General features: G+C 32.8%; 9 protein-coding genes and 1 pseudogene across 16 annotated transcripts; 4 read left to right on the plus strand and 6 right to left on the minus strand.

The window, feature by feature from the left end:
- Positions 1 to 22242: 22242 nt before the first annotated feature.
- Positions 22243 to 35468, plus strand: LOC147910387 (uncharacterized). Of its 2 annotated transcripts, XR_015544200.1 has the most exons (3): positions 22243 to 22444; positions 22682 to 26508; positions 34370 to 35468. XR_015544200.1 is itself a non-coding variant. In XM_087403289.1 (2 exons), exon 2 carries the CDS (start codon positions 22860 to 22862, stop codon positions 24132 to 24134), a length of 1275 nt encoding a protein of 424 aa, XP_087259415.1. In that variant the 5' UTR covers positions 22243 to 22444; positions 22682 to 22859; the 3' UTR covers positions 24135 to 26613. The 2 variants fall into 2 exon arrangements, 1 of the variants encoding a protein (XP_087259415.1); XM_087403289.1 differs by lacking the exon at positions 34370 to 35468 and having other exon boundaries at positions 22682 to 26613.
- Positions 35469 to 46729: 11261 nt separating this feature from the next.
- kto (mediator complex subunit kohtalo) lies at positions 46730 to 57816 on the minus strand. The gene is made up of 12 exons (XM_011067132.2): positions 56584 to 57816; positions 55503 to 56263; positions 54600 to 55380; positions 53824 to 54149; positions 53051 to 53582; positions 52382 to 52975; positions 50582 to 52296; positions 49907 to 50335; positions 49319 to 49802; positions 48311 to 48594; positions 47382 to 47543; positions 46730 to 47275 (listed from the first exon to the last, which is right to left on the minus strand). The coding sequence occupies exons 1-12, from the start codon at positions 57128 to 57130 to the stop codon at positions 47060 to 47062; spliced, it is 6831 nt and encodes a 2276-aa protein (XP_011065434.2). The 5' UTR covers positions 57131 to 57816; the 3' UTR covers positions 46730 to 47059.
- A 1034-nt stretch (positions 57817 to 58850) lies between these two features.
- TM9SF2 (transmembrane 9 superfamily protein member 2) lies at positions 58851 to 70210 on the plus strand. 2 transcript variants are annotated; one of them, XM_011067126.2, is made up of 15 exons: positions 58851 to 59420; positions 60048 to 60115; positions 60245 to 60338; positions 60417 to 60552; positions 61169 to 61290; positions 61377 to 61500; positions 61591 to 61730; positions 66563 to 66739; positions 67651 to 67807; positions 68082 to 68259; positions 68377 to 68536; positions 68602 to 68753; positions 68813 to 68924; positions 69007 to 69178; positions 69270 to 70210. In XM_011067126.2, exons 1-15 carry the CDS (start codon positions 59298 to 59300, stop codon positions 69335 to 69337), a joined length of 1983 nt encoding a protein of 660 aa, XP_011065428.1. In that variant the 5' UTR covers positions 58851 to 59297; the 3' UTR covers positions 69338 to 70210. The 2 variants fall into 2 exon arrangements, with proteins under 2 accessions (XP_011065428.1, XP_011065429.1); XM_011067127.2 differs by having other exon boundaries at positions 67663 to 67807.
- On the minus strand, positions 63852 to 66522 carry LOC147910388 (uncharacterized; annotated as a pseudogene).
- Positions 70211 to 70351: 141 nt separating the features above from the next.
- On the minus strand, positions 70352 to 77459 carry Acn (apoptotic chromatin condensation inducer acinus). 4 transcript variants are annotated; one of them, XM_011067130.2, is made up of 11 exons: positions 77332 to 77459; positions 77019 to 77184; positions 74000 to 75383; positions 73714 to 73798; positions 73517 to 73627; positions 73233 to 73431; positions 72910 to 73118; positions 72614 to 72832; positions 72283 to 72543; positions 71463 to 71613; positions 70352 to 71109 (listed from the first exon to the last, which is right to left on the minus strand). In XM_011067130.2, exons 3-10 carry the CDS (start codon positions 75379 to 75381, stop codon positions 71494 to 71496), a joined length of 2586 nt encoding a protein of 861 aa, XP_011065432.1. In that variant the 5' UTR covers positions 75382 to 75383; positions 77019 to 77184; positions 77332 to 77459; the 3' UTR covers positions 70352 to 71109; positions 71463 to 71493. The 4 variants fall into 4 exon arrangements, with proteins under 4 accessions (XP_011065432.1, XP_011065431.1, XP_087259824.1 ...); XM_011067129.2 differs by having other exon boundaries at positions 70352 to 71613; XM_087403698.1 differs by lacking the exons at positions 77019 to 77184; positions 77332 to 77459 and adding an exon at positions 76750 to 76952 and having other exon boundaries at positions 70352 to 71613.
- Positions 77460 to 78074: 615 nt separating this feature from the next.
- Positions 78075 to 81415, minus strand: LOC105152703 (uncharacterized). 2 transcript variants are annotated; one of them, XM_011067125.2, is made up of 9 exons: positions 81195 to 81414; positions 80657 to 80858; positions 80393 to 80534; positions 79713 to 79921; positions 79483 to 79629; positions 79142 to 79377; positions 78872 to 79054; positions 78587 to 78749; positions 78075 to 78389 (listed from the first exon to the last, which is right to left on the minus strand). In XM_011067125.2, exons 2-9 carry the CDS (start codon positions 80843 to 80845, stop codon positions 78354 to 78356), a joined length of 1305 nt encoding a protein of 434 aa, XP_011065427.1. In that variant the 5' UTR covers positions 80846 to 80858; positions 81195 to 81414; the 3' UTR covers positions 78075 to 78353. The 2 variants fall into 2 exon arrangements, with proteins under 2 accessions (XP_011065427.1, XP_087259826.1); XM_087403700.1 differs by lacking the exon at positions 78587 to 78749 and having other exon boundaries at positions 81195 to 81415.
- A 603-nt stretch (positions 81416 to 82018) lies between these two features.
- On the plus strand, positions 82019 to 83667 carry NP15.6 (NADH dehydrogenase [ubiquinone] 1 beta subcomplex subunit NP15.6). Of its 2 annotated transcripts, none has more exons than XM_011067123.2 (2): positions 82019 to 82238; positions 83000 to 83667. In XM_011067123.2, the coding sequence occupies exon 2, from the start codon at positions 83109 to 83111 to the stop codon at positions 83541 to 83543; it is 435 nt and encodes a 144-aa protein (XP_011065425.1). In that variant the 5' UTR covers positions 82019 to 82238; positions 83000 to 83108; the 3' UTR covers positions 83544 to 83667. The 2 variants fall into 2 exon arrangements, with proteins under 2 accessions (XP_011065425.1, XP_011065426.1); XM_011067124.2 differs by lacking the exon at positions 82019 to 82238 and adding an exon at positions 82264 to 82390.
- Positions 83668 to 84217: 550 nt separating this feature from the next.
- On the minus strand, positions 84218 to 87432 carry Grasp65 (Golgi reassembly-stacking protein 2). Its single transcript, XM_011067122.2, has 7 exons — positions 87175 to 87432; positions 86411 to 86491; positions 86094 to 86297; positions 85800 to 86017; positions 85620 to 85704; positions 85018 to 85324; positions 84218 to 84662 (listed from the first exon to the last, which is right to left on the minus strand). Exons 1-7 carry the CDS (start codon positions 87235 to 87237, stop codon positions 84253 to 84255), a joined length of 1368 nt encoding a protein of 455 aa, XP_011065424.2. The 5' UTR covers positions 87238 to 87432; the 3' UTR covers positions 84218 to 84252.
- A 5230-nt stretch (positions 87433 to 92662) lies between these two features.
- Positions 92663 to 95159, plus strand: LOC147910389 (uncharacterized). The gene is made up of 4 exons (XM_087403304.1): positions 92663 to 92677; positions 92857 to 93009; positions 93217 to 93320; positions 93372 to 95159. Exons 1-4 carry the CDS (start codon positions 92663 to 92665, stop codon positions 93577 to 93579), a joined length of 480 nt encoding a protein of 159 aa, XP_087259430.1. The 3' UTR covers positions 93580 to 95159.
- Positions 95160 to 95279: 120 nt separating this feature from the next.
- Positions 95280 to 98580, minus strand: LOC147910390 (uncharacterized). The gene is made up of 4 exons (XM_087403303.1): positions 97886 to 98580; positions 97287 to 97394; positions 96704 to 96988; positions 95280 to 95930 (listed from the first exon to the last, which is right to left on the minus strand). The coding sequence occupies exons 1-4, from the start codon at positions 98531 to 98533 to the stop codon at positions 95475 to 95477; spliced, it is 1497 nt and encodes a 498-aa protein (XP_087259429.1). The 5' UTR covers positions 98534 to 98580; the 3' UTR covers positions 95280 to 95474.
- Positions 98581 to 102886: the final 4306 nt, after the last annotated feature.

Raw genomic sequence — 102886 nt, forward strand, 5'->3', positions numbered from 1 at the left:
AATACTCGTTCTAATTCGATATATTAATATATTGCATATTAAACGTAAAGATATATTACATATGCAGTTTGTGATGTTTCTACCTATATACATATATTACAGAATGTATCAATGAGAATATTTCAATATCTGTTAATAGCACTGAGATAGAACAAATTATTTAAATTTATAAAAATAATTATTGAAATAATGAATTTCTATGATTTTTTCTATGAATTTTTCTAACTATCCCGAATTTCTAAATCGATAAGAGCTTTCATGGAATACACAAAATTCTCGAATTCTGGTGAACGGAGGAGCAGACAACTCGTGAGAAATCGGTATTCACAATAAGTAGTCACGAAGGATTTCTCGGGCTGAAGTCGTGACCGTCTGTTCCTGATGATATATCCCATGGGATCGTCGGGAACTTGCCAATCACTATTCGGGGATTTACGCCATCCCCGAAGTGACCTCGTGGTAGCTCATACAGAATCGTCCTAAGCCATGACATCGCTTGGCTGTAGTGCATCCTTCGGCCAAAGGTCCGTGATCGCACTCGCCGCAACGGATTTACATAATACGAGGATGAGAGTGAGGAAGAGAGAGAGGGAGAGAGACGGGGGGGAGAGAAGAAGAGAGGGAGAAAATCGTAATTCCTTAGCATACATCACATGATAGATAGTGCACATGCACATGTCTTGAAATATCAAGATATGTCCTACCAATCGTGATTACAAAGTCCTCAAACATTTGTAAATCAAATAAATCTAAGTAGGAATGATAAATTCGATAATGAAAAATAAATTGATGGTGCGTAATTTAATAATTAATATATACAACTATACCCGGCTAAAAATTTGGAAACATTGGCGATTTTTTTGCGTTTCGCGATAAATTAAATATCTCGGTGAAAAAAGATCATAAAGAAATTCTCGACAAAATAATCTATTTTTGTGCTTTAAAATGAATGGTCGAGAATTTCTTTATGATCTTGTTTCACCGAGATATTTAATTTATCGCGAAACGCAAAAAAATCGTCAATGTTCTTAAATTCTTTAGATACGGGTTTGAATTTTTCTGTGATATTTTTGTCCTAAGTTATATAAAATTGAAAATCGGTATTTTTTTGTAATATTTTTGTCTTTGAAACGCTGCAGTTTGATGAAACATCATTAGACAAAATTTAATATAAAAGTATTTTAAAGTAAGCTTTCTAAGTCTTAAAATGTTTTTTGAAAATATTTGGTATGGTTTTTTGCAAAGATATCGAATTTTTTTGTGTAAAATTGTATTGTGTAAAAACTTTCTTTAAAATAAACGATCGGGAAAAATTCTTGAAAAATTTTGAAAAAACAAATATAAATCAACCGCATTATAATAAATATTTTTTCCTTAAGCCTATTCCACAATGTGCTTTTTATTTCTTGTTTTTTGTTTTTTGCCTCTTTGCAACCGTTTTATCGACAATTGTATTTCTTGCTACATGTTTCCTGTTTCTTCCGAAGTTCGTTAACTTTTATCTCAGGCGACATAAAACTAAAAACTGAATAAAAAGCAAAAAGACAAGATGTAAAAAATAGTAAAAAGCAAGAAATGGGAAACTAAAAACACTTTGTAAAATAACCATTAGTTTCAAACTTAAAAAACATTTTCGAAAAAGTAAGTTTTTACATAATAAAATTTTACACAAAAAAATCGATATCTTTACAAAAAATTATTGTAAATTTTTTCAGAAAATATTTTGCTTAAAAAATCTAATCGGATAGAGCAGAGCTTATGTTGTGATGTTTTTATTCAAATTATAAATCTTCACACTATTATGAATAGAATAATTGCTTTAAAACATTGCATGTTCATCTGATTCAATAATTGAATATTTATAAATCCTTAATATTCCGTAAATAAGAAAAAATATTTGTTGATTACAAAGAGGCAAAATGGATCAATGTATCCCATCCGTGAGGTATACTGAGCATCCTCGAAGGATAATTTGAGCCATAAAGATAATCGTTTAATAAGATGGTATATTATTAAAAACATGAAAGAATTATGTGTATATTAATCAAATTTTTCTTAATTTTTATCTTAAGTATAATAATTTTAATACTCTCTCTTTAAATGTTTTAATTAACAAAATTAAAAGAAAAAAAATTGAATTAAAAGAAAATTAAAAGAATAAAAATTTTACTCTTTATTCTAATAATTAAACATAGATAATATATGTTGATATTGTTTCATTAACATAGAATAAAAAGCAGTGATAAAAAGATTTCATTTAAGTGGCTGAATTTACAAGGTTATGAAATACTTGTCCCACATCGGTGTTAACTGAAATATTTTTTTATAACTAAAAAACTGTAAATAAAATAATAACTTAAACATTAAAGTTAAAAAATACAGTAATAACTTATATTTAAAAACATATTTGGTTTTTATTAATCGCTTCAATTACTATGTAGACCAAAAAGGCCTTTAATACTCATTTAATAATTTTACTTTTTGTACATGAAAACAAAAAAATTCGTATTTAGCTGTTGTCGGACATAGATTATTGTATTATGCGCAATAATCTCTGTCTTTATGCTACCTTACGCAGGCATAGACGTATCCATATATATTTCAGTTATTTCGATATTTGTATTTGCCCAACTTGCCCCTAAGTTCAACTATATCCTCGCTCTACTCTTTAAAATACTTTCATATTAAATTTTGTTTGTTGATATTTCATTGAACTCAGACAACTGATTCGCAGTCAGAGGCCAGTGAAGAGTAGAGTCCTTAGAACCAGAATCTGGCCATGCCCTAAAAATGGCGTGCGTGTCCGAAATATGTGTTTGCTCTCAATTGGTGATATGTATGTGCGTTCTCGCCATTGTACTGCCATTGTGTGGGCCAACCACAAGAGAGAATGGAGGAAAAGCCAGACTCTGGTATTCTAGGAACTCTAGTGGAGGGGACGTCTTTTGAACGTCTCATGGACATTCCTAGGACATCTGTGCTGTGTTGAAAATTTTCAACGACAAAACAATCTATAAGAATCATTTTATCTTGATTGTTTAAAATTTATTTAATATATTAATTATTAGTCCAGTTTCAGTCGATTGCGTCCTAAAATGAATATTTTTAAAACGTTTTTAAAGTATCCATGGATCTAATCTGTTTTTAATGTTTTTAATATGTCCAAAACGTCAAACATGTACGTTTTAAATATATTTTTAAAACGTTACTGTGCTGTCTGGGTTAAAGATGGCCGTGAAGTAGAAGACTTGTCGCATTCTGGGCGACCCTCAATATCAAACGGATGATAACGTTGATAAAATGAAGAAAATTGTGCTTGCAAATCGTCGTGTAAATGAAAGAGAAATTGCTTCAACCTTTAGCATCTCTAATGGTTCGGTTCATCACATTTTACCTCTTGAATCAAATTCTTCTCTTTTTCTATTGTAATACTTGTTTAATTTCAATGAAACTTAGGGAAAAGTACATACCTATGTTATAAAAGAAATATTTTGCGGTAACTTTTTTATTGTTCTTTGTCTGTTTCTTTCGTCGTAAATACATCAAATAAACGCAATGTCAACTTGTCTCTTGTGCCAACTCCCATAATCGGCGATCTCTCACAAAACGACATTACTAATGAGATGAGACTAATGAGATAAGAACTTTTTCCTTATTGCTAATTATCGAGGTTATTTTGGTCAGTATTTGATAAGGCATTCCTTCTTAGGCCTTAATGTAAATATAAAAAGTTCAATAAGGCCACGATTGTACATATCCTCATTAGAATCTGATTAATTGATCTGATCGTACTAAGTGAGGATGGCCTAATCTGAAGTCTTATTATTAACAATAAATTTCAATACATGCATTTAGCCACACGACGGTACTAGTAGATGGCTCCTGTATATTTGCAAACATATAGGAATTCTTGATTTTCGACTCTGGTAGATTAGTGGAAGATTGTATTAATCAATGTTTTATTGTAATAAATAATTGTATTCAGTTCTTTACTCTGATACATATTATTAATCAAAATTTTATTGTGATAAATAAATGTTATCATGAATTCTTTTAATGAGTGTTGAGGATTCGTGAACTCATTCGTTTTACGAGTTCAGAGGAGCTCGTAAACATCAATAATGTAATCAAATTACAAATGTGTTAGTAGCTGAACAAGAAACACCATTATTCGTTGACGATGCTTCTGAAGCTACTGCTGTTTCTGACCGGGAAGCATTGTCATCATTAATTGAAGATGCTTCTGAAAATATTGTGTGTTGAACTTATGTGTGTTGAAATAATAGAAATTAAAAATAACAAAATGCTATTTAACTCAAAGGAATTGATTGAAATGTGACTCTTTAATATTTATAGTATAGTTCACTCGATAAAAATCCTGATTAAATAAAAGTAGGATTGTAATAATGCAGCTCAATCGATAGGGTCCTCGAATCGGTTCCCGATAGGAGCATTGCATTACCAAACATTTCATATCCCGATCGATTGTACTTATCAGGACCCAATCACTAAATACTTATCTGATCAGTTCCTAATTGGGGCCTTATTATTATTTCCACTCGAGTAGAGCTCTTCACCATGACGGATCCACAAGTTCCTTTGTTTATAAGTATGGGCCCACCGTGATTGTCGTCCACTTATACAGTTCTAGCTCTCGGCCTAAGAGGAAAATAAGTCTCCTTCGTAGAACTCATCCTTCCTAGTGTTTCTCTATAAACATTCGCGACAATTATAAAGCTCCAACAGCAGTAACACAAAAAGAAATAAGAAATAGTATCTGCGTGTCTCGGACTCCCGAATGAGATTGCAAGACCGTTCTCCTCTCTGTTTTAGTTGAGACAGCGGAAATACAAAATTGAACGCAGTCACAGATCACCCATCATGATCGTCCAATTCTTACACGATAAAAATCTAAACTCTAGACTAAATTAAACAGCAAATTAGAATAGTCAAGCCGACTGAAACAAATAGTTAGCTCACGCTTGCATGTGTCCTCGATCTTTGAACCGGGAGAAAGATCCCCGCTATAATTCCGTAAACCAGCGACTAATAAAATGTCACAATCTATATGTATATTATATTGAAAATTGCACAACTTTAGAAAATGAAATTTCAGAGATATCTGTACCTTCATTTTAAACCCATTATTCATTTAAGATGAAATCATATTTTTCCCGTGCTGACAAACTTTATGTCGCCTCGAGCAAAAAAAAAAGCGATTTTGAGGTATTCACATGTTCATGAGTACGAAATAAAGAATGCCATGAAAAAATGATAGTGCCGTAAGCAGACCGTAAGCACGTCGATCAAATTTTTATCGACTTTCTACGTCTCGTTATACTTTGCTTGCGCATAACATTTTGCTATACGGACAGTTACATCAACATTATCGACAAATTTATAAAGTGAAGTTCAAAGTATCCTCTATCTTACATAAGAGATTATTTTTAATGTCCGCGCATTAAAAAATACATTATTTTAATCTCTAAATAGATAAATAAATGATAAAATTAAAATAAACTAAAGGACATAATAATTAAGACACAAAAAAGTAAATGCTTTCCGAGAGAGAGAGAGAGAGAGAGAGAGAGAGAGAGAGAGAGAGAGAGAGAGAGTATCCAGATTCTTTTCCTCTAAATTCGCTAATTTGAAATTGATTCTTAAGATTCTAATTAACTATCATTGTTTATATATCTGTAAATATCTATAGGATTTATTTATTTTTTATATATATATTTTAAGGAGATCCTAAAGCCATCTACATTATTAACTAAACCACATAATTTTTATATAGCAATTACTTCTTTCTTTTTCTACAGGAAAATCGTTTTCCTGAATTAAAGTACACATTAATACGTATCTTATGTCGAGAACGACAATTTCAAAATTGAGATCTTTTTTCTTAGTCCAATATGGCGTTCTAAAGCTGATGTCACGTTCATGATGTTTGCTTCATATAAAAACTGTGCAATCTGTACTTACGAAATAATAGTTCACAGACTAGTATTTAGTTTGCACGAAGAAACATCGTGAAGTTCTTAGAATTGGACTTAGACGTCTAATTAAAACGTTATTATTCAGTTATACGATAAAAAAGTGTAGCGGAATGTGTATATGAAAGGAAGATGAAAAAGAGATCGATTACTGTCCAAAAAGGTGTAAGTAAACGAAATAGTATATTTATAGATTTTAATCTCCTGAATACAATAATGTTAATAAAAAGTTTGGGATCGATAGGAAACACTTGAAAAATTGTCAAGATTAATACTGGTCGCGCAAAAAAATTTTTATAATGGTACATTTAGTACACTATGCCTATGTATGTTCAACACATATATATATATGTACACACACGCACGCACGCACGCACGCATCCACACTCACACACACACACACACACATTATATTATATATACAAATACAGTGTTTCTTCTAACTTGATTATTTAAAATATTTCTATTGTTTTTGACGAGAAAATATCACAGGGAATCTTATTCGGTTCGAAGGAGTACATATTATAATAAGCAAAAAATTTTTTTCGAGATCATATTTTTTCAAAGTCACCTCCATTTTTTAAAATGGAATTGTATAATTTTTTTTACGCAATATAATTTCTCTAATTATTTTGCATATAAAAGTATATCAAAAAACCAATAATTTATAAGATATTTTATATTTTATTCGGGCATATATTGACATAAAATATTAAATAATTCGTAAACTATTAATTTTTTTTTATAATCGTATCATAATACTTTGATGAATAAAATAATGAAATGAATCAATTCGTGGAAAGAAAACATATAGTTGCTTTAAAAAAAACTGTATGCAAAAAGAATAATTTTTTTAATAAGCAACTATGTGTTTTCTTTCCATCGATTGATTCATCTCATTTTTCTACATATAAAAGTATTAAGGTACGATTATCAAATAATCAATAGTTTACGAATTATTTAATATTTTATATCAATATAGGATCGTGCCTCAGGAATCACTTGCACAGTCGGAAAATCAAATAAAAGAGCTTTGATTTGAATAAAAAGAATAAAATAGTAACTTCATTATATATTTCGCGACATGAAGATTTACAAAAAAAAAAAAGAATCATTGACAGTTCAGCATTTTACCGAACATGTCTCTGAGTTTTATCGTTTCTTGAAAGTCATTGTAACTTAACTCTGTTTTTTTGAAATTTTGTCTCTCGTAATTCACTTCCGCTCGTAATGCGCAACTCGGAACTCGTAATGCACTCGTATAATCTGTGGCACGTAACTCGTAACTAGTAATCGACACACGTCAAACGAATTCAAGTAATTCCGAATACTTTCGAGTTCGAAAAACGATCGATGCGATTCGATCTCGCGAAAAACGGTCGTCATCATATTGCGATTGAACGCGATATCTCGAGCTCGATTTGCGATTTAACGCGGAAATGCGAAGAAATCTTATATCAATATATGCAGAATAAAGTATAAAATATCTCGTAAACTATTGATTTTTGACATCACACACACTATCTTAATACTTTTTTATATGTACAATAATTAAAGGACCACCATATTGTATAACAAAAATTATACAACTCCATTTAAAAAAGTGGAAGACCTTGAAGTCTCAAAAAATATGATTTCGAGAAAAATATTTTCATCATAATATGCGCTCCTTCGAATCGAACAAGATCCTCTGTAGTATTTTCTTGCATCATCAAAAAGAACGCTGACATTTTTAATGATCAAATACAGGAAACACTTTGTATATACATATATTCTGTTCATAATATTTTGTTTTAAATTCTGCTACAAATTATAAACTGTCTCTGAATCAACCTTTAGACTTTTTCATCATGTAGCACTTTACAATTTATTTTGCAATAGAACTTCCGTCACACATTTTACGTCAACATCGTAACGCGCTAAAAAGGAACGAGCAATGAAACATGTAACGAACGTATAGGCAAACAAAACGAGCTTCAATCGCTTTCTATATCCGCCTCGGAATAACGCAGCGGGAAAAGTCCGTCGGTGCGAATCGTTGTTGACCAATAAACTACAACCGGCAGTCATAGCATTTTTTTAAGCTTGGCAAGGCGTGATCAGAGCGGAAAACACGCTGGACGTAGGAGAGCACATAGCAAAATTCGACGAAATTTGCTTGGCTTCCTCACGGCGTGGTTGCGGATAAGGGAAGCTACAATACGATGAGAAGGGTGAAACACGGGGGAGTAAACGGGGGTGCCGCGGGGCAATTAGTTAATTGAGTTGATCGATGGATTTCGTTCGCACGACACGCGCCCCCGATTCGACGTCTGATTGAGGGCCACCCCGTGCTCGCGTTCACTCGTTCTCCGTTGTGTGTACACACGCGGCCCGACTGGCCTCAGGCACTTCCATGTCGACAAAGGACTGCACGACATGACAGTGGAGGTGTTTCAGAACGCAAAATATTGCGGGGAGATATATCGGAGACGAAGTTTCGCGGATAGTTAATCCTCCCACGTTTATCAATGAATTTTCTTGTGATTTAACAGATGTTTCACTAGAGGCACGTTTATTGCTATAAATATGATATATATTATATATATATATATATATATATATATATATGTATGTATGTATGTATGTATATATATGTGTGTGTGTGAGCGATTTGATATTGTGCGATTTTTTTTTTTTTAAACCGACATGATGTTTATAATTCATTTGCGCACTCGATGTCAAGGAAAACAATTTTTGAAAATTATTCCTCATTAAACAAAATTTCTGTTAAATCTCTACATTTTCAAATAAACAAGTAGTAGATTATAAATATAAGAAGAGTCAAACAATCGGCGATTCACTATTGGATATCAAAGGAACAATGATAATCTAATCCTTAAAATAATATTTTGTTGCTCTACGTGTTAAAATGTAAATCAATCATTTCTGTAATTAATTTTTAAAGTAAATATCGTCTATATTAAAGTATGTATTTTAGTTAATAATAATTTAAATTTGTGTCAAATTTAATATATTTTTTCAAGTTAAATTATTTAATTCTATTGTTTCAATCAAATTAATGACATATTAGATAGGAGTGGCGACTTATAGAAATAATTATATAAAATTATATATAATTCATTAGATATAATTTGACATTATAAATTTAACAGTGCTCGCATATTTGAATAATTAGATTGAAATCATTTAACTCTCACATTCCTAATCCGTCTTCTGATTATAAGCAAGTCTAGTTTCTTTCACAATTTTCGTGCAAACAAAAGTAAATTTGCCGATTTCATTACGAAAAAGTTACCTGATAGTTTGAGAAGGAGGATATTGGGCTACGGAACTGAAGGTGTAGAGCACGGTTAATCCAGTTTTAAAATGCGTCCAGACACTCTAATAAGTCGAAACCGGTCAATTAGCAAGCTCGCGCTACCATACGTCCTGAACAAATATCCGCAGGTGTTTAAACGACATGGCCGACGATGTAGAGGGTCACGTCGATAGAGACGACGCGTTAAAATTACTGGGAATTCATTTCGCGAATAATCATGGAAACAAGAAAAGATATATAAAGTCAAAAATGAAAGATTAAGGGCCAGTTGTTCCATCTTTAGGTAAATTATAAGATAATTTACTTATTGGATAAATAAAAGAACAAAAGAGTAAGAACACAAGGGAATAAGAGAATAAGACAATGAGCTGAAGTTTACCGAAAGGTAGAACAACCCAGCCTAAAAGTGCAAACCAAACAATAAACTGATATATATATATATATATATAGAGAGAGAGAGAAAGAGAGAGAGAGAGAGAGAAGACAATCATAAGTCTATTTAGATATTTGAAGTATTTCATTTTATTATTTAGTTCATAAAATGGCAAAAAATATTAATAACAATAGCATTCTGCGTTGAAATATTACGTTAACTTTCAACTTTTTAAATTTGGTTAATACAATGTCTTCATAGAATTTTTTTTTCCAAATCCTTAATATTATGACAGAAAAATACACTCGAATAAACATAACAGTGAAATAAAAGAGTCGTACCGCAAAGTTTGCTTACAAATATTTTGCCTGCATTTCTCGCACCGAATGAAAACTTCTCAACGAAAGGGGAATAACAGGAATCCCGACAATTTATCGACAGGGAGGAAACGAATTCCGACCTTACACACGTACGCTATTCTCTCTACAAAAGTAACATCGAGACCTTAAAGGATAATCACACCCTTCCTATCTGTTCACAATATAATTTTATCGTACAGTCTTAATGTGTAACACTATTCCATTATACAAAATGCAATATATTTAATATATTTAAAAAATAATTATATTAATCGACTCTTATAAAAACTATTTTGTGTTTAGTTTTTGGTAAACTGTGTTAATAGAATAAAATAAAATAAAATAAAATAATCTTGTAATTTTCAATCATAAACTTATAATACATGTATATTAGTCAAAATAATGAATCAATCAAATTTGAATTTTTTATAAAGTAATCATTATAATGACATCTTTAATGTTAAATGAAACTAACTATGAAAGTTTTCCTTAACGGAGTTTCAATAAAATTTCGTAGGAAAATTTTGTAAAAACATATTAAGTCTTAAAAATTAAAATTAAACAAGACTCCAAAGATCTATAGAGGAATATATATAAAGCCACTGAGGGCGGACATAGTTGTATGTATACATATGTATGTAGTCAAAAATAATGTATATGTCAATCATCAATTACAAACGTTTCAACCATAGGATTAAGTCATCTTCGGTGTAACTTATTCATTGGAATTAAAATTGATGCGTTGCAACACAATAAAGTATTGAATTTCTCTGCTATTGAAAGCACGTAGGGTACAGTAAAATATGTAATAAAATTTAATCGTAGTAAAATTTAATCGAAGATGGTAACTATTAAACATATTTAATAAATGATCAATATTTTCTTCGTGCATTGACAGTGCAATGTCATCAACGTACTCACATAGAAACCCAATGAAAATGGTAAACTCTCAAGTACAGTTCTCTCTAGATTTTGCATAACAAGATCCGCTACTATCGGAGAAAGTGGAGACCCCATAGGAACACCATACGATTGTTTATAGAATTTTTTGTTGAAGACTGAGTAAAAAATGTAGTTTGGAGCACAAAGTTAATTGCTTTCATGAATTCCGTTTTAGTCAAAGAGATATTATTTTTTATATTCATCCAATGTTGCTTAATACTCTTAATAATTAAGTCTACCAATACATTGGAAAGTGACACCACGTCAAATGAAACAAGTATCTGATCTTGTTGATAATTTGGTATAAGTTAAATCTTGAACTAATTGAAAACTGTTTTTAACGTAACCAAAAGTATTTTCAAGATAATAGTCTAAAGTGCTATGTAAAAAGAAAGCGAGATTGTGTAACTGAACTATCTAAGAAAGATATTATAATACGTAATGGATTGCCAGGTTTGTGAATTTTTAACATCGCATATGCCCTCGGTAATGTTGGGTTCATAGAATTGAGAAAATTATATGTAGAGTCAGATATTAAACCTTGTTGTTTCCACGTTTTTAACATTTTCTGTAATTCATCTGATAATTTATTGATCGGATTATAATTTAAAATTGTATAAGTGTCTTGTAATAATAATTCCATCTTATTAACATATTCTATTTTATCAATAACGACAGTGTCCCCTTTGTCTGCATGTGTTAGTATTATTTATGGGTTGTCTTTTAAAAATTGTTTTGTAATAGAAAGTGAAGATAAAATGAGATCGTTCTCTTTAGTTCTCATATAAATTACATTTTTAATGTTGACAGTAAGGAGAAAAACTTATTTCTAAACGAAGTTTTGTTGTTACCTTTTACTTTTAATAGATTATTCTTTATATGCTTAATACATTCAATGGTGATCGATTCAACATTGCAAGGAGGGAGACAAATCCTAATTGTAACAACGCTTGGACTTCTGACGGAAAGTTGACGCTCGATAGATTTATAAATTTTTTATTAAGCTTCATGATATCGTACTCGCTTTAATTAAAATTATTGGAATTAATGATAATTTCATGTATTGTGGTACACCGTTGGAGAACACTATCGGTTGTTCAAAATAAACTTTCTTATTATATATGTCAACGTTATCATTATCTTGATTATCATTACACACTAAGTCTTATTAATTTAATTAATAGAGTAAAAATATGTAAAATTTTTTCTTCGTACTACACATTTACGAAAAACTGTTTGGCAAACCTTTAGCTTCAATCGAATTTCAACTGCGAATGGAATTTCACACTAAAGTTAAATTTTTTCCGTATGGAAAATTTCTACAAATTGTGGCTTGCTTATGTATAATAATCGATGCCATTCACTCTCAAGCTCCGCAGCAGTTTCTTACGGGCGTCACTCGGTTTGCTGACTTTTGGCGAAACTTTCGCGCAAACTTCGAAACTCTCACGCGGTAGCAAGTGAATAGCTGAGAGTGACAGCGAACGTCGTTTCGAGCACAAAGACCGCATTTCTTCTTAAGATAGAAGCGCGCAGAAGGAGACATAATGTTTCCCTTTATTCTGCAAGTTTCAAGTGATGACTGATGTAAAACCGCTTGTAACAATATCGGTTAGCAATGCTTAACCTCTGCATTATTATAAACTTATACTTCCTACTCTATATCAATTTTAAGTATCACAAAGTAATAGAAAACAATGTAATAATATTTTATTTTATGATTAAATTCATCAAGATTGTATACAGGGATCCTTCTATATAAAAATTGCGATGAGCAATCATTTATTTGTGTTTTAAATAATATTTTTTCTATGTTATAAAATAGGACATTAATTAACTAGTCAAGTAAAATAAGTAAATCAAGGCGCTTGCTTTATATACTATATCTTCTCTAGCTCTCTTTTAAATTTTAAATTTTATGTTCTTTATTTACGTTACGTAGCTACGACTTGAATAGAGCAACATAGTCTTAGATAACGGAAGATCTGATACTGTTGACGCAAGAAATACCTTAGAGCCGTTTGGGAGAAATTTTCCCTCGCCCTTTCAAAAGACTCAAAAGATCGTCGGTTAAATGAGTCGACTTTGCGAGCAACGCTTCATTTATGAGAGCGTATCAATTAGTCTTATCGTGTAGCGTGGTTGTGTGTAAAATCGTATTCTGAGACCGAACTTTAATTCCATTAACCGACGCAAAGAGGTGTCTCCGAGCACCACGAAGACGCGGAAAGTAGATTAGAAACGGTTATCGCGCAGAACACAGCCACTTCGTGACCCTTAGACTGTAAAAGATCCTGCAAAACTGAAATTCTTGAGGTTCTGTCTCCGCCAACCTTCATCACAATCAGGTGGCACATTTCTTCGCTGATAAACTTGAAATTAATGTTTTGGCGATAAGAGCTAATGCGCATAATATTAATATAATATTTGAAAGACGAGAAGTTTTTTGAACTAGAAATTTTTTTAATGGAAAGATATAATATTGTACTGGTGAATGAAAGCAATTTACAAATAAACGATTATTATTCTTCTCTTAATTTCAAAATCAATTAAAAATGTTATTAATTTGTAATTATTGTAAAATTAAAAAATATTTATTTAAAAACGGTAAAATTAAAAAACGTTTATTTACTAAAAGTTATTCATTAGTAATTGGGTCGTATTGGAATTTTCCTTCTGTCATTACTTTAAATATTGCGTTTTAAATACAAATGTTTCAGCTTTAAATATAAACCTTGAATAAAAATATAAATTTTATGCAAAAAAAAAAGATTTACTGACTAAATTGTAGCTTTATTTAGCTGAAAAATGTAAACTATATCTTGTAATATATGTATATATTTTTTTAAGCGCTGATTTTTATCGTATTACTTTGTTTAAGATTAGATTTTTATTAAAAAGAAATTTGACAGAATTTAAATAGCGTGATAGAATTCAACAATCGCATACGAGAATTTTTATGTAACAAATAGAAGCTCCGCAAACACATGTGCTACCATCTCTGAGTAGAAGAAAGAACTAAACGTCTTATACGCTATACGCGTTTTCTCATTTCTATCAGCAGATAGCACATCTCTATGATCTTCAAAATTATAAAATAAAAATGATAAATTTCTTAATTTTTTTTCTAAACACAAAGAAGACCTGATCATGTGTAAGTATTGAAAGCAGAATCTATTGTTCGAAATTTCTAATAAAAGCGAGAATATTGTACATCTTATAAGTTAAAATTTTTATTTTTTATGATTTTCAAAATTTATTTTTAAGAAAGCTATTGATTAAAGAACCTTCTTGTAATAATTATAGTTTTAAAGGATCGGAAAAAAATCCAATTTTTCCGCGGATTTTTTCGTGTTTTTTTCCCAAGAGTAGAAAAATTCATTTTGAAAAAATTTACACGTGCTCGTAAAATCTATCACATTTGCTTTTCGGTTCTTTCCATAAAGAAAATAATTGCCTATATAGGCAGCGAGGTAATTTGGATAAGTTAACAGAAATTTTGAAATTGTATTAAAGATTGAAATTGCATAGTGTATATTCTATCAAATATATAAAACATACAAAACATATACATTATTGGACTAACGAGCAAATTAAAACGAATTACATAAAGTCTTTAGAATAAAAAAAAATTATATAATTTTTTAAAAACTTATCCTTACTCGCAGTTTCAACGACAAGATTTAACGACTACATCTTTATAAACATATATTAATTTTTAATCGCTCAAATTACTTTTGTTACTCAGCATCTTCGCTTTCTCTTCTTTTCAACGAATACATACTTCGATTTCGTTTTAAGTACAAAAATTTTAACACAAATAAATATAAGATCTATTTTTTATTCCTGTACTAGACTACGAGAGGCTTTATGCCGCACCATAATAATTACTTGTGCAGTACAATGCGCAATTATCTTAAGCTTTGCCTTTGTACTAATCTAAAGGAATGTTAGATTAGGTTTTACTTTATATTCAAAGACGTCATACATATATAGACGTATAAGGGATGGTTAATCGTCCCTTATTAATCTTTAGAAAATATCGATCAAATCTTCGAATTTTTATGCATTAAGTATTCTGAGAAATTTATATATCTTTGAAGAAAGACAATATTTTCCTTACCCCAATTTTTCCCGTAAAATAAATACATCATAAAAATGGAAGGATAACTAAAACATTTTAATAAAAATAAGGTTATATAATTTCATGGATCGCATTAATTTTATGAAGGAATTAAAAATTACGTATTATGTCATTTACATAGCAGAAACAACAATTTTTCCAAAAAAACTAATTTTTCGGAAATAAACCGAAATTTTTCCGATTTTCCAGCAATTTAAAAAAAGTGGTTTTTTTTTAAACTACAGTAATAATTTTATAATTTCTAATAAATTTCCATATTGCAGAAAAAAAAACAATATTGTCGTATATTTTATAATTTATACGTCATTTATTGTGAACATAAAATATACTACATTTAATATAACAGATTTTTAATTAAAACTTCAACTGAATTTGATGAATACAATCTATAAACGCAATGTATATCTATTGCTTTTTTAAAAAAATTATTCTTGTTTTAATTTTAAAATTATTAGGAATAAATATTTTCAAGTAAAGTAATAAAAAAGATTTGAAATCTGCTGAATCTCAATACATTACTCCACGTATAGAATAAGAAGTGTTGAGACGTAACGCAATGAAATATCCTTATAAAACAATTTCTTCTCTACATTAATAACATGCACCGTGAAGGAATAAAATTCAATCTCGATGAGACGAAGCCGCTTCTCTTCGCTTCCCGCCGCAATTTCTCTTGGCGTCGGGACGATGAAGGAGCTGCGAGACGCGAAGCTCGTGGAAGAAGTTCCGCGCAAATTCATCCTTAAAATGAGGCGCGGCGTAAAGAATCGGGTGCCTCAAAGCCGCAAAAAGGGAGTCGGGCTGCTCCGAAAGGAGACGAGAGTGCCGAGCGAGCTCGTCGGAACGGCTGGCTTATAAATCGTTCTCGAGGGGCGACGACGATCTCACGGACGTTCCGGAGCTCTTCTTCGCGATCTTCTCGGCAACATCCAGGCGATATATTTTTTGGTACTTCAACGAATTTCGACCCATTTCTCTGGAGAATGACTCGAGGGGATTCGGTTCTACCGTACAAATTCTGTAAGGATAATATTCCATTTTTTCGACTGTAAAGTGTCGGCAACGATAGTTTTATGAGGTATCGATAAGTCAATGATTTGTCGATTTCATAGATACGCTTTTAAGAATCTCTTTTTTTCGTTCTCTAATAATGTCATATTTATTAGAAAACAATATATAAGTTGAGAAGCACATTTCAAGTTGAGAAGAATGCACTAACATATTTTCATTAACATATTTTTTTAATTAAAAAGATATTTTTCTCATAGCTTGAAACAGTTTAACTGCTTATGTAAATTATATAATTTCTATCAGTGTACTTTGCTACTATACTGTATTTATTTACATGTTACATTTTCATTGATTTTAGTTAAACAATTGAGTTAAGTAAACGCTACCTAAATTGACAATAGAGTTAAATGAAACTCAGCTAGTAACACAAGCTAATTAGCCCTGTGAACTAGCAATAGAATCTCTGTCGGCTACAACAGATAATTAACTCATACAGCTCCCGTAATTCAAATTAAATGGTTAAATTAGATAAAGTAAGCAAAAGAAATAAGCCAAAAAACATAAAGCCAAGAAGACCCAGGCCAATGTCATAAAATAAATTTTTTTCCGATTGGAGAAAAAATTAATTAGCTATTTTGCTTTCGTAATCTTTGTTTTGCACTGTATAATATGTTCTCTCTCACAGATGTCAAAAATATAATTTTAAAATATGAAAATCATTATGTCTTTTATAATTTTAAATTAAATTTATATAATTTTATATATATATATATATATATATATATATATATAATTTAAATTACCAATCTTTATCTTACAATTGACATTAATAAAAAGTCTGAATTTATATAATAAATCTGAATTGATTTTCAAGTCTGTACAAGCTTTAGAGAATTATCATAAGAAATGAAACTTCACCAGCATTCAAATCTTTACGTCGTCCTCTTCGTCTTTTGGCAGCTCCGCATTCTCTTCCCGGAAGTGGTGGAATCCCAATCGAAGTGAACGAGCGATTGAGCCACCCCGCGGCGTATTCGGAATTGTGCCGAGGCATCAGTCGACTCTCTCAACGCCTACTGTTGTTGAAATATGTTCGACGAGGGTGAAAAAGAGCTGACGATATTCATACCCGTGCCAGTGGGATGGTGGGCGCAGGACGGAGTGGCATTTTCCAGAGTCGTCAACAGTGACAGGGTAAAAAGGAAGAGACGAAAAGGGGGTTAAAGGAACGAGGGCGAAAGACGAAAGCGTATTCTGCACTGTACTTCACGCTACGGCGAACTCGCGAAGCGACTGCAACGTCAGGCGTTTCGTCGACTTCGATGGTGCTTGAATTCGCCGATGTGAAGCTATGGACATTTCTCTATCGAAATCTCTGCGGCCCTCTGTCTCTGTGAAATTATTATATTTCCTTTTAATATATTGAACCGCAAATTCCTTCTTGACTGTAACTATCATATGATTCTTCTTCGCGTTTCTATTTCCTGTTTCTAATTGACACATTATTTTATGTATACATATATTAATATTTTAACAGATTCGAATAATTGCGTAGTTGAATTTTAAATAATTTAAATTTTCAATTTGTAAAAATAAATAATATTATAATACATACTGGTTTGACAGTGTAACAATCGAAATTACATCAAGAAAATTTGTCTACTTTTATTTTGTTATTTTATCCTGTTTATCTAAATTCAAATATATTAGTATTAGGTATATAATATATATTTTTTAAACTCAAAAAATCCAACAATTTTTTATGAAAGGTTCAAATTCCTTCGAAATTTTCGATCAATGAAAAATTTCGAGTGTAAATGCAAATTGACGCTCTTTCAGTTTTGTTCAAACAATTTAACGTAACAAGCAATCAGGTAAATAAATTTTCAGCTTTGTTCGCGATCTGAATAGCCATCGCGATTGCTTCTTCATACCGAGTTTATTCCAAAGTCCCATTCAGATTAATTGGACCGCGGATTCCCTATGATCCGGATAATCCCCGTAATCCGACGAGTGTGAAAGCTTCAGGACTAATTTATACGAAGCAAGGGCTTAAGGAGATTCTGTGCTGTCTCCTTGCACCTTTAATTCCCAGGATCACGCTGCGAGACGGTCAAATCATTTTCTTCGCACAGAAATTTGACTCTACCATTTTCAATTTCTGATTCTTGCTTGTCAACGGTGAAAGTTCTCTTTTCTTCGCGAAAAATAAAGTATTTCAAAATTAAATAATATTTGGATTTTAAAGTGAGAGTATCATAAATTTAATTTACTGCAAGCATGAATATAATAGACCTCAAATATTTCATTGTATAATATTATATAATATTATACAAATTATATGAATGCAGCATGATTTTATTCGCCGTAAAAATTGAAAAATATTTCTCTAATATTTAAAAAAGATTAAAATTAATTTCATTTACAAAAATTTCATTTTATATCTCTTTAACAAACATCGATTGCTTAGTGCACAGAATGTATATAAATTTGCACTCTAACAAATATTTCTCTGTATTTCTCTGTATTTCATTTTGAAGAAATAAATGTCGCTTTTTAAGTTAATCGCTTTTCAAATTAATAAGCATTTCCCAGTCTTAGTTAAACACGCCTGACAGAACGTACGAGATTGCGAAAGGCTGTATACGTATAATAATTGAAACCAAATAGCTCAGTTTATAATTTTCGAAAAGGACTACTTTGGGATTTTGGACGAGATTAGATTGCGAAAGTCAAAAGAGAAAGAGAGAAAGAGAGAGACAAAGAAAGAGAATGGGAGAGCTTGTTATATTAGAAGCGATATTCTCGCGTGTTTTCCCTCTCCATTTTCCGCACGTGCTTGCGTTCTTTCTCTCGTTTCGCCCTGCTGGTCCCTCACGTCTACTCGTCTACTCCCTCTATTACGCATTTCCGGCTCGCTGGACCGGAAACGCTAAGATAAGACGGGTCTACGGGGCGCGCACACGCACGTACAAACAACGACCAAGAAAGCGACGGAGGGTTAGACCGGTCTTATCCGAAAAATGTTACGGCCTCGTAGATGCCATCGATCTTGCGTATAATGAACCGATAAAGCGTGTGTAAATGAATATTCCAAAACTAAGCAGAATCTACGAATTTACATCCATGTATATTTAATCCACTGACTTCGACTTTATTCATGCGAGATGGTAAAATTAGAAATTATTTCAAGAAAAACTTGAGATACTTCGCAATAATTTGTATAAGCGTGTTTAAGAGTAACAGTGTAATGCAAAGTAAAATACGACATTCTTCGTGAAATTTCATATAATACAATGTGAAATAATTCTGCTAAATTGATTATTTTAGATATCACACCAATAATTACTTGTCAATTTATGATTTCTTATATTTTCCTGCATTTCTTATAAAACGATTGATCTGGTTAGCGGTCAACAAATGGCAAGTTTATTATTAACTACTGCAATAAAAACTCTTGATAGGAGCTTGAAAAATCATGTCAAAAATAATCATAATAAACTGCGTATATACATATGTATAAACTATCTTTACGTAGAAATCTGTTCGATAAGCTAAGTAGTAGATATTTCTTCATTCCGCAGCATCTTTCCAGAGACGAGGATATTGACTAGAAATGGTAGTCGATGCAGTTAGAGAGTGCTGCATAAGCTTGTTAAGACGAGACAAGGCGAAACAAGCTAAGACAGGACAAGACTGCCTTTTCGTGTCCCGGCCTCCGCTTGATCCCTCAAACTCGTGTGGCGCAAAAACGGAACCTACCATACCGACGTTGTATTTCGAGAGGGTTGCTCGTCGGATTGGACGAACGATGTCAAAGAAAAGGGAACAGTAAGGGTGTGTAGGAGTAGAGGCGAGAGGAAAGGCGGATTGTAAAGGCACAGGCAGAACAAGTCGTGAGGATGAGAAGGGACTAGGAAGAGAACGTTGTGAGATGTGTGTGGAAGAGAAAGATGAAGCTGGAGGAGACTCTCTCGAGAGACAATGAGACCGCTCACGAGTGTCGCAACGAGTGGGTGCTCTTCACTATTGCCAACTCAGACCCTTCAGGCCTTCAGACCTGCATCTAGCGCGCCGGCTAATACACGTTACGTCGCAACCACCACCGTGAACAATCACCGAATAGGACATAGCCACAGGGGAATTGGAGGCCTCAAGAGAGATCCTGTCGTCACGCTTCCTGATGTATCCTGATTTTTAATTTGTTCGTTGAATTTAACAGTGGCAAACTTACGCTCTAACTCAAATAAATTCGCGGATCAAATCAAATTGATTAATTTGTTAATAACTACTTACTACTTAAATGTTCAGACATAAGAACGAAAGAAAGAAATTAAACCAAATAAGTCCTATACTTATTGAAGATACTTCTACAACAAAAATAAGGCTTTATCTAAACATAAAAACACTCACATAATTACGTTAATATAAGTATAGCTCATATAATTATAATAATTGAATAACTATAGATACATTTTAATGATATACAAATATTATTATAGATAACGTTATTATAAAACAAATAAAATAAACCGAATAAAGACATACATACTATATCTCCGATTAAGGCATGTTTTCAAATACTTTTATTTAAAGCGTATTATTTGCAATACAAGTGTATTTTGTATTTCAACGGAGGACATGAAAGCATTTTGTATTCAAAATCGAAAGATTGAAAATTTTTTATATTTTATAATTCAAATAAAAGGATTGATTGTCAATCTTAATATTTAAAACATACAAAATACAAAATATTTTTATATACTCCCATGCATGAAATACAAAATGCAAAAATATTTTCATGTGCTCCGCTGAAATACTAAATACAATTGTTTTATATACTGTTTTTTAAATAAAAGTATTTCAAATACATGCCCCCAATCCTGTCTCCAATACAATATCCGGTTCAACTAATTATGAGGATAGGAATAATAGAACGTGACGTTTATCCTTTTCCAGAAACAAAGGCAATCTCGTTGTCCGACCTTGTTATAATTCTGGTGTAAGTTACGTCAGCGTTTTCATGAATTACATCCGAAAATGGAATACGGCTTTTCGTTTAACTCGTTAAAAGCTATTGTTCTATTTTTAAGGTTGAAAGATAAACGTTAAAAGATTGCCTCACTCTCCTATGTATATTTTAATAATAAATTTGCATTTATAACAGAAATGAAAATTTATTCTTCATTTTAATTGAGATTCAAAAGCATAAAAATTATTTATACAGTTTCAATGATAATGACAAAGAAAAAAATTAAAACTAAGTCCCCCACATAAAATTCACATACCTATTTACCTCTAATTCTTCGCAAGAATATCAGGATTGCATTTAAATATAAACAAATATTGTGACTAACTAGAGAAATAAAAATATGTGAACTTATATAAATTATAGAAAATATAAAATTAACATAATGTTTTATATAAAAAGAAGATATGTCTTCAATTATTGCTGTTTTAATCTTAATCATTAAAAAGAAATTTATTTATTTTATGTATGAAAACATCTTGCAAACTTCTCTTTGAGTAAGAGGCCTATCTTTTATAATCTCATTATTATGAAAGATATACAGTGAAAAGGATTGATGATTCGATTATAAATAAAATTTTAAAAAACAGCGAAAACAATTGTGTTTTAAATATAATTAAAAAAAACAGTGAAAATAAAAAATTGTGTTGTTTGAGATCGGTAATTCGGAAAAAAAAAGTAAGAATTCTTTCGATCGACCGACAGTAATTGTTATTGAACGCACGCACAAGGCGAGCTCGTGATTTCATCTCGAGCCTGACCTTAAGCCTCGCCAAAGTCAGGGATTCGTCATTCTTTAGTCTTTTCAAAACAATTCGATACACGCAAACAGGCACCGGCAACGGACAATCGAAAGTTCTAGAACAATTCAATTCGCGCACGCGAGCGCCGCGCTCCGACGAATACGTCACGCGAATATGTCACCAATCCCACGTATGGATTTTCTGTCGCGCATGACTGTTACGTTGAACGTCGTTAAAAAAGAATCCAAAGCGCCAATCAATTTTGTACAACCAATGCCACGTAATAATTACGATTGTGGCAAAATTTTATTGGATTTCTCCCAAGAAGAAAGCCCAGGCCGAAAGCAATAAATGCTTCGATCTCGCCGTTCCTCCTTCTTAGAGTCATAGTCTCGCTAATATATCGTTTCGTAAAACCGCCGTGCTAACCGCTTAGTAAAAACCGCTATAAGACAGATCTTTTCGAGAAGTGCCGAGAAAATCACCGAGATTTTCCATCACCGCGATTCCAAATACAATTTGGAAAAGGTGACCGCATTTAATATTCTGTTAATCTATTAGGTGTTGGAATTAATTCGTAGCGTTTTACAAGTGATGGGAAGTACTTTCATTAATGTATTTTTTAATGCTCATGTGAAATAAATAACATTCTTTCATTAAAAAACGCTACGAATTAATTCCAACACCTAATAATATTTAATTAATTATATTTTCTGAATTTGTAACTGTGCATATTAAAGAAAATTCTTTTGTTAAATTACAAAGAAACGGAGTTCTCTTTACTGTCGTGTATCATATCAACCGTGTGCCGTTCTCTCACTCGAATCTTTCCGCGCGGTGCATTCCTGCACATTTCTGGTCCTCCGAGCCGGATACTCGCCAGCATCCGCAGTGTCGAGTGCATCGCGTTCAGTTTGCTAGTGCTGAAAAGAAAGAGTGAGTGATGGGTAAGAAACTGCAGAATTTGCTGACGAAGCAAAACGACCTTCGCGATCGCATGGCTCAGTCAGTATCAGATCTGGAAGAGCTCGGCGCAGCGAACATTACGCTGGCAGCCGCCGAGACATTCGTCGGTCTTCTGGATGGATTGTGGGCGAAATTTGAGGCTCAGCATGAGCTCATCATAGAGCATCTTGAAGATGCATTCAAGGAGAGCGAATACAACTCGACCAGAGTCGCTAACTCAGCGAGAGTGACGTACATCACGCAACGAAGTCTCCTTCTCGACTATGTTCGGAAACTCAAGGCGAAGGAACCGAGTTCAGCTTCCAAAACAGAAGGTAATGAGTCTTCCGGAAAACCGTCGCTGCCTCACCTCAAGATTAATTCTTTCTCTGGCGAATTCGAAGACTGGCCTACATTCCGAGACCTCTTCCAATCCATTGTGGGAGACAATTCATCAATCTCAGCAATCGAGAAATTTCATTACCTGAAAATTTATCTGGAGGGTCCTGCTGAGGAACTGATTCGACCGTTAGCAGTGACCGGAGACAACTATCCACGCGCATGGGAGCTGCTGAGCGAGCAGTACGAAAATAAGAGAGAGTTATCACGCTCCAATTTCTCCAAGTTTACCGCCGTGGCTAAGATGAAGAGCGAAACTGAGGAGGAGCTCAACCGCATCTTCAACGCCGTGACCAGGGTAGTCAACGGCCGGGAGAGCATCGACAGACCTATCGGCTCTCATGGCTTCGATCTACTAAATCATCTTGTCGTCGAGCTCTTCGATCCAAGAACTCGCCTGGAGTGGGAGTCACTCTCAAGCGCCTCGAGCGACGTGCCCACTCTTAAAGAGCTGATGAACTTCATAAACAAAAGGGCACGTATTCTCAAAGCCGCCAAAGCAAAATCGCTCAAGGTCTCCGACAACCCGTCGCGATCTGCCAAGTCGCATCACGTCAAGAAATACACCGAATCTTCACAATGCGTCCTATGCAAGGGTAAGCACCACGTGATGGTGTGTGAAGAATTCAAGAAGAAATCCGCTGTCGACCGCAAGGCCGTCGCCGAAACTCACAGGCTGTGCTTCAACTGCCTCGGCTCTCATACATTCGCGAAGTGCCAGTCGACGAGGACGTGTTCCACGTGCAAGTCTCGTCATCACTCAATGTTACACGACGCGTACGTTTCACCGAAACCTCAAGAGGTCAGCTCACTGTCGGCGCGACAACGACCACAAGGCTATTTTGCTCGCAACTGCGCGAGTTTCCATCGCTGATCGTCACGGCAATCGGCATACCGCACGCGTGGTCATCGCCCAAGGTTCGGAAATTTCTTTGATTTCCGAGGCTCTGGTCCAGCGCCCACGCCTGCCACGCTCTCGATCCGCAATCGAAGTCATCGGCATCAGCGGCAAAAACTTCGAGCTCAGCAGGGGAAAGGTGACGCTCAAGGTGACCTCGTTAACCACAGGGACCGACTTCACCGTCGGAGCCTTTATTCTGCCACGTCTTTCGCTTTACCAAGGCTCTCACGCAAGGATCAGAATGGAGTGGCCACACTTAAAGGAGCTCCAATTGGTTGATCCGGACTACGCAGCAAACGACTCTATTGAGCTACTTTTTGGAGCGGAAGTATGCTCAATCATGGAGCAGGATGCTCCAGGATGGTCTTCGCAAAGGAAGCCCCCAAGCGCCTATCGCTCAAAAGACACTGCTCGGCTGGATCCTATCTGGAAGTTGCGACTAAATAACCAACTCAGCACAGCGCCACTCGCTTCAGTGCACCACAGATCATGAGCTAGCCGAACTTGTGCACCGCTTCTGGGAGCAGGAACGAGAGGTGCCCGCTCCCGTCGCACTCACGCCAAAAGAGCAGCAATGAAGACATTTTCGCGCTGCAGCACCAACGCACTGCCGAAGGACGATACATAGTGCGACTATCTTTTGCATCTCCGCCGACGACGCTGGTTGAGACGCGAAGATCTGCTGAATGATTCTTAATCGCCATGGAGCGACGCTGTGAGAGAGACGTACGATTCGGCGATCTCTACTGCGCCTTCCTGAAGGAATACGAGGACCAAGGTCACATGGAATTGGCGCAAAGAACCTCCGAATTCTAGCGAAGATCGGTACTACCTTCCACATCACGGCGTCCTTCGAGAATCCAGCACCACTACGAAGCTCAGGGTCGTCTTCAACGGATCGCAGCGTACAAGGTCCGGTGAGTCACCTGCTCATCGGGGCACCACTGCTGGCCATTCCTGAACCTTCCTTGTCGGACAAGAAGGAAAATTTGCTTTCCAGGTGGCAACTTGTCCAGCGGATGCGAGACCACTTCTGGCAGAGATGGTCACGTGAATACTTACACACTCTGGCTACCAGACCGAAATGGACCAAGAACGCTTTGCCACCACGCATTGGATCGCTATGCATCATTCGTTCCGAGCTCTCACCGCCAAATAAGTGGCCACTGGCACGGATCACGCAGCTACATCCTGGAGACGACGGCGTAGTGCGAGTGGTCACAGTCAAAACTGCCTCATCCGAATTAATTCGTCCTTTAGTCAAATTAGTTCTATTGCCAGAAGATGCTACCGCGCAGAAGATTCTTTCGCACGCTAATGCATCGAATGTAAAGGAGAGCTTGAATTGATCGCCTGCACGTTCGTGAATCATTGCTTCAATTGTATTTTATCATGTAACTCTCGTTCACGGTTCAAGCTCTTCCACGGATTCCTTGTATTGTATCGCTTATCTTACGTGTTTACAGTTTTATTGTAATCTCAATGCGTTCATCGCATCGCACTTACGCAAGTACGTGTGCTCCGACATGCTGTGTCGTACACGAGTACTCAGGTTAAAAGTTCGGAACAGCAAGTACAACGAAATGATTTACCGCGTAAATCAAATGTTCGCACTCTTAAAAGAAATTTGCAGCCAGTAATCGCTCTCGATCAAACAAGCATCGCCCGAGGTAACTTTTATACATATATCGTCACGGAGATGACGAGGCGGGCGGGAATGTTTGAGATCGGTAATTCGGGAAAAAAAAGTAAGAACTCTTTCGATCGACCGACAGTAATTGTTATTGAACGCACGCACAAGGCGAGCTCGTGATTTCATCTCGAGCCTGACCTTAAGCCTCGCCAAAGTCAGGAATTCGTCGTTCTTTCGTCTTTTCAAAACAATTCGGTACACGCAAACAGGCACCGGCAACGGACAATCGAAAGTTCTAGAACAATTCAATTCGCGCACGCGAGCGCCGCGCTCCGACGAATACGTCACGCGCTGTCACCAATCCCACGTACGGATTTTCTGTCGCGCATGACTGTTACGTTGAACGTCGTTAGAAAAGAATCCAAAGCACCAATCAATTTTGTACAACCAATGCCACGTAATAATTACGATTGTGGCAAAATTTTATTGGATTTCTCCCAAGAAGAAAGCCCAGGCCGAAAGCAATAAATGCTTCGATCTCGCCGTTCCTCCTTCTTAGAGTTCTTAGAGTCATAGTCTCGCTACTATATCGTTTCGTAAAACCGCCGTGCTAACCGCTTAGTGAAAACCGCTATAAGACAGATCTTTTCGAGAAGTGCCGAGAAAATCGCCGAGATTTTCCATCACCGCGATTCCAAATACAATTTGGAAAAGGTGACCGCATTTAATATTCTGTTAATCTAATATTTAATTAATTATATTTTCTGAATTTGTAACTGTGCATATTAAAGAAAATTCTTTTGTTAAATTACAAAGAAACGGAGTTCTCTTTACTGTCGTGTATCATATCAACCGTGTGCCGTTCTCTCACTCGAATCTTTCCGCGCGGTGCATTCCCGCACAGTGTTTTTCTAGCTATGATTCACTAAACTAATAATTTTGTAGTGTGATAACTTTAAAAATTACTCGCACAAAACAATCAATTTAGTGATTGACTATAGCTAAAAAAATACAATTTTTACATTGTCATCAAGTTAAATAAAGTTAAGTCTAAACCAAGTTAATCAGATAATAAAAAACTGACTGAAGACTCTGAATACTGATTATGATACTTTGACTTTTATTATATTTATAATCGAATCATTAATCTTCTTCACTGTATATCTTTCACGATAATGAGACTATAAAAGATAGACCTCTTACTCAAAGAGAAGTTTGCAAGATGTTTTTGTACATAAAATAAATAAATTTCTTTTTAATGATTAAAATTAAAACAGTAATAATTGATGAAAACATATCTTCTTTTTATATAAAACATTATATTAATTTTATAATTTTATATTTTAAAACGTTATCATCAAGCTAAATCTAACCAAAAGTTAACTAAAATAAGTTAACCTTTGGTTAGAAAATGAAAATGAAAAATTGGGCCTTAACAATAGCATTAATACCATTAATTATATTGTCGCACAGATGTATTATATATGATAAAAAGCACAGCGACAGTAGATATAATATTGTAGGTATAAACTATCGTTAAGAGTGCAGAATTGGGATACAATCCGAGATTTTAGAGAAAAGATTTGCGACTATACAACGAAGCGAGAGGAATTCTCTTTGAATCGTTGTTGCACAAAGAAATGGCGAAACTCGTTTCGTCCATTCGCTTCCTTTCAATTTTCCGGGGCCGAATCTCCCTTCAATTTACTGGCGTCCACCGCTAGCGAGGGACGCGCTCGAGTAATGCATCTTCATCCCGCTCGTATTTAACTTGTACGAAAGTTTATCGTCAACTCGGCAAGAAGCAGCCGCACTCATCCCCCCGCGATATCGCTCCCGATACATCCCTCCCCGCATGCGCATCCTCTCCATCCTTCAGTCTTGCCGACATAGACGAAGAAGAGGAACGTCTTCGTGGGTAAGCCGAGAACGCGAGACGCGCCATAAAACAACCCCGACGCTGGGCGTCGTCGGGTATCGTCGTCGATACATAATCGCACCGTCGGGAAAAGTTGCGTTCTCATGCCGGAAATGTCACGATGACGTGATATTCCGCAGGTCCTTTTAAGTAAAGGTCCTACCGCGTTAATGTCAAACCGCTGGTTCTACATATCATCAAAGGTATCAAAGAATATTAGTAGTAGTGGTATGGTTTTACGTCTCAAATAAAGACAGAGGTAAAATGACGTGATCAAAATTACTTATTCTCTAAACGAATTAAAGATAATGATAAAAGTAATTGAATCTGTTAGCACTATATATACTTCACATAATATATTTTAGATCTTTGAAAACTCTAAAACCAACATATTTTCATAAGATTATTGTATATCATTTATTTCCAAAACGAAGACTAGTAAAATTGAAGCAGTGAATAAAAAAGTATATAAATATCAGAACACTGTTCTGAAATTAATGCGTATGAGTAGTGTAATGATCAAGTGTGTATGCTTTTATTCCCACAATCGTATAGAATTTATTTAAAATTTCATCAATCATGAATAATATTATCTTCAAATATTATATAAAAATAAAATGAAATAAAATCATAACTTTTCCAATCTGTGTGTCTTTCTGTTATTAACTTTAGTTATATTATTTTGAACTAAATATATTGCAAACTAATAAATCAAAGATACATGTACAGGTATACTTATACACGTAATGGTGCCTTCAATGGTGAAAGCAATCGACACGGATAAATCCTTCGATATGGGTAGAAAAAAAGAAAGACAGGGAAAAAAAACGAAAATCGGTGCATTTCGGCGTATGAGTAATTTCGTGCACGAAAGAGCCTGTTTTGGAGCGGGGATAGGCGGGATAAAGGAGAAATATGACGATGCGAAAGCGTGCGCCGTTATACGATAGTGCGTTCAACGGTTTCAAACGGTCAACGTAACGGGAGCGTGGAGACGATAAACGATTTGGGTGGCGAAAATGTCCGGTGGCGGGGAGAGATTACGCACGGCCGCCGAGAGATACCTTAATCCGTCGACTGACTGGCGGATCCTGGCTAAGCCACTATCAGGAGCTTTCGGGCTTGGCCGTTAAAACGGGACGGGACGCGATGCACGCTCGCCAAAAATGCGGCTTTATTAGGTATCGCGGATTTACTTCAGGACGTCGGATCAAAGACTCGGAAAAAAATGCAACGCGTACGACGACGCATATAATTTTGCTTACACATAATCTTACGTATAATCCCGCTTGATCCCATTTTATGCGAAAATAGCAGCCGCTAATCCTCGTTGAGATTTTTTTTTTTGGAAAAATTTCGAGCCAAGCAAAGTAAATTTACCGCGAGAATTGAATTTCTCAATTGAATTTGTTTTAATCGTCAGATAATAGCGGTTTGACTTTCGTTTTGCGTCTAATTTTGAGGATTGATTCACTTTCAGGCGTTGAAAGGATTAAGCACGGCGAAGAATCGCTTTTATTTAACTCGCTTCGGCGATAATGTCGAATTGGAACGATTATGCTGCAATGTGAATAGCAAAAACGCAGTTTGAAAGAAACTTTTCTCGTGGCGAGCGTGAAGCGGAAACGGACGACTGTCACTGTCGTTTGTTTAACTTTTGCGACGATTCCCGACGTTTTTGCATCAGTTAGAAGGGTTGCCCTTCCTCCTTTTTCACTTCTTCCCTCTCGTATCCTTCTCGATCTCTTTTCATCCACCTTTCGCGACTTCGTAGCGATTTCTCGCTATTCCTCTAACTTTAGTCTTTTCCCTACTGTCGCAAACAAACAAGCTTCAGGCCGAACTTCAGTCTCGAAGACTCAAACTCGCTTGGCGAGACTTGACGGAACCTTCGGCAACTTTCAAATGCAATTTTCGAATTCGTTTCACTGCAGTTTTCGGGGTCCGTGACTTTTGGACTGACCAGGATGTAACTTTATCTCCCCATAGACATAAAAAATCCACCAAATGTAAATTACACCATGAGCAATTAACTATTATAATTTTTAACGTAAAAATATCATTATAACAATTAGAAACGATAATTAGATTTAATTAATTTATCAAACAATTATTCACAGATCTAATTAATTTTTTTGTACACATCTAACGGTAACGCCTTTACAACATTAAAGAAAATTTTGTGCAACTATTCTTGGCATCCGCCGTGCAATTTTGTTCTTATTTTATATATGTTATTAATCTGTTTTTATAATCTACATTCTGATCTACGTATTTCAATTATTCTCAGCCAATTTCGTTCTACTATATCCTACTATACGTATCTTATATCTATAAGTCATTGGATATCTACTTCATGATCTATTACATGATGTTATCAGTCGTTCAATATCAATTTTATTCGTTACATATTTGCTATTCTCATTTTCAAAGCTCGGGTATTCCACATTATCGACGCACTACGACGGTCAATGCCTCAACCATCTTTTCAATCTACCGACAATCTACTTCAACAATCTTTCAATTTCAATGCCGTTCGTTCGTATTAAATTTCATAAATGCAACGGGACGTATAGTGCGTTGAGTAGACGCCGAACAAGAAAGAAGAGTCGTGAATCTGATCGAGCTTCGATTGAGAGAACGCTATCATTCCAAACTCGCAAGAGATCGCGTGTGTTATTTATGAAGGTGGCTGATAGCGATAAGGACAGCAAATCGAGCGAATCGAACTCACAATCGGACCAAGCTGTATTCAATTCCGGCTCATAATTGTTAAAGTGGAAAAGTTTCAAAGCGCCGTATCGGAGCCCACCCTAGCGATATTCTCAACCCTTTCTCAAACCTGCTCCTTCCTTCGTCGTCGTCTCTCACTCGATCCTCAAGAGAGCGAGTGTTTCCTTTTCTTCTTCCGCATTCTGTTTCCGCGTTCGTTTCTACGAGTTCCGGACTATCGTACGGTATCGGACTTTCGCGAGTTTACGAGAGAGAGAGAGAGAGAGAGAGAGAGAGAGAGAGGGAGGGAGGGAGGGAGAAAGAGGAAAAGAAAGAGATTTCGTCTACATTGTCTACACCATAAAGGTAAATTTTTCCCGTTTCGCTTCAGCGATCGGCGAACAACCGAATGACGGAGTCTTGGAACACGTCTTTTGTGTTGTTCCACCACTCCCAATCAGAACAAAAACGTAATCCCATTGCCTTTGTTATACGAAAGGACGTAACGTTGTTTTCGTTTTCACCTTTTTACAATTTCATGTATATGATATGAGAATTTAACAATAATTTAATTATGATACGATAAAAAAACTTGTACTAATTTCTGTAATTTAAACTTATGTTCAATTTAAATTTTTCACAGTTCATGCTATGTGTATTAGTCGATTTTATGTTATGTAACATCGCGTGCCGATGTTGTCGAGGAAACCGATCACTAAATATGAAATTGCTCCGAGTCGATACTGCTTTACTAAATCCCACCACTTCTAATACCTTTAACAAGATTCACTATTGGAATTTCCGAAATATAATACGTGGCCCTTTTCTCCCCCAGTTTCAATTGTATTATTAAATCTGCTCGTTGCTGACCAAAACGAACCGATATAAGACTTTATAATATCTTGAAATGGAGCGTCAGGTGGCTAGATGCGATCATATATATATTTTATCTTACAACATATCTGTATTTCATATAAAGAAAGATCAATTAAAGCTATTAAAGCTGTAAAAATGTTACTTTCTCTCCAAAGATAAGATATTGTCAATTAAAACTAAAATTATTATAAATATTACTTGTCTATAAAATACTCAGTTACAAATAAATTTATGTTAAAATAGATTGTTAAAAAAATTATTAAAAATATTTAGAAAAAATGTTAGATTCTTTATAAAAAATGCATCATGTTGTTAATAATATCTGTGTGCGAAAGCTGAAACTTAATAATTTACTTTTAAAAATTAGGAACACACACACACACACACACACACACGCGCGCGCGCGCGCACACACACAGAGAGAGAGGATCACGAGTGGAAAGGTATAATTCATCAAACGTAGAATTATAAAAATATTGAATATTTTTACCTATCGAACATTTAACAACGCATTCTAATGAAAATTTTTCTCACGAGCGTTATTCGCACGCGTCGCGCCGTAGCGGCGACGGCAGCGCGCAAAAAAATATCAATATCAATTTCAATTGCGGCGAAACTCGATCATCTCCGCCGAAGGAATACTTGCGCATTTCGGCTGCCGCCCGCAACGAGCCTCCACATCCATTTCGCGGGTATGGAAAAAGCTGTGGGTACACCGGGGTTATTGACCCGTCGCCTTCTATCGAAGGCTCTATCGGCATCCTCTATCGTACTACCGGACGATTCAAATCGACGCGGCTGGATTTATGAGTCGCAGGCTATACTCGACGCGTTAAAAGCGAGCGCTTTCACGCCCAAGGACATTTAACGTTAAATCCGCACGCGATCACGAAAACAATTCTGGCATGACACGAAAATATTTTTTCGCATTGCACGAACAAAAAACGCGAGTATTGCTCCTGCAAAATGCAGTCGCTTCACCCTTTCCTTCTCTCGGAAAAAAGGATCTACGGATAGAAAAGATACGTTTAGTCTTCGACGTCCGAAAGCCAAAATCCTCCAAATAGATCATGTAACTTATTTTATTGCTACAATTAGATTGTTATAAATTAAAAAAAAATTACCACTATTTGTTAACCAAAATAATAATTTATTCTTATCTTTAATTCATTACCGCGTTATAATAACGTTGTAACTGTATGAAAAAGTTGGAATCGTAATTAAAAATTTATTTCAATTCTTATACGGCTTGCAGAATCAGCAGTGGCCTGTCTTGCCACAGAGAAAGCCCATTCTTATTATTTCTGTATTTGCACACGCGCATTTAGAAACAAAAAATAGGGGAAACTTGGCGCGTTACCAACGACTAGCTCTTTTTTCCCTTACCCGTCCACCACCTCCTCCCCCTCCTCCTCCACTTTCTCTCTCTCCCCCTATTTTTCCGCATAAATACAATCGGGACGCGATTCTCTTCCAATTATCCTTAAGGATTAATCCGCTTTTCGACGTTAGCCAGTTGTTGGTGATTAAACGCGCCAATGGGACACGATGGAGGGTGGCGCCGTGCGATGAGTGCGAGTGTGACGGCCGACGGCGGTTGCACAAACAACAAGATGGCCGCCGGCGGGGTTCCTCTGACGCCCCCCTCGCTCTCCCAGGAATGCGCCGCGACGCCAGCCTGGCCTGCGGACGAAAGGGTTGTTTTGCGAAAGGAGAGAACGCCGCGCGTACCTTGTCAATTCTTTCCGAATGTCTGGCCGTTTGAAATATTGGCCGAGCCGCATTGCAAAGCCAACCGCTCCTCCTACCACTAAACCTCCGCCCCAGCTCGTCCTTCTATCCTCCTCCTCCTCCTCCTCCTCCTTCTCCTCCCTCTCCTTCTAGCAGTCCTACAGATTCTGTAATTGTTAAAAACAACGCGAATATCTAACCCGAATATCTTCGAGCCGACTCAAAATAGAACACAGCAAACGCCAAAGTTACTTACATCGAATTTTTTCGTTTCATCGCACAGAGACTTCTGAATTTTTTCTTATGAAAGAATCTTTTTACGTTGAGATATAAAAGATGTGTGTGGAAGTGGAGAATGATCAATATCGTTATATTCAAAGTTTACACATTGTCATTGAAATTGAAAGAATTGAAGAATTATTTCTCATATTAGATTTTAAACATTTTATTACATTTTTGTATTTTGTATTCAAAATGTTGAAGTTTTGTATTATTGTACTTTGTATTTAAAGTGTTTAAAATTAAAAGATTTTTAAAGATTTCCATTTTTACGAAGCGCGATAATATTAATAATTGGCAATTCAATGCTCGGCCATACGATTGATGAAAAGATTTGTCCAATTAGCGAAGCCATCCACAGTGATAAAGATAAGACATGTCTTGCTCACGTCGTCGATAAACATCATAAATAATTAATATAACCCACGTGAACATGAAAAAAATCGTAGAGGTTCTCTGTAAAATATGATTTCTTAATTTCGAAATTTTTAATTTATTGCCATTAAAAATAATTTTTCCGAGATTTTCTAATTATATAAACAGAAAAAGGAGGGATTTATTAATACTCATGTTTAAAATCAGTACTTTAGTTTTTGCTGAGAGAGAGAGAGAGAGAGAGAGAGAGAGAGAGAAAGAGAATTTAACTTAAGATAACACAATTATTTGTAAATAAATTTTAAGAATTAATTTGATACTCATTATATTTGCGATTGTGGTTCAAATAAGGAACTTAGATGAAATTTGTTTTGAGAGACAATTCCTAAATTTTGTTTCTCTGTCGCGGTTCAATATGTAATTCTTGAAAGAAACTTACATGTTTCCTATAAAAGTAAATACCTGAATTGCATTTGGAATATAAACATTATCAAAATATCTATTCTATTAAATAAATAATACGTACAGAGATAATAATAATTATAATCAAAAAATAAGAGAAGAGTAATAACATTAGATAAAAGTATAGTGTGTGCAAATTTTGTGTGTGTGTGTGTGTGCATTTCAGCTTCGTGACTCGCGTTCGTTTGTCCTCCCCATCCATCGAATTCTTTTTTATTATAGTTCGTGGAGTAATCAGCAAATCGGCGAGCAGTGCTGGCAAGCGATCTTGTGAGAGATGGCAGGACGAGAAGAGGGCTCGGTAAGACGTCGAATAACTCGATTACTCGTCGGAGGAGTGTCACTTTGCCAGGCCATGCATCCAAGTGCGAGCGGAATTTCGTTAAGATGCTTCTCGTAACCGTCTCCACCGTCGCTTATCCGCCACTTTTCCTGTGACATCTTTTTTCCGAAATATTTGGAGCGAAATGTTTTTGCGATAATATCGCGATAGAAACGAACATGGGAGAAAGGTTGGAAAATATGACACGTAACCGCGACGATGCAACCGCAAAGATATCGAGATATTTCGGAAAACATTATGCATATAAAATTTCATTTTGATGTTTTTTAAGATATCAGCAAATGCTATAACGTACTATAAGGTGAATACTATTTTTGGTTATCCAGTTATTAACTAAAAGAGTCAAAGTGTTTCAGATGTGAAAAGATCAAGCTGTTGCAAATTTATCTAAAAGTTATTTATATTAATTCTAGAAAACAAAGTAATTTTTGAATTTCGAGAAAAAAATGCACAAGTTTACTATTGACTAATTTTGGATGTAATTGAAATTGATAAAGTCGTACAACTACGCTTCGTTCGAACGCTTCTTATTTTCAAATAAGCCCCGAGACTATATAGAACAAATAATTGAGTTAATTAAGTCAGATAGCCACAGGCCTGGTATAATTAAGTATATAGTTAGCATGGCGATATATTGACTATACATTTTTAAGAATTATACTCGATTTCACAAGCAGGCTGAAACCTCATCAAATAATCGTCTCAATAAGAAATCTTTTTGTAAAACATAATTTTCTCTCTCTCTCTCTCTCTCTCTCTCTCTCTCTCTCTCTCTCTCTCTCTCTCTTTCTCTCTCACTTTTTGCTTTGCTAATCTACTAATATTAATATGACGGAAAATAATATGTATTGTGATAATTTAATGCAACATCGAAATTGATAAAATATATAGATGTAATATTTCTTAATTTATATTTGTCTATATTCTAAAATAGATATTATAAATTTAGATATTCATAAATAAATTCCTTCCCAAGTTTATATTTTGTATTTTTTTATCATTAATTCTATTAATATCATATTAATTCTATTAATATCATATTAATTTCCTTATAGATAAATTGCACTTTAGTAGAGAAAAATTAAATATGTATAATTTCTTTATATTTATCATTTTTTTCATTCTGTATAAAAAGTATCTGCTTTATTACTTTTCGAGTACAGAAGAGTACAAAATAAAAGACAACAAACTTATTAAATAGCAAATCAAATAGATATATCCTGAGTCGCATTTCATTACACGAAATATAAAAATCGAAGCGCCGAGGCAGAAATACGATTTCAAGCCACGTCCTAGATACATCTACGAAAAATATTGCACTCGGCTTATCAGGTTTCGCGAGCAGTCTCCAAGTTCACCCACGACGTTTCATGCTCTGCGGTTTCGTTTGCGATTTTCGAATCGTCCGCGGAAACTACAGAATGAGAGCTACGAGCTCTACTCCAATCAGATATCATCTAGGTCGGGCTAACATCAACGACCAATCGCATTTATGAGATTGCCACTCGCGGTTTTTGGCATAAAGCCATTGTACTTATTTCGCTATGAGTAACTAAAACAAAGGTACCGCTCCTTCCCTTTTATTCGATATATGAAATGTTGGAACATTGGAAAAATTATGAAAAAATATCTTTCATTTAATATAAAGGATCCAAACTGTATCCTCTTCATATAAATACTCGTACGAAATTCGCTTATCAAGCAGTTATTGAAAATACTATGGCATGTACAAACATGGCATGTACATGATATTTTTATTCGAGATGTTGCTTTCCGCGTATGCCAGTAACTGATTATGATTATTGGAACAGCTTTTATAAGATTTGAGATTATAATTCTTTAGTGACTATTCTTTTATGTATTATTTTATTAAACTGTTAGAAAGATTTAGAAAAAAAAATTGTCTTCAGATACCTGGAACCAAGGATCGGCACTCAATGTTCATTCTGGTTGTCCTTTTTATTATTGTACAATGACATTTGTTATTTAGCAACAATTTTCACTATGACATAGAAGCATAAATTATTTTATATTAGAAATACCCTAGATATCTCATATTACAATTTCCACGATTTTACAATCATAAAATCTAACTTCTGCAATTAAGCAATTCAACATATCCCGTATTTTTCTATTAGTACGATCTTACTTTAACACTACATGAAGAATTTATTGCCGTATATTTACTTTTATTAAGTAATGAACAAGTATTTAAACGTCATCTCATTTTAATGAAACTTGAAGACAATCAAATTCTAAAATCTTTTTTTACAATAGACTATAGGCACGATCTAATAATAAATTTTCCATTAAATAGTTTTCAATCCAAAAACAATAAATTCATAGTGGAATCAATAGATAGTTTATTAGTTTAGCAGAAACGCTGCTAACTCATATTAGGCGCCTCTCTCATAATAGGGGCTTTCCTCTACATATACGTCTTTAGAATATTCCCGTAATATTAAAAAATATAAAAGCTGTAATTTATAATTTTTTGTTCTTTTATATAGATTTTTTTATACAGGTAATTAATTCCCACAGCTATTTGCATTTCTTCTTTTATTCTAGAGAAAAATATTTTATATAAGAAAAACGAAATGAATGGAAAAATACGAAATGCGTTCCGTTGATAACTCTATCATTCTCTTAAATTGATATAATCCCAGTAAGCAAAATATCATTACTACATTACAACATTATTATAACAATCTTCAATAATATAACATTTTCAAATATGTTGTATTTAACGTTCTATACATTATTACAACTTTTAACCACAATTTGGAAGTGGTGTGGTGTGTGGGTTTCTATATATAGAATAAGCTTCCGAAAACGATTCCCACATCCGATTGCAATAAATTTTGACGAAAATACTATGGCGTCAAATGAATGACCTTAAATAAATTTTCACTGATAAAAAAGTTTAATGTCAAAAATGTTTAAATAAAGTTATATACTTCGCTTTGCGTAAAAAATATGCCCCTAATATTAATATTCTATCATGAAAAAACGTTATGATGTTGCGTTATTAATATTAAATCCATATCTCAATGTTGAATTATAACATTGTTAAAAAACTATTGCAAAAACATTCTGTGTTCATTGAAGTAACATCTTACAGACATTGCAATTTAATATTCGAAAATATTGATTCAATATTTATTCAATAAAATAAAATAAAACTCCCAACTATTAGGGACTCATATAAACTTCCAACATATTAGGTTTCTATAATTAATTTTTACACAAAATTAAACATTTACAAAATACGTTTTATTCGCTTTTATCTTAGTACCCTTGGATCACCTTTTAAAAATTATTTTATTAAAATATAGATGAAGAATCTCATAATACTACGCGTCATTTCTATCTTATATAATTTTTCAATACGAGAAAATTACTCCGCCACGTCCATTTACAAGTGATATCGCACACTACTCTCGAATAAACGACATTAATAATTACGTGTTTAACATTGTTTCAACTTTGTAGCAACATTGGTAATCAATATAGGAAAATCAACAAAAATTCAACATTGAAAAAACATTCACACATAAAAATTTAACATTTAATACGTCTTAGCGACTTAATACGTTCTGTGCTATAGTTACAAAATATTCATGTATATATGTATGCATATATATATATATATATATTTTTTTTTTATTTTATATATATATATATATATATATATATATATATAACCGTTAAAAAACCATAATTTTTTTATGCTTTCGGTTTTCTTTACTAATAAAAAAAAAACCGAAACTGAGACCGGAATATTTATTTAATATTTTATTAAACCGAAAAAACCTTTTGATCCGGATCCCTGGTTGATTGCTAGCACTGATTTTGTCAAATGTGAGTTGGTTATTACTGACACACATGACATATGACATATGTCATGACACATAACACAAGTTCTAATAATAGCTTTAAAATAAAAACGCGCCATTCTTAAATAAAATCAAGGATGAAGTTGACAAAGTAAACTCAATCAGTTTAGAAAAGTTAACGCTATCGCTATCTTTTGTGAAGACATAAAAGTAATAACTAAAACCGTCATCCAGTCAATAGCACGAATTACTATTTTCATGTTATTATCATCGGCGAAATGCTATTAAATAAAAAATTGTTACTCTGTATGGATAAATAAAATTAAAGAATGCAAGTGATTATCAAATAATATTTGTAAATAATTTGTAGATATCTGTAGATAATTAGAGAGAAATTTGACATACCTATCATTAATCATATTATTATACTTACCGATTTGAGCTGCTTTACTGCCTCTCATGCTATTTATATTCTGTATTGTTATATAGATACTTAGTGTCCGCGTAGCGCAATATTCAATCCGGTCTAGCCTTACTTAACATTTAGTGCAATAAAAATGTATATATTGTATGTAAGAATATACTCAAAGAACATGCATGTCTGAAAGACATCCAAAAGACGTTTTGAACTAGACATCTTTAAGATTTTTCCAAAAGACACCTTTTAGACGTTTTTCAAACATTTTCGAATGATATCAGAAAATTATTCAAGTTTTGGAGCATGTATAGCAATTTATATTATCGACTGTAAATTTTATTGATTATATCACGAATATTGTCGAAATTGACAATTTCTGATATATCAGCAGCGGTATATATAATGTATTATGGATTACTTATATTAATTATTACACATACATTAAGTATTGTCATAAAATCGATAATATTAATCGTAATTGTTTAATGCTTAATCTTAACAATAATCATAGAAAAGGATAAAGAATACTTTGTCAATACATATAAGTTTAAAAATCTTCGTTTCGTACGTAAATAAAATTTGAATTGCCTATTCGTTCTTATCAATGATACGGACATATTCCGTGCTTTCCGATTGCTCCTAATGCAGATCTTTGATAATAAAATGATAACTTAAAACTAATTAAAAAATTATTAATTACAAAATTTTTGTAAATAATTTATCGTGCATCATGTATTTGTTAGGTCACTATTAACACATGTCAATCTCAATTCTTAAATGAATGAAATAGAATCTTAATAAACAACGAGTATGTAGAATAAAAAAAATTACATTATTTTTTAAACATTGTTGTTTAACTTACATGAAATGTTAATATAATATTAGTAAATATTAAAACTAAATAAATATCAACATTTTTATTTTAATATTATATATTGTATGTAAGCATAAGTATGCATAATTTTTATCCACGTATAAATAAACTGCGTTGGACAGTCGAGATAAATGATGTTTTTGATTCTATCTATTTTATAATCGAAATACAATTAGATACTGGAGACATAATAATTCGTTGTTTTTCGTAATTTAATGATTCTATTTTACATTTATTTTCTTGTATGTATTTTATCTTAATTATTAATTTCATTAATCACAAGAACATATACTTGGCACATTTATATTTACAATCGATTCATTTTTAGTTACTGTATATACATCGCAATGTCAATTTTCCAAGAAATGTAAGCATAGCATCCAGTTTCAATACATTCTCAGTATATTATTATGCAAATGTCTTTATAATATGAAAACAGTATATTAATGTTATATAAAACAAATTTGTAATTAAATAACATGACTCTTCACTACATCATTTATTATTTCAATATATATATATAACATATATTAGAGGCATTCTTCGTCAAGTCGGTTACCCACCGTTCCAAAATTGTACTTGACATATATATATATATATATATATATATATATATATATATACCTATCGAACATCTTTAATGCAATAATTTATTTAATATAAGTTTTTTATATTGCATGGAAACAATGAGGAAAATATATGTCAGAAATTAAATTTGAAACTTATTGATTCATTAATTTTTATTTCGCCAACTATTTGAGCCGCACAGTTTGTTCGAATCTGTGTGAAATCTATTGTAGCTACTGAACACTTATTTCTTATTCAATGCACTCGTTAAATACATTTATCTTTGCTTCTATTATACATAATCAATGTTAATATATAACTCTATGTAAAAAATATGATATATAAATACTGTTTACATATAATATAACAATAAATTTACTTTATATTATAATATAAATTATAATATGCCTGATCTGATACAAATATTAATATCCGTCATTGCCGTTAATACTTTATTTAGACATTTTGTATAATAATATGTTACATCCCTATACTTAGTCTCTGTGTTCCGCTACAATATTTGTAATCCGCTATGTGATTAATATAATGACAATTGACATGTCTTCATAGGACACATCTTTCCATTAGAAAATATTTCTTTCTTCTCGATCGGAAAGACAGAAAAATCTAAAAAAAGGAAGGACCTAAAAAAAGAATCTTTTTTTTACTTTGATTGATCTATGTTGATCGAGCACAAATATTATTTACAGAAACAAAGAATAAGGAGAGGATAATATTATTAATAATACTTTATGAGAATTTACATAAAAAAAGAAAGTGTTATGATTCTTTCATATCCTTTTTACATTAATATATTGAGTCAACAAGATCATTAAAACATGATTCTTGATATTCATGATACATATGATACGTATGATACATAAAAAAATTTTTATTATAATACACAAAGCATTCTCTTTTTTATGTCTGATTAATAATTAGTAAAAATCATGACAATTTAATGAAAATGGGGACGTGAAACATCACGATTGTTTTATGTCCATTGTATCAAGAAATACGATTGTGCATATGTTGTGTATATGTATTGTCTGTGTGTGTGTCTGTGTATATGTGTGTGTATGTGTGTGCAGAAAGGAATATTTAATCGTGCCAGGATATTCTCAGAAACTAAGATACAGGAAAAGATATAGGAAAAAATTTTACATAAAAGTTATAGGTTTTCTTGGAGAAAAAAATGTGAAAATAACAGATTTTATATATGGGGCATTACCAAAGTCAAGTCAAGATCAACATGAATTTTTTAAATAAGAACCATTATTTTTTATTGCACATTCTTAGCTGAAGTCGAAATGCTTTTAAAACACTATTGTGGCGATTCGTCCAACGGGACTCGCTCGAATTCGCGTGAGCATCGCAGCCACGCGAATTCCCTTTAAATAGAATATCAATCTAAATTTATTCTAGGCGTCTAAGGCAGGTCCTACATCATCTTACTGATGAGTGTAGTAGTGTAGGATTGAGACGAAACGCTGCAATCGACTAAAAAGCTTCGAGTTAGGCCTCCTTAATGGATACGACCATCATTTTCGTACAGATATCCACACTATAATAAAGTATTTTTTCATTAACTTCTAATCACTAATCACTAATCACTCTTCAAGTCATAAAACTTGACAATTACTATATTGCTGACATTAGCGTTATTCAAAGTATAACGTGGAGGATACTCACTCGGCTTTAATTTATTGTGTGCGTATGTGCGTATGTGCGTACGTGCATATATGGGAGAGGGAAAAAATTATACTTTTTGATCGACTGTTTGGAATATTTTATTGAGAAGCAAGAAGACTCATGTAAATCAAGCATAAAGATTTGAACTCCCTGTTACGTCTACATCGTTCATCCTGAGTAATGTTAACACGGAAAAATGCCAGTCGACCTGGAACTGATCTTGGAATTGATCATCAAACATAGTTCAGGTAATGAATAGAAACAAGAGCAGGATGTGTATATCTTTGATTCCCCTTTCTCTCCTCTATGTGCATACGTATATACATCAGATTAAATTCGATTACTAACCTTCATATGATACACCTTATATAATGATAATGTCAGCAGTACAGTAAACTAAACTCAAGTTTTATAACTCGAAAAGTGCTTAACAAAAAAATATTTTATTAGTGTTTTGGAAACGCCTTGTCTTCAGCTACAAAAATATGCAATAAAAAATAGTGGTTCCTATTTATGTTGACCTTGACTTGACCTTAGTAATGCCTCATACACAAAATTTGTCATTTCCATCTTCTTTCCACCAAGAAAATCTACAACTTTTACATGAAACTTTTCCTTTATTTCTTAATTTCTAAGATATACGAATACTGGAAAGATTAAAATACCCCACCTTACACACCTACACACGCTCACGCGACGCATACGCGCACAAAAAAAAATATATATATATATACACATATGCACACATGTGTGTGTATATATATATATATATATACACATATGTGTGTATGTATATATATATATATATATATATGTATATATAGTACACACGTACGCGCGCGCGCGAAGCGAAACTCATCTCACATCCTCCCCTGCTTAGGGGCGCATGATTTCCACGCGAAGCGATTCCCATCCCACTTCTCCCCTTCCCCGTTTAGAAACGCACAACTTTTCACGCGAAACGTGCGAAAAAATGTGAAAAAAATCGTTTCTTAAATATTTTACCTTGAAAATGACTTTATCGACAATTATCATTATTATATTCGTAATCAGGGCATCAAAATACAGTAGTAAGTCAATCGACAAGAAAATCGGGGAGTTCACCTTCGGAATTTTATTCGAAAATTCAAAAATGTTGAGGCTTTAATAGTTTTAATAAGCACTTAACCCTTCGTGGTCACACCTCCTGAGAATTTTATGTTGATCACACAGGAGACAAAATGACCTCGATATTTTAATTGATTGCCATCTTATGACTTTTGTTCTTTAAAATGACAAAAATTACTGAATATACTTTAAGCATTGTAGAATATGGAAATGCAGGGGCTTTTTAAAGTTTTTAATTTTAACATATTTAAAAAAAATCGCAAAGACTGACGTCCAAGAAACAATATACAGCCGAAGACATAAAAAGGGTATATTGAACTTTGGATAAATGGCAGTTTAAGTCCCATTTAAAAAAAAAGATCTTAGAAATATAAAGCTTCACTTTTAGAGATCCCCTGGATCCTCAGTCACCACGAAGAGTTAAAATTGTCAAGTCATACCGCCTAAAGTTCGTGCGTTCACGTAATACAACAGAAAATGCAACTGCACCTAAGTGCGCAAACTTTAGACGGTATGGCCTCAAGCATTGTCTTTATCGAAAATCCTGTATACAGAATGGGTCATTTTAATGTCCTACTGCAAATATCTTTTTTCCTTTGCCTTTTAACAAAAAATGTTTCAAGTAGAAACTTTTAAAGAATACATCAGATAGCAATATTATTGTAATCTTGAACGTCACGGCATCGCCAAGGTCAGGTCAAAGTCACATTGATTTTTTTAAATAAAAACTTCCATTTTTTTATTGCATATTCTTGTAACTTATCTTGAGAGATCTTCAAAACACCATAACAAAAGATCTTGACAAATGTTATTCATATCATAATCCTGAACAATACTCAAGAGATTTTAGCCATCAATCGAACAGCTTGAATAACGTCGGATACTGTAACTTCCAAGCCTCATAACTCGAAAAGTATTTAATAAAAAAATTTTGTTATAGTGTTTTTAGAGCTTTCAAGATAAGCTACAAGAATATACAATGAAAGAGTATAAAATCTCATAAATTATATTGATTTTTTGATAGAGTTATCTTAATACCTTTATATGCAGAATTAGAGAAATTATATTAAGTAAAAAAAAATATATATATATATATATATATACAGGATATTCTAAAAGTAACGATCAATCTTTTGCACAGGGCAGAATGGAATCGAGAAGAAAAGTCTACCATTTTGAAATTTTCGCAATAGTTAACAAGATATTAATTGCTAAAAATTGCTCTTCAATAATTAGTCTTCAATAATTTTTTACTTAAATACTATTAACTTTACAGAAAAACTATAAGAGAAAATTGTTTATTTTCTTCTCATAGAGCTCTAAAAATTTTTTAGAATTTTTTAATCGCATTTCCTTATGTTGGTAAAAATAAGAAAATGCAATACTAAAAAGTTGATACAAAATTCTGAAAAAATTTTGAAAAAATACAGCAGATACACGCTTATTCTGCTTATTTTTTAAAAATTAATTTTAATTATTGCGAAAAATACAAAATAGTACAGAATTCTTTTTGAATCAATCCGCTACACACGACCATATTGTCGCAAATATGCTTTGGGGGATACTTGTGCGTGCGTGCGTGCGTGCGTGCGTGATATACACATGTATACAAGGTGATAATTAATAACAAAACTCTCGTATAGACACAGAATGAACTAAACTGAAAAGTTCTCTACCATTTTGCATTTTTCGCATTAGTTAACGAGTTATTAATTTATGAAAATTTCTAAATTCGCCCAGCCTATATACAGGGTGTCTCTTAAGATGGGTCGGGGCCACATTGAGGATGGAGAATGGATCAAAGGGAACAAAAAATTCTTATACCATTTTGAGATATTCGCTGTAGTTTTCGAATTAAAAAAAAGAAATGTCTAAGCCAATATGCGGTTAAGTCGCGCTGCGCGAATTCGTAGGACGGCCCACGCTCGAGCGGCAACGAAGTTTCTTCCCCCTCCTTGCGCGCCGCCGTCGTCGCCGCTCCCATCCCCAATGTGGCCCCGACCCATCTTAAGAGACACCCTGTATAAGACCGCTCAGAGAAATGCATATTCTTCGTCGTTTACAAGCAACATTAGAATTAATGTGTCTAGTAAAAACGAACGCGCATCTCGGTGGGCCGTCGTATCTCATCGCACGCTTGCATTTGGCGGAAGGCCGGGCGAATTTGACTATTTTCATAAATTAATATCTACCATTGCAAAAATTGCAAAATGGTATGGGACTTTTCGATTCAGTTTATTCCATTTTACTGTTCTGCGAGAGTTTTATCGTTAATTGTCAGACACACTGTGTTTTTGTATTAAGTATATATATTGTACACGGTAAATGTCCGGTAAAGACCGTAACAACACTTAAGGATAGACAATAAGATTGGAAACAAGATCGTTTATGTTATGTTAAATATATTACTTTAAATACAAAGCGCCATTACGATCTGAATGTTAAGATATTAAGATGATTTAAAGATAGACTCCTAAGTTTTCATCATTTTGAGACAAAAATTCTAATATCAAAATGTCAAGGCTATAATAATTTTTAAACTATAAGCATTTAAAGTTACCATCTAAAACCATGCATACACCATGCGAACAAACATCAATGTTCAGACATTCATGTTTATATTAAGTAGTTTATTCTTTTTCTTAATTGCACCGAATACTTTCGATTAGATTCGATATTCATTATACATAACAATTAAACTTGTGCGACTTTTATGTAATGAATAATAACATAAACTTTTGCGTTCATTGTTTCATTCGCTAAGTGTATACATGATTTAAAATTTGCATTTAGGTGTACATACAACAGAAAATCGCGCCTAAACGCGCGAACTTTATGCAATATGATTTACTAACTTTAAGTATTTATAATTTAAAAACTATTACAGCCTCGACATTTTGATAGTAACATTTTCATCTCAAAATAATCTCGAGAATCAACCCTTAAGTATTATTATGATTTTTATCGGACCTGTATAATTACATACATGTTACATATATAATATATATATTATATACGTATTATATATTACATATATACAGAGCGTCAAAATTACGACTTAAAATACAATAAGAGAGTTCTCAGTAAGAAAGTTCTCAGAAAATTAACTAAAAATTTATTTGAAAATTTTTATTTTAAACTAATTTTTTAGATAATGAGTTTAAATATGGTCAATTATAGACTACGTTTAGATGGCCACCTGTCAACGTACGAGTTGCTCGTGCGATAGTATTAGTGAATGCTGGTAAACTTCAGCGTACTAATACTCACAGATGACCATAAACGTAATATATCAGAAAATATTGCTTAAAATAAAAATTTACAAATAACACTTTTATTTAATTTTTCGACAACTTTCTTGCTATAACATTTTAAGTCACGAATTTTGGGACATTTTGTATATAAATATATACATATACACATATATATGTATATATATATATATATATATATATATATATATATATATGTATGTACATATGTATAATATAGTAAAATACATATAAAATATTGACTGATAAAAAATTACAGCAAGATAAAAAAATCTTTCTTTAGAACATGCCTTTTGCTTTGTTGTAAATAGTTGTAAATAGGGATGCACCGGAAAATATCCGGTATTATCCGGTACTTTGTTTACTATCAGATCGGATATCATTAATATCCGGCTAAAATTTTATATTAAAAGTTTACGTTATTGATACCAAATTCTATTCTTTTCAACTGAACTTCTTTCACAGTTCATCTCTTTCTTCTTTTCATTTTCACTTTTAGGAGGATAAAGAAAATTATTATCACTATTTTTTTTGCTTTCCTTTTTTTTAGAATTTTAGAAAATTTGTACGCATATCCGGGAAAATATCCGACCGGATATCGGATATCCAATATCACATTCCTTTCGGATATTCGATAATTTTACAATCCGTGCATCCCTACTTGCAATTCTTGTTTATTCATTTAACAGTATAAAGTTTGAAACTCAATAAATCTGTTTTCACCGAGATTTTCACTTTTACACTGCATTAGTGTATTCAATCAGCAGATTAAATTCAATTCAGATTAATTCAATTTTTCTATTTTAATAAGGTGGTGGTTGATGTTGATAGGAATGTTGCGGTGGTTGACTCAAGTGCCTCTGTAAATGTGTTACGAGTTGAGGCGTTGGTTGTTGGCCACCAGCAGCACCTTGTTGCTGCTGTTGCTGCTGTTGTGCAGCTTGTTGCTGTTGAGCTTGTTGTTGTTGCTGCTGCATAGCCAACATCTGTTGCCTCATACGCTGATTTATCGCTTGTTGCTATGTAAAGATAATTAATAACATTTCGCAAATTTATAAATATTGCGCTTCTGTAATATACCTTATGATGATGTCATAATGTGATGTATGATATCGCAGACCATACCTGTTGGAATTGTTGATTTTGCTGCAAACTGACATTGGCCGTACCTACACCCGTTACACCTACCGCACCCGGTTTTCCAGCGGATTGTCGGTACGGAGGAGCAGGTTGATTCTGAACACCTGCGCCCATTGGTCCCATTGCGTTCATCGTTACATTTGGTGCCTAAATAACAAGATATATTTTCTAGCATATCATTAAATTTTACAAAATGCAATTATTATGGGCTTTCTATAATAAGCTATGCTGTAAGAAATAAGCGACAACAGAAAAATATCAGGGCGCTCCGGGATTTGAACCGAAGCCCGGTCCTCCATATTAGATAGAAAACTTCCGTCCTGCCACCGAGCCACAGCCCTGACACTGACAGCTTCTCTGCTGTGCCTATTTTCTCTAAATTTCTTACAATTACTTAAGCTTTAAATCTTAAACCGTAAGAAATTGATTAATTATATAATCGATTAGTCTTCTCACATTCGACTGTGATTGATCCATTTCTGACAGCTTAAGACTTAAAACTTTGATAATGATTTATTGTAGAAAGCCCATTATATTTATGTCATTATATTCTAAAGATCATGTCATTATGATCCTAAACATAAAAAGTACCATTAAGAAGCTATAGAATTAATACATTGGTTCAATTGTGGTCTATTTTTGTCTTTGTTTTGTATGTTATATTGTATATTTGAAACAGGTCTCTTCCCTGTGTGTGTGATTAATTTAGCATACACTTGTTATATTTAAAATGAAATAGATACAGATATACTTATTCGAAGTTTAGTAAAAGCCCGTAAAAGTGAGATAGAAAATTTTAGTGTAATTCAAATACAGCGATAAAAATTAAAGAACAAATCTAAAATTGCAAATGAATAGAATTGAGTTATTTATCTTATGTCATTATAATGTTTAAAACATATACTTAAACATACCTGTAAATATGGCGGCCTTGCAGCACTAGGCTGCATTCTTTGTTGTGGTATATATTCTTGTCCCCTTTGTGGGCCCATCATTTGCTGCTGATTAGGGAACATCATACTTTGTTGTTGATTCAAGATTCCTTGTTGCTGCTGCTGCTGCTGCTGCTGCTGCTGTTGCTGTTGAAGCAACTGTTGCTGCTGCTGCTGTTGTGTTTGCTGTGACGTCTGTTGCTGTTGCTGTTGTTGCTGCTGCATCATTTGTTGTCCGCCATATCCCGCATAATTTTGATTCATACCTATAAAAAAAAATTAATTCAAATATACTTAAAAATTATACAAACATTGATTATTGTATCTAATAAGACATTAGCATTTAATGCATTAGGTCGCTTTTTATTCCTGCACTACTTGAACTGCTACACATAATGCAATAAGTTGAAATGAAACAAACGTATACCAGTTCAGATAGTATAGAAATAAAGAACAGACCTATTATAACTAAATTGTTCCACCTTTTAGATCCAGTTTCACAACTCACGGTTAACTCTTAATCGAGGTTCAACTTATTCATTATCTCTTTCCAATTCTAGAATTAGAAAGAGATGAGAAACATCTATCGTATTTCTATGGCTGCAGGTGTAGTGCAAATTTTATGTATGAAATAGGAGTTTACTACATTGTCTCTTTGAGACGATGTAGAGCTAGTGTGACATTTAAAATTTGATAATGGAAATTTGATAATGGAAATTAACCGGGAACAGAATTTTAGCATTTATACTTTTTCCATATTAGATTAGACCATTATTTAGTATTTCATAACATGTTGCGCTTATTAATTTTACTCATTATAATTTTAATGTTAGAAAAATTAATGTAAATAATTTAATAAGACTACTAAAAATAGTAGATCGCTCGAAGAAATTCAAAATAAAATTAAATAACAATTAAGACATGCTTCTTTTTGTTAAACACAATTCTTGACTGATAACATCCTGAGATCATCTTTTTCTTAATTTGTACCTTGTTGAATTCCAGCATATATTCCTTGTTGTTGCTGTTGTTGTTGCTGCTGTTGCTGTTGCTGTGCTGCAAACATGCCTTGTTGCGGATTTATGCCAGGTGCTCCATGCTGCGCTCTCAATTGTTGCCTGATGAATTGCCTCTGCATTCCTTGGAATGCGCCTGGTCCGGCAACTGGTGTAGCGGTTGGTGGTTGTTGTTGCGAGCCCATGAATTGATTGGATGGTAATCGCAAGCGTAACATATTCGACAAAGCTTGTTTAGATTGATTATTCATCCCTGGTCTCTCATAGCGCGGTCCACCGACCGGTGTAGGCGGTAACTGTTGACTGTATCCATATTGCTGTGCAGGTGTATGAGTTTGTTGATTACTATACCATTGCTGTTGGGGTTGTGGAGGTTGACCAGTAAACATTCCAGGCTGTTGCGCAACAGGAGCTTGTTGATTACCAAATGCCATTTGTTGCAATTGAGATGGTGGCTGCTGTTAATAATGAAAGAAAAAAAGGATAATGTAAAGATAACTTTTTGTTTAATTTTTGTTTGATAACTCTTGTAATATATATTATTGCGTGTAATTAAACTTACTTGCATCTGTTGCGATATAGGTGTCGTAGGTGTAGCGGCACCTTTTGCTCGCCTGTTATGTCGTTTATTTTTCATGGCTTTTCCTTTACCATTAGTATTTACATTACCAACTCCAGTGCTACCGACACTGCCACCGACTCGACCTGGTGAATCAATACTCATTGGAGTGTCCGCTTTGCCAGGTTCCGATTCTTTCTTGTCTGGCTCCAAATCTTCCGGTGGTAATGGTGGTGGATCTAAATAATGGCTGGCTGGGCGAATTTGACTGTGCGTATGATATCGCAATAGTTTATGCGCATTTTGATATGTAAGCGGTTTGCGTTCCAATCGAACAGCTCTAAACCAAGCCCAGGAAAGTGGCGCAGGATTTTTATGACCTTCTAAGAGTTCCCATGCCGATACTCTTTGAGAATCGCATACTTGCAATCCCTAATTTTAAGTATAACACATTATACACTTTAAATATGTTAGCATTATGGCTGCGTTCCGTTTCCGTTTCGCGCATGATGTATCATTTTATCTTTCTTTAATATTCGGTGAACAACAAGGATAAAATGATATATCATGCGCAACATGCGTGAAACGGAACGCACTTTATGTCTTTTTGTAATAATGAAAAGAAATATTTTTATAAGTAGAAAGAAATCGATCATATCAAAAGAAATCGAAATGTACCTGTTTCTTATCGATGCTGTCGAATCCAGCGATCTTATTGCCTTTAGTATCAGTCAAACATCCAACAGGTTCGCATGTAATAACTTCCATAGTCAACTTCGGTAACGGTAGAAGTTGTCTTACAAAGCGAATGCTCGAAGAATTTCTATCACCTAGTTCTTTTTTCAATTTTTTCATTAAGTTTTGATAGTGTTTTTTATTTTCATCTTTCTCGGACTGCGAATCTGATACTAACGTGGAGTGAATCAGTGTTGCTAGCATATCTATAACAGTTGTAAATAATTCTGCATTATTATTCAAATCTATAACACCGTAGCTGACCAATTGAACTAGTAGAATCGCCCAGTCTGTCGTAGCAGTCGTATTTCTTTGTATTGTATCAAACACACCTCCGACGAGACTGAATCTTAACTGCAAAGCGTCTTGTAATACTTCTCTAGTTTTAGGATCTTCGGAACCAATATGTTTCTCCTCTTTACTGGTATTTAAAAATTGCGAAAGTTGTGAATGTAGAGATGTCAATAAACCTTCTCTTTGATCATCCTGACCTTTCAAGCATGTTAATACAAGTGACAAAAATGGTTGATGATTAAACAGTGAAGGCGATTTAGATCTACCTCTCTCGCGTCCTGCTGTTTTTGACCAATTGCCTGATTCTAATACCTGTCCTGCCACTTTTAAAACTCTGCCTTGTACTGCACTCGGCAACTTGGAAACTAATGGAGCAACTAACCATATAGAACCGGACTTTTTGTCAGATTTATTACTTAAGGTATTGTTCAATTGAAAAACATCGATTGCAGCTTTTGCAACTGTGTCCAACCATTGAGAAAGTTCACTGGAGCTTGGCGTGAATTGCTTGTACATAAGCTGTAAATCTAACCAAGACATTCTTAGACTCCATTGTTCCAAATTTTCCAAAATATTCGTAATATGTGTTTTTTGATCGATAAAAGCTTCAGTTGGCGTTTCAGGATAGCAAATCATATGTAATAATTTTTGAGCTTGTCGTGGTGTCAGCATATTATCTAACAGCATATCTTGATGACAAAGCTCTTCCGGATTTTGTAAGCATCTTTCCAACACCCATTCCTGACTGCAGATCTGACGCAAAACATGATGAGCAAAATCAGAAAATCCCTTGACATTCTCAGTTGTCATGCCAGCGCTACTACTGGATGAAGACATTGCTAGATCAAGGCCAAGATCATCGCCACCTCCTAAAATATCACTAGTTCCTAAAATATGACTGATTGATAGTTCACCGGGCCCACTACTGCTCACTCCAACTCCGACTCCAACGCTGGCCGGGCCACCTCCTTTGGTAGAATGACTCAAAGGTATATCAACTTTCTTCGGAGGCTGTTTAGCGGCTGTAGCATCTCCCACAACTAATATAGCTTTTAGAACTGCGAGTACTGGTCCTACTCTTATATTATTGTGTGCAGCTGCTAATAAGTGCCTATCGCAACTCAATTTTATGCTGTAACCTCTTGAATTTCCACTTGGAAGCGGATGAGGACTCGTACTGACCGAATATAAAGCCGGTTGCGGACATTCGACGGTTTTGAAAAGTCTCAATAATAAGTGACAAGTTAAACGTGCACCTGCTTCGACTTCAATATCAATATCTCCGCGACCGTCGTTACAAGTTTTCACCAATGATGGTAATGCTATATGCACAACGAAATCTTCTAAAGAGAAACAATGCCTTGCTGTAAACATAATAAGTTATAAATTATTAGATGAATAGATATCACAATACATATTTTAATAAATGCAAAACGTTTTTTCGCTTACCAATTAAAATCGATGTGAATATAGCTAAAGAATTGTGTATACTTAAATCTTGTACATCAACTTGATTTAACACGTCGATATAAAAAGCAGAACTACTGGAAGAGCAACAAAGTGCCATAAGTACTCCCAACCATTCGGCATTGAGAGCATTGCAACAAGCAGTTAATTCTGCGCAAGTTATAGCAATATCATTTAATTTATCGTTATCAGTTTCACTACAAACTGCAACAATTGCATTACAAACGAAACTATAACGATTGGCTGGTGTCTCATTCAACTGCCTCGCCCATTGCGGTTCAATTTTTCCACCTCTTCGTGGACTAGTGAAGACATCCACCATAAATTGCGAATTATAAACGTGACTCGAAGGTGTTGGCTGCAATGTGCTATAGAGAGCAGCACGAATTTTCGGATATGCATTACTAAATGCTTCTACTCCGTGTGATTTTGTTTTCAAGAGAGAACACGTTGAATATAAGTCGTATAAATGCGCTAATACGCATCGTTCGGCAGAACTACAATCACTCGGATTTGATACATGTTTTACGACTTTGCAGAGTAAATCAAATACCGCTGTTGTCTGTTCGGGAGATACTATAACAATAATTTTTGTATATAATGTATGTATAAAATCATTAAATATATGTATGAAATAGCATTAATACTTACATAACAAACAACAGTGATATCTCCTTAATACGCCGACTATGTATAAACTTAGATTTGTAGTATAACTTCGAACTAATTGACTGTTTCTAGCTGTCAATTGTGCCTCCACTTCTGGTAATTCTTTCAGAATTTGTATACAAACATCAATTAGGCCATATATGTTTAATGCTAGTTCCATTAAATCAAATAGAAAGGCTACATGCTCATGAACTGGTAAATAAGATGAACCAGCTAATGCAAATGTATTCAACATTTCTATCACTTGTGTTGCACATTGCCATGTTACAACGTGTTGATCAAAATAACTTAGATTTTGGAATTTCATAGTAACAGCTTCAAAATTAAATTCACTTCGAGAATGTTTCTTTACCTTGCCTCCTTCAGCAACATCAATACTGAATTTTTTTCCAAACAATTTACACACTTCTTTTGTCATTTTTTTAACAACATGTCTAGCTTCATCTCTGACACGTCCAACACCATAAAGCAATACGTGTCGCTGATTGCAATCATGCTGACTACATGTTTCGTCCTAAGAGACATATATATATATGTATATTTATATATTATCAATAAATTAAATGTTTATAAATTATGTATACGCAAAATTTATCAATATTAATATTGTAGCAAATGTATATAATCTATATCTAATAATTACAATAAAATATTTCACAAATTATTATAAAGATATGAGGGGATATATGTCTACCAGTTGACTTTAAAAATTCATTTAAATTTCATTTAATAGAAAAATATGTTTAAAAAATTACTTGTGGTAGCGGAAAATGAGTGGTGTACAATAAATGTCTGCTATGACTTGATGGCATTTTTGAATCGAGACTTTCATGACCTCCGTGACCAGTCAGTGCATCCTCTTTGGGACTATCCGGTGCATCCATGCTATTTTGTTGATCTTCTTTAATATGTTGCAATATCTTATCTAAATCGTCATCAATTTTACTATCATCATAATCCATAGTACGTCCATGATCCGATACTTCCAATTTAGTCGGCTTTAAATCTATACCCGGAAAAAGACTATCTTCATCAATTGGTTCTCTGTTGCTAGGTGTTCCGGGTTTGCTAGCAACTGGACCTAATTAAAATAAAATAAAATTTCATAATTACATAGGCAAATTTGTCAAAATTTTTAGAATATTAATGAATAGAGAATGAATCATTTAGGCTCGATTCCAATACAAAATTAACATTAATCTCGATTCAATTTACTCTATATTTTTTTCTAAGAGTTAGAGATAAGTAGAGAAAAAAACAGTAAATTAAATCGAGATTGAAGTTAATCTTATAATAAACAAACCGAGTCTTAAAGTTTTTTCATTTAAAATATTTTTACGACTTATTTTTAACATAATAATATATTATAGCGTCTCTTGTGCCAAATAATTACATTAAATATATTTATAACACATTTAATTTTAAAATATAAATCCACATAATTCTCTGTCTCTCAATTACAATTATTTTTTATAAATTGTGTTAAAATATTTAAATAATAATTTTTACATAAATATATAAATATATATACCTTGTATAAGATCACCTCTTGAAATAAGAGTACACATGTACGCATCATGTGAGAAAACATCATGCCTTATTAATTCTGAGAACAGATGAACTAAATTTGTAAATTGAGCCTTAGATTGATTCGAAGTATTATCGAGTACCGGTGCGTCCATATCTAAAAATTTCATAAGCAACGGTTGAAAAATTGGAAGCACAGGTGGACTTCCATTACTACATGTGCTGTCTTTATCATCGTTATCATTAGTCTCGCCAGTAGCTTCACTCTGTCTTTTTTCGAGAAGTTTAGCAACCGCCATCGCCCTATGTTCTCCCCAACGTTCAGCACTCACAGCCCATTCACACAGAATTTCAACTATTGCTGAATCCTGTTGTGGATTATATTCCGTTTTTGTGTCACGTTCAGAAGAATTATCTTTTGGAGATGGTGTAAAGATTTTTGCATATAAGGTGTCAAGCGAATTAGAGGCGTCCATTTTATCAAAACTGTGCCGGTCAAGAGCGTCCAATGCAGCTAATACTTTGGTAGTTGTTGTTCCAGCGCTGCTTTGTTGCCACTTGTCGCATGACCATCTACCTTCCGCTGCCTGAGATCGAGCTCTTATATTTTCTTGTGCAATTCTTAGCTGTTTCATTGTAGGATTGCCAGAACTCGCGGGTGGACACGGCAAAGCTGCAGGAGGACATAGTAAATAATCTAAAGGTGATCCATTCAAAACTGATGGAGCCTTTCCCTCACCAACGCTATTCCAAACCAATGCTGTGGGACACTCTAATGTTATAACCTAAAATTCAATAAATTTCTTAATCACATACAATAATTTCTTCACATAATACTATTAATTCTTATGACAAACAATATTAATTAATAATATATAATATAGAATGATAATGACTGTCATGTTACCTGTATTATAGTAGATAAACTATAAATTACATCTCTGTGATGTGCACAAGTCAAATAATCATTAAAAGCAACTGTCAAGAGATTTAATGATCCTTGGACAGCAACAGTAGTATCTTTACTACCATTAATTTCATTCTTAGTAATGGACGGACTCTGTGGATTATTGTTGCTCTCAACATTATTGCACATATGTGCCAATTTACGACAGCATAAATATGCCAATCGTCTGGCTAGTAATTCAGATTGTATAAACTCTTCCAAATATTGCAGAGCTAATGGTAATAAGAGCTTCAATATGCCATCTTCCGAGGGAGAAGATCTAATCTTATCCAGCAATTCAAGAATCCACTGTAGCAATTCTTGTCTATCCAATAAGCCTTCTTCAAACATATATTTAGCCAATTGTACGCAATAATGCCATTGTTTAAGCGCTAATTTATGCTCCTCATTCATTGTACTGCCTGTCGCAGATTGACTGCTCGAGGTAGGTGTGGATGGTTGATTATTCCCAGTGCCATTGCTTGTGTTATTGCTTGAATTATTATTATTATTAACACTGTTATTGTTGCTGTTATTGTTACTGCTGCTGCTGCTGCTGCTGTTGCTGTTGCTGCTGTTTGTTCCAGTAATCCCATTGTTGTTGCAGGAATTGTTTGTCGTATTATTATTATTACTAGCAGCTACATGATTGCCCATATGATAGTACTCTTGCAACTTAGACAATTGATCTTTCAAAAATTTTATGAGAGTACCTGTCCATTCTGCCATAATAAAAACAATCATATTTTTAATATCTTTCAAAATAAAGATAAATTTTAATTATAATAAAGCAAATAATGTAAGTTTACTAAAAATACAACATATATTAACCTCCATAGCAAAAAATGTTATATCGTAACAATCTATATTTTCTTTCTAATTATTGTGACTCTATTGTGATCTGAATGTGACCCTTTGCTATAGAGGAATAGTTTAAGTATAAATCTTGATATTACTTCTACATATTTTTCAATTGCATTAACAACAGTTTTTTTTTTAATTAATTAACAGTTTTTGGTAACAAAAAATAGAATTAACTTACCTGTGGTTGGATCAGGCAGCTGACGCTTCTTTATCTTGGCTTCTGAGACCGCAACTGTATAAGCAGAACTAAGCTTGATAAACCAAGCTGCCCTCAGCATTGGTACTTGATACTCACAAAGCATCATAAAAATCTCTTCCTTTTTATTGAAGTTCGGAGCCTTTTTTGCGAGAGTGACTAGCGGCTTGCTGCCTGAAAGATCCTTGAACCATGCTTCAATACCATTCTTAGTCCTTGCTGTTACTGGCCAAAAATTGTCTTTGGGATTGATTTGCTGTCTCTTCCTACCAGTGTCAGGCATCGTCGCAAGCTCTTCCTTCTTAGCGAGGATTGCATTGAAATATGCGCCAACTTTAGCAGCAGTGACATTATAATTTCTGCCTGTTCCAGATTCGTCTGTTAGTTGGGTCGTAGTTGCCATAAAGCCATGTTTTACATTTGTAAGCGAGAGCTCGTCCTCCTTTTGCTTCAACTCTTGAGGATAAACATCTGGGGGACCCAGCCTCGGCCTCTTCAATGGCCTTTTCTCATACAATATTCCCATCATGATACAATTAGATGCGAAGAGATACAGAGTCGTTAAATAATAAAAACTTGATCATGAGCATCGTCAAGCATCAACAATATGAACAAGCTGTCCTGTGTATTAATTACAGAGTATGCACAACGTCACGCAATGTCTATCTACCGACATCGCAGGTTTCAGTTATATTTCTGCGCATTATCACAATTATAACATTTACATCGAGCTGCAATGAAGCTATCAATGTCACCGTATTATCGAGGCAGGATATATCGTTGAAGTACATGTATGCATCATGAAAGGATCAAGAGCGAGCAAACTGGAGCAAATATATTTATATAATTGCACTGCTCATCTTGCTTCCAGAATATCTGCAAACGCGCACACGAACGTAGTGGTGGCTTATCTCAAAAACTACAGATGTTTCAATCCGTTTTCAGCTAGTGTCTATGTATGATTTCAATTCACGTCAATTCACGTTAGACATGTTTATCGCCATTCAATAATTAAATATCGAATATTTTACAGCTCGATATAAAAATATCGAAAAAATTCAGGATAAAACAGCGATTACATATTTTTTAACTATTTATATTAATTTTTAATTTTCAGAAATATTTTTAATCTTAAAGGTTTTGAGTCCAGCCAAGAGCCTCTTTCACCAATCCTGATTAACACTAATCGATGGTTAACTCAATCATCACGATTGCCAACGTGAGAACTAAACACAGAAGAATTTAGAGTGAAATCACACGGTGCGAATAGGACTGCGGAATAGAGAATGCGTCATTGAAGGAGCGTTTATATTGGCTGTAACCGTATGCCGTAATCTGTAGAAATTGACCAATCACCTTGAAGTATTCTCTTCTTATCTCCGAATAAGAGAGGAATATTTGATTGTAATTATCAATTCTTACAGATTATAGCGGTTATATAACATTTTATTTATTTATCCCGTAAATGTATTTTCCCGAAAAACTAACTGGATGATGTTGGTACTAACAAAAATCCCTAGGCAACGCGATTTTAATTTGTATGGATAATAGTAACACCGTTAAAATGGTAAGTCCATAAGTTCATCCATAAGTCTATATCACAAACTTATGGACTTACTACTTCACAGTGTTACTAATCCGTACAAATTAAAAATGTTGTCTAGGGATTTTTGTAAGTACCAACATTTACTGGTCTAGTTTTTCGGGAAAATACAATATCATGTAATCATTAGCAACCAATCAGCGTTATTCTGCGTTATTCCGAATGGCGCTGATTGCTTCTATGACGCATTCTCTATTCCGACCGTGTGATTTCACCCTAAGAATTTCAACTTATCAGAAATCATGTATTGTGCAATACACAGTTTCTGATAGATTGAAATTCTTATTCTCTATTCTCTGTTCCCTGTTCCTTTTATTGTACGATTTGTCGCTATCGTTAACTAACGACAACTAATGAGAGTCGCGCTTTCTTCCAGGATTGTCCTGTCATTGACTATCGCTAGTCAAGGATAGCGACAATCACCGATAAGATGTTTAGAGAATCCCACTATTGGTGTTCCGTTCATGTGGTTGCGCAGTAGCAGCATGAATTTAAGCAACCATTTTATTGGCTATTCCAATATGCTAATGCTGTTATACGCAGAAAAGTAATTTAGGCAAAAATTTGATTGGTTGTTTCCAGTGTTGTTGTCGCCATTATGCGCAACGGAACACCTGTATCCTTATATCATGGTTCCTACAGAACTCCTACTCATTCTAATGAACGCATTTGAGTGAGTAGAAGCTACAGTTGGAGGAAATAGAAGCATGTTGGAGCATGCGACGCGAACAAACTTCATGTTATCCTTCCATGCCTCGTACGACAGAGACAGGGCAGGGGACATGAAGAGGGACGGTGATTATTAGTCACCAATAGTCATCAAGATATTCCGATAAGTATTCGTCCTCGCGACCGCGCATAGTCGCACACATCATGACGTGTCATGGCAGCCCTCGAGATGTGATACGAGTTTGACTCGCGACAACGTTTCGCGGTATTCCACGCAGCGAGAGATAAAAAGAAACCCGCAAAGACGTGCGTGGCGTATGATGTGATCGGGTGCTTTCATGTAGGAGAATACGTTTTACGGAAGAAACACGAGCAGTACGACAAACGTTTATAAAGAGACCCGGTGATTGTGACAGCGACGGCGATGAGAACGATGACGGCGATTTTCTACACGCTGTGCGCGTTTCACGGCGTTGTAGCATTCTATTTACCTGGTCTGGCGCCCGTGAATTATTGTAAGGCCGGCGAGACCACACCGACCTGCAAGGTATATAAGAAATTGTAAAGGCGATCAATTCAATCAGTTGATTGGTCGATCGGTTATGATTGACGGGATGTCGATTATGTCATATATTCACGCTCATATGTGCCTTACGTCAGTTATACATATATTTTTGGAAACTGAATATAAAAAACTTGTATATTTCTCTCTTAATTCGGAATTCCGATTTATTTATAATTCTGTATATAAGTATGTTGGTTACGTCTACTTGTATGTGTATGACACAACATCTTATCATTTCTTTTTTGTGTACTATTCTTTATACGTATTCTTTATACTAACTTCATATAATATTTCGATATAATTTTATATGATTTTTAATGTTTATATAAATTTTATAGAAATTGCATGATATACACATGCATATACACACACACACATACACACAATATATATATATATATAAGATTAGTTATTACATTTCCTTCACATACATACATACACACATATGTATATTGCCATATATCTTATTATATTATTATTATTATTATTATTATTATCAAGCAGAATATTACATAATTTGATATAATATTTTTAAATCTTGATAAACTAATAATATTATAATATTGTGTTATATTGGTAATGAAATTTTTTTCTGTAACTCTGTTTTAGTCGGATATCAAACTATATGTGAATCGTTTAAACACTGAGAAATATGTCATACCTTACGAATATAGTCAGTAAGTAATATTATATTCAAATTCTTTATTATATTTTTTTATGTATATTCCTGTATATTACTTTATAACACAATACAATATTTATATAACTTTGATAATATTTTTTTAAATTCTATTTCTGTAATCTAGTTTTGACTTTTGCACGGCAGAGGACGGACAGTCCCCAGTTGAGAACTTGGGACAAGTTGTTTTTGGAGAACGCATACGTCCCTCTCCTTACAAGGTAGATGCAAAATTCCAAGTCTAATAATCTTTAACAACTAAAAAACAAGAAAAATTAAAATTAATGTTTCACTTATAGTTGGACTTCTTAAAAGATGTTAAGTGTGCTACTGTTTGCACAAAATTGTACACGCCAGGTGATGAAAATTCAGAGAAAAAGTTAAAGTTATTAAGGAAAGCAATAGCAGTCAATTATCAACACCATTGGATAGTTGGTAGAGTATCAAATACATCAACTAATTAATTAAAAATAATCAAAAGTATTGTAAAATTTCTTTTTAAATATTTTTTATTACAATAATTTTTGAATATTTTATTAGTATATCATAATAGGATGTTGTAATTTCAATATTGTAAGTTTAATTTTATAATTTTGTATTAAAAAAATGAAGAAAAATGAATGATTCGGTAATTTAACCCTCCATAAACCAGATGGAGGATTAAAAATCTGAATGACGATTTTATAATAAGCAAATTGATCTAAATATGCTGTCAGTTGATGTAAATATATTTTAACATGTAAAGAGTTTATAAGAACAAGAGTATATTTAGTATAATTTTAGAGTAAATTTTCAAGTTATATTACATAAAATATGAAAATATATTCGTGTTCTAATGACATTGATTGATTGATTTAATTATATAATTGTATTTAGTGTTTGCTGTTTCTATTATAAACTGGTGAACTGGTTAAACTTTTGTGAAAAAATTATTGTTTAAATAATTTATTGTTTGAAAAGTTTCGAATTTTGCAATCACACAACTTTTCAATACTCTTAAAATAACTTCCACTTGTTAATGTATTCTGTTAATGTATTCTGCTTTTATTAGATAATATGCCAGTAACGTGGTGTTATCAGTTAGAAGATGAACGACAATATTGTAGCACTGGCTTCCCCATGGGCTGTTATTCAAAAGAATCCAGATCTCAGCAAGATACTTGTACTATACATGTGAGGATGAATCATTAAAGTTTCCAAATTATGAAAATATAAAATTTAATTTATCTAACAATCTGTCTCTTTGTACACACTCCTAGGGTCCGTACAACAGATCAAAAATTTACTATTTATTTAATCACGTGAATCTTACTATAACTTATCACAGTGGTGGTTCAGAGGAATGGGGATCGTCCTTTAAGGAAAACGGTGGTCGTATCATATGTAAGTACTAAAAATTGATCTCTGCTAGTGTTTAATATTTCAAATTATGAATAATATTAAATAATAATTGTACAAATGTGATGTTAATAGCTGTAAAGGTAGTACCTCGCAGTATTAAGCATACTGGCCAAATTGATTGTGAAAGTCAAACACCATTAGAGATACCATCCAGTGAGCAGCAATCTGCACAGACGTTTCAAGTAATATATACATATTCTGTTAAATTTGTGGTAAGTAGAATAGAACAGAATTTATTACTTTCAATTTATTATTTTCAACATTTACATAAATTCCCTATCCACACTCATCCTTTCATACTGCTAGTATCTAACTCTGAAAAAAAAAATTAATTTCTTAATATTCTTATTTTCATTTCTTATTCTTATTTATTTTTGTTCTCTATTTATATGTTATTTTATTCTATTCTATCTCAGCTCTGAATATCAGCTCAGAATAGTGTATGTTCCTCTATTTTATAATATTTATTACCTATATATCATAGGCTAACCATAGCATATACTATATTACATAATATAATATGATACAATAGTACGACTTATAGCTACAACTATACATAAATATGTCGCAGTACAATATAAATTCCTAATATTATATCACATCATTTCTAATCGTGTCTCACACACTTCTAGACGCAACCTTGTTCACCTGTTCACCTAAATATATTATTCCTCATCCTTTGCCTCGCTAGTTGTCTTTTTCTCTTTTTTTCCTTTTCCTGATCTCTTTTTTTCCTTTCTCTCTCTACTTTACCTAAAACTTTACATTTAATTAATCTAATTCTTCGCTCCAAAGTTTCTTTCTCTTTATCCTTTCCTAGCTCCCTAAACCAACTGCATACTTTTGGACATTTCTTCTCATAGTGTTCCATACAATCCCTGTTTCGCAAAATACGCATTCCCTATATTCCTTATTTAGCCAATATTTGTTTCCTTCCTCTGTATTCCCGCATCTAAGCCTAACTAAACCTCGCACGACTTCGCCCACTCCCAACCTACATAGGTTTCCCTTTCTTAAATAATTGGGACATTTATTCCCCGTATCAAACTCTTTGTACCTTTCATTGTATCTCGCAGTCCTCATCCTATTATCTTCCATTGTCTTTACCCATCCCTTCCTCTCCTAATTATTTCCTCTTCTAATCTTCCTTCATTTCCATCGTCTCCTGATTCCCTAGCATTTATACTCTATCCATTCCTATTGTAAAACCTTTCTCTTTACCATATATATCCTTCCATTTATCCTCATCTTTTTCTCTCCAAACACCGAAGTAGGCCGTCCTCCCTCTTTTTCTTTAATCTCCTCTCATATCTCGTGGTTCTTAGTCCCCAACCTATCCTTAATTTATCCACTAATTCTCTCATTATCACATATCTAGGAATGCAAAACTCTATGTTGAATATCCACCTCACATAATCTAACATAATTTTCCCCAGATTTCTTTTTTCTTCCCATCCACAGATCTCTACTGCATATTTCATAACACTTTGTACTAGATATTTAAACAGTACCTATCTCCTTATATTAGGTGTTGGAATTAATTCGTAGCGTTTTTTAATGAAAGAATGTTATTTATTTCACATGAGCATTAAAAAATACATTAATGAAAGTACTTCCCATCACTTGTAAAACGCTACGAATTAATTCCAACACCTAATAAAATCGTTCTGCACAGTCTTTCCTTTCTCCTAAACTCCATACTTTTTTGGCTGCCGCCCTCCCTTTCCTGCTCAATTCTATTATATGATCTTCATAATCACCTTTTCTATTAAAAGTGAAGCCTAAATACTTAAAACATCTCCTCAATCTCTCTACCCTCCCATTTCCATGTTTCCTTCTTTCCTTCTTATATTTATTAAATACTATTGTCTTTGTTTTTTCAGCGCAGTTCTAATTTCCTATCTTTTAAAAATCTCCTTAGTATATCCATTATGTCTAACAGCGCAATCCTATTTTTCGCTAACAGCATTATATCGTCTGCATACGCTAAGTTCCATATCCTTATACTACCGCAACTCCTATATTTCTAGTTATTAACTATCTGTCAAGGTCCGTAATATACAAATGAAACAGGAGTGGACTCAGAACACACTCCTGCCTAACTCCTCTTCTTGTCTGGAATTTCTCTGTCAAACCTCTGCTTGTTCTGACAGTAACCTCCGTGTTCTCATACATATACTTCAATCTCCTTATCAGCTGTTCCTTGATTCCATATCTCCTTAGTAACTTCCAGAGTACACTTCTATCTACTCTGTCAAAAGCTGCCTTCAGATCCGCAAAGAGAGCATACTTTTCTCTCTTTACCTTCTGTCTGCTTGCTTTTTTGAATCAGATGATTCAGTACAAATATGTTATCCATCGTTGACCTGAATCCTATTTGCATCTCCGGGATTATGTTTTTCTTCCCTATCTCTTCTCCCAATTTAATTCTTAGGATCTCCGCATACCATTTGTACGTTGTATACAATAACGATATCCTTCTATAATTTCCTATCGATTCTCTTCTATTTGACTCCTCTCTTATATAATAGCACAATAATACTTTGCCTCCAATCTTCAGGTATCTCTTCTTATCTTCAAACTTGTCCCAATAGTTCTATCATGTCCTTCTATAACATATTTTCCGCGCTTATAACATATTTTCACGCTTCCATCGGGATTCTATTTATATCCATGGCCTTCTTGTTCTTTATCTTCTTTAGTGTCCCCTTAATTCTTCCTCTTTCAATTTCTCCTGTCCTTCTTTTCTATCTTTTGCCTCTATTTTCTCCTTTTCCTGTACATCCACCTCAGTACCGCGTAGAAGATTCATAAAATGTTGCCTCCATTCTTCTGTCTCAATGTTATTATCTTTCCATATCCTCTTGCCTCTTTTTTTGTTTATAAATTACCATACATCTACCTCTCTCTTCAAACATCTCAGTTCCGTTTCCTCTTCTCTCTTTTCTTTTTGCTTCTTCTCCTTCAGTTCCTTAAATTTTCTTCTTTCTTCCATGTATTCTCTCCTACCTATTTTTCCTAGTCTCCATTTCCTATATATTATCTGTATTTCCCTCTTCTTCCTGGTACAACTTTTATTCCACCAATCCTTGTATCCTAGTTCAAATCTTTTGGTTTTTACCTTCCTCTTGACCATCGCTCCATGCACAATTTCCTTTCTCTGCCATTTTTCCTCTATTGTTACTCCTTTTGGGATCTGCTTCGCCAACTAAGATTTTTATTTTTTCTTGATATTCTATTAGGATCTGTTCCATACAATTATCTCCTTTCCTTGCTTTTTTTCCTCTTCCTTTGAACTTCTGCCTCTTCTCTTCTCGTTCCAGTAGCGGCATGTGATCCGAGTCCACTCTATCTCCTATCGAGAATTCCCTTACGTTTTCTCTTATACCTTCATTTACAATCACAATCAATAATCGTACTATCCCTATAACCTACATAAGTATATTCCCCTTCCCAATCTCCTTCCGTCGATCCATTTAAATGTATCATCCTTTTCTCTGTGCTCAATCTACCAACTCTTTCTTCGTTTCCTATTACTTTGTCTTTATTTCTCCTTTCTATTTTTTTTCTTTCCACTCAACACTACCTAATTCACCTGTTCTTACATTAAAATCTCCATCTATTACAATTTCCTTATTTTCTATGTCTCCTAGAATTCTTTCTAACTTTTCTTCTAAATTTTTCCAGCTCCCCCTATTGTATACCGATATTACAATCTTCTTCTCCCCTATATCGACATTACCACTCCTTCCTTATTTTTATATATTAAGTTCGATTCCTCTGCCCAATTTTTCTTTTACGCCTACTATAAATCCCCCTATAGCCCTGCCTCTTTTATTTTCTCTACGTGCATATATTCATTATGTGAACTAGGTAATCTCCCCTCAACTTTTTTCCACTCATTTTCTTCCAGCCATATTTCACACATAGGTTTATGAAATCAAACTTATCTACATAGTTCCAAAAATTTTTATCCCCCCGCAATGTTTTAAAACATAATATTTCCTCTCCTTTTATTTGCCTTCGAATTTCCTTTTTCTCGCGTATCTTCTTTAATTCTTCCCCTTCCGTCTTCCCTCTAAGTTTTCCACACTTCCTTCTTCACACTTAACTTAAATTTTGTTCCTCTCTTACCGCTTCCCTTAACTTATCCCTTTCTTTCCTCTCTCTATTTCCAAATTTTCCAAACACCCCTTATTTTCACTCTTCCATATCCTATTTTTATATCCCCCCCCCTAATTTTCATGTGCTTTCACCCATTTATTTATCCGAGTCTGCGTCTTCCTTTCCTCAAAATTTAAATCGTTTTCGAAAAAGATTTTTCCTCCCCTTAATTTATTCTTGTTTCTCATCACTTCCCTCTTCATTTCTTCATTACCCACTTTAATGATCACTACTGGTCCGCTCATCCTTCAGCTGATTATCTCTATTTTCTCCTTTATAAATTTCTGAGTTCATCCTTGCCTTTTTCTATATCTTTATCTCCTTCCCAATTAATCCTCTTAATAGCAATATTGCATTTTCTTTCCTCTCGTTCTTTATCCGCTACCAATTTCCGCACTGCTCCTACGTCTCTCCCACTTAACTTATCCATGCTTCCTTTTGATCACCTTTCGCATGCGCTCGCAGTCTTACTGTACTTCCACCCTTATTATATACACTCCTCTCCTCCCCTTCCTCTCTCTCTCTCCTGATATATAATCATATCCTATCCTCCTCTCCATCTCATCTAACTTATCTTTTATCTCTTTTATCTCTACTATATTCCTCCCATCCCTCTCTAAGCCTTCTTCCAGCCTTCTCTAGCCACTCCTTTACCTTATTTTCTCTTCTATTCCTCTATTCATCTCCTCCCAAAATCTTTCCTTGACCTTCAGACTTTTTAATATTTTTCTTTCCTCCCTTATATTTTCCATAAATAAATTTCCAAGCCATAAATTTGTGATAAATATATCTTCATGAATATACAATAATAAAATAGTTTTAACGATAATTAATAAAATTTAATCATTTATTATATTTATTATCATACTTATTATTCCAGAAAAATAACACGATTAAATGGTCATCTAGGTGGGATTACATTTTAGAATCGATGCCACATTCGAATATTCAGTGGTTCAGTATTCTTAACTCGTTGATAATCGTTCTATTCCTCTCTGGAATGGTAGCTATGATAATGCTTCGTACTCTGCACAAAGACATCGCACGATATAACCAGGTATTTATATACTTTATTCAGTTGTTACAATTTAATGGCATGTCATTCTTTTTCTGAGACTGTGTTCCATCCAAAATTAATTGCCAATATTGAAAATCTCTAGTGCACATAACGTAAACTATAAATTTTCAATATTAGCAATGAATTTTGGAACAGAGTCTATATTATCTACATTTGCTATATCTATTTTCTTTTAAAATGAATGTATAACTGACAAATGTATGAATTGTTATCATCTCCGATGATTTAACAACTGAACCACATAAAAATAGTCTTTTATATCTTTTTTATTCAATTACAGCGAAGCCAAAATGGCTTTCATTTTTATTGGAAACTTCGTCTATATAAAATTTCAAGATAAAATTTAATAAAGTTTTAAGAAGATATTGAGAAGTTCCTGTTAATTAATGTGTCTTGGAAACTAAAAAAAAATTAACTTAACTTTAGGTATACACACTTTTTTTCAACCCTTGATATATACACTCAGGAGTCCTTAGGATCCCACATTTGTTACTGTAACATCTGTAAAAATATATCACATTTCAATTAATTTTTTTTAATCAATGAAGAATTGATTAAGAAACAAGTCCATAATGTGTAAAAGTCAATGGAATTAAGGAGCTTCGAAATATATAGGTTCAAAGAAAAAGGAAAGTTTAGAAACACTAAAAATTTCGATTTAGCAAATTGTACTGGGGTTTCTGGGATCCCAGTGTGCATAGTTAGGATTAAATACTAACCTTCTACTTAAAAAAATGCTTTGAATGATTAATTGAAAAATTAATTCATTAGCGCAAAATTAGGCTTTTGTAAAACAATATATATGTTTCATGAAAAGGTGAAGGTAACCAAATGTTTTCTTCACTTTTACAAAATTGTGATATCCGTTTGTCTGTGTTGCGATAACGCAGGCCTACTTCCAGATAGAATCAGGAGAAGATGCACAAGAGGAATTTGGATGGAAATTGGTACACGGCGATGTGTTTCGCCCTCCACGTAAAGGGATGTTGCTTTCGGTTTTGCTAGGATCTGGTATTCAAGTGTTCTTCATGACGCTGGTTACACTAGGTAAAAACTCTCTCCCTCTCTCTCTCTCTCTCTCTCTCTCTCTCTCTCTCTCTCTCTCTCTCTCTCTCTCTCTCTCTCTCTCTCCCCCTTCCTCTCTCCCTATTCCTTCCTTTTTTTCTCTTTACGCTTTCTCATCAAGTTTATTAGATTAAATTTGAAATCAATACTTATTCAAGATTAATTGAATCTAAACATTAAAAACTTACTAAATATTTTTTTTTTATTTCAAATGATAAGTTATAAATATTATTTTAAATTTTAATCAATGCTACAGCATTCGCTTGTCTGGGTTTCCTTTCGCCTGCTAATAGAGGTGCATTAATGACTTGTGCGATGGTGTTATACGTTTGTCTGGGAACCACTGCGGGATACGTGGCCGCTCGAATATACAAAAGTTTCGGAGGAGAGAAATGGAAGTCCAACGTGTTACTCACATCTATGCTTAGTCCCGGGTAAGACTTATTATTTTCTTAGAATCAATTCTATTCCTTTAAAAATAAATTAATTTTTACAAATGTCATTTGTTTGATGTAAATGTACGATATAAAAATTTATTTCATTTTTTACAGAATTGTATTCAGTTTATTCTTCATAATGAATCTGATATTTTGGGCAAACGGAAGTTCGGCCGCAGTACCTTTCAGCACTTTAATCGCGCTTCTGGCACTGTGGTTTGGAGTATCCGTACCGTTAACATTTATTGGTGCTTACTTTGGTTTCAAAAAAAGGGTAATTATAAATTAATATTATTTTAATATAATATGTATTTGTAAATAATTGAGATAACACCGCAGGCTTTGGAGCACCCGGTACGAACAAATCAAATTCCTCGGCAAATACCAGAGCAGAATTTTTACACACAACCAATACCTGGAGTCATCATGGGTGGTGTCCTACCATTCGGTTGCATATTTATTCAATTATTCTTCATACTTAATTCTCTTTGGTAAGTATTGCATATTAATATTCTTATTAATAAATGTTCTTACGAATCATTTTTACTAGGTCAAGCCAAGTATATTACATGTTCGGATTTCTCTTCTTGGTTTTTCTTATACTCGTCATTACATGTTCCGAAACGACAATTCTGCTCTGTTATTTCCATCTTTGCGCTGAGGTAAATACAGATTTTACAGAAAATCATGCTTGTGTATTTTATGTGTGTGTATTAAATATCGTTATCAATAATTTCTTTGTAGGATTATCACTGGTGGTGGCGCAGCTTTCTTACATCTGGCTTTACTGCTGTCTATTTGTTAATCTATTGTATACATTTCTTCGTCACTAAGTTAGAAATTGAAGGTGCCACCTCTACGTTCCTGTATTTTGGATATACATTTATTATGGTTTACTTATTCTTCCTCTTGACAGGTGAATATTCGTTATGTGTTTAGCTTAAATTTTTGTTAAATGCCGCATAGTTATCATTGACGTTTAAAAAATAAAATTCATTTTCTTTTAGGTTCCATTGGTTTCTTTGCCTGTTTCTGGTTCGTGCGCAAGATTTATAGTGTTGTGAAGGTTGATTAAATAAAACTAATGATGAGAACAATGCTTGTATGATGAATGTAATATGATGAGTGAAACAGATCGTAAGATCTGTGAGAATGAGCGATAGTCGATATTGTGTAAACCCGCGTTAAAAAGATAAAGGAGAAAAAATCCATATGATAATAATAAGCAAATAATAGCGCATCTTCACGTCGTTATTGTTGAGATACATCGTTGCAAGTATCGTCATAAATAATAAATAGTTTATTTTATTAACGCGAAAAAGGTTTACAGTTTTCGAAGAGTGGACGTCGATATAGTTATCGACTATCTGACATTCTTCGAAAAGTATTTTCTCGGATAAGCGTCTAACATACATAATGCATATTAAACGATGTATGTTTTAGATGTCTGCAAAACTCTGCATAAGCATCTTGTTTTATTTTTTCCTTTATTCTCAAAATGCTTCACTTCACAAAAGCATTATATGGCGACATGCAATTGTGATACATTTCAGTTTGAATCTTCAATGTGTCGCATGAAATCGATTCTGGTCAAATTACTTATTGTTTATTCATTTATTTATTATTGGCATTGGAAAAGGAATTTTTAATAAAACGGAAAATATTAAACGCGTGCATAATGACAAACATACAATTCGATTCTAATGAAACGCACGTGTCATCCATGTTTTTTAAATTAATACATAAATAATAAAAATGTACAAATTGAGAACTAACTTGACAATTGAAAAATTTTATGTCTCTTCTTTTTCACGGTCTACCAAATAAATAACAAGCATAATCATAATCGTGACATGTGAACAGTCAATATATGCACATATTCTGTACTCGGATTTTGTAAACTAAAGTACCTACAATGTTAGCGTTGATAATATTATTACAAATAAAACAATCAAATGAGTTTATATGCGCATTTGCAATAAATTTAAACAATCGTATTCTATTTTGCGCGATATTTCACTATTAATTTATTATTAAATGCAGTTCTATGATTGTACAGCAAATTAAATAACGACAATAACATAGGCGATTATTTATTTTAAGCATAAATGTATTTATCATCATTGTTCTCAATTTTTCGTCATAGGTGAGTAACAAATTCTCCAATAAGTGTATTATAAAAAGAAAACGATAAATGTACCTATGTATACGCTTACACAAAAGCGTGTTTTCATCATTTTTAGGATTTATTAATAATTTTACATGTCACACCCCACACGAAATATGGGTTATATTTACAGACATGTCTTCACTCTGTCCTAGTCTATATTAATGGTTAACACTGACGCGACGCTTCCTGATGTAGTCGCTATCAAAGGCGAATGGTTGGCAATTGTTGAGCTCGACGCAACCAAAGCAGACCTTGAAAAATATTTAACGCAGAGACAAAGTTCGTCTTTTATCCATCAATAATGTCCAACAATGTCTTCAAAGAAATGCTTTTCTGCGTTTCAGGCGACAGTGTTTTCCATCCAAACTATGTATCATATGATTTCATTCCTCCATTCGATCATATTTGTGTCAGAGTTCGATTCGTAAAAAAGGAAAACAAGAAAAAAGACCGAAGAAATAAATGATATTCTCATGAATGTCAAGTCTATTCCACATTCAATAATGTGTCTCATCTATTTTCTTCAAAGAGGTTCCCACGTTGTAAAGTTATTCCGTGGATGCTGCATTTCAACATGAGAGTGAATTGGTATTATCTGCCATGAATAGTTGACGCAAATACAGAACCACTATCACGTCTACAGTTATTGGCTCTCTGTGGGATAAATAAATGTTGACCTGTAAAAAGTATGGTTTAATTCTGATATTCGAGGAAAGGGAATAAGGAGTTGAAAGGATATTTAATAATCATGCATTGAATATCTGAAATTAAATTTACGGAAAATAAAGAGATCAGAAATTAAAAAATGACAACATAAAAGGAAATGTAGAAAAAGAAAATAGATCAAAATATGAACAAATGTTGAAACATAAAGTTTCAGATATTCTTCTGAACGATTCCAAAAAAATGTCTAATAAACAATATAAATCAATAACAAGAAACAAAATTGTGAATTGAAAAACTGAGTGAAGTGGAATAAAGGAAAATTAAATTCAGGACAAAAGGGGATAAGGGGAAAAGGGAGGAATACATTTAATGTTGCTGATGATATACGCTGATCTCTATTTTCTCGGAGTACGTCGACGTCGGTTGTCCCTATTTCTATCGGCACGTCTCATCTCTTCTAATCTGCGCGCGTGTTCCGCCATATGTTGCCGTCGCATCTCCTCTTTCACGACTATCTACAATGTTTCCACATAAAAACATTTATTACCATAATTCACTTATTTGTTTTACAGTTTATATATATATATATGTGTGTGTGTGTGTGTGTGTGTGTGTGTGTGTGTGTGTGTGTGTGTGTGTGTGTGTGTATGTATATGTATATATATGTGTGTGTGTGTGTGTGTGTGTGTATATATATATATGGATTGTAAAACAAATAAATAGATTGGCAATAATTCTATATACACAAGATGTCCCGAAAGTCCCTTAGAGATATGCTTGTTTTTGCTTTGTTTTAGAGAAAATTGCAAAAAAAGACAAAACATAGTTTTTATTTTTGTACTATTTATTACTTATTCAGTCACACTTATTTATTCACGTTATCCTCCTCGAAATAAAGTAAGTCCCACTTAAAACACTTTTTGGAATAATGATAGTTTGGAGTTTGGGATATAATTGTATCCGAAACTTCAAATAGGACACCATGTATATAAATATATATACGCACACATATTTATATATATATTTTTTTCTATATATAAATATATCGACAAAATGAAAAAAAATGAGAAATTCTTTTTGAAATTATAAACAAATCCTTTCTTGGCGTATTTTATTTTGTTAACAATCTTTTCCTATTAAATAGGATGAAATGCTAACATATAGCTGTTGTTAAATTCACCTACCTGCTCATTTGTAAGCGGCAACCAATATATGCAAGGTGTCGACTTTGTCTTCCTAAAGAGATCATCCAAAAGCTTTGCCGGTGGCGGATCATCCTCCTTCTTCTTGAATTTACGAGCCGGTGCCGATAGATGTGCGTCCAATATTGGGCTGCGACTCCTCACTCGTCGCTTTTTATCATGCTCCTTTTTTTCACGCTCCTTCTCCCTGATGTGTTGCTGGCCGTCCTCTTTGCCTAAATCCCATTCTCTCACCACGGTCACCTAATATGTAGATATGTCTCATTAAGGTGATCGAAAATATTCAAATTTAAGAAAACATGCGAATGTTTACCTTAGTATTAGTCTTTTCGTCGCGACTCCAATCTTGTTGCCATGAATCCGAGAGTGGCTCAGTTTTACGAGCAACTGGTTGTTCCTTGGACGATTCCCGGGCAGTCTCCATATCCTCCTTCGTAGCGTATTCCACATGGAGCTTTTTTGGATTAGACATAGGCCAAGAAATCCCGTGAAGTGCCTGCCTTGTCTCAAAAGCCTGATCCTCATTGGAATACTATAATATTAATATAATCATGAAAGATTTAACTCAAGACTCAAATTTCAAAATATTTCTTATTTATATAATCGTACTTCGACAATGCATTTAGACTTAATCCGATCCATCCAGAATCCGTTCTCTACGATGGTGCCAGTACGCGAGAGAAGTTCCTTGATCTGATTTAGTGTGAAAGGGCGAACTAGGTTCTTGATCAAAAGGATATTGGTAGGTTTAGACATTGGTGGACTTGGCGATTTTATGTGCGGCATTTCCTTTACTATTGATATCTTCCGCCTTGTCACTACATTAGAAATAAAAAGAATATTGTAAAAATATGAAAGAGGAATTACAAGATTATTTAACAGTTACATAAAAAAAATATCCGTTTTATCTAACAGATTATATGTACACTTACCCATGTGATTATCTACTTTTCCATTGCCCTTTTTAGCAGCGCCATTTTTCTGCAAGTTTTCATCTGTTATCTTATCATATGTAATGTCATTAGAATTGTGCCGTTTATCGTTACTTCTATGTCGATCTCTGTCTTCATCATCGTCCTTTGAGAGACGAACTTCATTGATGGATAATGGCTTTGCACCTGGCACCAATACCTATCGCATTATTATTATTAGTGAATTTTGATATTCAAGAATAAAGTGATATGTATTATACATCTATGTATAAATGGAATAAAACCTTAAGCGAATCGGTAGAGATAGAAAATGAGGGCGCGGTATCCGTAGAAAGCGCGATCCCCCATCGACGTTTCCTCGGCACACATTTTGGTTCTTGTTCATTGCCGTTTTCCTGAAATATACATTATTCGAATATAATGCTAAATGAAACAATATAAGCATGCTTCTAACTGTCAGACAGAGAATATTATTATATACCTTATTTTGACTAATGGATTCATTGATGCTTGCATCAGCATCGTCTCTTTTTATTTCGTTCTTTTCAGATATTATTCTTGTTGAGCTGAAAATATATAAAAACATCATAATTAAATTATAGCTTAATCTTGATGTTTTGATTATTATACATTTTAAAATGACTGAGTCGCTCTGCAAATATAACGATACATAAAAAACCTTTAATATTGTATTTATTATATATTTCTTTTACAAATAAAACTTTATCGAGAAAAGATACTCATTGCATAATAACATTTGTGCTTACAATGATCTTTTTAAGTTGACTTTAACAGGCTTGTGAACGACCACCTGTGTGTTAGCCGGTGTAGATTGTTCCAATTTTTCAGTTGTATCTTTTTCCAATTTGTCTTCAACAGTTTTACTATGTTCCACTTCTATTTTTTCTACATTATTTGAATGAGAATTTGTTCTTTCCGGCGACACTGATTGTTGTTTATCATTCTCTTGTAAATATTCTGTATTCGGTTTTCTCTTTTGCTCCTCCTCTTCCTCCTCCACACAAGATTCAGAGATCTTTTTGTCAATAGGTTCATCTTCGGAATCAGGTGTATCTGAATTAGATGAATCTCTATATTTGTTTCGATGTTTTCTACGAGTCGCACGTGGCGACGTTCGATCACTACTTGTTCTGCTTCTTTTAGAGCGTGATTCGTCATTTGAATCAGATGACGAATCCACCGGACGATGCATTTTTGTTTTATCTTCCTCCTCCTCTTCCTCCTCCTCATCTTCGCTATTCATATCTTTACGAACATTTTCCACGCTAGTCTCTTTGACAAATGTCTCTGTTGGTTTTTCACTGATGTCTTCCGCAGGTTTAGCTTCTTTAATGATGATAGTGGTGATAGTCTCCTCACCGTTCGCGCTAGGAGCCGGTACTGGAGACGGTGTCATGCTACCCGGCTTACCAGGTTCGATATCAACTACTTGGGCAGTGAAATTTGCCTCATTTGATTCACCATGCTGATCTATGTTTGGTTTATCGTCAGACAACAAGTTGGCTGAAGTGGTTTCAGGCAGGATCTCCTTGCTATCACTTACCTCTTCGTTGGAGTCCTGACCTGGGTATGAAGAGGAGGGATCGTTCGGCTGTTCAGTGCTACTGAAGGTTCTTGTACAAGAAACCAGTTGCTCATCCGCCGAGTCAGCCTCCTCTGCAACTCCCTCACCACTTTCTTGCCACTTGCTACTTGACATGACGACATTTATCCTACTCGATGGTGGTGTATCTGATGGTTCTGATGTGTTGCGCTGCCTGCATAATTTCAACTTTTGTATCTCGCCAGGTGATGCATCCGCTCTAGCTACTTTCCACACCGAGCCGCCATTGTCCTCATCTTTGGGTGAGTCCACCTTTATATTTACATCACTAGAAGAAACCTTCTCCTCATGCCTATGTGGAATTTGCTCCAATTCTTTACTCTGCAGGCGCGTTTGCATACTTGTCTCCTTTTCAATCTCCTTGAGTTGAATGACATTCTTAGCCGCATCCTCGATAAAAAGGTCTTGCTCAGATGAAGTAGAAGGTGATCTCTTGCCACGCCTACGCGTTGACTTTCTTGTTGGTTTCTCGACTTTCTTCTCTGGAGATCCCTTCGTTTTGTTTCTTTCACTCTTACGTCTCATACCTAAGTAATAACACAAAAAACTATTACATAATGTAACTATAACTTAATATAAATAATTTAATTAAACTGAGAACAAGAGAGAGAGAGAGAGAGAGAACACTAGTAATACATAATTTAACTTTTGCACTTATATATTAGGTGTTGGAATTAATTCGTAGCGTTTTTTAATGAAAGAATGTTATTTATTTCACATGAGCATTAAAAAATACATTAATGAAAGTACTTCCCATCACTTGTAAAACGCTACGAATTAATTCCAACACCTAATATTAAATTACATAATATATAATTATATAAACATGTTGGAAGGTATATCAATATTTTTTTACGTATACTTTATCAGTGTAACTTTCATTATTATTAGATTATAATTATTTATTTACACATATACACATCACTCATACATCATACATAACATACATACATACGTGCATACACACCACACACACACACACACACACATACACACACACACACACACACACACACAGGTGTTTCAGAAATAATCTGGCCAAACTTTAAGAACATTCCATTCATTATAAAGATGAAAAAAAGTATAATATAAATATGGGTTCGGAAATGCTTCCTTTCCAAATTATAAACATTTTTTATTTTATACTTATATCTATATTTTATTTTAATCTTATATCTATTTCTTATTTTATACTTATATTTATATTTTCATTACAGAAATTGCTGGAAATGATTTCCTTCCACATTAATGCTTGCTTTGCATCAACGTCACATGGATTGTCAAAGCGTTCAAACATTCTCAGGATATTTTGTATTTTTTCACACGCAGCGATAATACGAAGGAAATCATTTCCAGCAATTTCTGTAATGAAAATATAGATATAAATATAAAATGAAAAATAGATACAAGTATATAAAATAAAATTTAGATATAAGTATCAAATAAAATATTGATAAAGTATAAAATAAAAAAATGTTTATAACTTGAAAGGAAGCGTTTCCAAACCCATATTTATATAACCTTTTTCCATTCTTACAATGAGTAAAATATGCTCTTAAAATTTGGCCAATTATTTCTAAAACACTCTGTGTATATGTGTGGTGTGTGCGCGCGCACGCGCGCGAGCGCTGTGCGTGCGGTGTGTGTATGCGCGCGCGTGTGTATGTATGTGTGTATGTGTGTGTGTGTGTGTGTGTGTGTGTGTGTGTGTGTGTGTGTGTGTGTGTGATCCATCAGTTACTGATCATTCGTTACTTCTTATTATAAACTAAATATAGAACGTTATTGCACATGGTAAGTACAGTTTTGTTTTTTCATCCGTCAAAGCGTCAAACACACACATACTCATGTACTTACACACAAGCATACATACCTACACACACTCTTACATACCGCCTCCATATTTATTTCACGCAACGCGATCTAATGTCGATTGGCGGAGAAATACCATCGGATCGATGCATCATCGTCCCGTCGACTCTCCGCAAATCGGTACTCACATCACGATCAATTGCGGCCGAATCCCCCCGAGCCCCCAACGAATTCACTGATCGATTTAACACACTCCGATTTGTGGTTATCAATGCGAATTCGCGCGCGGGTCATCCTTAGCGACGACTGTGGTTGCGTCTATAGCGAAAACGACGTCGAAAGTTACTCACTCGACTGCTACGCTGCGTCCTTAGATCCGATTAAACGCTTGGTTTTCGCCGATTGTCTCGATAAGACATAAATGACGAATTCTCGACAAGAAACGGCGATCCCGACAACGATGTTCGACAGTTTTCCTCGTCCGTTCGTCGTGCGGGAGCCACCGTAGTCCGTACACTGTAAACCGTATACACAAGATACTAGTGAAAAATTCTGATTCAATACATCGAGAATCGATCCTTTTTTGCACTCAAGAATCAAATCGCCAGAGTCGATTTTATGAATTCGATTCATTGACTGTCTTTCAATTGTAAAATTACTTACACGGCGATCATGTAATTTTAAGCAAAAAATTTCACTTTTCACAATTCCGCTTATTCAGATTCCGCGTGAATAAAGTCACTAGATAACAAAATATCGCGATAGGAAAATTCACTGAATTAGCATTTGGAGCCAAAATGGCGTCGAATAATTCAGATAATGCATTTCATTGGTCTGTTTTCTGTTCCTGCACTAGATTGTTCTAGAGCTCTCTTTCTCGCTTTAAACAAACGTATATCTTACTTTAAGTTCCAAAAGTATACTAGTTCTGCCATAGAAAACAAACCTCAAACTTCCTACACATTAAGTGCAATCTTAACCTAATTCTATTGTATTAGGCCGGAATCAGACTACGCACTGGGTATATTCACTACAATCGCTCACTGAGCGCTCACTGAACGGTAGTAGTACTGAATGTACCTATTGAAGAATGAGATTGAAGATTGAAAGATTAAAGTTTGACCAATCAGAATAAAAGGAGCCAAAACTTCTTTGACTTCATTGGTGAAATTTCAATCTTTATACTGATTTATGTCAGTATCGCAAAATTTTTTTGATACTAAAAGTACTAAAAAAAAATATTAAAAATGACGTTTGCAAGACGGACTATAAAATTCATCAATCATTCATTAAGCAGCCATTTTTAATACAGAAATTAATTCATTATTGGCTGCTAAATCAAAAGCAATTTCATTCAAGTGCAATTTTAAAATAATTTTTTATCGATCTCTTGAAAAGTGAATGTATATTTTTCCTACAATCGTTTATTTCAACGTAAACACATAATTTCAAAAATTATATCGATCAAAAACCACGTCAATTTCTTGTGAATCAGATTTATAAACAAGGTATATAACACCCATAGAAAATCATAAACACAATAATTAATATCTCATAAACTATCGTGAACTTATTATGTATAAAATATTTCTTTAATAATACACATAAATTATATTTACTCTAAAATTTATATTGATATATCTTACATTGTAATCGAAAGCAAGAGCAAAAACAATACAGATTGATTATTCTTCTTTCCAAGCTTTCCGTAATTCAAATTCCTGAAATAATTACATATAATGTAGTTTATATTATAAGAAACATTTTATTTTTTAATTTATAATTTAAAATATAATTTAATAAGTAGTATATAGTTAGCATAAACTTTGAAATATAATTTAGTATATACTTTAAAATATAATTTAATATACATAATTAAATTATAAATACTTCTATAAAAATTATCAATGTAACTCACATTAGCAATTTCATTATCATAACTCTCTTGACAACTATTGATAAAAATCCTAGTTTCTTCCTTTATTTTTTTAATATCTGCTTGTAATTTATTCTTTTCTAAACATTTTTCATTCAAACAATCTTGAGCTTTATCTAATTTAGTTTTCTGTATCTTTTTTTCACTATAAAAAACATTGAATTTCAATTTAATATTTTTTTTTAACAACAAAAATTAAAAATTATGAACAAAATTAATCTTATTTTAATTAAAGAACAAATTAATTTTAGACTTATATAATATTACCTCAATAATTGACTATACAAATTGCATACTGAAACCATATCTTCCTCATTGTATGTTTGTAATTCGTTCTTTTCAGTATCCACTTTATCTTTGTGCATTGCTAATTTAGTTTTTGATTCGCTCCATACATTATTCAATGAATCAATTTCTTTTATAATATTATTTTTTTTTGTATTCTTGTCTCTACATTAGAAATTATTAGAAAAATGTAATATATACTTCATTAATATTTGAAAATATAAAATTTAGAATATATAAGTAAAAAAATACTTTTGCTCTTTATATATATCTGCTAATATATGAAAATCGTCACTTATTTTTTGGACAAAATTTAGCTTTTCCTCAATTTGTTTTATAGATTGTTTCTTTTCTTGAATAGCTTCTTGCATTGTACTGCGTTCTTCTTCTTTTAACTTATGTTGCTTCTCTATTTCATCTAAACGAGATTGATACTCTTTTGGTGAATGTACAACTTCTGATTGTACTTCAATTATCATCTTGGACAGCTAAAAATTATAAAATAAATATTATAAAATTTATTAATCTTATTATACGGAAATGAAAATGTTACAATTACTTTAAAAACTCAAGATTTAAATAAAAATATTTACCTTTCCCGCTGTCGTCTTAACAGAACCACAAAGTTCCTTAGCTTTCTGATTTTCTTTATCAACATCGCTTTTCATTATTTCAAATTCCATCTCCTTTTTATTGAGTTTTTCTGTTATTGACTGCATATGTTTTATGTCATCTTCTAACTAAAAATATGTACAATATTTTTATTGCAGACTTGAGAAATTAAAACCTAATATATACTTCATAACTATTTATATTTTTTAACCTTTTCTTTCATGGATAATTGATTTGCTTTATGTATAACTTTAGCATTAATAGATTCTGAAACATAAGTCTTTCTTTCTTTCAGATCTTCTAGTACTTTAGATATAGTCTGAATTTGATCCATTCTGTCATTATATTCTGACTTCTTATGCATTGCGTACAATACAAAGTTAGATAAAAATTTTGCTTGCTTTCTTAGTCGCTTTTGTCCTACAAAATTCGTTTGTAACATGAGCAATATCAGAGATTGGTAATGAATAACAGCATTACTATTTATAATAATGATTTGGTAATGACATTGCAATTTTTGATGACATTTATAAACAAACTAAAAGCTTATAAACAAACTAAGGAAGAAGTTATTTTTGAAAAGTATATGAATTGTCATTATTACAGATTATTGAAAAAAGTAACTCATTATTTGTAACAAATTAAAGTAGCAAATGGATGCATATTTTACAAATGATTACTTTTTTTAATTAAATAACATAATAACAAATTGTATAGTTAGTTATTGTTACTGCCATAAACAAACTGCAATGATATTGCCAAATCATTATTGTAGAAAGTAACAATAAGTAATAATAACAAAAATAATAATTCTCATCTCTGGCAATAATGTACTATTAATATATAACAGTCTTTGCTTTTATAAAAAATTCTAAATTAAGATATTTGTACCTGGACTAGTAATATCGGTAAGACAAAAATCATGTAAAAATATCTTATCGAATATCTGTGCCACAACTACATATAAATTTATAAGATTTATAACATCAGAATCTTCAAAACATGTCATAGCTCCAAGTTGTTCTGGAATTGGCTGTAAATTTTTATTGTGAGATATGATAATAAGAAGGCTACATAAAAACAAATATCAATATCTTGTTACATTTATATTATATAGTGACAAATGATACATATGTAAAAAGTTTGAAATCTTACCTGATCAATCAAGCTCATATTAATGCCGAAACGTGTTAAGAATGTTGTTAATAAGTTCACGACATAATCCTCCTTTGGATTTTTAAGATCTTCAATAGTCGATGGTAATGCAGCATCCAATAAAGTAGGATGAATTATTTCGACATCCAAAGATTTGTTCGCATTGTTTACACTTTTTGCATTCGACATCTTCGCTTTCTCACTTTTCAAAATCAAATATATATATATATATATATCTCTCATTTTAAGTGCAAAAATATTTGGGGATTTTATGCAATGCAAACAGAACTCATGAGCAATCAAATGTTTGCAAATCGATTGATTTTAGGAAAAAAAGATTACGAGATAAAATACAGATATAATATAGATAATGAAAGTAACGTGAAATACCATCTATACTTTCTTTGTCGATTTAAATGATTTGCGCAATTTACTTAAAAAGAAATTGCCTTCAGTCTCAAACTTTTAAATATTTTCAAAAAATAAATGTAATTATTCAGTTTAGCTATTCCACCTTATGTGAGCATGATTCACTTACGTTATCTTTTTCCTCTTTCAGTCTCCTTTTTCACGTTTTTTCTGCGATTGTCTACGACTCGAAAAAAACACAAAATCTTCTCGATTCCTCAGTATTGTCAAAATATGATGACTACGAAATGCGATGTCTCGTAAAGTCTCACAGATCTCACTTAAATTCGTAACATCACATAACGTTCTAAAATTATTTGAATCCGTGTTCATCTAGGGTGCGGTAGAGTCACTCTAGTAATAAAGCTATTGTTAATAATAGGTGCTTTCCAATAACCCTAGACACTTTCGCGCATACGGCGACACAAGAGTTAAAGGCTTAAACACAATAGCACAGGCAATAGGCACAGGAAATAACGAGCCATCCAATCAGAACTCTGGGATATAATATCGAACTTACACACCAGAACTCTGATTGGACGATTCGTTATTCCCTGTTGCCTGTATCTATTGCCTGTGCCTGTTGTGTTTAAGTCTTAAGATATGTATTTATGGCTTAAAACATATATAAATGAAAGGGGAATGAATCGCTGAATGCCACCAATACCAATTCAGAAATCTAATTTTGAGGATACTTTTCAAAGTCTAGTTCGGTCTCCTTGGGGTCAATTCTGTATCTTCAAACAAGGTGAAAATTACAAAAGTGAGTAAATTTACTAGATGTTGACCAATGAAATTATTAGTATTCTAGTAAATTCGCTCACTTTTGCAATTTTCACCTCATTTTAAGATACAGAATTGATCCCCTGATCTTTATCTTCCATGGTTGCAACCTTTTGAATGAGTGTATATCATAGATCTTATACTACTAGAAGGGAAATGGCCTATCCAAGTAATGAGTCAAAAGTGTGAGCAAGACTGAGACAGAAGATGAATATTACTGTCCTGCTCGATAATTCTTCTTCTTTCTACACATGTGCCAAAAAAGGATAGAAGAGGACAGAAATACATCTTTTATCTCTTAGTTTGCTTACAGCTCGACGTCCATATTCCCTCTAGTAGTATAAGCTCTATAGTGTATACTTGCACGAAGAAGAAAAAGAAGGAATATTAGGTAATCATACAGTTTAACGCAAACCACCTCAAAAATCAATAAAATTAGGATTATTTGACGCATTTTTGCATGAAATGAAAGAATCTGACAAAAAAAGTGTCGCTCTATCCGCGAATCAAAATATTAAGCGTTAAAAATTGACAACTATTAAGGTTAGGAAATCTGTCAGAACAAAATGAAGATAATTCTTTAGAAAAGTTACCTCCGATTTCAATGAAACTAGGCTCATTCAATGCATTTTTGCGTAAAATGAAAGAATCTGGCAGAAAAAAAAGTCCGGGACTGCTCTGCAAAGCGAGATATTGAACATTAAAGTTGACTAAAGTGTTACTACATAACATGATCATTAATCTATCATGTAGACAGTGGAGTATATAAGTCTAGTGCCTATTAATTCAAGGTAGCCCCGAACAAAAAAAATAACGTGTCCTACCTGCTTGAGGCCTAACTAGAAGTTGCAGCTTAGACAATAAAAAGATTACTTTAAAAAGACTATTCTCACACCTCACTGTCTTCATGGGTTAGAAATATTCCAAGCAGACACTGTCTATGCTGCAATTTTTAGGGTATTAAGCCCCAAGCAGGTAAGATATGTTATTTTTTTTGTTCGGGGTGGCATAGTCGCAGAGTGACACTTTTTTTCTGCCAGATTTTTTCATTTCATATGCGTTGAATAAGTCTAATTTTATTGATTTTTGAGGTGGTGATGTTAAACTGTATAATTACCAAAAATTATCTAATTTCTTTCTCTCTGGATTCAGTACACGCAGTTCACTTCATACTCATACAACGTGATCGACACTGATACTCAAACAAATTCCTCGTGGCAATCATCTCACAGCAGAAGAACATAAGAGTACTTATTGAACAATGGCAGCGTTATTTCGTATGAATTGCATACAGAGTTTGCGTCGGGGCTTAGCTCTAATGTCACCCAAGGAGACAACAATATATCGTAGGATAGCGACAACATCGAGCTGTCACGACGAAATCAAGGGAGAGACGAAGCCTGTCAAGAGGAAGTGGGTGAGTTATGGCTTCAGTCAAAAGGACGAACTAGAAGATCGTCATGCTCTGCACCAGACCATGTTTGTCTGTATAACTATAGTCTTTGTGATGGGATGCACCGTCATGGCCTATTTACCTGATGTCAGAGGCAAGGATTGGGCACAACGAGAAGCTTACCTGCAACTTCGTTATAGAGAGGAACATGGACTCTCTCCCATTAGTCCGAATTATATTGATCCGTCGAAGATAATACTGCCAACTGACGAAGAGCTAGGTGATACAGAGATTATCATTTAAAAAGTATGTTTGGATAATACTGAAAACAATTAAACTTTGAGTGTTATTATTGCCTATCTATAGCCATCTAGTACTTGTTATATTAATTTAAGGTAGCATGTAATAAACACTGCTTTTATGCAGATTGAAATTCTTCATCAATTTGGAAAAAGATAACTCACAGTTTTACAGTCCTCAAAAGAAAATGGTTTGAATACAAAATTTATATTCATTAACACGTGTACTAATTATTGTAATTAAAATTATAGATAATACACAGAAAGTTAGTTAAGTTAACAATTTTTTATGATGCAATGTAGTATAATTAGGATTTTGTGCAATTATTTTATTTATATACAATATTACATTATTATTTTCTTTAATACATATTAAAAATGTATTATGCGCATCACATTCTCAATATTTATGAAAAGAAATAAAACTTAGGAAGGCATTTATAATCTTTCTTTGGTGAACAATAAGTTTATGTATATATACATGTATACACGTATATACATTCAAATATATTTAATGTATATTGTATATATGCATACATATAAATAAAAAACCTTCACCAAAAAATAATTATAAATATCATTCTTAGTCTTACTGACTCATTTTCTCTTGTCTCTGACAATTTAGAACAGACAAAAGATTCGATTTAACTGGTATGCTTAATTATACTTTATTAAAGTGAAAATTATATCTTCCATTTATTTTTAAAAGTTCCTTACTGTGTGGACGTTGGCAATGTCATTGTCGGAGCAACGGTAGTAGTGTTGATACTGGGTGGTAATTGATTTTGCTGTTGAAGAACAGATGGATAGAAGGAAGTGTCTTGCGGGAGAGAGGCGGTGACTGTGATAGGTGGCATTCCTGGCAGTGATATAGGTGTCGTTACAACATGAGCCATATTAAAGCCAGCAGTTGTGTTCATATTAGGAATAGGATTTTGCTCTCTCGACAATACTGGGACATTGATTGTGGTTGTATTATGAACAGAATTCTGCTCTCTCTGTTGCTCTGGGGTATTAATCGGTCCAGATGATGCGGTTGAAACTTCATAAGAATGGATAACGTTTGATGGTAATCCCGTAACAGTTGGCATACCAGGAATATTCGGAGTTATTGGACAAGTACCTAAACAATTAAGTAGGTGAATTAGTAACAATTTAAATAATTAAATGTTATATACGAGGATATATAAGCACTATAAAATATTATAAAATCTGTCATTATTTTCTGCTGAAAATCCCACAAAGATTTTTTGATGTTTAACAAAATTTACAGTAAAAACATAAGAAATATTCAGCAATTTATTACAAATTAACGTTTTGAAAAAGATCATCTCCAAATAACAGTTCTTTCTTAATTTTCAAAAATTTTTAATGTTTTAATTTTTAATTAAACACTACAATATGTGTGTGTGTGTGTGTGTGTGTGTGTGTATGTGTGTGTGTAACAAACTAAGAAATTACATAAAATCTGTGCTTACTGGATGTAAAACTGGTGGTGGGCTGATTCGAAAACATATGAGGTCCTGACCTGACAGATGTATAGCCACCAACAGTACCAGTGAAATTGACTTGATTTGCTGGTTGCATTTGCATTTTTGATCCAGGTCCAGATATATTTTGAGCAGATATAGCTTCCTGTTCGCTTTTTAAATTTTGTATCGAACTATCCGTCGAAACAGTATAATTCGGTGTAATTAATCCGGATGGTGTACTGACAATCGGATTGATTTCTGCCACAGTGACGGTAGCACTGGTCATTGCTGGTTGAGTTTGCATTACAGTATTCTGAAAAGGAAATATTCATAGAAATATTCTGAAAAAGAAATATTCATAGAAATATTCTAAAATGAAAATATTTATTGTTCGTTGTGTACGTGCGTGCGTGTATATGTGTGCGTATGTGTGTGCGTGTGTGTGTGTGTGTGCATGAGCGCGCGCGCAGTAAATATAAATGTAATAATATAACGTAGCAGTTTCTGAATTTATGAAGCTACTATCTATTATAATGCTGTTAATCATACATACATTTTTTTAGACTATTCAAATATTGAATAAAACATTATATAATGCAACTTTTTACCACATATGAATTAGCAGGTTTCTGCTCTGGTACGCTTCTGACTGGTATTCTGTGTAAATATCCATATCCGATTCCACATCCCAAACTATTAATAAATAAATCCAGAAGAATTTAATATCTATACTCATTATCTAAAATAATATCTCAATTATTGGATCTACTATATGAAAAATTATGTACCTTCCTTCTCCACCCCAAGTATTATTAGGTGTGATAGTCACTTCTCTACAGGAATCATTTTTAGTATTATATACGTACAATTTGAGAGGTCGCGATTCGTGCGCCTCTATTAAAGTAAATAAATCCTCACTTTCATGGAGAATGGAGTCTGCTCCGATAATATAATCAGTGAACGGCCGTAAACCGGCTAATTCAGCAGGAGATGATGGATGTACTTCCTGCAAATATCAATACGTTTTCACTATAATTTGCTATATAGAATTAATTTGAGGTTTATATGAACTTCACACTCACAAGTACATGCCAAACATTTTCGTTAGCGCCTTCAAATGAACAGAACCGTATACTGACACCCAATAAACCCTGTCCACCCCATGTCATACTCGGCACAATATTTGTTCGCCTTACAGACTGTGTTTTACTACTGTATACTGTGATTGTTAATTCCTTATTTACACCAACCTTTAGAAGTTCCTTTAAAGTATCATTATCTTGATCCTAAAAAGAATATATATATAGCTTTTTTAAATAGGGATCTAACATAATTATTGTAATTGTATAAAATATATATCTTTATTGATTTTATTAGCAGAAACTACAAGTAAACATACTAGACGAGTATTGCCAATTGCCACTATAAAATCAAAGAATGCTTCCAGTCCTGCTTGCTGCCCAGGAGAACCTTCCTGAACCTATCAAAAAAGACAGAACATTTGTTAACATTATAATTTTTTTTGTATATTGAAGTAGATATATTTTTAATATGTATTTAGTATAGATTTGTTTTCTTACTATAGCCTTTATATTAGCAATTAATAAATTACATACTAATGATCAATTATAATAAGCTTATAATTAGAATATAATGTAAGCCATAAGATATACAAGTCATATTTATATTATTTATTTTTAGGTTTCTTATTAATTTTTTTATAACAAGGACAGATAAAATACAATTTAACATTAAATTATTCAATTCTAAAAAATAGGTTTTATTCTGATAAACCAATAATTTTAGATTAAAAAAAGTACCTAAATAAAAACATGGTTAAATGTTACATCTTATATTTTCATTTTGCCTTTAAATGTTCACGGAATCACTGAAAAATGATTTAAATAAATCTAGAATATCTTTTGCAAGGTAAAATAATGAAGTCAAACAATGACAAATCACGAATGACATTCTTCATAATCAATATGTTAAATTTTGTGAATTGGGTCACAGAGAATAACTTAAATTTTTTATAAAAACGTAAGTGTTGTTCAGATATATCTTCCAAAAAGTTTTATTATTGTTTTCCGTAGTATTTGTAGGAAAACAATTTTATAAAAGTGAACAATACTTTGGGTGGTTATTCTTGACAGATCATCTTACCCTCAATACATGGTAACCTTCTGTACCGCCTCCCGGTATCTCCACGCTATGAGAGGACCCCATATCTATCGAGAAAGCTTCTTAGGTCACTCGAGACGAACAAGTAAAAGACATTAAAACAATTGTCAAAAGTGTGACTTTACGAAAGACTCAAATAGCAAAAATACGTGGCACAACTGTCGCAACACAAACCAAGTGACGAAGTCACGGCCATGCAGCTTACAAGAGTGCGTTCCAAAACGTAACTACACCATGGTGGAAGTAACAAGGTATGCTATTGCGCAGCATTTGCTATTGCTGACCAATGAGAAAGCGTGACTGAACTCAGCCATCTTGAGCTTTTCAAATGCATATGAGGTACTATTATAAATATGTAGTATAGAAGGAATAACATAGGTTGCGGTCATTTTCAGCGCTTTCAGTACTTCTATTCTTACTTTACATCTAATGAATGATAAAAACAGAATGATGATTACAAGCGCTTAAAACGTGAGCGATTTAAACGTGAGCGTTCAAATCGACCGCAGCTATGGTGTGCTCAAGACACCTATCATGGAACAAGGTCGGAATGGATTCCTATCAGAATTATTTAATTACTCCCTAGATTTTCATTATGTTTCTAAGGAAAACGAAATATTGTAATTCCGACAGGAATTCATTCCGACATTTTCCATAGGTAACCAGTTTGCAAACATCTTTCTCTAAATTTCTGCCTGTTACAGTTGAATGACAGGAGAATACTAGACTGTAGTTGATTCTTACATTCTGATCCGGATTAAATCCTCGATGGAAACTAGGCTTCTGTCTATGAATGTCGCATAAGGGAGTGTTTATATTGACCGTTAAGACGGGGAGCACAAACTCATGCATAATGCATAATGCATAGTGCATAAAAGAATCATCCAATCAAAATTTTTCTTTTCATGAAATAAAAGAAAAAGAAAGATTTTAATTGGTTGATAATTGATTGCTTATGCACTATGTGTTATGTGTTATGCAAAAGTCTGTGTCGCGGTCCTAAGCGGGAAGCACAGACTCTTAAGCTGGAATTAGACTATGCATCGAAGATTGAGATTAAAGATTAAAGATTAAAATTTCATTGGCTGCGTTCAGCAAACTCAACAGTTGAGTAAACGCTCGCTGTTATTGGTGTATTCTTTTAGATCGTTCAACCGATTTTAGATCTAGAAGAATACATCAATAGCAGCGAGCGCTCACTTAACTGTTGAGTCTGCTGAATGCAGCCATCAAGGATAAAAAAGTTTTGGCTCCTTTTGTTCTGATTGGTCACATTTTATTCTTTTAATCTTCAATCTCATTCTTCAATGCATAATCTGATTCTGGCCTTACATAACGCATAAAACATGAAGCACAAAAAATCAATCAATTAGAATGCTATATTTTATGAAAAGGAAGGAAATAAAGGACTTCGATTCATTTTCTTATGTATTATATGTTATACGTTATGCAAGAATCTCCCCATCTAATTGTATGTCGTATGTCATAATCTGTAAGAATTAACTAATCAAGTATTCCTCTCTCATTCGGTAATAAGAAGGGAATACTCGAAGGTTAATTTTTACAGATTACGGCATAAGGCATATGGTTACGGTCAATATAAACACTCCCTTATGCGACATTCATAGACGGAGATGACGGAAATTTAGAGAGAGAGACGCTTAGACATTATTTAAGACGGTTTTAAAATTAAAACAGACTATGAATACCGCCCCATGTTTCACGTTTCATAGTTGATAGCCTTTTCCCCTTATGCGACATTCATAGACAGAGACGGCAGAGAGAGACGCTTGCAAACTGAGCACACCATGTTATCCCTTCCACTATGATATATACAAAAAGTATTCGTACAGAGAAAATATTTTTTTAAAAAATTTTATTTTTAAAAAGTAAATATTATCTAGCGACAAATGAATCACCAAATTGATGTAAAATCGATATAAATTCGGTGATTTTAACATTAATTTGACATCGATTCAAAATTTAATTGACGATCATTTCTTGTTGGATAATTAACAATTTATTCATAAAGAATAAAATGGATTGTGTTTCTTAAAATTATATATACCAAAATCATGATATTACTTATACAAAATATAATCCAAAAAACGAAAATTGAATTGTTTGAATGCTCAAAAAGTATTCATACAGACAAGAACTTTAGCTTCTAAAATTAGAAATACATGCGAAGCTCATTTGTTTATATTAAAATAGAATGTATTCATTATATAAAATTGCTAATTAATGTTTATTTTCTATAAATAAAGCTTTTTTTTATAACAAATTTCCTTGTACGAATACTTTTTGTTCGCACTGTAGGTATTCTCATCCGCCATCTTGATTCCAAATTGATTCTTAATTGGCCTAGTTTACACCGAGGGTTCGATCTGAGTAAGAATGTAAGAACTGACCAATTGCAGTCGAGCATTCCTCTGCTAGGCCGGATTCACATCTTGACCGAAAAACGGAAAGCGGAAAAGCGGAAGCCAATCAAAATTCGCGGAAAAACAGAAGCAGACAAGCGGAATGTACTGCGTCCTACTACTGCGAGTTCCGATTGACTTCCGCTTTTCCGTCAAGGTATGTACCCGGCCTTAAAAAGAACAGGGAATAGAGAACAGAGAATAAGAATTTCCTATTCGAAGAAACCTATCCGAAACTATGTATTCCACAATACATGATTTCTGATAGGTTGAAATTCTTATTCTCTGTTCTCTGTTCCTTTTATTGTGCGGAGCCCCTTACAATCGACAAGGGAATTGATAGATTAAGCCGGTTCCCGCGTGGGAATAATTCCCACGACAGCGCATCAGGGAGAGGGAGTGGTAAATTGCATCACGTGATCCGCCTCTGATTGGGCATGGGCATCAAAGTTTCATAGCATGGAAGAGATTGGAGAAAACTGAGATCTGTTTTCTATGGCTAAACTAGTATACACTTTTGGAACTTAAGCTGGAAACAATGAAAAGCACAGGCAATAGGAACAGGGAATAAAAGATTTCAATCTATCGGAAAGCGTTCATTTTATTATTCATGGTTTCTGATAAGTTGAAATCTCTTATTCCCTGTTTCTACTGTGCTTTTTATTGTGTTTCTAACTTTAAAATGAGATAGATATACGTTTGATATTTGTTGAAAGTAAGAAAGAGAGTTCTAGAACAGTCTACTGCAGGAACAGAAAATAGATCAATAGTCACGTCCTGATTAGACGTGGATATTCACGTGATGCAATTTGCCACTCTTTCCCTGTGAGGCTCTCTAAATGCCCCTTATTATGAGATAAGCGTCTAATATGAGATAGCGGTGTTTCTGCTAAACTAATAAACGCTATTTATTGGTTCCACCATGAATTTATTGATCTTGAAAACTATTTAGTAGAAAATTCATTATTAGATCATGCCTGTAGTCGTTGTAAAAAACATTTTAGAATTTGGATGTCCTCAAGTTTCATTGAGATAAGCCTTTAAATCTTGTTTATTATTTAATAAGTAAAAACATTTGGCAATAAATTCTTCATGTAGTGATAGAGTAAGATCGTACTAATAGAAAAATATGAGATATATTGAATTGCTTAATTATAAAAATTATAGATTTGATGATCGTAAAATCGTAAGGCCTGGAAATCATAATATGACATATCCAAGATATTTCTAATATAAAATAATTTATGCTCCTATGTAGAAAATCGTTACTGAAGTATAAATGTTATTGTATTAAGTATTTATATCAATCTAATCTATGTTTTAAATGAATTAACATCAGAGTTTTATATTCAAAAAAGAAGTGATTTTATTGTTAAATATTAGTTCCATAAATATGATGTGATATAATGTTTAATTGAGCAATCAATGAACTCTAGAATGAATAATAGACAAAAAACTCCGAGATACGATAAGGAACAATTTTTAAATCTGATATCAAACTTTGTAATAATAAACTTAAACAATAATATAATAGAAAGATCTTATCAATATCCTATTAGTAATTACTCTAATTATATCTCCTCTCTCTACACGCGTGGTGACCATAGTCCAATGGAAAAAGGAAAGATCAACGAAAGACGAATTCCTATTCCATCTCTTTCATTTATTCGCGCACGCATATACCGAGATTAACTCGATCGCAATTACTGTTTTACAGTATATATAATAATAAACGGAATTAACATCGAGTGCCTGTTTCTACGATGTTTGGTTGCAACTATACTGAAGAGACAATGCAATCCTGGATACAATGCAATGCAATGCATGCATGCACATTTTGCATGCACACTGGCTGTTTATATTTGTATTTTAAAAACATTATATAAATTTAAGTTTTTTGATTGCAATACTGGTATTTGCGTTTCATTATTGATTTCTCGGGGTATTTCATATTAGGAGCACAATCCATACAACACATGGACATTCTTGGGACGTCCGCTGTATGTTCTCAAATGTCCTGGTTATATTCTAATGTCTTGAACGTCCATAAAACATCCGAAGGACTGATGCCTACTGCACACTAGACACATTAAGTGATGAGCGACGAGCGATATCCAATACGAGCTTTGTTTTATGTCATCACGTGAGAAAAAATACAGCTTTTATTGGATATCACTCGTCGCTCATCGCGTCTAATGTGAGGTAGATGAAGGACGTGCATGAGAACGTCTGAGGGCATTCCGCTTTTTTTTAGCGTAGCTGCAGTAAGACATCTATAAGACATCCGAAAGACATAATTAAGACTGAATTACAAAATTCAATATTATGTTTAATATATTTCTGATATATATGAATATACATTTGAAATTCAAGTTTTGATATGTTCTTTACATTAAATAAGACATTTTGAAGATGTTCTCTGTGGACATTAAATGTCTAGAGGACGTCTGTTGTATGTCCCCGGAATGTCCGCTATATTTCATATAAGCGTCGAATATTATTATCGTCATTAATATTGTTGTTATTATTATTATTATTATTACTATATCTATATGTATACAAAAAATTTATAATTTATTAAAATGTAACTATTTTAATGTGATTAAATTCTTTTTAATTATTTTATGTATTTTCATATAGTTATATAATTTTCTATTTTTTTAAATGATTTGTCTGTCGTCTGATTTCTTTGAGAAGTGCAACATATATGATGCAATATATACGAAGTTGGGCTATTTTAAATTAAATGGGTTGTGTTCTCAATTTACTGCCTGCGCTGAAAATATTACAATTTATGTCACGTGCACTATAGATTTTTCAGTACAGGCAATCAATTTTGGAACATAGCCAAATTAATATTATTCTTGTGTCATGTTGAATTGTAAAAGTTTCTCAAAGAATTTTAAACTCATTCGTCCACTGAAGTCAAGATATGAAATGCAGTTCATTAAATACGATGAATTAAACCAGAATCTTAATCAATTTGATTGCGGAACAATTTACGATTGACAAAATTGCAAATAGTTTGTAAAACGAAGAAATCAGCAATGTGGATTATTTGTGTAAGAATTATATTAAATAATTTATACATAATTAATATTTAAGAATTTCACATATACGTAACTTTACGATTTCAATATTTATACAGACAAAAAATTTACAAATTTTTCGATTACAAAATTTGAGTAACTAATCTTGTTTTAAATCTAATGATTTAATTAAATATTTTTATATATTATAGATATTAATTGGACTTTTCCAACTTATAATTCTGTTAATGTTGTCTGGTATCCTATTTTCTGTTGCTGCCATTTCGCGTTTGATGGAAATAACGATTATCTTGGTATATCCTACAGCCATATTTTTATTACGGCAAGCTGCAAATTTGATCATTGTGAGTATATAGTTAGAATTTCATTAATTATATATTTTTTTCGAAAATTTGTTTCTTTATATCTTTGTATATTTCAAAAGATTTTGAAAAAAATCTAAAGATCTTATTATAAAAGAGAATTAATAAATATTTTATTAAGTAATGTAATCAAGACCAGGGGCAAGTAGCCCCATGGTCAGTTAATTTTGAACACCTGGTCCTGTACAGATTCTAACAATCCTGATGGTAAGATTGACACTTTCGGCGTTTCACAAACTATGCATTCTTGTTAAATGCGATCAACAGCAGCAAACGATTCTTCAACAAAAATCGTTTCCTCAACTTCAGCTTGACATAGAAACTCCTTTTGTGCCATATAAAAGTAGCATTCTTGAAGAAATACCGGAAGATCTTCGATCTTTAAAGCTTGACATGGAAACTCCTTTTGTGCCATATAAAAGTAGCATTCTTGAAGAAATACCGCAAGATTTACGGTCTTTAAAAGATGAATATTCTGCTATATTATCAGCAGACAATCTTATAATTGAACCTACACAAAATCAGGAGGATAATAACTTGGAGGAAGAATAAATTTCACGCAAGAATACTTAATGTTGACTGCTGATAAAAAAGGATTCATAGAAAGAGAATCATTTGTACAAAATAATTTATTTTGTTTATACAACTTATACTTTGTTATACGACTTATATAAACATGAAATGAAATGTATTTACTATTATCTATTGTATAATGATTTTTTGAGAAATTAAAAATTTTTTTATATGTTTATGAAAAAAGAAGACAAAAGATTTTGAGAACTATTTTAGTAAACACACTATATACAAATAGGAATAAACGTAGTGAAGTAGTCAATTTATTGCTACTTTAGTGCAATCGGTTAAAATTTCATCATATTATATGACAAAATTTATTGTGTAAATCACACATTCTGCAAAAATTATTGTATAACAGTATGTAAAATTTTGTACATGTTGCATAATGATTTTTTATTTAAATTAAATTAAAATTATTGTTTTTTACAGAAATTTATCGAAGACGAAATGAATGTAAGTTTTCCAATATTTTCAGCTACATTTATTCTAATAATTATGTCATTAATTATTTTAGTTGGAGGCTATATTGATTGATTTAAGCGATAAAATTCCTTTCTTGCGGAACATTTTTCGTCCGGAATATATTCCGTATTTAATCACAGCTGCAACAATGTTGATAGGATGGCTGCTTATATCTTGGATATTTCATGCATGTATCTACAATTTTCTTGATTGATTTATATCTAATTACAATTAATCTTTTTATAGTTAATTTCGATGTTGCTTGCTCCTATAACAATATGTACCATCGCCATAGTGTTACTGTGTCCAACAACAAGCAAATGGTATTTCCAGCAATTGGGAATGAATTTAGAAGAAATAATAAATGATGTCGTTCATAAATTTCAAGCATTTCGATGATGTCAATAAAATAAAATTCAATAGGTTGATATTTTCAATTACTTATAAGAATATTAGCGTTTGTATATTTATATTTGCCTTTATATTATATATACTAAAATTTATTCAGTTTCTGTACAAATCTTAATAAATTAGGATGATATATTTTTAAAAAGACAAAATTATGACAGATAAATTTATATTATAAAATTAATTATTGAATCGCGTTCAGTAAAATGTTTATTTTACAATTGTTATTTTACAACTATCTTCCAGAGATTATAGGACTATTTCTCTAAAAGTATAATCCAATTAGCGTGAAGAAAATTTCCGTGAAGAAAGAAAAGCTGCAAAATAAATTTTGCTAAATATCGTAATTGTTTTATAAATAATATATTGAATTTAACTATTATATGTAACAATGACTACATTCAGCAGAGAAAGCAGTTTTGCAACTATTGCAAAAGTCTTCAATACGATTGGTTCTTGCTTTTGGTGCCTTACAAATCTAAACGTATAAACTAATCATATTGAAGAATTTTATAACAGTTTCAAAGCTGCTTTCTCTGCTGAACGCAGCCATTTTTTATTTTGCAGGATAAATTTTAAAACAATGTGAATTTGTCCATGAATATCAATTAAAACGTTTCGAAAAATTATACTCAACCTCGATTGTGATAATTCTAAAATTTTGAAGCATACGATTCGGAAACAAATCGCGTGTGTAAATATGTCTCATGGTAAAAGGGAATTATACAGAACAGAAATATAATACAGGAAATCACAAAAATGGGAGTGCAGAATTCAAAACGGTGAGTGCTCAAAAGTATACATAATTTACGATTTAAAAAATGATATTTTATTGATAGAAAATATATATATAAAAATATTATTGTTTAAACTAACAATATTTTCAATATAGTATAGAAAAATTAAAAAATTGTAGAAAAATTAAAAAATTATTAGATAATTAAACGCAATACTTTAACAGCGTTAAATAAAATAAATAACGACCTGTTCTGTCCTTCTTTTTACGTCTTTGTAACTAAGTTAGTTTCGGGAATTATTTCCTTGGTGCTTTCCTTGTCGGTCTGTGTAATTTCTTTCTGCTCGTAGTTTGATTGAATATCAGTCGAAAACGCTCTTGGTTGCGCTTCATTATTTGGTTGGGACGATGAGTCAGTGAGTTGAGATTCGCGAGGACTATAAAATGGTCCTCCCGCATTTACAGTGATTGCTGGTACATTACTTCCTGAAGCTAGAGAGTCATAGCTTACTGGATAAGAAGTTCCGTAGGTTCCATAGACTCCATAAGGGTAAGAACTTGAGTAGGTGTAAGAATTTGAACTAGGATACGAAGGATATGAAGGATAGTATTGAGGTTGATAATTATGAGTACCGGTTCCATATGCGACAGGCAATTCCACATTAAAGTTTACGGGGGAGAGGGTTGCATAATGGTGTTTCTTATGTGAATGTTTTCCGTCCTGTAAAAAAAATTCAATATTTATTATTTGTAAAAATCACATGTTATGATATATTTAAATGTTTTTTAATAGAATTTATTGTTTTAAAAATCAGTACTCGTATTTTTTAAGTATCATTTCTAAGTTAAATATATGTGCAATTAATACTGATCTCTTTCTGTACGAATTTACTATATGATAATTAACTATTTATAATTTTCAGCAATTGATCGCACGACTAATATTTATTTTCATGCACATCAAAAGATTCCAAATGTAGCGCTTTGTTTCAGAAATATATTATGCTGTATATCGAGTATAATAAAATTGGATGTTAATCGGAGGATTGAAAGAGGGAGAACAATATTGAAGATTTTTATAAATAATTATTTTTATTTTGTGAACAAACAATACATAAGAACGTTTTCGTTGAAGACGTGTGTTTTGTACAAAGTTTTAAATATTTTAAACGTTTGATTTTTTTAAATCTTTCTTGGTCCAATTCCTTTAACGAAGTCATCGAGGATATAAAGGATTAAACCTGCGCGTGAAATCAAATATTATGTAGCTCTTCTTATACGAACTACAGTCGAACTTTTTATAAAGATCTTTACAAAATTTTATATAATTTTTTAAAAGAAACAATAGAATTGCACATATGGGAATCTTTTAATGTCGCATTTTTTATTGTTTTTTAAGAATATTGCACTACTGGAACATATCGCGTTCGAATTATCTCAAAATTATTGTGGGACCGTATGATAATTTATTTAATACATCTAATTAGTACTTACCATTTCTCTAGCTCCTTTTGGAGCAAAGAATAAGGATTGGTCCGATATGGTGTTAGAAATGCTAGGGTCGTGTTCCCTGGAGATCATCGAGGATCTATAGGGTATAGAGTTGAAAGGTACGGTATCTATAGAATCGATAGTTGCGCCGCCAGCATTTGCCATGCGAGGATCCTGAATCTTGATTTTGTGGGGTAATATCTCAACAACGCGGTTTTCTGGTTGGCAATTACATTCAAATGTAGGTTCTACTTCACAATCAGTGCTTTGTCCATATTGCGATAGCACCTAGACCAGCAAAAAATAAAATAATATTTTATTTAATATGGAAATACTTTGGCCTATATTCTGTAACTTGTTATGACAATAATGACATCACCGTATACGTAATATATGATAAAACGACAATGTAACGATGTCGTTACTATTATAAGTCGAGTTACAAGTCTTTATATATAGAATATGATGTATCTATTATAAAAAAATTACAGATTCAGAAAACAAAAGTAGTACAAGAACTTGATGCAAACTCAACTTATAGCTTTAAATTAAAAAGTACTTTTAGAACTTAATATTTGTCACTTACATCAGTAAAAGCTGTAGGGTAACCGAAGCTGTAGCTACTAATTGGTGGAAATTTAGATACTGGTATTAATCCGTTACATTTTTTGCAGGTAGGCAGCTGAACTGTTTGCTGCAAAAGTGGCAATAAATCTGTTTTTTTATTACTGCATTTTCTGAATTGGTATACATAGTATAATAAGTTGAAATGAAACAAATATACATTTATTTTACTTCAACTTATTGCACTTGTTCAAAGTGTAGTAATAAAAAACAGACCTAATGATTGAATTGTGAAGGAGAAATAAATGAAAATATTAATTTTATTAATAAATGAAAGTATTAATTTTAATATTTTTTTAAAAATAGATTTCAATTAAATAATATTATAATCAATTTTTAATTTAATTGAAAAATTAATTAGATTAATTACTAAATCTTTATAAGTTTAATCACTTCAAAGTTGAATGTTTAAAAATTAAGGTAAATAATGAGCGTTGAGTAAATTTTGAAAAGAAGTTATCTTAAAATTTATCATTTATTACTATCAACTTTCAATTTTTATAATTTATCAAATTGATAATTTAATTTTTATAATTTATTCAAATTGATATTTCTTTTTACCTGTGTCACCGGTCTAGTCGGTCTAAATATCGGTTTTTTTATCTCGAACGGCTGCGGTCTCGATTGTACATGAAGGACCGTGTGAACTTGTGACTGTGTCGGTTGCACAACAGTTGGTTTGTCGCAAGGTGTAGAAGCTGGAATTGGCGATATGATGTTAATCGGAACTGGCACTGAAGCAGGCAATTTTATTGGCGCAAGAGATGGTGGTGGTGTTACGAATTGCGGAGCTGGTTGCGGAGCTGGTTGCGGAGCTAGTTGAGGTACAACCTGAGGCCGAGGATGTTGATGGATCACAACCGGCTTAGGATACTCGACAACTGTAGGTACTGGTACCGATAATGATGCTGGTATCGGTATAGGTTGCACAATAACCACCGGTTTGGATGTCTCTTGTTGAATCCCTTGTGGTCTTATCTCCTGCGTGCAAGGAACCTTTTCTGTCTTTCCCGAGCGAACTTCTACGCAGAAGGTTGTTGCCGATTTCTTCGCCCTATCCTTTTCCGCACCAGTTCCTTCTAGTTCTATGTTGGTCTTGGCGAACGTCTCTGCTTCATTAATTGATTTCTCAATTGCCTGAGATGAAGGTGCAGCCTGACAGGCGACTAGCGCCAGCAGGAATAACGTGCAGCAACTCTTCAGATACATTGTTTGTAGATCGAAGTTTCTAAATCGAACTGATGAAGCAGGATTAGCGCGCTCGTTTTTTAAAGGAATCCATGACGAGTCGCGAAATTGGAACCGACGATGAAACCATTCGCGTTGCTTGCGAAATTGTGTTGCAAGTGATTCGATGTATCGACAAATTTTAATGCGTGATTAAACAATATATGTGTCCTCGGTCTCATGCAATCACGCGTGATGATATCATTGCTCGACTATAGGCAAAATTTGCTGGAAATTAATATATACTTTTATATTTCATATAGAATTACATAAATTTTTATGCATTTAGTGTATAATCGTAAGCGCATCAAAAGAAAATTACATTTAAATATTTAAAAGAATCTTTGAAATTTAACAAAAAAATAATTTTCACTCTTTATATATATATATATATATATATATATATATATATATATATATATATATATAGATACATACTCATATATATATATATTTTACATTTAAATAATTAAACAATGTATGTCCCGGAAATGGATATTATAATATAATGGATATAATAATTTTTTATTTAAATAAATAAAATTTAAAGAATAAAAATTTTTTTAGCCGCTTGTAAATAATAAATAAAAATTTATTCAACAATATTTGAATAATGAATAAAAATTTATTCATTTAGTCTTGAATGAATATAATACTTATCCGTTACTCACATAATTATGAATTTTTCATGGATTTTGATCTCCTTCAACATGATGAATTTACATTCATGATGAATTTACATCGAAAGTAAATTATCCCTTGTTCAAGCGTTTTGAATAGGCTTTGTCATAAATAATATTTTTTAATGCATGAAAGAATCTCGCATTAATTATATGGAAAATTAGATGAAATGAATTAGTTTTCATATAAATGTGGTGGACAAAAGATGTGGATAAAAAAACACAAAACTCGATAATGAATAGTTTTTGAGCTATATGGTGTATCAAACCTGCTCTGTGCATAATCATAGCTCTATCTATTATTACATCTAAAAACTATCCATTATTGAGTTTTGTGTCTATGATTATTTATTTTATTTTCTGTTCATCACATCATATAACATAAGCTACATTAAGTACAAGTAAAAACTAATTTATTTCATCAGAATTCAATTTTCCACGTAATAATTGGGATCCTTTTATACATTAAAAAATACTATTTATATACATATAAGATCTATTTAATATTACGATTCTATTTTATATTTGGACGCAATTTATTTTTGATATAGATTCATCATACTGAAGAAGATCAAAATTAGTGTGCCTGAATACCTATATTTAATATTCGAAAATAAATGAATTAATAACAAATATGGATACGAACATGAATACACTTTTTTTATATTTATTCAGAAACGGATAAATATATTTTTCATTCGATTTAAATGAATATTTTTGTGAATATAATTACAAATATTTTTAATTTCGCATTTTCTTTCACTCTGCATTATCTACATATAGTTTGCAAGTATTAAAATAAGTAGAAATCTGCAAAAATAATAAAACTGGGAGAAAAATAATATTCAGAATTTAAATTGTAAAAGTTCTTTTTTTTTAAATTACGTAAAGTTATTTATACATTTCTGTTACATTTAATTTCTAAATTAACATTTATGAGTTTCCGAAGGAACCACATTCGTAAATGAATATAAAAAGAATTTAATATATGCGTAATATTTAATTAAAAACTACAGATTTTAAAGACAAGATTTAACAATATCTCAGAAAACATTTTGAACGTAAATATTCAACATATCATATAATAATGATGTAATAACATATACTGTGCACGCAAAATCTTATCCCAGTGTGTCGTCATATAGATAACAAATGGCCTGCAAATTTTGCGCGTAAAATTCTTGTCATCAATGTGTAAGATGCGTGCTAAATCAATAAGCGATACACAAACATAATATTATATATTCTAACAATAAGAACAAAACTCACTCAATCTTTTATATAGTTTACATAAATAGCGTGTTCAAAACTTCACGCAAGAACTATGTTAAACGTAAGCAAATAGTTAAGTAGATGATATGTTTGCCATCTGTACGTACATTATTAACGTATATATGTACATGAACTAGTTTTATATACAATATATATGACGTAACATGTCCTACAAACAAAACGCAAATTTTTTGCAAAGTTTGCATGCGTAGCGCACGCAAAAATTGTTATCTGTTATTTAATCGCTTTGAATTATTAAAGTGTTACATTTAGGAGGTAACAGTTATTGTTTATTTTAGAATGTTCTTTTTAGTTTTGTTTGAATACTTTAAATGAATATGAATAGAGGAAAGCTCCCTATTATGAGATAGGCACCTAATATGGGATAGCGACGTTTCTGCTAATAAACGCTATCTATTGATTCCATTTATTGTTCTTGAATTGAAAATTGTTTAGTAGAAAATTCATTATTAAATCATAACTGTAGTTTTGTAAAACAAGATTTTAGAATTTGGATATTTTCAATTTGGATGTTTTATTGAGATGAGCATTTATTGAGATGAGCCTTGTTTATTATTTAATAAATAAATATTTGGCAATAAATTCTTCATGTAATGACAGAATAAAGTCGTACTAATATAAAAATACGGGATATGTTGAATTGTTTAATTACAGATGTTAGATTTGATGATCATAAAACCTGATCGTAAACATAAGACATGGAAATCATAATGAGATATCCAGGATATTCCTAATATGAAATAACCCATGCTCCTATGTTATAATGAAAATCGTTGCTAAAATATAAATATTATTATACAATAATAAAAAAGACAATTAGAATGAACGTTGAGTGTCTATATCTACGATGTTTGATTCCAACTACCTGAAAACGAATTACTACGATTCGAACTACCCGAGTTCTAAATATAATCTATCGCATATTCATTTTTCGCACACGTTGACTTGTTTGTATTTTAGAAACATTAAATAAAATTTTTTAATTACAATATATACTTTGCGTTTTACTACCGATTTCTCGACATCTCATATTAGAAGCACAATTTTTTGACTTTGCAATTTGCTCACTTTTTACATTTCTTTAATTTAAAAAAAAATGGAATTTGAATTAAATTTTTTAATTTTATGTAACGTTACCTTAAAGCTTATTACATTCCCTTCAAAATGACCTATTATTTTTTTTAATTCTGCCTATAGACTTCTATAGGCAGAATATATGCAGAATATAGACCTATAGCATTTACTCAAAATGAAAACTCAGTATCTCATAATAGAGGCCTTTCCTCTACTCATAAAATAATCATAATATATTTTCATGAATAAATATTTTTGAAAATCCACAATTGTAATGATTTTACGAATACATATTTTTTTTTAAGTAAAAATTTTGAATAAGTATAATTTGTAATTCAAATTTTTGTGTTTATCGGGCACACTAATCCGTAAAGAATCTTTTATGGTCTCTCCTTGTCAGTCTAAGTAATTTTAATTTGTTTTTTTATTCTTATTAATTTTTATTTATCACTTTATTATTTTAAATGACAACATTTATTTTATTGATTCAAATTTATCTTATTGATTATTTTATCTTATTGATGACAAAGGATATTTTCCGAATTAGGCATGAAATGCATAATTCATAATGCATAATTCATAATTCATTACAACAATTATTCTTTATTATTTAGTGAACAACAATAACAAATGATCCATTATGCACTTCATATGCAATTCGAAACGCATTATAAAAGAAGTCCATGCACGTATATCTATTAAATATATACATTTTAAATGATAATAATATTGACATAAATATTATCAATAAATTGATAATACTTATTTTGATATTACTTTTTTGAATACTTTTCTTTAAATATTATTCCTTAATCATCATTAAAGTAAAGTTAAATAATTAATCAAATAAATGTTATTTAAAGTAATATTAAAGTTAATGGAGAAATAAAAAAATAAATGTAAATTACTAAAGGATCCATATGCTACAAACAAAAATTATAGTATAAATTAAATTAAATAATAGTAATGCGTTTAATATGATCGACGTTGGATCTTGATGCTTAATGATACTTCTGAATAAATTTTAAATATATTTTTTAATTATCCGGTAAAAAATTTTTTATACATATATAAACATAATTAAATACGTATAAATATTCATAAACATATATAATTATACATGAAATATGTCCATACATCTTTCTTTCTTTTGTAAAATTACTTTTTAATGCATTAAAAATAATAATAATAATATTTAAAAAAACAAAAAATTATTAATGCAATAATTCGTATTGTTTCCCGGAAAAAATATTATATTATAATATGAGATTATAGTAATATATATAAT

The sequence above is a fragment of the Acromyrmex echinatior genome, chromosome 2 (genome assembly GCF_024713525.1).
Source record: "Acromyrmex echinatior isolate Ae372 chromosome 2, ASM2471352v2, whole genome shotgun sequence".
NCBI classification, from domain to species: Eukaryota; Metazoa; Arthropoda; class Insecta; order Hymenoptera; family Formicidae; genus Acromyrmex; species Acromyrmex echinatior.

Excerpts from the sequence above, each read along its gene's own strand:
- LOC147910387 (XM_087403289.1), top strand. The coding sequence starts at position 22,860 with ATGGGTAAGAAACTGCAGAATTTGCTGACGAAGCAAAACGACCTTCGC.
- kto (XM_011067132.2), bottom strand. The coding sequence starts at position 57,130 with ATGATGGGAATATTGTATGAGAAAAGGCCATTGAAGAGGCCGAGGCTG. Across the intron at positions 53,583-53,823 it reads CTCATTTTCCGCTACCACAA|GACGAAACATGTAGTCAGCA; the intron begins GTAATTTTTTAA and ends TATGTCTCTTAG. Across the intron at positions 48,595-49,318 it reads ATATGCTGGAATTCAACAAG|GTATGAATCAAAATTATGCG; the intron begins GTACAAATTAAG and ends TTTTTTTTATAG.
- TM9SF2 (XM_011067126.2), top strand. The coding sequence starts at position 59,298 with ATGAGAACGATGACGGCGATTTTCTACACGCTGTGCGCGTTTCACGGC. Across the intron at positions 59,421-60,047 it reads AGACCACACCGACCTGCAAG|TCGGATATCAAACTATATGT; the intron begins GTATATAAGAAA and ends ACTCTGTTTTAG. Across the intron at positions 61,291-61,376 it reads AAGATACTTGTACTATACAT|GGTCCGTACAACAGATCAAA; the intron begins GTGAGGATGAAT and ends ACACACTCCTAG.
- Acn (XM_011067130.2), bottom strand. The coding sequence starts at position 75,381 with ATGAGACGTAAGAGTGAAAGAAACAAAACGAAGGGATCTCCAGAGAAG. Across the intron at positions 73,119-73,232 it reads AAAAGTAGATAATCACATGG|TGACAAGGCGGAAGATATCA; the intron begins GTAAGTGTACAT and ends TTTCTAATGTAG. Across the intron at positions 71,614-72,282 it reads TGCCGCTTACAAATGAGCAG|ATAGTCGTGAAAGAGGAGAT; the intron begins GTAGGTGAATTT and ends GAAACATTGTAG.
- LOC105152703 (XM_011067125.2), bottom strand. The coding sequence starts at position 80,845 with ATGTCGAATGCAAAAAGTGTAAACAATGCGAACAAATCTTTGGATGTC. Across the intron at positions 79,630-79,712 it reads AATTATCCATGAAAGAAAAG|TTAGAAGATGACATAAAACA; the intron begins GTTAAAAAATAT and ends ACATATTTTTAG. Across the intron at positions 79,055-79,141 it reads GATATATATAAAGAGCAAAA|AGACAAGAATACAAAAAAAA; the intron begins GTATTTTTTTAC and ends TTTCTAATGTAG.
- NP15.6 (XM_011067123.2), top strand. The coding sequence starts at position 83,109 with ATGGCAGCGTTATTTCGTATGAATTGCATACAGAGTTTGCGTCGGGGC.
- Grasp65 (XM_011067122.2), bottom strand. The coding sequence starts at position 87,237 with ATGGGGTCCTCTCATAGCGTGGAGATACCGGGAGGCGGTACAGAAGGT. Across the intron at positions 85,325-85,619 it reads AACCTGCTAATTCATATGTG|AATACTGTAATGCAAACTCA; the intron begins GTAAAAAGTTGC and ends TTTCCTTTTCAG. Across the intron at positions 84,663-85,017 it reads CACCACCAGTTTTACATCCA|GTACTTGTCCAATAACTCCG; the intron begins GTAAGCACAGAT and ends TTAATTGTTTAG.
- LOC147910389 (XM_087403304.1), top strand. Across the intron at positions 93,010-93,216 it reads AAGCTGCAAATTTGATCATT|ATTCTAACAATCCTGATGGT; the intron begins GTGAGTATATAG and ends GGTCCTGTACAG. Across the intron at positions 93,321-93,371 it reads ACGATTCTTCAACAAAAATC|TAGCATTCTTGAAGAAATAC; the intron begins GTTTCCTCAACT and ends GCCATATAAAAG.
- LOC147910390 (XM_087403303.1), bottom strand. The coding sequence starts at position 98,533 with ATGTATCTGAAGAGTTGCTGCACGTTATTCCTGCTGGCGCTAGTCGCC. Across the intron at positions 97,395-97,885 it reads CGACTAGACCGGTGACACAG|CAAACAGTTCAGCTGCCTAC; the intron begins GTAAAAAGAAAT and ends CCACTTTTGCAG. Across the intron at positions 95,931-96,703 it reads CAAAAGGAGCTAGAGAAATG|GACGGAAAACATTCACATAA; the intron begins GTAAGTACTAAT and ends TTTTTTTTACAG.